General features: G+C 43.2%; 5 protein-coding genes across 5 annotated transcripts in view; 3 read left to right on the top strand and 2 right to left on the bottom strand.

Moving 5' to 3' along the window:
• Positions 1–16,324, top strand: part of SERINC1 (serine incorporator 1) — a 19,422-nt gene extending 3,098 nt beyond the window's left edge. Inside the window, exons 2-10 of the mRNA XM_056566457.1 lie at positions 1,268–1,429; positions 1,571–1,764; positions 2,795–2,874; positions 3,316–3,453; positions 6,960–7,129; positions 12,776–12,866; positions 12,978–13,119; positions 13,233–13,460; positions 15,119–16,324. Of these exons, the coding sequence (XP_056422432.1) occupies positions 1,268–1,429; positions 1,571–1,764; positions 2,795–2,874; positions 3,316–3,453; positions 6,960–7,129; positions 12,776–12,866; positions 12,978–13,119; positions 13,233–13,460; positions 15,119–15,257 (1,344 nt within the window). The 3' untranslated portion in view covers positions 15,258–16,324. The remainder of the gene's footprint in view (positions 1–1,267; positions 1,430–1,570; positions 1,765–2,794; positions 2,875–3,315; positions 3,454–6,959; positions 7,130–12,775; positions 12,867–12,977; positions 13,120–13,232; positions 13,461–15,118) is intronic.
• Positions 16,325–28,428: 12,104 nt separating this feature from the next.
• LOC130361039 (heat shock factor protein 2-like) lies at positions 28,429–61,733 on the bottom strand. Its single transcript, XM_056563599.1, has 10 exons — positions 61,707–61,733; positions 60,441–60,565; positions 52,070–52,145; positions 51,869–51,930; positions 51,697–51,781; positions 49,836–49,981; positions 49,489–49,743; positions 48,397–48,502; positions 34,294–34,378; positions 28,429–29,361 (listed from the first exon to the last, which is right to left on the bottom strand). Exons 1-10 carry the CDS (start codon positions 61,731–61,733, stop codon positions 29,102–29,104), a joined length of 1,227 nt encoding a protein of 408 aa, XP_056419574.1. The 3' UTR covers positions 28,429–29,101.
• A 159-nt stretch (positions 61,734–61,892) lies between these two features.
• LOC130361038 (serine incorporator 1-like) lies at positions 61,893–75,215 on the top strand. The gene is made up of 7 exons (XM_056563598.1): positions 61,893–61,975; positions 62,139–62,437; positions 65,944–66,113; positions 71,666–71,756; positions 71,868–72,009; positions 72,124–72,351; positions 74,010–75,215. Exons 1-7 carry the CDS (start codon positions 61,893–61,895, stop codon positions 74,146–74,148), a joined length of 1,152 nt encoding a protein of 383 aa, XP_056419573.1. The 3' UTR covers positions 74,149–75,215.
• Positions 75,216–87,302: 12,087 nt separating this feature from the next.
• LOC130361036 (heat shock factor protein 2-like) lies at positions 87,303–128,241 on the bottom strand. The gene is made up of 10 exons (XM_056563596.1): positions 128,215–128,241; positions 126,949–127,073; positions 118,353–118,428; positions 118,152–118,213; positions 117,980–118,064; positions 116,123–116,268; positions 115,777–116,031; positions 114,712–114,817; positions 92,757–92,841; positions 87,303–88,216 (listed from the first exon to the last, which is right to left on the bottom strand). Exons 1-10 carry the CDS (start codon positions 128,239–128,241, stop codon positions 87,957–87,959), a joined length of 1,227 nt encoding a protein of 408 aa, XP_056419571.1. The 3' UTR covers positions 87,303–87,956.
• Positions 128,242–128,399: 158 nt separating this feature from the next.
• LOC130361035 (serine incorporator 1-like) lies at positions 128,400–141,722 on the top strand. Its single transcript, XM_056563595.1, has 7 exons — positions 128,400–128,482; positions 128,646–128,944; positions 132,451–132,620; positions 138,173–138,263; positions 138,375–138,516; positions 138,631–138,858; positions 140,517–141,722. Exons 1-7 carry the CDS (start codon positions 128,400–128,402, stop codon positions 140,653–140,655), a joined length of 1,152 nt encoding a protein of 383 aa, XP_056419570.1. The 3' UTR covers positions 140,656–141,722.
• The last annotated feature ends 2,457 nt before the right edge of the window (positions 141,723–144,179 follow it).

Genomic DNA, 144,179 nt, shown 5'->3' with positions numbered 1-144,179 from the left:
GTCAGCAGAGAGCTATGTGTTCCAAAATATAAGTACTGGAAAGATTAAGATTTTTTAATAGTAATTTACAAATCTTTTTAACTTTCTGGCACCAGTTGATAAAAAAAAATAATAATACGTTTTCCACCGGAGTACCCCTTTAATCTTGTTCTTCATGCAGTACAATGACATGTTTACTTTACTTTAAAGGTTGGTACAATTACAGTGATACCAAATTAATATACTTTTTTTCAATCTTAAGTTTTGCACCAATGGAGCTGTATGAGGGCTTGTTTTTTTGTGGGATGAGTTACCGTTTTTTGAGGCACAATTTTGGGGTACATATGACTTTTAATTAACAGGGGCAGTATTAACAGAAATGTTAAGTTTGGTAAGTTTTTTTATTTTTCTTATGTGCATCGCCATATTTATAGAGCTGTAATTTTTCCACAGATGAGTTGATGTTTTTAGGGTGACCAATATTAGGGCTGCATGATATGTTGCAATCAAATCGCGATTATTGCTGTATATTGCGATATTTCCATTTGGGCTCTAGGAAAATCATGCGACTACCTGCTCTGGCAGCTACTTGATATAGAGAGGAAGAATTAAGTTTACTCCTCCCCATTTCATATACAAATCAATGCACATGACATGGATGGGATTGGGATATTTGGGGAATGGGCTATATAAGGGGAATGCCTATATGAATTTCATAAAGCTGTTTCCCCTCATACAGCCTAGATTACCCCCTCCTGCAGCGGTTCTCCCTCATTTCATATAGCCAATTGCCCTCGTTTTCATGTTACTATTATATGAAATGAGGGGAAATGGAGCACTACCTAGTCTTCCAGATGTGAGGGTGCCAGGCATAGCATAGCAGATCTTAGACAGAGTCTGATTGGCTTCAGTAGCCATGACATCGGAGGCCATGGGTACCATCGGCGTCCTGCAATGACTTTGTGGGGCGTTGAAGACAGTAGATGCCAGCACGGCGCCGATGAAACATAACTGGGCACATAAGAAGGAGACCGCCCTCTGGCCACTTGTGGAGATCATGTAAACAAGCTGCATGACCAAGACATGACATATAGCTGGACTCCCTCCACGACCTCTGTACGGTCATGTCATGTATGTGATATAGGGGATCAGGATGTCCCTGTATCATGTACGAGTTATATAATGGCCAGAAATTGTGCTCCTCCTGTACATGTGCACACGTGACAGTTTATGCTAAAAAGTCCTGAAATGACAAGTACGCTTATGGTGTACGTTTTTTGGTTTTCAGATTCCTTGCCTTTGTGGCAGTGCACCATGTCTTCTTTGTCGCTGCTGCCCAAGTGGGAACAATTCCACAGTTACCCGACTCATCTATGCATTCTTTTTACTGCTGGGGGTTGGAGTTGCTTGTGTGATGTTAATGCCTGGAATGGAGGAGCATCTAAAAAAGGTAAGACTGTGTCCCAGAATAATCCGTTTTCCCCTCTTCTCCACCACAGAACCTCTGATGACTTGGTTCTATCTTGGAGACTTTGTATAAATCAAATAAGTATGGTTTTGTGTTAACAATGTTTAATACAATTCTTTTCAGATTCCTGGCTTCTGTGAGGGAGGAATGGGATCTTCAATTCCAGGAGTGAGCGTACATGTGAACTGTGATGTGCTGGTTGGATATAAAGCGGTGTATCGTGTGTGCTTTGGAATGGCCATGTTTTTCCTTCTTTTTTCCCTTGTTATGATTAAAGTGAAGAGTAGCCAGGATCCACGTGCTGCGGTGCATAACGGGTGAGACACATGTTTATTCTGAAAATAAGCGGAATTATAAAATGTGGAGGGAAATGACAACTAATGTGCTGCCATTACAGGTTATCACCCAGCTTTTCTAGATTCATAAACAGCAGATCTATTAGTTGCTGCATCACCTATCTATAAGTCACCATGTTAATGGGAATATTTCTAATAACACAGATCTCCACAGCCTTCTGTGGGGTGATACTTTACCTCCATGTGCCTTTTCATTTTCATGGCATGATCACGTAGGCATCACACAGTGTGCAATACAGTTGTCTACTGTTGACAAATAATGTGCTGTTTGTGAGTTGAAATGTGTGTACAATTATTAATTTAGAATTATAATTTTTCCCGTATGCGCCAAAAAATCCAGTGTGCGCCAAAATTGCATCAAAAAACCTACACAAACGCTAATAATAACTAGGGAAATGAACACTTGGATTATTAAATGTACAACAAATAGGACCCAACACTAGTAAATGAGGGCAATTCTGTGCCTACAGAAATGCCATGCCATTCATAGGTCTAAAAAAGGCTTTGTGATGCCCTGAAAGTGGTTGTCTCATGAAGACAACCCATGTGATACCCTCATTCCATATTGGGGGAGGTTCACACATATAGGATCTGCTGCATATTTTCTGCAGCTGATATTGCTACCCATTAAGGTCAATGTACTTTTAGGATTTATTGACATCATAGAGATGCTCTGTACAAGCAGCTTCTTGTAATACAAAGGCATTCTTCTGTGTGGCCGCTGTATCATAGCACATTTCTCTGTTAAAACAAATGATCAGGCTGCCACAATTAGTACCCAGGGAACATCAGCTGATCGCTTGGGGATACAACCCCCATGACGCAACCCCTATAATGTGAGGTGTAATGGGAAGAATATATGATCTTCCTGTGTTTTCTGAGTTTCAGGGGGGGAAGGGATTCTTAGCTTATGGTTAACTGCTTTTGTTTTTTTTTCTGTAGACCTACATTACTTTAGATGATGATTGATGTCTGACATTTCTATCTGCAGCTTTTGGTTCTTTAAATTTGCGGCAGCGATTGGAATTACTGTTGGAGCATTTTTCATCCCTGAAGGACCTTTCACAACCGGTAAGCCTTTTTGCTTTTTCTAGGAATTTTCACAGATTTAAAGATTTGGCTGAAAATAACTGGCATATCAGATTCCAATGGCATTTCTGAAGATGCAAGGTTAATTTATCAGAACACAAAACATTGTATCAGGTGTGACAACTGCTGCGGGATTGAGCCGGTCAGCTCTATAGATAAGAAAAATGTGTTTGCAGCTCCCTCATTCATGTATGCTATGGTCCCAAAGATCAGTGCATGGTGATGGAAGCGTATTATAAAGTTCTAGTTTACATAACCACATCAGGCAGCAACCAGTCATGTAGTATCTGTTATTTACAGAGAGAGGGTTAAATATATCTAATCATCTATATGGATGTTGTGATGAAAATTGTGCTTTTTTTTCTGCCCTGGTTCTTGTCTCTTATACAGATAACTATAATACCTGTACTTTACTTTTTCTAGTGTGGTTCTATGTTGGCATGGGCGGTGCATTCTGCTTTATACTTATCCAGCTTGTTTTGCTGATTGACTTTGCCCATTCCTGGAATGAATCCTGGGTTGAAAAGATGGAGGAAGGAAATTCTCGATGCTGGTATGCAGGTGAGCTACACTTATTCACTCGTGTGTAGAAACATCTACTAGTCCATATACTACAGCACTGTACTAATGTTTAGCATTATGATAGGCACATAAGCATCTGACATAAGAACAACTCCATATTAGAAAATCTTCTCTTCTGAATTTGCATTGTCAAATATTGGTGCAGGTCCGTGAGCTGCAACATTGGTGATCTCCATGTTCCAAGCACTGTATCACACTCTTATATGTTCTGCTGAGAGCTCTTTAGATCTCTGCGATTTTTCAGCAGATCTCCCATTGCAGGCAACAATAATGTAATCCGCAAGTTATAGAAAATGTTAGCATTAATTAATTCTAAACCAATGTAAAGCATTTGCATGTCTTCTCCCAGATAACATCCGGATGCAGCATTTTGCACAACTGAAAAACACATATGCACAATTCATGTTTTTTTTTCTAGCTTTTTTTTCCGTAAAATTGCCATATGTGAAACCACCTTAATGAAAAGATATGCACCTTTTTTTCGTTTGGCTCCATTGGGAGACACAGGAACAGTGGGTATATCTCGCTGCGACTAGGAGGCTGGCACTAGGCATTAACAAAAATGAAGTCGGCCCCTCTTGGCAGGATATACCCCACCCACTGACTCTGACCTAATCAGTTTTAGCTTAGTGTCAGTAGGAGGCAGACACAGGTCTGGAGCTCTCCAGACCTGGTCTTATTTTTTCTCCCCTAGTTTTCTAGAGTATTAGATTTTTTTGTCTTCTTTGTTATTTAATTTAGGTTGGGGCAACAGGAGCATGGCTCTGCCTGACCCCCCCACTTGCGATGAAGGGGCATGGTACATGGAGTATGCACCATTAACCCCTTCATGCCACCATTAAGCACAAGGGATGTACCCTGGGTCCGGGGTTCAGTCTTCCTCTCGGTAGCACATCGTCCCTGGGAGTGGGGGCCGCAGGCGGCGGCTATAAATTTAGTCCGTGGCTTCGGCCCTGCTCTTCCTGAAGATAGCTCCACCCACTGTTTTTGCGCGGTCCAGGTGCTACGCCTCTCCTCCTGTGTCCCTCTCAATGCCCTGCTAGCGCACGCACGAGAGGTCAGTGGTCGGCCTCTTCTGGCTTAGCGCGCAGCAGGGGTCACATGTCTCCCTCACCCTTTGGCCTTTCTGCCTATGGGAGTCTATGAACTCCCCAGGGACGGCTGCTCCCTTTCTGGTGACGTCATCGAGGGTCTCCTCCTTCTTCATACCAGTACGCTGCTGTTCCTCCAGCTGCTCCTGGACATAGGGATCTCCTTCTCTGCAAAGGACCTCCACCTCTGCACGCTGCTGTTCCAGCTGATATCAGGACACAGGAACCTGGGTGAGCTTGTTCCATTTTGGAGTTTTGGTTTGGCTGACTTATCTGTTTGTTTTTTTTAAATGTCCAACCGAAGAACTGGACGCAGCCTGGAAGCATCCTTAAAAAGGCTTCCAGGGGTCAAAACGGCTGCAGGCTATGTTTCCATTTGCCCAGGACCTTGTCTCCAAATGGACTGCCCCGCCTACAGTGGACCCTCTGGTCTCTCGCCTATCCAAGTCCACTACCCTTCCTCTGGCTGATGCGGCTTCTTTCAAGGACCCCATAAACAAGCGGATTGAGAATCTGCCAAAATTTGCATTTTAAAGCAGCAGGATCCTTGCTTCCGGCATTCGCCGCCACTTGGGTGCCCAAGGTGTTGTTAGCCTGGGCTTCCCAACTTCATCAGGGTGTTTTGTCTGGGGCTCCTCCAGGTGATTTGGCTGACCTGGTCCTCCAGATCTCCAACGCTGGTGACTATCTGTGCTCGGCATCTTCTGGAAATTTGGTAGCTATCTGCCGCTCTATGTGGCTGAAGGCCTGGAATGCTGATGCGGCCGTTCTGGACACTTTTCCGCCAAGCCAGGTACCCGCAAGCCTCCCTCCGCCTGAAGGAGCACCCCCACTCGCATCTTCTTGGGTGGGTGGTGGCCTGTCTCTCTTTTGGGACATTTGGTTTGCACTGGTCCAGGATTCCTGGGTTCGGGATGTAGTTTCCGGCAGCTATCGAGTTTGGTTCTTTTCCCCGGGATTGTTTTTTCCAATCCCGTCCTCCCGCTCTCCTGCCTTGGCTGCGGCTTTTCACTCTGCGCTCCACACCCTTCTTGCTCAGGGGGTAATCGTTCCAGTTCCGTCCCTGGAACGTTATTTAAATATTTTCTTCGTTCCCAAGAAAGGGGGAATGGTCTGTCCGATTCTCGATTTGAAGCTTCTCAATCGGCACTTGCGCCTGCACCCGCAGCCTCTCTGCAATGACAAAGGTGACCAGGATTCTGCTCTGGGTGGAACGTCAGGTTCCCTCCATCTTGGCGATCCACATTCCACTTTGAGTTGCTCCTTGCATGCCCCTTGAGAGTGGTCTCTCCACCCGGAGGTGTTCAGAAATTTGCGAACGCTGTGGGACCCTGGACATGAACCTCTTTGCATCCCGCCTAATCCGGCAGGTTCCCGGCTTCATCGCCAAGTCCCGCTATCCTCGGGCTCTGGCCGTGGACGCGTTGATAATTCCTACAGAAAATCCGAGATTTTCTGCAGGCAGGTCTAGATAAACATCTCAGACCTAGCACTTTAAATTTTCAAGTATCTGCCCTTAGTGCCCTCTTTGATTATAAAAAAAAGTCTTAAAGCAGCAGTCCGGATGTCTCCGGTAGTAAAACCATCTATTCCCCCTGGGATTTAAATTATTGTTCTAAATAGTCTTACAAAAGCCCCATTTGAGCCATTGACTGAATTACCTTTTGAAAGTTCTTACCCTTAAACTTGTGTCCTGTTGGCGGTCACGTCCGCCAGATGGGTTGGAGAAATCGCTAGTTTTTCCATTAATGAACCATATCTGTCTATTTTGGATGATGGGGTAGTGTTGTCTCCTGATCCAGCTTTCCTCCCTAAGGTGGTCTCTGACTCCCACAGGACTCAAGTTGTTACCTTACCCTCATTCTGTGATAATCATAAAAAATGATAGGGAAAGAGAATTCCTTTGTCTGGATGTTACAAATTTGCCGAGCGGCCACTTGGAGTTCACCTCATACCTTTTACAGGCTGTAGACCCTTCCCGTAAATAGTCTATTCAATTCTACTCTCCATGGGTGCTTTCATGGGCTATAGGGAAAACATAAATTACTCTTACCGGTAATTGTTTTTTGTTGAGCCCACGACGGCACCCACGTTCCATGTTATAATATATAAAAAAAAATTCATAAGATTCTAGTTAATGTGCTACTTGTTGGCGATTCTGGTTGTTACTCCTTGATACTTGCTTAAGAACTGGGGAATAGCAGCCTGTGTCATCCTTATATGCAAGTTGTTCCTATTTCCTGTCCCGCGGATGAGGGGGCGGTCTCTCCAAGGGTGCCATCGTGGGCTCAAGTAACCGGTAACAGTAATTTATTTAAAATGATTTTTGAGACATCTACAGAACCTGTCTTCGGTGACAATTGTTGTCTAATGCATACTTTCTTGTTTCCTCAGCTCTGCTGTCAGCAACTGGTATTAACTATGCCCTGTCCCTAGTAGCTATAGTGCTCTTCTATGTCTACTACACTCATCCCGATGGCTGCTATGAAAATAAAGCATTTATCAGTGTCAATTTGCTACTGTGCATGGGAGCTTCTATAATGTCTGTTCTACCCAAAATTCAGGTATGTTCTTACAAGTTTAGATTATAAAGGGGGTCTCATGTGGGATTGTTTTGTGTATGTGTACATAGTACACTGATCAAAAGGGAACACTAAGATAACACATCCTAGACCTGAATGAATGAACAAATTGTATGAAATACTTTTCGTCTTTACATAGTTGAATGTGCTGACAAAAAATCACACAAACATTTTCAATGGAATTTAAATTTATCAACCCATGGAAGTCTGGATATGGAGTCACACTCAAAATCAAAGTGGGAAAACCACACTACAGGCTGATCCAACTTTGATGTAATGTCCTTAAAACAATTTAGAATGAGGTGCAGTAGTGTGTGTGTGTGTGTGGCCTCCACGTGCCCATATGACCTCCCTACAATGCCTGGGCATGCTCCTGATGAGACAACTCCTGGACAGACTGTGGTGCAACGTGTTGTTGGTGGATGGAGTGAGACATGATGTCCCAGATGTGCTCAATCGGATTCAGGTCTGGGGAACGGGCGGGCCAGTCCATAGCATCAATGCCTTCCTCTAGCAGGAACTGCTGACACACTCCAGCCACATCAGGTCTAGCATTGTCTTTCATTAGGAGGAACCCAGGGACAACCGCACCAGCATATGGTCTCACAAGGGGTCTGAGGATCTCATCTCTGTACCTAATGGCAGTCAGGCTACCTCTGGCAAGCACATGGAGGGCTGTGCGGCCCCCCAAATGAATGCCACCCCCCACCATTACTGACCCACCACCAAACCGGTCATGCTGGAGGATGTTGCAGGCAGTAGAATGTTCTCCACGGCATCTCCAGACTCAGTCATGTGCTCAGTGTGAATCTGCTTTCATCTGTGAAGAGCACAGGATACCAGTTGCGAATTTGCCAAACGTCCTGCACGGTGTTGGGCTGTAAGCACAACCCCCACCTGTGGACGTCGGGCCCTCATACCAACCTCATGGAGTCTATTTCTGACCGTTTGAGTGGACACATGCACATTCGTGGCCTGTTGGAGGTCATTTTTCAGGGCTCTGGCAGTGCTCCTCCTGCTTGCATAAAAGCGGAAGTAGCGGTCCTGCTGCTGGGTTGTTGCCTTCCTACGGCCTACTCCATATCTCCTGATGTACTGGCCTGTGTCCTGGTAGCGCCTCCATGCTCTAGACACTACGCTGATAGACACAGCAAATCTTCTTGCCACAGCTCGCATTGATGTGCCATCCTGGTTGAGCTGCACTACCTACCACTAGAGTGAAAGCACTGCCAGCATTCAAAAGTGACCAAAACATCAGCCAGGAAGCATAGGAACTGATACATGGTCTGTGGTCACCACCTGCAGAACCACTCCTTTATTGGGGGTGTCTTGCTAATTGCTTATAATTTCCACCTGTTGTCTGTTCCATTTGCACAGCAGCATGTGAAATTGATTGTCAATCAGTGTTGCTTACTAAGTGGACAGTGTGATTTCACAGAAGTGTGATTGACTTGGAGTTACATTGTGTTGTTTAACTGTTCCCTTTATTTTTTTAAGCAGTGTATTAAAGGGGTATTCCGGGGTAAACTAAATTTTAACTATCCTGGAAATTATGAAGAATTATGCTAGTTCTACATTTACTTGCTATACCACTCTGCCGTGGATTGTCTTCTTTTTCTTCATTATATGGTCCCCTCATATTTAGTGTTTCCTTACAGGTCCTGATGACGTTCGTCTCACAATCCTTTGCGACTCTAGGCAGCAGCTGGTATACGGGGGCTTGGCTATTTCTTGTATTTCCTCACAAGCCAGCCCCCTGATGACGTTTGTGGTCCATCTGTACGTCCTGAAATGCCGGTGTTCCCTGCGCAGATTGCGGAGATCACGGGACGCCGGCATGTCAGGAGGTATAGATGGACCGCAAACGTCATCAGGGGGCTGGCTTGTGAGGAAATACAAGAAATAGCCAAGCCCCCGTATACCAGCTGCCGCCTCGAGTCGCAAAGGATTGTGAGACGAACGTCATCAGGACCTGAAAGGAAACACTAGATCTGGGGGGACCATATAATGAAGAAAAAGAAGACGATCCACAGCAGAGCGGTATAGCAAGTAAATGTAGAACTAGCATAATTATTCATAATGGGCAGGATAGTTAAAAGTTAATTAACCCCGGAATACCCCTTTAAAGTCAATCATGCAGACGTATAATACTGCTTTGTGAGTGCCCCTCCTCCCAGTAAGTGTTTGTGGAAGTGATGAGATGAACTGTTCATCCTTATTTATTTCTTATTATTTATTACAAAGCCAGAAATAAATTTTGTAGGGCAAAAGGCAAAGTTAAAAAAATATAGAATTGCACAATTTTGTACGGCAATTTTTTGGGAGTTCACAATACGGTAAATCTGCCATATTTATTCAATGGGTCAGTACAATTCCAATGATGCCAAACTTGAATAATTTTCGTTTTGTTTTATGGTTAAAATAAAAATGTAAACCTTGAAAAATGTAAAATAAACTTTGTTCATTACCATGTTCTCCACTCTATATAACTTTTTTTATTTTTCCACTACGGAGCTGTGTTAGGGTTTGTTTTTCTTTTTTTTGTGCCACTTTTGTGTAGTTCTGGCTTTATGATCACTTTAAAAAAAAAAAATTTGAGGGATTTAATGTAACCAAAAAATAAGCAATTTTGGCATTTGGAATTTTTTTTGCATTTACGCTGTTCACTGTGCAGGATCAGAGACATAACAATTTAATAGTTCGGACAATTACGCATGCAGCGATACCAAATATGTGTATTTTATTTTGTTTGTACAGTGTTTTATTTTAAAAATGGGAAAAGGGGGTGATTTGTATTTTTATTAGGGGAGGGATTTTTTATATTCTTAAATATTCATAAATAGTTTTTTCCATATTTATCACATGACCTGCACCCATTAACCCCTTAACGACAATGGACGTAAATGTACGTCATGGTGACGTGGTACTTAACGCACCATGACGTACATTTAGGCGCGGGGATCCGATCATCCAGCATGGCGGCCGGAGGTCCCCTCACCTGGCTCCGGCCGTCTCCCAGGGTCTTCTGCTCTGGTCTGAGATGGAGCAGACCAGAGCAGAAGATCACCGAGAATACTGAGCAGTGCTGTGTCCTATACATAGCACTGCACAGTATTAGCAATCAACTGATTGCAATGAATATAAAAAGTGTAAAAAAAATAAAAAAATTAAAATACATTTTAAATAAAAAGGTAAAAAAATTTGTGCGTAAAAGTCTGAACTATTAAAATATATTGTTAATCATCCCGTACGGTGAACGGCGTAAACGTAAAAACATTTAAAAAAGTCCAAAATCGCTGATTTTTTGTCACATTTTATTCTAAAAATTTTTTATAAAAAGTAAAACCTAAGCAAAAATTATACTGATAAAAACTACAGATCATGGCGCAAAAAATGAGCCCTCATACCGCCCCATATATGGAAAAAATGAGAAAGTTATAGGTGGTCAAATTAGGCCAATTTCAAACATACTAATTTTGTTAAAAGGGTTTGAGATTTTTTTAAAGCGGTACAATTATAGAAAAGCATATAACATGGGTATAATTTTAATTGTACTGACCCACAGAATAAAGAAAACATGTTATTTTTACCGGAAAGTGTACAGCGTGAAAACAAAACCTTCCAAAATTTGCTAAATTGCGGTTTCTTTTCAATTTTCCCACATAAATAATATTTGTTTGGTTGCACCGTACATTTTATGGGAAAATAAGTGATGTCATTACAAAGTACAATTGGTGACGCAAAAAACAAGCCCTCATATGGGTCTGTGGATGGAAATATAAAAGAGTTATGATTTTTAGAAGGCGAGGAGGAAAAAACGAAAATGCAAAAATAAAATTGGTCTGGTCCTTAAGGGGTTAAAGGGGTTCTCCGGTAAAAAAACGTTTTTTTTTTTTTTTTTTTTTAAATCAACTGGTGCCAGAAAGTTAAACAGATTTGTAAATTACTTCTACTAAAAAAAAATCTTAATCCTTCCAATACATTTTATGGGCTGTATACTACAGAGGAAATTCTTTTCTTTTTGGATTTATCTGTGCTCTCTGCTGACCTCTGCTATCCATTTTAGGAACTGTCCAGAGCAGCATATGTTTCCTATGGGGATTTTCTCCTGCTCTGGACAGCAGAGGGCAGCAGAGAGCACTGTGGTTGTGACATCAGAGAAATCCAAAAAGAAAAGCATTTCTTCTGTAGTATATAGCCCCTAAAAAGTACTGGAAGGATTAAGATTTTTTTACTAGAAGTAATTTACAAATCTGTTTAACTTTCTGGTACAGTTGATTTAAAAAAAATGTTTTCCACAGGAGTACCCCTTTAAGATTTTTTTGATAGAGGTAATTTACAAATCTATTTAACTTTTTGGCACCAGTTGATTTAAAAAAATGTTTTCCACCAGAGTACCCCTTTTAATGTTTAAATGCCGTGATCTGTATAGATCATGGTATTTAACCAGTTAAAAGACAGACATCGGAGCGACCTTCGATGTCCGTCATTACTGGCAGATGTCAGCTGCTGATAGCAGAGGATGCCCCTGGTAATGACGCGGACCCGACCCACGGGCCTCCTTCATGTCCACCCACCTGACCCATGATGTACATGTATGTCATGGGTCGGGAAGGAGTTAATCATGCATGGGATGATAAAAAGGAGAATGCTGAAAAGTGATCTCTACAGAACAAGAATTATCAGCTTATTATTAGGCCTAGTGGCCAGAATGAAAACTGCAAGATTTCAGAATTTTTTTGAAATAGAGATAAAATATAGTAAAATGGAAAATTAGAAAAAAAAATATCCCCAAGAAATGTATAAAAAAAAATGTTTAACTTAAACTTTAAAGGAAATGTTTCATCAGAAAATAACATGGTTTACATAATTTTTTTTATCTGTTTTCATCAGTAGAAAGAGCAAGGAGAAGGTCTCATAATGCAAGTCTTTGGAACATCCTGACACAGAACAGCCAGACCCCAACCAATATAAACTTTTCACATGTACAAAGTTTTTGTGATGACAGATACTTTAAATGGGCACTGTCAGATACAAAAACTTGTGATATGTTGTAAAGCATGTATAACCAATAGGTTTCGCAATTGCTTTCATTAGAACATTTTCATTATTTCATACTGAAAAACCCAGTCAAACAACTGCCCCCCCCCCACCTGCTTGGACACATACTAGTCCTGCTGTGTCCATGCAGCATCACCTATGTCATGGACACACTTCCTTGATTGACAGGTGTGAGCGCACGGCTCACAGCTGGAGGAAAACTCATCCCACTGTCATCTTGTGTCCCGCTACTGTCAGTGAGGACAAGCTGGGAGTTGTAGTTTTGCTTATGCTAGGGGAGATGTGAGCAGACAGCATACTGAGCGAGGGGGCGGAGACCTGCACAGTGAGGCCACACCCCCTCCCTTTGAGAGAAATTCAGACTAGTGAGCTAAATTAGAAGTTTAATAAAAAAAATAAAGGTGCTAGACACATAATAATTAGATGTAGATGTACATGGTCAGGATTAGGTACTGAGTGATATATTAAAAAAACTGTTTTTTTTTTGTTGGTTCTGACGGGTACGCTTTAAGGTGGTAACTTGCCAACCTCTAGAAGCATATCACTTATTCTAACTTTCATTTGTAGGAATCTCAACCCAGATCTGGCTTGCTACAGTCCTCGGTGATAACCATTTACACTATGTATCTGACTTGGTCTGCCATGACCAATGAGCCTGGTATGTACATTATATGCGGTACCGAACAGTCTTTCCAGCTAAGCAGGTGTTAGTGGATACACATTTTAATGTTGTTGTATTTTTTTATTTATTTTTTACTTTCTTTTGTAGATCGTAAATGCAATCCCAGCTTGCTTAGCATTATTGGCTACAACTCTACCACCACTCCAGGTCAAGTTCAGGTAGTGCAGTGGTGGGATGCCCAGGGAATTGTTGGACTTATTCTCTTCTTGCTCTGCGTCTTATACTCTAGGTATATGCTCTTGTTTGATATATATATATTTTTTCAATATATTGTCAAAAACAAGTATTTCCTCGTTTCCTAAACATTCTTTTATTATTGTTTACTTTGGCTTTGTTACATAGCATTCGAACATCAACTAATAGCCAGGTGAACAAACTGACTCTGACTAGTGATGAATCTACACTGATAGAAGATGGGAGCAGAAGTGACGGTTCCCTGGGGGATCCTGATGATGTGCACCGTGCTGTTGACAATGAGCGGGACGGGGTTACCTACAGCTACTCATTCTTTCACTTCATGCTTTTCCTGGCATCTCTTTACATTATGATGACCCTTACCAATTGGTACAGGTGTGTTATTTAACATTTGAGTTGACATGAACTGTACTGTTTGCAAACTGGCTGTATGCTGACCCTTGTGATGTTCTTTCACAAGTCCTGACATTTCTATAGTTCATGTTCTGACATGTGAGACTTGAGTATTTGTGTATCAGACCAATGAGTCAGCTCTCTTAAAACAGGATACAGATTATAACAAGCCATAATGAGGTACATTCTTAAACAATGACTAGTCTTAAAAAGAATCTGTGACCACTCTGCGAAACAGAATTAGGTGGTGTTCTTGTGTTCTTGTCCTCTTTTTGTTGTTTTGTGGAAAATATAAACATGATTAGTGTCTTGTTTTATATACCTTTTATGCTGCAATTTTACATTTGTCAAGAGCCATTTGACCAATTAGATATGGATATGCCAAAAATGGAAATACCTCTTTAAATAAGCAGAAGGCTAGCTTAGCTTGCCTTCACAAGGTTATGTTCTAAGGGTGCTCTTACACTTTCAGTTTTGTTTAAAGGGGTACTCCATCCCTAGACATCTTATCTTGTATCCGAAGGATAAGGGATAAGATGTCTGATTGTGGGGGTCCCTCCACTGGGGACAACCGCGATCTTGGCTGCGGCACCCCAGACATCCGATGCACCGGGATGACTGGTGATGTGGGGAAGAGGCTTGTGATGTCACGGTCACGCCCCCTCAATGCAAGTCTATGCCCCCTCCTATAGACTTGCATTGAGGGGGTGTGGCCGTTACATCACAAGCGTGTCGTGGCTGTGATGTCACGAGCCTCTGGCGCTGCACCCGATGAACGCCAGGTGCAGCAGGGAGATGGCAGGTGTCCCCAGCGGTGGGACCCCCATGATCAAACATCTAATCCCCTATCCTTTGGATAAGGGATAAGATGTCTAGGGGTGGAGTGCCCCTTTTAAGTTTTATGATTCAGTTGGTGAAGTCAAAACCAAGTATGCATAATATAGGAGAGGAAGTATAGAAGACAGAGTATACAGTACTTTGATTCTTTCTTCAATTCACTCATGGTTTCAGCTTCAAAAACTGCTTCTGAAAAACCTTACGTGTAAGAGCACCCTAATAGTGGATCTTACAAGCACAGACAAGAGTACATTTCTATTAAAATATCATTCGAAGTCAAAAAGTCTAAATCTAGGGGTCTGAAAATAAAAGGAGGAATACCCCATAACCTCAATGCCCCATAATAAATTTTTTAGCCCAAAGCCAAAACATATTAGGATAGGCAGAAAGGCCATCAGCATTATATTAGTAAAGACCAAACTCTTGTCATCAATGTTGATCAGCTGCTTGTGTAAGCCCTGCACTCTTCTTTACCAGGCACCGCTTTCAGTAATAGCTGCACCGTGTATTTACTTTAATTGGATGAGCTCCAATACCAGTTATAGCTCTGACATGTACAGCACTGTGTATGTTAAGTAATGGAGAGGCTTCAGTGCTGTGCATGAGCTCCGGAGTCCCTTCAATCAGCTGTAGCGAGACCCCCACCAATCTGGTATTGATGATCATCCTAGGCATAGGCTAGGAATGTAAAGTTTCCAGAAAACCTTTTGAAATATAAACAGTCATTATTAAAAGTAAGTTTATGTATGTTATGTTAAACCACATACTGACTTAAGTATCTTTTTTTTTCTCTCTCTTTCTAGCCCTGACTCGTCCTACGAGACTATGACTAGCAAATGGCCATCAGTTTGGGTAAAAATTTCATCCAGCTGGGTGTGTATTGTTCTGTATGTGTGGACACTGGTTGCTCCATTGGTTCTGACCAATCGTGAGTTTGACTAGTGAAATGGATTAAGTATAGTATGCAGTATTTCACCTGGTGCCAGGAGCACTAAGCTTGTATAGTAACATTTGCCAGTTTTGCATGCTCTATCTTACCCTTGCCCTTGCATGATGTTTCAGTCTGATCTGTAAGAATAGTAATTTAAAGCTGCACTCCATAGAACTGGCATCGCTCTTTCCCAATTTTCTGTATTAGTGTATGATATTGCTTCTGAGGTAATATATATGTTTGACAAAAGGTGTTAAGAAAACACATTTGTAACATAACCATTTGGCTCAAAAGTCTGTTGAGGTTGGGTAAAGAACGATGGAGGAGACATCACTGTGCTGCTCAAGCAAAATGCAACTGGAGCAGAATAGTTTTACCTAGAATTCATGGAGTTTCTCACAGAAGGATGGATAAGTAAATTTAAAGGGGTACTCCGGCCCTAAGACTGATTGCGGGGGTCCCCCACTGTGGACCCCTGCAATCTCTCATGCAGCACCCACCTGTCTCAGCTGCATTTAGCGCTGGAGGCTCTGTCTCTGAAGCCTCACGACCATTGGGCCAGAGTATCGTAACTTCCCTTGTGACGTCACGCCCCCTCATTGCAAGCCTATGGGAGGGGGCATGCAGCTGAGACAGGAGGGTGCTGCATAAAAGATTGCGGGGGTCTCTAGCGGCAGGAACCCTGCGATCAGACATCTTATCCCCTATACTTTGGCTAGGGGATAAGATGTCTTTGGGCCGGAGTACCCCTTTAAGGTTCAGGCGCTAGTCACTGATGCACCAAGGACAGTGCATGATCACTGAAACTGGTTAGAGAGGTCACTTGTATATAGGTCAGTATTGTAAACCTAGATACCTGTTTCCCAATGATTTTGTGGCAGAACCTGTAGAGATGAAGTGTTTGTGTGTGTGTGTTTAGTTTTTAATATATTGTTTTTTTTCTCATGCCTATTCTTTGTGTAAATGAATGCCCGCAGGTCAGCTCATTGTGACTTTAAGATACAATTTCTTCATTTTGATCCTATTTAACACTAAATATGTTGTTGTCTTACTAAATAAAGCAACTATTTCAATTGCAGCCCAGAACATTATTCTTGTGTGATAACAAAGCTACATATTACATATGGTATAATTGTTGACACAGAATTTCCCAGACTTGCTCATAGTGGGTGCTATTGTTTGTGTGTGATCCCCTTAGGATTTATTTATTTATTTATTTTATTTTTATATAAATTGGTGTAAAGTTCTAGAAAAAGGCTTCTCTCACACTGCAGTGTTTGGGTCAGTATTTTGCGTGAGTATTTGTAAGCCAGAACTAGGAGTAGAACACAGAGGGCCAGATTTATCGATGTCAGACCAAAAAAGAAAAGTGTCTGATTTTTGTCTGACAGAAAGCAACCAATCACAGCTCAGTTTTCATTTTATCAGAGAACAGTTTTGTGTCAGACAGATATTGCATCTCTTCCATGTTTTGGACCCGCTTTGCTTAGAAGTACTGATACAAAGCCTTATTGTTTTAAAGGGGTTTTCCCCCTTTTAACTAATAATCCCTCATCTTCTTTTACATATTTGGTGCTGTTTTACTAAGATCATTGCTCCCCTGGCCTGCGCACATTTACTGACATGTTTCAGTGATGCCATACCTAGCACTGACCTATCAACCAGTCTCACATCTAGACCACTCTAGTTGTTAAAGTGTACCTGTCGTCATCAAAAACTTTATATAATGTAGATAATACCATTATATGTATATTTGTAATATACATTGGTAAAAAAATGTATGTGTGTGTGTACACATATAGATATTCAGGACCTATCCCCGCACCACGTGAGAAAGGTGATAAGGTAAAATATTACGATTGTCCGTTCCGACGCGTTTCCCCCCAGCTTATGGGGTTTCTCAAGGAACTAATCGGATACAATCATCATAGAAGAGATAAAAATATTTAGATTGTCTCTGGTACCGCGGATGCCATTACTTGATTGACACCACTCTCATGATACGCTATGGACAATATACTGCACTGCATCCCCATAGACGAAATGGTGTGGGGATAGGTCCTGAATATCTATACGTGTATGGTACCATGGAGAATGCGTTACTAGTGGATAATAGCTTATTTTTGACACTGGTATAGCCACAGGGATTATTCAGTGTGGCAAGATATATTTTCTCCCAAGGTGCCCTCCAATAAACTGTGGACCTATGTCTCTTTGGTTTGATATTTGTCACTATTATGTCACAAATTATAGTTACTATTGCTTACTGATTTTAATGCATATCATTAAAGTTTATCATTTTAAGAAAAGGTTTTTTCAGTTGCTGTGATCTGCTAGAGAGTGGAACCTTGTTTTGATTTTGTTTTTGCTGTGAAAAAAAAAATAGATTTATTAATACAGTCTAATAGCTAAACAGTGCACACTCAGACTAGACAGACTTCAAGTGTTCTGTATTTAACACAGTGGCTCATATCAGTTGGCTTACTTTACCAGTGGAAGACTGGAGAAATAAAAAAAAAGAAAAGGGGGGTGATATGTGACCTGCACTTTTTTTTAAAGGAAATCTGTACTTTATGACCTGTAAAGAAATTGATTCGAGGAAGTTGCCGATGCACAGTTGATTGAGCAAAACGTTAGGAGCATGTTCACAAAGCACAGTGAAACCATGCTGTGTAACCTTTAAAAACCACACTTTTATTAAATTAATTGGGTGACAGAACTATGCATAGAAAGAGTGACTGTAACTTTTATGTGCTGAAACTCCATGTGGGTGTTAAGCCTTGGTCCCCACAGCTCAGAAAGAGGCATGTGTTTTTTAAAACCTGTGGCATAGCCCTATAGCCTCTTGGCAAAGCCACAGCAGTGGCAAAACTTCGATGTGGGCTGTTTGTGTGTTTTTAATCAGCAGAGCGCCTTACTCCCTAATATAGACTGCTAGCGTTCTACTGCACAATATGTAGTCACAAGAACCGGTGACCAACCAGTTGGTTGGTGCTTATACATACCGCACTGCAAGGTGAACAATAGGTATAATTGTGCTCTGTGATTTTAAATGTTTCCCTCTATTTCAATAAAGTTAGTTATACTTTTTAAATTAGTGGTTGGGAAATTGAGTTATTGTGACCATTCAGGTGGTCCCTCTTAATATTGGATAGATGAACCAGCCAACCAATTGTCTCCTAGTTTTGGGTCCTGTGGCATCAATACATTAGCAGTAGATCATTTAGGATGTGTAAACTCTTAAGGTAATATTTGGTCATGATTCCCAAAACAAGGGATCTCACCTTATTGTCTGTGTGCTACCAACTGTTAGTCCCAAAACAGAAATTAGTATTTTGAGTAAAATACTAGGCAAAGAATGTTGATTTTGAAAAAAGGACAAACAAACATAAATTCTAATATATACAGTCAGGTCCATAAATGTTGGGACATTGACACAATTCTAACATTTTTGGCTCTATACACCACCACAATAGATTTGAAATAAAACTAATAAGATGTGCTTTAACTGCAGATTGTCAGTTTTAATTTGAGGGAGAACAGTGTAGGAATTACAACAGTTTGCATATGTGCCTCCCACTTGTTAAAGGACCAAAAGTAATGGGACAGAATAATAATCATAAATCAAACTTTCACTTTTTAATCCTTTGCAGTCAATTACAGCCTGAAGTCTGGAACGCATAGACATCACCAGACAGAGTAGATAATATTGCCCAAAACACTTCAGAATTCATCCTGCTGCTTTTGTCAGCAGTCACCATCAATAAATACAAGAGAAGCAGTTCGACTGGCAGCCATACATGCCCACTATGCCATGATACTACCACCACGCTTCACCGATGAGGTGGGATGCTTATGATCATGTTCCTTTCCTTCTCCGTACTCTTCTCTTCCCATCCCTCTGGTACAAGTTGATCTTGGTCTCATCTGTCCATAGGATGTTGTTCCAGAACTGTGAAGGCTTTTTTAGATGACGTTTGGCAAACTCTAATCTGGCCTTCCTGTTTTTGAGGCTCACCAATGGTTTACATCTTGTGGTGAATCCTCTGTATTCACTCTGGTGAAGTCTTCTCTTGATTGTTGACTTTGACACACATACACCTACCTCCTGGAGAGTGTTCTTCATCTGGCCAACTGTTTGTGAAGGGGGATTTCGTCACCAAGGAAAGAATTCTTTGCTCATCCTCCACAGTTGTTTTCCCTTTCTTTCCTTTTGGTGCTGCCGAGCTCAGGGATGCGTTCCTTCTTTTTAAGAATCTTTCAAACTGTTGTTTTGGCCACGCCTAATGTTTTGGCTATCTCTCTGATGGGTTTGTTTTAGTTTTTCCAGCCTAATGATGGCTTACTTCACTGATAGCGCTTTGACTCTTATCTTGAGAGTTGACAGCAACACATTCCAAATGCAAATAGCACACTTGAAATTAACTCTGGACCTTTTATCTGCTCATTGTAATTGGGATAATGAGGGAAACACACACACGGAACAGCTGAAAAGCCAAATGTTCCATTACTTTCGGTCCCTTAACAAGTGGGAGGCACAAATGCAGACTGTTGTAATTCCTACCTCGTTCCCCTGATTTGGATGTAAATACCCTCAAACTAAAGCGGACAGTCTGCAGTTAAATGAAATGAAACATCTTGTTTGTTTCATTTCAAATCCATTGTGGTGGTGTATAGATTCAAAAATGTTAGAATTGTGTTGATTTCCCAATGTTTATGGAACTGACTGTGTGTGTATAATATATATATTACACACACACACACACACACAAGGCCGTAAATGTTGACATCCCTTAAATTTTTCTAGAAAATGAAGTATTTCTCACAGAAAAGGATTGCAGTAAAACATGTTTTACTTTACACTTTTATTTTATTTGTGTGTAGTGGAACTAAACCAAAAAATGGAGGGAAAAAAGCAAATTGGACATAATGTCACTCCAAAAATGGGCTGGACAAAATTATGGGAGAATAAGATTGTTTCAAGCATGTGATGCTTCTTTAAACTCACCTGGGGCAAGTAACAGGCGTGGGCAATATAAAAATCACACCTGAAAGCAGATAAAAAGATGAGTTCACTTAGGCTTTGCATTGTGTGTCGGTGTGTGCGCCACACTAAGCATGGACAACATAAAGAGGAGAAGAGAACTGTCTGAGGACTTGAGAACCAAAATTGTTGAAAAATATCAAGAAGGTTACAAGTCCATCTCCAGAGATCTACATTTGTGCAACAAATGTTGCGCATTTGTCCAATGCGCAACATTATCAAGAAGTTTGCAACTAGAGATGAGCGAATTTACAGTAAATTCGATTTGTCACGAACTTCTCGGCTCGGCAGTTGATGACTTTTCCTGCATAAATTAGTTCAGCTTTCAGGTGCTCCGTTGGGCTGGAAAAGGTGGATACAGTCCTAGGAAAGAGTCTCCTAGGACTGTATCCACCTTTTCCAGCCCACGGGAGCACCTGAAAACTGAACTAATTTATGCAGGATAAGTCATCAACTGCCGAGCCGAGAAGTCCGTGACGAATCGAATTTACTGTAAATTCGCTCATCTCTATTTGCAACCCATGGCACTGTAGCTAATCTCCCTGGGTGTGGATGGAAGAGAAAAATCGATGAAAGGTGTCAACACAGAATAGTCTGGATGGTGGATAAGCAGCCCCAAACAAGTTCCAAAGATATTCTCCTGCATGCTCAGGTAGCATCAGTGTCAGCGCGAACTGTCAAAATTTAAATGAAATGAAACGCTATTGCAGGAGACCCAGGAGGACACCACTGCTGACACATACATAAAAACAAGACTACATTTTGCCAAAATGAAATTGAGTAGGCCAAAAACTTTCTGGGAAAATGTCTTGTGGACCGATGAGACCAAGATAGAGCTTTTTTGGTAAAGCACATGATTCTACTGTTTACTGAAAACAGAATGAGGACTACAAAGAAAAGAACACAGTACCTACAGTGAAATACGGGGGAGGTTCAATGATGTTTTGGGGTTGTTTTGCTGCCTCTGGCACTGGGTGCCTTGAATGTGTGCAAGGCATCATGAAAACATGAGGACTACCAAGTGCACTTTTCGGTAAAAATGATACACTTACAAGGATACCCTATTTATGTAGGTTTTAATTTTACTACTTAAAAAAAATAAGTATATGCACCAAAATTAGTATGTTTAAAATTGTCCTCTTTTGACTCAAACTTTTTTTTGCTGCATACGGGGCTATATGCATTTTTCGCGCCGTGGTCTGTTTCTATCGGTACCATTTTTGTTTTAATAGTGGTCAACGCATTTCAAGCTCGGACTGACCTCACTCAAGACGTACTCGCATAACTGTTTATATGGAAATTGTATTAATAAATATACTGCTTTATTGGGAGAAGCGCCAAGTCTGGAGAATTATTCTGATCCACATGCCACTCACTGTCTACCTGCCGAAATCCAGAGGAAATCTGGTACGCCAGGGCTGCTGACCCGCTCCTATATTACACGCTGCTCTGAGCATAACCTACATCGGTGAGCATAATTGAATTTCACCTACCTAATTTACCTCCGTGGATAATGCACTAGGATTGCACTCCTCTGTTTATGTCTCAAGTTGATTTTTGTTTTGATGGGACATTTTGATTGCTTCATTTTTTTATTTTTAATGGTACATGAAGTGACTTTGGTATTTTTTGGCATGTACACCATCAGCCGTGGGGTTTAACTAACCTATTTTAATAGTTCAGACATTAACACACAATTGTTTTTTTATTACATTATTTTATTAAAATAAAATAGGAAAGGGGGGTGATTCAAATTTATTAGGGGCGGGGCTTATTCACATTAACTTTTTTTTAATTCCCAATAGGGGGCTATACCATGCAATCTTTAGATTACATACACTGATCAATGTTGCTCCATAGTACAGCATTGATCAGTGTTATCGTGCTCAGCTGCTCCAGCCTGCAGAGCCTGGCTGGGGACATCACAGCACCTATCAGACGGCGAGGAGGCAGGTAAGGGCCTATTAGCTGATCGGGACATCGCAATTTCACTGTGATAGTTTCCACTGCTGAGCTGCCAGGATAGTTATTTCGACCATTTCATTTAAAGGGTTAATGCCAGGCATCGTCCAGCATTAACCCTGGATCCCGGCTGCTGATAGCAGTCAGGATCCACTACGTGTGAAGCACGCTCAGCTCGTAAGTGTGCTTCAAACAGTGGTAACAGGACCAGGGCATACAGGTATGCCCTGCGCCCTTAAAGGGGTATTCCAGAACAAAACTTTTTTTTTATATATCAACTGGTTCCGGAAAGTTAAACAGATTTGTAAATTACTTCTATTAAAAAATCTTAATCCTTCCAATAGTTATTAGCGTCAGAAGTTTTCTGTCTAACTGCTCAATGATGTCACGTCCCGGGAGCTGTGCATGATGGGAGAATATCCCCATAGGAACTGCACAGCTCCCGGGACGTGACATCATCATTGAGCAGTTAGACAGAAAACTTCAGACGCTAATAACTATTGGAAGGATTAAGATTTTTTAATAGAAGTAATTTACAAATCTGTTTAACTTTCCGGAGCCAGTTGATATATAGAAAAAGGTTTTGCCTGGAATACCCGTTTAACTACCAGAAAGTAAGGGTGCACCCATATGTCCTGTGTCCTGAACAGGTTAATGAGCCCATATGATAAACGGCGTAAACCTTAAAAAAATGGAAAAAAAAATGCAGCTTTTTGTATACCACATTCAAAAAAAAAAAAAAGTGACACGCAAAAGTGCTACCAATAAAAACTACCGATCACGGAGCAAAATAACTAGCCCTCAGACTAGTGTTGCAAAAACATAAGCCATCATATGGAATTTTAGGTGCAAGATTGAAAGGGTTAAGATTTTTTAAATGAGGGGGGGGGGAAAAGTGCAAAAACAGAAAAACGCTCTGTCCTTAAGGGGTTAAATACTTATTTTTTAAGTTTTTCTTTTGTTTAAAGCAGTACAATAATAGTAAAGCATGTCTATCATTTTAATTGTATTCACCCACTTAAGGAAAACATGTAATTTTTACTGTTTAGTGTTCAGTATGAAAACAAAACCCTCAAATTTGCGGTGGAGCAGCTGCTCAGGTCACATTCGCTATGAGGCACCGATTTCTTCACTACGCTGCCCACTCCTGATCTCGAATACCAAGTTGCCCCGTAACAATGGCATAAAATCCCATTCAGGGTTTCAGATCTCCCTCTAGTTAAGTATTTGTAGAAGGGCTCAGTATTTATGATCAGGCATAGCTACTGGCCAGGCCTATTTTAGAACTGTTTAACAAGAGGGTACCCTCTATGATTGGAGGAAAGAAGGTGTCTACACCAGCACAGACAAGGGTTCACAATCTCAACAGTGGTCAGTTTGTGCAAACAATCCGTAGAAAAGAGAAAAGAAAACCAGGGCAACTCACCAAATACGTCAACTTCAAGCTTCTTTATTGATCCATGAAGGGTATAAACAGTGCAAGACACGGGTGGACAAAAAACAGGGGGACGTTCGTTCGGGGCTACGGTGCCGTTTCGCAAGATATGCTTCAACTGGCCCACATCGTCTTCCAGCCGGAAACACATTTAAATATCCCTCCCCTCCGTTGCCATAGAAATGAGCCAAACAAAAGGTAAGTGCAATTAAAAATGTTAAAAACAACTGTGTGATACACCTAAGATTTTCATTTATGTTAATAATGCACTGAGCTCAGTACCTTCATTGAGACCTAAAGGCCCCATTGCTTCCAACCGAAGAATCGATTTAGTTTCATTTCTTAACAGTATTTCTTCTCTATTTTTCCCAGCAACACCATGTTCGATCCTTTCAAGTCCGGCAAAACGGAATCCATATTTTTCTCTAGAATGAAATTCATTAATATGTTGAATAAATCTAGTGGCTCCGATGCCGGTCCTGAGGGATCGAACATGTTCGCGGATTCTGTGAAATAAGGGCCTTTTTGTCTTCCCAATATAAAATAATTTACATTTACATACCAATGCGTAAACCACATGAGAGGATCTGCATGTAATACATTGTTTCACATTAATAGTATTACCTGCTAATTCTACAATTCTACATTTCATATTTAGAGAGCAAAATGAACATGAACCGCAAGTAAAATTCCCTTTTGGGCGTAATTCAGACAGCCAATTCTGTCCCGATGCGTTTTTTCCTTTTTTCAATAAATCTCCAACTGTTCTAGTTTTTCTATATGTAACAATCGGTTTTTCATTAGTAATTACTGCTATGTCAGCATCTTCTTGTAAAATATACCAATTATTCGTTATTGCTTTTTTCACTACATTATTAATAGGAGTATTTGAAAAAGAAAAAACGCAACGTTTATTTTTTCTGTCTTTCCTTTTCAGCAAAACCTCTCTTGGTATTCGATCTATTTTCTTTCTTGCATCTAAAATTAAATTAAGAGGATAACCTCTCTGTTCCAATCGATACTGTAAGTCATCTGCCTGTTTTTGAAACAGTATGGGACTGCTATTAATTCGTTTTAGTCTGACTAGCTGACTGTATGGGATACTATTTTTAACCTGGGGGGGATGGGATGATTGATAATGTAACAATGAATTTTTGGCAATCGATTTTCTAAAACCAGATGTCACTATATTGCTATCCACAATACCTATCTGTACATCTAGAAATTCAAGATGTTGATCTCCAAATACATATGTAAAAAACATGTTAACTCCATTCACTTGGTTAAGATACTCAACAAAGGCAGCAAATTCATCCTGTGAACCATCCCAAATAATAACGAGGTCGTCCACATATCTGAGAAAAAGTTTAATTTTACCAATAAAGGGGTTCTTGGATGTGAACACCCACTTGTCTTCCAACATGGAGAGGAAAATATTGGCATAAGCACATGAGGTGGGAGACCCCATGGCTGTACCATGTGTCTGTCTATACCAATCCCCTCCATATTGGAAGACATTATTACTCAACACGAATGTAAGGGCTTCAGTAACAAATTCAATAAAGTCAGGTGACTTGCCTGTTTTCCGTAGGATAGTGGTGTATAGGCTCTCCACATCCACGGAACACAGTTTTAAACCAGGTTGCCAATGGAAATTATTCAAAATTTTAATTAAATCTCCGGTGTCCCTGAGATAAGAAGGTAATTCTCTCAATAGAGGCGACACTAACCAATCAACATAACTGGACAAATATTCAGTCGGTGACCCAATCCCAGAGACAATAGGACGCCCCGGGGGCTGGGTCACCGATTTATGGACCTTAGGCAAAATATACCAAGAGGGTTTTTTAATGTTCCTAGGGAGGAGACGTTCAGCACTTTTTCTACTGATAACCCATTTTTCATGAAATTTCCGAAGTAACGATCTCAAGTTGTTGATTATTTGTGGACAGGGATCTTTTTTTAATTTACAGTAGGTGTTCTCATCTCCTAACTGTCTAAGAGCCTCTGTGTTATAGTCAGTAGTTTTCCACAGAACAACCCCCCACCCTTATCAGCCTTGGTAACAACAATATCTTCCCTTTTTCTTAATTTATCTAGGGCTATTTGTTCTCCATCTAAGATGTTGCTCTGGACCTTCGGGTAAATGAGGGCTTTAACTTCTTTTAGAACTGACTTCTGGAATATATCAAGTGGACTCCCAGGTGTAACAGGAGGATTAAACAAAGAGGGATTACCTCCTGAAAAAAACTTATCACTAGTACTATCTGTTCTATCAGACACCTGATCACTAATATCAGCAAGGAACGTGACTAATTCCCGCTCCTCATCATTAAATTCACTAGGTACACAAAACCCTAAGGGCCCTATTTTACAGCTAGTTTCACCTTCGAGTAAGATTACATTTTTATTTTCATTATTTACTGCAGAAAAAACTTTTTTTAAATTTAATTTACGGACACCCTTGAATAAGTCCACTTGGAACTGGACATAGTCGAATTTTTCTCTAAGACCAAAGTTCAATCCTTTGTTCAATAATGAGATCGTGTCCTCATCCAACTCTTCATCCGTGAGGTTCACTACTATATTTTCAGGAATTACTTGCGCCAAGTTACATTCTTGCGTTTGGGTACGCGTTTTCTCAAAATTCTTTGATTTTCCTCTCCCTCTTCGGGTTCTGGGTCCAAAGGGATTCCGGCAGCTTTTTGTTTGATGTTCCCTGCGTCTCCAGTCGACTCTGTCGAACCACTGCTGTCTGTGTCAGTTGTCATAAAATCCGAACTTTTATTTTTATTTTTATTCCTGCTTAAACTTGACTTCACCGGGACATTTTTTGAGACTTTTCGATTAGCATTAGACTTTTTATTCCAAGTGAAGACCTGATGGTTCTCAAAGTCTCTTTTGTCTCTTATAAATTTGTCCCGCTTTATAATCTTAATTTTAAGTCACCTGACTTTATTTAAGTCACCTGACTTTATTGAATTTGTTACTGAAGCCCTTACATTCGTGTTGAATAATAATGTCTTCCAATATGGAGGTGATTGGTATAGACAGACACATGGTACAGCCATGGGGTCTCCCACCTCGTGCTTATGCCAATATTTTCCTCTCCATGTTGGAAGACAAGTGGGTGTTCACATCCAAGAACCCCTTTATTGGTAAAATTAAACTTTTTCTCAGATATGTGGACGACCTCATTATTATTTGGGATGGTTCACAGGATGAATTTGCTGCCTTTGTTGAGTATCTTAACCAAGTGAATGGAGTTAACATGTTTTTTGGATATTTGGAGATCAACATCTTGAATTTCTAGATGTACAGATAGATATTGTGGATAGCAATATAGTGACATCTGGTTTTAGAAAATCGATTGCCAAAAATTCATTGTTACATTATCAATCATCCCATCCCCCCCAGGTTAAAAATAGTATCCCATACAGTCAGCTAGTCAGACTAAAACGAATTAATAGCAGTCCCATACTGTTTCAAAAACAGGCAGATGACTTACAGTATCGATTGGAACAGAGAGGTTATCCTCTTAATTTAATTTTAGATGCAAGAAAGAAAATAGATCGAATACCAAGAGAGGTTTTGCTGAAAACGAAAGACAGAAAAAATAACAAACGTTGCGTTTTTTCTTTTTCAAATACTCCTATTAATAATGTAGTGAAAAAAGCAATAACGAATAATTGGTATATTTTACAAGAAGATGCTGACATAGCAGTAATTACTAATGAAAAAACGATTGTTACATATAGAAAAACTAGAACAGTTGGAGATTTATTGAAAAAAGGAAAACGCATCGGGACAGAATTGGCTGTCTGAATTACGCCCAAAAGGGAATTTTACTTGCGGTTCATGTTCATTTTGCTCTCTAAATATGAAATGTAGAATTGTAGAATTAGCAGGTAATACTATTAATGTGAAACAATGTATTACATGCAGATCCTCTCATGTGGTTTACGCATTGGTATGTAAATGTAAATTATTTTATATTGGGAAGACAAAAAGGCCCTTATTTCACAGAATCCGCGAACATGTTCGATCCCTCAGGACCGGCATCGGAGCCACTAGATTTATTCAACATATTAATGAATTTCATTCTAGAGAAAAATATGGATTCCGTTTTGCCGGACTTGAAAGGATCGAACATGGTGTTGCTGGGAAAAATAGAGAAGAAATACTGTTAAGAAATGAAACTAAATCGATTCTTCGGTTGGAAGCAATGGGGCCTTTAGGTCTCAATGAACGTACTGAGCTCAGTGCATTATTAACATAAATGAAAATCTTAGGTGCATCACACAGTTGTTTTTAACATTTTTAATTGCACTTACCTTTTGTTTGGCTCATTTCTATGGCAACGGAGGGGAGGGATATTTAAATGTGTTTCCGGCTGGAAGACGATGTGGGCCAGTTGAAGCATATCTTGCGAAACGGCACCGTAGCCCCGAACGAACGTCCCCCTGTTTTTTGTCCACCCGTGTCTTGCACTGTTTATACCCTTCATGGATCAATAAAGAAGCTTGAAGTTTACGTATTTGGTGAGTTACCCTGGTTTTCTTTTCTCTTTTCTACGGATTGTTTGCATTGGACTTTGCTATTACCAGTGAGCACCATCAGACGTGGTTGAGCCAGCAGAGGCATTGGATGTCAGGTGCTAACAATTAAGGAAGCAGTGCCGAGTTTGTTATCTCTACTATTGAATAGTGGTCAGTTTGTGTTTGTATTGGTAGGATATTAAGTAAAACAGTCCAAGGAAATCATGGACAAGTCTGTTTATTTAGGTAAAATAATTCACTGCCATATTAAGCCACCTTCTGTAAGTAGTGCATGAATGGGTTTACATAACAGTGAGATTCATTGGTCCCTTGCAATAAAAACTGCTGTTCAAAGCACACTAAAAGGACAGGCACTTTAGTTCCTAGCTCACATTTTCTTGCACTTTCCATAATTATTCTTAAACAGTATATAATTCCAACATAGTGTTTATATAGATATACACTCCTGCTCCGGAACCGCTGATTTAATACAAGGCACACTGCACATCATATAGTGATGCTTACCAAGACAGAATGCAAGGTGCATAATGTTATTGGGGTGCAGTCTTGTTGTAAGTGCTTGCGGCAGATTAACCTTTGACACCATAGAGCAGGGTATATACACATTACATATGAAAGCAAAATGGTATAATGGAGCGCAGGATCTAACCTACAATTTGAGCAAAAAATAAACTTTGGATTATAAAACATTGTCTTTGACTAAAATTGGTTGCTATTGTGCATAAACAAAATGTGAAATCCCAGTGTCTGGAAAAAGAAAAAACACCAAAAAGAAGAGAACAGTACCAAAATGATACTTAAATAAATAGTTCATCATTTTGATGAATATATACAGGTGTGTGGTATCCCAGCACTTTAGGTGTCCAGCATGTCACTGTCCAGGGGTGCTGGGGCAAGTTCACATAAATAAAACAGGGTAGCCTCATTGGCTTCTGCTTCAGTCAGAGGCTCTAGCCGCAATAGTTTGCTTTGTGTCGGCTCACAGTCCAGGCTAGATTCCAAAAGATTGTCCGTTTCATTTGTTTTGCTCGTCTGTGTCTCTGATACAAAAGGGCTAGAATCACCATCCAGAAAAGCCATAAGTGGATATGTTGTGTACTGCACAAGTTGCTGGTCTGCAAAACAAAATGCTATTGATTAGGACAACCAGTAGCTGACAATGGAAAACCCAATGTTTGAAAAGAATGACTTGTTAATGTCTGAGAATAGCCTTTTAAAGGGGTACTCTGGAGGGAAAACATTTTTTCAATTGGTGGCATGAAGTCACAGATTTTTAAAATTACTCCTATTTAAAAAAAAAAAAAAAAAAAAAAAAAAATATGCTTACTGTAAAATCTCTCTCGGAGGAGCCATTGGGGGACACAGAGACCGTGGGTATATTCTGCTGACACTAGGCAACAAAAAGAAAGTCGGCCCCACCCAGCAGGATATACCCCACCTACAGACTGAGCTATCAGTTTAGTCGCTATAATACAAATAGCTAAAAAAAAACTGTCAGAATTGGGCTAGCCTCTGTTCCCCATCATGAAAAATCTAAAAAATATTAAACTGCGGTATGACTTAAAGTTAAAATAGCAATTTATTGGGAATAATAAAATTACGTATATAGCCCCCTCAAAAGTTTAGTCCCAAAGCAGTAGGAGAGAACAGACAGGGAAAGAAAAAAACAGCAACTGTCCGAGGAAACCACAGACAGAAAAATAACCAAACCGAACCAAGGACACCAGAACAAATGGGTGGGTGCTGTGTGCAAGTACAACCAGATGGCCGCCTTACAGACTTGCAAGGCCGAAGCCCTGTTGCAGAGAGCCCAGGCGGCCCCGACGGAACAAGTGGAATGAGCTGAGACCCAGAAAGGAGGAGTCTTCCCTTTGCAGCGATAAGCTTCCGAGATGGCAGAACGGATCCACCTCGAAATGGTCGCCTTGAAGCAGGAAATCCCTTACGACGACCCTCCCTAAGCACAAAGAAAGAGTCACATTGGCGAAAGGATGAGGTGACAAAGATAAATCCGAACGGCTCGTACCACATCAAGACCATTAAGTTCCCTAGGATGGGATGGAGCTGGACAAAAGGACGGGAGGACTATATCCTCATTTAGGTGAAAGGCTGAGACCACCTTAGGCAAAAAGGATGGGATTGGACGGAAAACAACTTTGTACTGGTGCAAAACCAGGTAGGGGGAACGGCAGGAGAGAGCCGCCAGCTCCGAAACTCTAATGGAAGTGACCGCAATGAGGAAGGCCACCTTCCAGGAAAGGATACAAAGAAAAATGTCCCGGAGAGGTTGGAAAGGAGTACCCTGCAAGGCACTGAGAACCAGATTCTGAGAACCTACTACCACGGGGTAGTAGGGGATCTGTACGGCGGAGCCGCATGACCAACACCCTGCAGAAAAGTGTGGATGTGAGGGTCGGACACCAGGAAGCGTTGAAAAAGAAAGGAGAGAGCAGACACCTGACCCTTAAGGGAACTGAGAGCCAAGCGTTGTTCCAGCCCAGACAGTAAAAAGGAAAGAAGGCATGGAAGGGAGAACACAACTGGGGAGAAGGATTGCGATTCACACCATTGAAAGTAGGACCGCCAAGTACGGTGATAAATCCTCCCAGAGGAAGGCTTGCATGCCTTGATTATTATGCGGATCACCTGGGGAGGGAACCCCTGGTCCTCAGAACTGCGGTTTCAACTGCCACGCCGTCAAATGCAGCGACAGTAAATTGAGATGGCAAAGAGGACCCTGAGAGCAGGTGAGGACGAACTGGGAGGCGCAGTGGCACGTCGGCCGCTAGGCGAACAACGTCCGCGTACCACGCGCACCTGGGCCAGTCCAGAGCCACAAGAATGGCGGGAACACCCTCCGCTTTGAGTCTCCTCAGGACCCTGAGAAGGAGAGTAAGAGGAGGGAAGAGATTGGGGAGAACGAAGTGCGACCAGGGGATCACTAAGGTGTCTACAGCTACCAGAGGATCTCAGGACTTCGCAACGAAGCAGGGAACTTTCTGGTTGTGGCAGGACGCGAAGAGGTTCTCGTTTGGTGTGCCCCAGAGGTTGCAGATCTCCGCAAACACCTATGGATGAAGAGACCACTCGCCGGGGTCGGCCTAGGAGCGAATGAGGAAGTCCACATCCCAATTTTCAACCCCTGGGATGTGAATCGCTGAGATGGAGGGAACTCCGAGTTCCGCCCAGAGAAGAATCCTAGATCCCTCGGTCACCGCTGTGGGGCTGCAAGTGCCACCCTGGCGATTGACATATGCCACAGCCCTGAAGTTGTCTGGACACGAACAGGACGGTCCTGGAGAAGGCGCTCCCAATAAAAGAGGCAAAAAGGTAAATTGCACGAAGTTCCAGGATGTTGATGGGGAGGAGAGCTTCCTGGGAGGACCAACGGCCCTGTACAGTCCGATCCCTGAAAACTCCCCCCCCCCCCCCCCCCCCCAAACCGCTGAGACTGGCATCTGTCGTGATGACCTGCCAGTGGAGGGGCAGAAAAGATTGCCCCTGTCGAAGAGGAGGAGACCAAAGCCAGCACAGGAGGGACTGGCGAGTCCTGGGGGGCGGGGGGGGGGGGGGGGGGGGCGGTGAGAATAATCCTGTGATCGAGGGATAGCAGAGACTTGTCCCACCAGGACAGAAGAGGAATTTGAAGAGGTCGACAATGAAACTGGGCGAAGGGAACAGGTTCCATGGCCGCCACCATCCGACCCAGAACTTCCATGCAAAACCGAATGGAAACTGGAACAGGACAACAGAGAAGACGAACTCCTGATGACAGAGCACAGCGCTTGTCCAGCAAGAGCTAAATCGGGGCAGTTGCAGTGTCGAACTGGAGTCCCAAGAAGATCAGAGACTGGGTGGGAATCAGGTTGGACTTGTCCCAATTGATCACCCAGCCAAAAGGGGACAAGGTCTGAAGAGAGAAGGAGACTCCAGATTCTGGGCCCTAGTCGGAGCCTTGAACAGGAGGTCGTCCAGGTAGGGGGATCACTGATACACCCCGGGCTTGCAGGATGGCGATCACTGCCACCAGAACCTTGGTGAAGACCATTTGGACCCTGGCCAGGCCAAAAGGAAGGGCCACAAATTGAAAATAGCCCTCCGGAACAACGAAGCGGAGATAGTGCTGATGTGCCGCAAAATGGGGATGTGAAGTTAAGAGATATCCACTGAGGAAAGAAACTCTCCTTGATCCATGGATGTCACCACAGAAGGGAGAGACTCTATACGGAAATAACGCAGGAGTAGGTGACGGATAAGGAGCTATAGGATCAGGTGGATGGAATCCCCTTTCTTGGGGACGACAGGTTTGAATAGAACCCCGAAAAACGCTCATTGAGAGGAAATGGGACGATCACTCCCTGAGCAAGAAGGGTTCGAAAAGCCGCCGCCAAGGAAGGAGAGCGAGGAGGGCGGGATAAAAAAAAAAAAAAAAAAACCTTGGAATGGAAGCAAACTAGATCCAATAGCCGTTGGAAACGACATCTCGGACCTAAGAGTCCTGCACGTGGGCAGACCAAACGTCCCGGAACCTCACTTGGAGGGCGGCCGAAGTGAAGAAAAACTGCCGACATGGAAACAAAACCCCGGCTGTGCGCGCACCGCGCAGCTGCCGGAGGAATGCGGGGCTGTAAAAAAAAATGCCCCAGTGAATAAAGTTGGCCCCAGAGGCTGCCGAAATACAGTAAATATGCCCTTTGCGCCACTGCTTCTGTCCTGACTTCAGAATGGCATAAACCGTCCCCAGAATGAATAAAGAGGAGTGGGCCCAAAACAGAGGGACTACAGAAGTTGAAACCCCTGAATAAACGATAATTCCTGGTTAAAAAAAAAAAAAAGGGAGAAGGAAAAAGGGGAAAAAAAATACTCACTCTCCCCGGGAAAAAAAACGTACCTAGTGAAATCTTCAGCCAGTTATTATACACCTGCATCATGCCAGGCTGAGACAGCGAGACGAGCAGGTTAGGTAGGGGGACCTGGACGCAAAGGTGCAACCCCAGGTGCTGACCGGTGGCAAGAAGGGGGTTGATGTTGCATAACTCGATGCCTGTGCCCCTTCTTCGCAAGTGGGAGAATGTTGTGAGAAGTGAGTGCTATGTTCCTGAACCCCCACCTAAAAAGAGAGAAATAAAAGGGAGAAAAAAAAAAATCTAAATACACGTCCCTAAACTAAAAAATAAGAAAAGACCAGGTCTGGAGAACTCCAGTACTGTGTCTGCCTCCTACGGGCACTAAAACGGATAGCTCAGAAGACCCTCTAGGCGGAGTATATCCTGCTGGGAGGGGCCGACTTTGTTGATGCCTAGTGTCAGCAGCATATACCCACGGTCTCTGTGTCCCCCAATGGATCCGAACGAGAAATCTTAATCCTTCCAGTATATATCAGCTGCTGCATACTACAGAGGAAGTTGTGTAGTTCTCTCCAGTCTGACCACAGCGCTCTTTGCTGCTACTTTGTTGTTTGGTAGTGTGAACCTAGCCTAATGCTTCAAAGGATGGTTTCCTTGGAACACCAAGAAAGCCTCCTCAGGTTTTCTTTGTGTTCCAAGGAAACCACCCTTTTTTATTTGATAGCTCTATCGTGAGGTTCATTATCTGGGGCATAAGTGCAGCCTCTAACAATACAGATTTGTAAAAAATTTCTGAGTTAGGTTAACACTACGGAATATTAGATGGAGCTGGCTCATTCTTTAGGCAAAATCCCTGCCACAGACATTGCTTTCTATGGGGATGGCAATGTCCACACGGTCCTATCGCCTCCAGATTCAGTCAGTGATGGCCACACTCGGAATCTCCGGACAGATTTTGTCCAGCCAGAAATTCTGTAGTGTGAACCTAGCGTTACTGTCATTTAACATGTCAAAATTTTGATTAAGATGGTGCTTACTTAAAAATTATTATAATTTTTTTTGTACATGTTGTCCAGTCATCTCAAAAATTTGATCATTTCAACTGTTCTAGTAGTAAATCCATGACTAAAGATCTCTGCAACACCTTCCCATAATGCACCCAAACTTCAAATTCTTGCGTTCTGGCTCAAATTAACTTACCCAGTTTCTTGGAATCTGCAGTGGAATTAGGGGATTCAGGAAAGGTTTCTCCATTTCTAAAAGTCTCCATTCCTTTGGTCTCCAGCTGTAAAATATTGAGAAAAGAATCATTTGACCTGGACTTCAGCATCAGTTTAAAGTATATTTAGAAGGAAATGCACAAAAGAACAGCTTATTCTTCCATCAAGAATACAACCACAGAATTCCCTTTCCATACTGGGTACAAGGTCTAAAAACGTGATGACAATTGTTCATTAAGCCACAGAAGTAACTGAATAGTCTAAGGCTACATTCACATCTTTTTATTTTTTTTTGCATATCAGTTGCCGTATCAGTTTTGTTTCCCTAAAAGGCATAAAACATATATTATTAATAATCATCATCCTCCAGTCAGTCTATGTTCTCATACAGCATGCAGGTGCTGGTGGGTAATAGTTACAACCACCTGCTTTATTTCCCTTAGGCCACATTGACACATACGTTATACAGACAACCACTGTCCTGCCCTCACCACAGGTCTAGAGACCCAAATTGAAAACATCAGAATGCTCTATACTGCATCAGAATGCTCTATACTGCATCGGGATTGGTATCCAACAGGACCAAATAAAAAACCTGCAAGCAGTAATGAGGTTGTTGTGGGCGGTCACAGAACATACAGTGGGTCCCGCAAAATCCCGAATACCTCCGAAATGCCACAAGGCGGGTGGACTATTTCTAAAAGCTGTGCCAAAATGTTTGCAGAAGCAGGTGGGATTACACACACTGAGCGGGAGCAGACGGTTACAGTCATATCCAGCAGGAGTGGGAGTCCCATGAAGGGCTCTACTCTATACTGCTTTCAATTCAGGTTATCAGATGGGACTTTGGTACAGAAGTGTTTGAATCAGTGTGAATATGAATGTGGTGACCTCTATTACAGTTGTTAGGCAGGTGGGGAACAGCTAGTCTAAGACAAGGCTGTTTAAACATTATAACAAACCGCATAATTACCCATGTAGGTACAAAAGCAGTAAAAAAATTTACATATTTTGTTGGAAAAAAAAAAAAAAAAAAAACTCTGAACATAGATAAGCCACTTCACCATTGAGATACCAGCCTGTTGCCAGGAACACTGGTTGTAGTCTCTGGTGGGAATTTATCAAAAGTAATTGCCTCTTTTGTTATCTGGTTCTCGTGGGCTGATCTGGCGCACGTCATTTGGTAATTTTGGCGCAGACTAAAACAGCATCCAATAAGTGCTCTGCACAGTCACTTTTTATGGGTTGCACTTTTGAGAGCTGTTTGCACATAAATCATGCAACTTTTTACAAAAGGTGCACATAAAATCACGACCACGTCTATTCCCCACATGCATACATTTACTTTACAGGACTCCGCGCGATCTCTGTGCAGCACCAGACGTTCATTTAGAATGCTGGGTGCTGGCGGTGTGACGTGATGTCCCCTCCCACACACTTGCATTGAGGGAGTGTAACGTCATGAGGGGCGTGGTCATGACGTCACAACCCCCGCCGTCTGCACCCAGTGTTTGGAACAAAATGTTCCGAGTGCTGGGGCAGGGGACTACCCCTTTAACTACTATTGTTTTTTTTTTTGGACAATACAAATGAAAATAAAATTAAAAAAAAATAAAAAGTATCTCCAGTTGCTGTTATTTCTGCTTACCAGTCTCTCCAGAAGCAAGCCAAATCCCCTGCGCTGATGTGAAGCATAATTTCCCTAAAGTGAGGGCGAGCAGGGGGACATGACAGGACAACACAGTAATAAAGAGAAAAACAAATCCTCAGCTACACAACTTGGGGTGAGGGAGTACTATGAAAACCACAGGAAGGCATTACTTTTTGCTAACTGGAGTATATATTACACATATACATAGCTTCAGATAATAGACTTATTTTGCCCGGAGTACCCTTTTATGTTAAAGAAAATAAGATGAGAAAAAGGAGGATTTTACAACGTGTAAAACTACACATCAGGGGTCCTGTGTCAGAGAAATAGACAGCAGAGTCTTCTTTCTTGCGACCACACTGGCTACGAAAAGTGGCAGGGAACAGAATTATCTGGCCTCTTTTTAGAATAATATTGTGCTTTATGGACCTTCTTACCATTACTATGGCCTAGTATAGCCCTTCTCCCTGTTACTAGCCCAATGTTTCCAACCAGGGTGCCTCCAGCTGTTGCAAAACCACAACTACCAGCATGCCCGGACAGCCTTTGGCTGTCCGGGCATGCTGGGAGTTGTAGTTTTGCAACAGCTGGAGGCATGCTAGTTGGAAAACACTGCACTACCAAATCAGGGTCCAGTCTGATTCAGGAGTCTAGGAGAGCTGGGTAGAAGACTTCGGCTGTCCAGGCATGCTGAGAGTTGTAGTTTTGGAGGCACCCTGTTGTGAAACACTGCACTAGCCACTACTTTCCATTTTCCCATGTAGAATTCAAGAGGGAGCCCAGTATTTCCAGTAGAAAGGTTTCGCTTAGTGTCCATTATGACTTGGCGGCTGTTAAATGCATAAGGTGAGGGAATACGAGCCATTGCTCTTTTTAGATGCATACCTTTGGGCCATTAAGATAGTCAGAAGGACTCATTTGGACATTAGTGGAGAAAATCTGGAAAAAGAAAAGTAAAATTCAGTTTTTGAATTTTGTTTTCAAGATCCAAGGACCACTGAGCCAGGTTTTGTGCTTTGTAACCCACAATGGTCAGGCTAAAAGAAAAAGTCATCATGTAACCCATACATCCACTCTCAACAATGGCTTTGAACTATCACCTCCTGGGAAACAACATGAATTCATAGATGACTAAAACCCCTTTTGACACTACAGAATTAGGTCTCTATTTTATTAATAAAAAGCTCTGGCCCTTTAAATGGGTACTTCGCCCCTAGACATTTTATCCCCTATACATGGATAGGGGATAAGATATCTGATCGTGGGGGTCCCACCACTGTGGAACCCCGCAATCTCTCCTGCAGCCCCCTAGTCATCTGCAGCACGGAGCCAAAGTTTGCTCCGTGCCTGATGACTCACGGTACAGATGCCGGTGGTTGGTGATGTCATGCCCCGCCCCCTTAAAGCAAGTCTATGGAAGGGGGTGTGACAACGGCCACAACATCACGAACTGACGGCTCCTGTATAGTGAGTCATCAGGCACGGAGCAAACTTTGGCTCCGTGCTGCAGATTACTAAGGAGCTGCAGAAGAGATCGCAGGGGTCCCCAGCGGCGGGACCCCTGAGATAAGATGTTTAGGGGCGGAGTACCCCTTTTAAGGCATCATTAACATAGCAGAATTGCCAAGTGGAATCTGGATGAAAAATTAAGCTTAGAAATTCTATTGCAGTAGACTCCAAAAGGGAGATTTATCAAAACCTGTGCAAAGGAAAAGTTGTCTCGTTGCCCCTATAGCAACCAATCAGATTGCTTCTTTCATTTTGCAGAGGCCTTGTTAAAAATGAAAGAAGTGAGCTGATTGGTTGCTATGGGCAACTTTTCCCCTGGACAGGTTTTGATAAATCTCCCCCCAATTGTTTTCCATGGGATACTGCTGCACCATGCACACGGCTGGATTTCCATGGCAAAAAAAATAAATCTACTGCAGAAACTCTGATTCAGACATGTCTAGTCTTTCTGCATGAAGATGCATTGCAGTCTATGGAGACTGTGCATTTCCCAGCAGTCCTAGTGCCAGCGTCTGCAGAAGTTTTCCGGATGGACATTCCGCTGTATGAATAGGGCCTCAGGGAGACAGGAGTCAGGCTCTCCAAAGGCAGCATTGAAGTCTCACTTTCCTGTGTGATGCTCTGCATGTAGTGAGAGATTCAAATTAACCCTTTAAAAGCAGCTGTGTCCTGATTCTCTAGCAGATAACCTTGTTGAAGCACCTGTATCCTTGTCCTTCAACTTGTATATAATACATAGAAAAGGTGAGGCCATTTTTTGCCTGATTTCAGTTTTTCTTTTTCTACAGCCCCTTGGTGAATTAATGTACATCTGGCAGCCCATCTGCATGCTATGGAGGCAATAAAATGAATGCTGCATTTTTTAAGTTTGTTGGCCTTTTCATAAGCCCAAGGAAAAAAAACATGATTTTAAGAGTCAACGAGGCAGGGCCAAGGTGCTGAATGGCTGCAGCACTCCCCGCTCTACCATGATTGATGTACAGAGCTCAGCTTACAGCATGTAGCCCTGTATACAGATCACATGCCTGTACCGTGCGCGCACACACAGTGACCAGGCTCATTCAGCACATTCCTGTGTCTGCCCCTTATTAGTATGCATGGTGCAGGCACTTGAATTGGCGCTGTAAGCCAAGCCCTGTATGTCAATCATTGCAGAGCAGTAGAGAAAGGGACAGTCAGGAGGTAGGTGTTGCTGTGGCACTTCAGAAGATTAGCCCCGCCTCTTTGACTATTGAACCTAGGACAAAAACAGGATTTTATGAATTCTGAAAAGGCCAACAGCTTTACAAAATGTACTGTCCATTTTATTGCCCCATTATCTGTCAGCTCATAGCATGCAGATGTGTTGACAGATTCCCATTAATTCACCAGGTTTGTGACAAAATTTGAATAAAAATTTGTTTATATGAATCTCCCACTGTATTCTATATTGTTTATTGTATTGCCTCATTTGTGAGCCCATAACATGCAGGTGAGCTGCCAGAATAACTTTTATTATAATAAAACTTCACCCTGAATCCTGGCCAGATCAGACTAGTCCTTGTTGCCCATAGCAACCAATCAAAGCTCACCCGGGAAGAGCCGAGTACCCATACAGATCATGGGGAGTCCCAGCAGTCGGACTCCCCGCAACCTAAAACTTATCCTGTGGATAGAGGATACGCTTTTGTACATGATATCTCTTTTTTAAAGGGGTATTACATTTCAATATATAAAGACTATATAAATTAATGGGACCCTACATTGTTTACTTCCAGAAGATTAATGTCATGTGATAGACTCACAGGTACACACAGTCCAAACAGCACAGTTACTAGAGGTGGGTTTGGGGGACGAACCCTGCACCCATGTGATCATCAGAGGTTTTAATCCAAGAACCCGTATAGCAGAGAGCGGACAATGAATAGCATATACAGCAGAACCCGTATAGCAGAAAGCATACACGGAATAGCATATACAGCAGAACCCGTATAGCAGAGCCGACACGGAATAGCATATACAGCAGAACCCGTATAGCAGAGCCGACACGGAATAGCATATACAGCAGAACCCGTATAGCAGAGAGCCGACACTGAATAGCATATACAGCAGAACCCGTATAGCAGAGAGCCGACACTGAATAGCATATACAGCAGAACCCGTATAGCAGAGAGCCGACACGGAATAGCATATACAGCAGAACCCGTATAGCAGAGAGCCGACACGGAATAGCATATACAGCAGAACCCGTATAGCAGAGAGCCGACACGGAATAGCATATACAGCAGAACCCGTATAGCAGAGAGCCGACACGGAATAGCATATACAGCAGAACCCGTATAGCAGAGAGCCGACACAATAGCATATACAGCAGAACCCGTATAGCAGAGAGCCGACACAATAGCATATACAGCAGAACCCGTATAGCAGAGCCGACACGGAATAGCATATACAGCAGAACCCGTATAGCAGAAAGCATACACGGAATAGCATATACAGCAGAACCCGTATAGCAGAGCCGACACGGAATAGCATATACAGCAGAACCCGTATAGCAGAGAGCCGACACTGAATAGCATATACAGCAGAACCCGTATAGCAGAGAGCAGACACTGAATAGCATATACAGCAGAACCCATATAGCAGAGAGCAGACACTGAATAGCATATACAGCAGAACCCGTATAGCAGAGCCGACACTGAATAGCATATACAGCAGAACCCGTATAGCAGAGAGCCGACACTGAATAGCATATACAGCAGAACCCGCATAGCAGAGCCGACACTGAATAGCATATACAGCAGAACCCGTATAGCAGAAAGCCGACACTGAATAGCATATACAGCAGAACCCGTATAGCAGAGAGCCGACACTGAATAGCATATACAGCAGAACCCGTATAGCAGAGAGCAGACACTGAATAGCATATACAGCAGAACCCGTATAGCAGAAAGCCGACACTGAATAGCATATACAGCAGAACCCGTATAGCAGAGAGCCGACACTGAATAGCATATACAGCAGAACCCGTATAGCAGAGAGCAGACACTGAATAGCATATACAGTAGAACCCGTATAGCAGAAAGCAGACACTGAATAGCATGTACAGCAGAACCCGTATAGCAGAGAGCAGACACTGAATAGCATATACAGCAGAACCCGTATAGCAGAAAGCCGACACTGAATAGCATATACAGCAGAACCCGTATAGCAGAGAGCCGACACTGAATAGCATATACAGCAGAACCCGTATAGCAGAAAGCCGACACTGAATAGCATATACAGCAGAACCCGTATAGCAGAGCCGACACTGAATAGCATATACAGCAGAACCCGTATAGCAGAGAGCAGACACTGAATAGCATATACAGCAGAACCCGTATAGCAGAGAGCAGACACTGAATAGCATATACAGTAGAACCCGTATAGCAGAGCCGACACTGAATAGCATATACAGCAGAACCCGTATAGCAGAGAGCCGACACTGAATAGCATGTACAGCAGAACCCGCATAGCAGAGAGCCGACACTGAATAGCATATACAGCAGAACCCGTATAGCAGAAAGCCGACACGGAATAGCATATACAGCAGAACCCGTATAGCAGAGAGCCGACACAATAGCATATACAGCAGAACCCGTATAGCAGAGAGCCGACACTGAATAGCATATACAGCAGAACCCGTATAGCAGAGCCGACACTGAATAGCATATACAACAGAACCCGTATAGCAGAAAGCCGACACTGAATAGCATATACAGCAGAACCCGTATAGAAGAGAGCCGACACTGAATAGCATATACAGCAGAACCCGTATAGCAGAAAGCCGACACTGAATAGCATATACAGCAGAACCCGTATAGCAGAGCCGACACTGAATAGCATATACAGCAGAACCCGTATAGCAGAAATGCTTCAGCAGGCATCCAGGGAAAACGCCGATGGGGGCCATGTAGGCCCCCCCATGTCGGCGATCGCCTCAAATCGCTAGGGAAATCGCCCCTGCGATCTGTGGAGATACCGGGCTGATCGGGTCTCTGGGACCCGACCGCCCGGTAATTTTGCATGATTCCGGCTGTAACAGAAAGCCAGGACCATGCTGAAGTATAGGAGCGAGGTGGCAAGCCTGCCACCTCCTCCTATCCCCTGCGATTCATCGGTTAGCTAACCGACCAATCGCAGGGGGGGGGCGGTTACTTCCTCCCGCCCTGCCCCGCGAAGTCCGGAGAGGACGGGAGGAAGACCAGAGGACGCGGCGGGGGAGTGCTGGGGCCCGGCCCTGCCCCGGTACTTACCTCGTCCTTGAAGACCCAGATCCCGGCGATGAAGGCGGCGGCGGCGACAGGAGAGTTCCTCTTCAGCTGCGGTCGGGCCCTTGGCGTCTGGGCATGCTGGGAGTTGCAGTTTTGCAACATCTGGAGGTACACAGTTTGGAGACCACTGTGCCCTTCCAGATGTTGCAAAACTACACATCCTCAGCATGCCCTTACTGTCCAGGCATGCTGGGAGTTGTAGTTCTGTAACATCTGGCCCTTCAGATGTTGCAGAACTACAACTCCCAGCATGCCTGGACAGTTTTGGCATACTGGGAGTTGTAGATTTGCAGCATCTGGAGGGCTACAGCTTGGACACCACTACACAGTGGTCCCCAAACTGTTCTCCTCCAGCTGTTGCGTAACCACTACTCCCAATATGCCCTTCGGCTATCTGGGCATTCTGGGAGTTGTGGTTTTGCAACAACTGGAGGCACACTGGTTGGGAAACATTGTCTGTTTCCTAACTCAGTGTTTCCCAACCCGTGTGCCTCCAGCTGTTGCAAAACTATAACTACCAGCATGCACTGATAGACCGTGCATGCTGGGAGTTGTAGTTTTGCAACAGCTGGAGGTTCCCCCCCCCCCCCCCTGTGAATGTACAGGGTACATTCACATGGGCAGGGGGCTTGCAGTGAGTATCAGGCTGCAAGTTTGCGATGCAGCAAATTTTGCGCGGCAGCTCAAACTCGCAGCGGGAAACTCGCTGTAATCCCCTGCCCGTGTGACTGTACCCTAAAAACACTACACTAACACAAAATAAAATAAGTAAAAAAACACTACTTATACCCCTACACAGCCCCCCTCCCCAATAAAAATGAAAAACGCCTGGTACGCCACTGTTTCCAAAATGGAGCCTCCAGCTGTTGCAAAACAACAACTTCCAGTATTGCCGGACAGCCGTTTACTGTCCAAGCATGCTGGGAGTTTTGCAACAGCTGGAGGCACCCTGTTTGGGAATCGCTGGCGTAGAATACCCCTATGTCCACCCCTATGCAAATCACTAATTCAGGCCTCAAATGCGCATGGCGCTCTCACTTCGGAGCCCTGTCGTATTTCAAGGCAACAGTTTAGGGCCACATATGGGGTATCGCCGTACTCGGGAGAAATTGCCTAACAAATTTTGGGGGGCTTTTTCTCCTTTCACCCCTTATGAAAAGGGGAAGTTGGGGTCTACACCAGCATGTTAGTGTAAAAAAAAATTTTTTTATGGAATGTAATGAGGGGTGCAGTGAGAATTTACACCCCACTGGTGTCTGACAGATCTTTGGAACAGTGGGCTGTGCAAATTAAAAATTTTGTACAGCCCACTGTTCCAAAGATCTGACAGACACCAGTGGGAGTAAATGCTCACTGTACCCCTTATTACGTTCCTCAAGGGGTCTAGTTTCCAAAATGGTATGCCATGTGGAGGTTATTTTGCTGTCCTGGCACCATAGGGGCTTCCTAAATGCAACATGCCCCCCAAAAACCATTTCTGAAAAATGTACTCTCCAAAATCCCCTTGTCGCTCCTTCGCTTCTGAGCCCTCTACTGCGCCCGCCGAACACTTTACATAGACATATGAGGTATTTCCTTTCTCGAGAGAAATTGGGTTACAAATTTTAGGAAGATTTTTCTCCTTTTACCCCTTGCAAAAATTCAAAAACTGGGTCTACAAGAACATGCGAGTGGAAAAAATGAAGATTTTGAATTTTCTCCTTCACTTTGCTGCTATTCCTGTGAAACACCTAAAGGGTTAAAATGCTGACTGAATGTCATTTTGAATACTTTGGGGGATGCAGTTTTTATAATGGGGTTTTTATGGGGCATTTCTAATATGAAGACCCTTCAAATCCACTTCAAACCTGAACTGGTCCCTGAAAAATAGTGAGTTTGAAAATTTTGTGAAAAATTGGAAAATTGCTGCTGAACTTTGAAGCCCTCTGAGGTCTTCCAAAAGTAAAAACACGTCAATTTTATGATTAAAACATAAAGTAGACATATTGTATATGTGAATAAAATAAAACAATATTTGGAATATCTATTTTAATTACAAACAGAGCTTCAAAGTTAGAAAAATGCTAAATTTTCAAATTTTTCATCAAATTTGGGGATTATTCACCAAGAAAGGATGCGAGTTACCACAAAATGTTACCACTATGTTAAAGTAGAATATGTCACGAAAAAACAATCTCGGAATCAGAATGATAACTAAAAGCGTTCCAGAGTTATTAATGTTTTAAAGTGACAGTGGTCAAATGTTCAAAAAATGGCCGGGTCCTAAGGTGTAAAATGGCTGGGTCCTTAAGGGGTTAAGCATAAAAAACATGTCAGTTATATTAAGGCATAGAAACAAGTACTCCAAGTAAGGCTAGGTTCATACTACGCTTTTGTCTTAGTTTTTTTTCTAAAAACACGTTGAACTGATGCTAAAAATGGACGCTGCCATATACCCTACAGCTTAATCCTTTTCCGTTCACTTAGTAAGAAAAAACTGACCATAAGCCCACATTTTTCACTGTACACAAAAACATGGTTGACCGTTTAATTTTGCTGGAGACAACCAGGCTTATGTGCTGGTCCTACCTTGTACACAGGGCCAGCGTCAGGGGTACAGTCAATACACCAGTAGGGGGCCCAGGCCCCTGTGGCACCCCCCTGGAGAAGCCCCAGCACAGAAGCACAAGACGGCTGTTTAAACAGTGGTTCTGTACGTCCGTCGGCCACATCATTCACCCCCCTCCTTCCCTGATCCCCTGTGCCACTTTATTCCCTGTGCCAAATCACCCCCCCCCCTTATTACCCGCTGTGCCACATAATTTCCTCTTGATCCCCCTATGCTATTTCATTCCCCCTTAACTACACAGGGTATAAACCGGGCATGAAATGATACAGGGGAGGGATGAGTGATTAAACAGCACTGGGAGATTCTACTGTAATGTCGCTTATTATCATGTTTTATAGGTAATTACACTCTATAGTGAGTACAGTAAAAGTATTCCGTCATTTAGGCTGGGTTCACACCACATTTTGTTAAATACGGTTCCCGTATACAGCTGGGAGGAGGGGGGCGGGGCTTAATCGCGGTGCCCGCACTCAGCCGTATGCGGGAACCGTATTTAATGTATGTCTATGAGCCGACCGGAGTGAACCGCAGCCTCCGCTCGGCTTTGTTTTCGGGTGTATGCGGTTTCCCGACCGTAGGCAAAAATGTGGTCATCCGCGTGGTCGACCGGTCGGGAAACTGCATACACCCGAAAACGAAGCCGACCGGAGGCTGTGGTTCACTCCGGTCTGCTCATAGACATACATTAAATACTGTTCCCAAATACGGCTGAGTGCGGGCGTGGCGATTAAGCCCCCCCCCCCTACTCCCAGCCGTATACGGGAACCGTATTTAACAAAACGTGGAGTAAACCCAGCCTTAGAAAGATTTTTGAGCTTTTTTCCCCAATAGGGGACATCTCTCAATAGCAGACACTTTTTTAAATTCCCCGTGATTGTCCACTTTTGGGAGATTCTACTATACTTTAACCCCTTAAGGATGCAGGGTTTTTCAGTTTTTGCGAAATTCTTATCACCTTCTAAAAATCACAACTGTTTCTATTTTGCACATACAGACCCATATTAGGGCTTATTTTTTGCGCCACCAATTGTACTTTGTAATTCCATCAATCATTTCACCACAAAATTTATGGTGAAGCCAAAAAAAAAAAGATAATTTGTGGGGAAAAATTGGGGAAAAAAAAGCCATTTTGTATATTTTGGGGGCTTCCGATTCTACGCAGTACACTTTCCGGTAAAAATGACACCAGATCTTTATTCTGTAGGTCCATACGGTTACAAGGATACCAAATTAATGTAGGTTTTATTTATTTTACTACTTTAGAAAAAATATAAAACTACATGCATTAATATGTGTAAAATTGTCATCTTCTTACCCCTATAACTACAAGGATGTAGGAGGGTTCATTTTTTTGCGCCATGATCTTAAATGGGCACGGTCATGAAATAAAAAAATTGATATGTTGTAGTACTTAAGTACTACAACATATCTCTAATATAGTTTAATTAAAAAAAGTGATTTTAAACCAGTTTAAAATCACTTTTAAATTTGGCCACTAGGGGTCGCCCTCCTAGTGGCCGAATGCATTCGGCAGTGATGTCACTACAGAATTTCGTCTCATTTGAGCCTGGCAAATGAGTCGAAATTCCAGTCACTGCGGTGCTCGCTCCCGCCTGTCAATCAAACAGGCGAGAGCGAGCACAGTGAAATCCAGGGCTGCGCATTGGCTCCCTGGACTCTCACACTGGCCGTCTCCCTGCTGCATATTCTCCCTGCAGCAGGGAGGCACATGGCTCTTACCTCTCCTTACAGCCGTGGCTCCTATGGGGATACGCCGCCTCCTCACTGCTGTGTCCTGTCATTACCGGGAGCGCGTTATAAAGAGAGGGGGGCGCCATTTACAGGAGGGCCCATCACACTCTGAGCAACAAGCGTGTGCCCGGCTTCCTGTCATGCCCGTACACTCTGGTAACTCTCTCTATGGTTCTGGAGGACTTTCAATCCTCCAGAAACATAGAGACAGTTTCCAGAGTGTACGGGCATGACAGGAAGCCGGGCATACACTTGTTGCTTGCTACGGACCCCCGCTCATGGTCCGGCACAGGTGAGGGGGAGGGGGGCGATATTGGTCGGGGGCTGGGTGTCTTCCAACACAGGGTGCCTCCAGTTGTTTCCCCACTACAACTCCCAGCATGCCCTGACAGCAAATAGATGTCAGGGCATGCTGGGAGTTGTAGTGGTGAAACAGCTGGAGGCACCCTGTCAGGAGAACTATGGGCGGAACTCGGCCCCCAGCAGGCATCAGTGACGTGGTGCCTGCTGGGGAAGTCTGCCTGGTAGTGAGCACACTACCAGGCAGACAAAATGGCATTTTTAAGATAATAAAAAAAAATAATAAAGGCAGGGAGGGGGTTAGGGATAGATGGGCAATAGGCAGGGACAGAAAAAAAAAAAAAAAAAAGAGGATGGTGGGAGCTACCCTTTAAGTTTTTATCGGCACTATTCTTGTTTTGATGGGACTTTTTGATTGCTTAATACATTTTTTTTAGGGTATACAAAGTGACAAAAAATAAGTAATTTTGGACTTTTGATTTTTTTTTTACGTCTAGTACGCCATTGACCGTGCAGTTTAATTAACATTATATTTTTATAGTTCGGACATTTACACACGGCGATACCACATGTTTATTTTTATTCTAGTTACATATTTTTATATGGAATTTGGGAAAGGGGGGGGTGATTCAAACTTTTAATATGGAAGGGGTTAATTAGTGCTTTTTAAAACTTTTTATTTATTTTACACTTTTACACTACATCACTAGGGAGCAGTTAAAGGTCCCTTTAGACGACGCTGTCAGCTTTGACAGCGGAGATCTAAAGGGTTAATAGCCGCCCACAGCAATCGCTGCATGTCCGGCTATTAACAGCAGCCTCCAGCTACAAGAATCAGCTGGAGGCTGGCCGGGATGACAAGGGCTCGAGGTGGGAGCCCGCACCATACACTTCTTGCTGTCTCAGGACGAGTTGGCTTGTCTTTATACGTCAACAAGTTAAATGTAGACAAACACGTGGTGTGAACCTAGCCTACCTAAAATGAGAGTTCTTAGGCTATACGAACACACCGTATCTTGGCACATTTTCTGAGCCGTAAAACATTCGTTTTATATTTCAAGGCGGTCACATTCTGTAAGAACATAATTATTACAGACATGAAATTTAAGGATTTATCTGATGATTTAAATAAAATTGAAAAAAATTGAAAAAAATTTAATAAAACAAAAACAAAAAAAAAAGCCTTAGGAATAATAGGTGCACCCTTTCATCTTTTCTGGTCCATGCTGCTTTTTCTAATGCCCCATTTCTATATACCCGATCCGTTTGTTGGCCCTGTTCTTCCCGTCAGACACTGCTCTGAGGCAACATTTCCTGGCAGTCAGTGCAGCGCCGTTCTGACTGCTGCGTATACTGCCAATGTGCACCAAATCCCCTTGTTGGACAGACTGCGAGACAGAGGAGCACACGCACAAAGCACTACACGCTCGCCACCTCAGGCTGTTTTTTTTTTTTCATAACAGTGTCACATAACAGCTGAGGGCTTGGATTGCTGCTATGGTTTTGGAAGTTAGCATAGCTTACAAGGAGACTATGCAGCAAGCCAGGCTCCTAGCCAAAACAAAGGCCATATGGTCTTTATCTCACATGCAGGGGCGAGATGAGACGAAGAGGACAAGGGACGGCATGTTTTCCACTTCCTGATAGTTAATATATACTGAAGCAGCAAAAATTGAGCGGCTCATTTAATGCAAGTAAATTAGACTACTTGTAAGATCCGGCGGCACGAGGGGACAAGTTAAAACTATTTTTTACTATCGGAGAACCACTTTAACTGGACTACTTCTGGGTCATCTTATCAATCAGCTGGTGTTAGCTGGAACAAAAATCAATAAATATGAATAAAAATAAAAAATATTACAGACTTTGCCTATAAAACAGGCATTTTTCCTGTCTCAAAATAAAGACCAAATAGTACAATAATGCTGTTCAATAGAAGCAAAGGGGAAGAATTAAAATAATTGTTCATACATCTACCAGCAGGTCTCTGTCTATGCTGAACTGACGTCCAGATAGTAAAGCTTTGAAGTCTTCTAATGTGCAGTCAATGCTGTCTAGATAATCGATCAGTTCCACTCTGTAAAACAAAAGACAAGTTCAGCAAATACAACATCAGCTTTACTAGTCAAACTTGGGCGCAAATAAAAAAAAAAAATTATGTTTTAAAAAATCTAGAAAAATCCCCCTAATTTTTTTAATTGCCAATACCCCCCCCCCCCCACCCCACCTCGCCAAATATAACACTGCAAAAAAGAAACACATTTGGTTTTACCACAAAATTTAATTGTCTGAAATGTTACATTAATTTAGATTAAAAGGCATAAAGGAAGTGTGAAGTTAGAAACTAAAGTTCATGGGGTAAAAAATTTACAGCTCAGTAGGTGGAAAGAAGCAAACTGGTACTTGATTTGCTGAGACTATTTTTACAAACATCTTATAACCAATTAGACATATTAAAGGAAAACTGTCATCCCGGTCACCCACCCTAAACCCAATACACTGGGTTATAGTGCAGGTGAACAGGAGACTGATGCAGGGTATCGTATTAACTTCTCCTATGAAGGTCCACTTCTTTCTTTGGCGAATTGCGCATTGGAGGCGTGCCCGCCGGGTGAATTTGGATATTCATGGGTGCTGGTCACATGAGCGCTCAGCAGGCTCAAGCACCAAATGAAATACCAATTCGCCAATTGTACCGGACAGAAGGTACATATGTTAATCAGAGAGCCTGCATCGGTCTCCTGTTCACCAGCCCTATAACCCAGTGTATTGGGTTTAGTGTGGGTGAATGGGATGATCTCTATGGGAGTCCCTCAACTTGACTTGCAGGTGAGCCATCGGCTACTGCAATTTGGAATAGAATGAATGGAGAGGTGATAATCTGTAAATATGCTATGTGTATGACTGGTAAATTCGAAGATGAAAATCCACAGTATAGGGGATAACCATTATATCTGTTGGTGCTGACTGCTCGGACCCTCATTGATCCTTTGAACGGAGCAACACATTCAGCACTTCACTCATTTTTCATAAGGCCTCTTTATGCGGTGTATTAGCACTTACTTTCCAAGCAGATTGATATTTTGAGAAATGACACCACTTTCATTAAGAATAGAATCCATCATGGAGACAGGGTCCTCTGTGCTAAGTGAAGACTGGTTGTTCAGTTGCAGAGGACCAGACATCAGTGGGCTTGAAACGTCCTCCCGTACTGGGCTCAGTGACCCAATTGCATCTGCGGCTCTATCTTGAGTAACTGGGACATTTTCATCTTCACTGTCATCCTCCACTATTACAATTTCGGGGGAACTGTGAGCACTAGTAGAAACATTAAGAATTTACACTTTTTTTTTTACCTGCAATTTCCAACATAAAGCATATATTATATGGTTAAATGTAAGAGGTCTTACTTTACTGTATCAGGAGAGGGAGTATTTGAAATGTCAGGGGTGGCATGGTTTTTCTCTCCTTCATCCTCCATGTTGTCAGTTATGTCATAGATTACTATATCATCAGAAATCTCCCCTCTGTTTAAAGCTTCTGTCCTAAGTGGGACCTGCAAAGATCAGAGAAAAAAAAAAGTATATAGGATTATTTTTCTGCCACTAAGGGCCTGCAAACATGTCCAGAATACAAATAACTGAATCTTTGCATCCAACATCCCATACATTGGCTTATATGATGAAATAGCCTGCAGACCATCTTGCATAGCTGCCCCCCCCCCCCCCCCCCTCAGTTGGTTTTCAGAGGATAAAAAGACACTCGGGGAGATTTATCAAAACCTGTCCAGAGAAAAAGTTGCCCATAGCAACCAATCAGATCGCTTCTTTCATTTTTGAAGAGGCCTGTGAAAAATGAAAGCAGCAAACTGATTGATTGCTATGGGCAAGTCAGCAACTTTTCCACTGGACAGGGTTTGATGAATCTCCCCCACTGTCTTTTGATCCAGTGCCTACAGACTGGGTGGCAGCTAAGCTGGATGAATGGACATGAGTCAATGCCAGCCTTAGAAATCATCAAGTATTTGGTTACTCCCAACAACTGGGATCAAACATTTCCCATGTAACACACATTGTGGAAAACAAATCTTTCCAAATGGAATTGATGGCACACGTACCTGTGATGCATAAAATGTTACCATTTTGCAGAGGCTTTGCTACATCTTTCAGGCTTATGCAAACTCCTTAAGGACGAAGGGCGTAGATGCGGGCTACATGTGCTTCATACCCAGTGGGCCCCAGTTACCATCAGCAGCCAGGACCCAAAGGTAATGCTGGACGGGTCGATGTCTGGCATTAACCCTTTAGATGTGGCAATCAAAGTTGATTGTGGTGTCTAAATGTGGGAAATTCAGTTGTCAGCCAAATCAGGGAGCTGATTGCGATCACAGCAACAAAATCAGAGTCCCAATCAGCTGAGAGGGCAGGTGGAAGGTCCCTACCAATTGGCGCTCCTTCAGTGCAGGAAGCCAGCACTAATGAAGCGCAGATGACGCAGATCAATGATGCTGTGCTATGTTCAGTATATGCAATTGTAAGAAGAAAAAAAAAAATAGTGAATAAACCCCTTCAATAATAAAAGTCGACATCACCCTTTTTTTTTTAACCCCTGGAGGACCGGGCCATTTTTTATTTTTGCTCTTTCGATTTTTCCTCCTCCCATTCTTAAAATCATAACGTTTTCAATTTTCCACCTACAGACCCATATGAGGGCTTGTTTTTACTTTATAATGGCATTAATCATTTCACCACAAAATCTATGGCGAAACCAAAAAGCCGGGAAGTTGTTTTTTTTAAAACATTTTAGACACTGCGATAAACTTTGATCTCAGTGTCTAAGGGGTTATTATATATATCACTGTATCTGCTGCCGGGAACCACCCCGCTATGACCCGCGCTAAGCTCCTGAGCGCACGTCATAGAAGGGGAGCGGGACAAGGGCGTACAGGTATGCCCTTTGTCCTCAAGAGGTTAAATAATGTAAAACAAAAATAAACATAAGCATAGATGGATTCACCACATGCGTGAATGTCCGAACTATTCAACTATAATGTTAATTATACCGTGGGGTCAATGGCTTAATAGTCAAAAAAAGGCTAGAATAGAAAATTTTTGGTCACTTCATACATAGATATGAATGGAGGGGCGTGTTTTGACCAGCTGCCATGCTGGGTACAAAACTCACCTTAGCAGAGCCAGGGTCCGAACAATCAGACATTTATCCCCTATCCAGCAGACATCTTCTTTAATGGTTAAATAAAAATAAACTTACATGGCGTTTGTCCTCTCCAGTTTCTTTAACCAATGTCTGTAGTATAGTGGCTTTAGGGGAACTTTTTGTGTTCAGAAGTAATGGCCTTCAAAACAACAATAGAAAACATTAGTTACTGTTAACATTGTCTGGCATCAAAACAGAAACTCAAAACAAAAACAAAAAAACTTACTGTTTTCTCTTCAAGCTCACTAAGCTATTATTCTGCACCAAGGTCACAATGAACTGGACAATCTGAAAATAGGAGGAGACATTAAAAAAGAAAAAATCAAGTCTCTAAACAAGTTTTCCAAAACAGGACAAGGCAAGTATGAACCTTCCCTCCTGTACCACAGATAGAATGGAAAAACATTCTTAAAATGTATCATCTTACCTTTCTAATAACTTGCTGCTGTTGAGAGTGTTTAGCCCGCAGATCTGTAATTTCTCTCCATAATGCTTCATTTTCCCTGCAAGGAAAATACCAAGTTATGAGCACAAGAGAGGAATACGACCAATGACTAAAGGAGTTCATCGAATGACCATATTAAGAAGATATCCAGGATCATTAATTGGGCACTGTCATTAAAAGTAATTTTGGCTATTTCACTCCTTATGGTAAATAAAAAAATATTTCGAATGTACTTTAAAAAAAAATTTTTTTAAAAGGAGATTTTTTTTTGTACTCACCGTAAAATCTCTCTCTCGTAGCCTTCATTGGGGGACACCTAACTGATGGGTATATGCTCTTGCCACTAGGAGGCGCTGACACTAGGAAAAAGAAAAGTCTGCTCCTCCCTGGCAGGATATACCCGCCCACCTGCAGTGAGGCAACCAGTTTTGTCACAAAGCAGTAGGAGAACCCCGAAAGGGAATACGTCCGAAGGACCGTAGAAAGGAATCCCGGAAAAAAACAAGAACCGGAAAAGGAAGAAATTGGTGGGTGCGGTGTCCCCCAATGAAGGCTACGAGAAAGAGATTTTACGGCGAGTACAAAAAAAATCACCTTTCTCGTTCGCTCTTCATTGGGGGACACCTAACTGATGGGATGTACCAAAGCAGTGCCCTAGGGTGGGAAAAAACAAACACCAGCGGAAAGGAGACAGTCCAAGACTGAACTCGCATGCCCGCAAGGTCTATGGACGAGTCCACAGGTCGGAGACATACTAGGCCCAGAACAATGAGGTCTCGTAAGATCTCCCATCCAAGGAGAAGGACCAGAACACCAAGGGAAAGGTCCATCCTCTGTAGAGACCCAAGGCACCTTGGTCAAATAGAGAGACAAGAAACCACAGGAAAAAGGGGAACCAGATGCTTGCGAAAAAAACCTTCCAGAAAGAAATAAAGGAGAGCAGAACAGGAATACCGCCCCGACCAATGGATCACTGAGGAGTCGGAGGCCGGCCGTTATAAATGTCCAAGAACTGAACCATCATCAAGGCTCAAGGAATCGTAGAGCCGCCTGAAAAGAAGGCACACCGCAGCATCTCAGGGCAGAGTCCATCAAGGGAACCAACAGTGAAAGAACAGAGTGGTCTGAGAAGACCTGAACAGCCTCAAGAAACATCCCGTCAAAACGGAAATGGAGGATAACCGATAAGAGCCCAGCTGGACTCCCAGGGTCCGGGCATAGGAAGAATTACCCCAGGGGACCTAGGGTCAATGCATTAAGACTGACCCAGACAAAAAGGTAAGAAGGACATACAGAGCACTAGGCTGTGATAGCTGACAGAAAGCACACAAGCCTAGACTGTAAAATCCACTGTTGAATGCATCTTAGCAAAAACCAAATAGTCCCTCCAGGAGGGAAAAACTAGGGTGGCCGAGACAACAACTGGAGTAGAGACCTACGACAAGCACCCTGATCCCCGCATCCCAAATGAAAAGGGGGAGCGGCCCGTGCGCTAGGCGCAGAAGGAGCAGGGAAATGCAAATACTGCAAAGTCCCCCCCCCCCGGCTCCAGCGCAACAGTTGCCGCCTAGAGGAGCAACCGTGCGATCCTAGAGGGATCAGAGCCCCGCACTCCGAAGCTGGGCAAAAAATACAAGGCCTGTTGAGGGTCAATCCAGATAGTGATAGAGGAGGCACCTGAGTCACCCGGACAGAAACCCTGGAAAAGAACACCCGGAAGTACAGAAAGGGGCTGAACCAACAGGCGCCCCAGCAGGCCCTATGTCAGAACAGAGGTGCTCAACCGCCCCGGACTGCAGATACAACAGCACCGGAAGCCCCTGAGCGCACTACCGAGCAAAGAAGGTGGCTCTAAACCTGCAAAGCGGTCTTCGAATATGTAGGAACACAGACATGAGGACCCCACGACAACAGCGGCGGACCAAGACTGCAGACACTGTGAAAACATCCACAGGAACCAGCAGGAAAGGAGTTATGCCCACAGCAGACCAAGAATGCAACCTAAGAAAGGAGAACAAAGACGCTCCTGTTGCTGCAAAAGGCCCCGGAATCCACAGACAAAAAAACAAAAAACCCACACCCCAACTCCTAATGGTGCTAGGCACCAGGGCTGCGGTCGCAGACTCAGGAGAGGAAGAATGGATGTGGAGCAGGAAAAAAGGCCGACACAGTGTGACCTACAGGAAGAAGGGACCTAAGAACCCACATACACACACTCTGCGGGACTGCACCTGGGAGAGAGACACCGGACTACAGCTGCAATGGCAGCCGAATGTGGGAGGTGACCAGGTGGATTGGAACACCAGACAGACAGTCTGGCCATAGGGCAAAAAAAAGACCATGGCCACGACTGGTCCCGCACACGACGATGCACAGTGGGGAGATACTGGCCTGTAGACAGAGTAGCGGGCATGCAGAGAGGGACCTGCCAAGCAGGCCACCCAGTAAACCAGTATGTGGTGCAGTGTATAAGGCACATGGAGCAAAACGGAGAGACACCCACGAAAACTACCATGGCAGAGGTGAACTACCGTCCACGGGGCGACAATGCATGGTAGATGACCCAAAGCAGCAGTCTGGCTGAGCAAGGAACCCCCCAGACCGTAGGGAAGGGGTACAGCCAGGCCGGAGAGAACTGCGCAACTACGAAAAGGTGGAAGGGCGGGGAGCCAAGAAACCCCGCCCCCTGAAGGGAGATAGAGAGAAGCTGACATCCCTGCATATTGTCTATGGGACATACTGGGTCAGTTCCACGTATACCACGCACCACAGTGGGGTACTGGAAAACTAGCCGCAAAGAAACATTAGCCGTGAGATAGTCGGCAGAAGAAAAAATGCAGACAACTGTCTGGCTTACCGTATGAGTCCCTAGGAGACAGCGAGTCATCCCAGTAGTGAGGGTTTGGAAGACCAGTCGCAGATACACCGGTGATGTGATGCGTAACAAGTGGCGCAGGAAACCTTGCAGACCACTACCAGGTAGATAGGTAGAGGACTATGGAAAACGAGACAGTGTATTGATTGGCACCTCGCTCAGTAGGGAGGTACCAGAACCCCAGCCTCAAACACAGCAGATGTGTGATGTATGACAGGCGGTGCAGGCAACCATACAGACCACCGGCCGGCTCACTGGCATGGACCAGAGCAGATAATGGAACACTCCGTCGGACACCACCCACAATAGTGAGGTACCGAGACTGCAGAAGCAGAGACAACAGGTGGTAGATGTAGGACAGGTGGTGTAGACCACCAAGCAGATGAATGACTGGCTCACTGGTAAGAGTCCAAGACAACGATGCATCCTATTGGCACCTCACCAGCAATGAGGTACCAGAACTACAGCTGCAGATACAGAAGCCGTTTGAAGTTTGACAGACGGTGTAGGCCACCCTGCAGATCACTATCTGGCTAGCCGGCAAGGATGCACAGAAGACAACCAAGCATGCCACCTGCACTTCACTGAGCAGTGAGGGACCGGAACCCCAGACGCAGATACATCAGGCATCTGATGTATGACAGGTGGCGTAAGCAACCATGCAGACCACGGTCAGGCTTACTGGCAGGGATACACCAACAACAACTATTCATCCCATCAGTACCTTACTCAGTAGAGAGGGACTGGAACACCAGCCGCAGACACATCCGCCGTGTGATGTATGACAGGCGGTGTAGTCAACTATGCAGACAACCGACTGGCCTAATGGCATGGATCCACGGAAGACAGCCATATACACCAACAGTAGTGAGGAAACGGAACTCTAGTCGCAGATGCAGCAGCCGAGAATCGTGTGACCGGCGATGTAGGAAAGCATGCAGACTACTGTCTGGCTTACTGGAAGGGGTCCGTAGAAGACTTCGTAACGAGCCTTAGGGTCCTTAAGACACATCGGTTCAGTCCTCCATATACCGCACACAGCAGTGGGGTATCGGAACTGTCGCCACAAACACCTCAGCCATGACATGTGTGATAAATAGCAGAGGAAACCATGCAGACCACTGTCTGGCTTACTGGTATGGGTCCTGAAGGCACGTTGGTCAGTTCTCCATATACCGCACCCAGCAGTGGGGTATCGGAACTGCAGCAACAGATACATCAGCTGAGAGACGTGCACCAAACGGCAGAGGAAACCATGCAGACCATTGTCTGGCTAACTGGTATGGGTCCTGAAGACACATCGGTCAGTTCTCCATATACCGCACCCAGCAGTGGGGTATTGGAACTGCAAAAGAATTCTACCACTGAACCACCAAAGCTCTGCCATAGATATGGGTCCACAGCAGACAGCGAATCAATCCCAGTAGGGAGGTACCAGAAGGCCAGCAGGAGTGACTCCAGGAACTCAGGGCTGTAGGCATTAAACTTAAAGCAAATACAATGTAATGCCAGGATTGGCCACAAGAGGGTGCCAAACTGCACCAAATGGCTAGAAAAGCTGCATTTCCCCCCCCCCCCCCCCCAATAAATATTACTTATGCAAGATTGTGTTTCCGCCCTCTGGGAGGGGGGGGGGGTCATAGTGGTGGAGCCGCTGTGGTGGCAAATATAGACCCCCACTTTACTGCTGTATGGACGGGGACATGTACCAGTCCTCGTCCAGTAACACACCCACCGCAGTAAGGTTGCGAGAGCGGACGGGACCAGCTCTGAAAAAAGACTGGGGCGGAGCTAAGCTCCGAGTCCCCGTCCGGGAGTAGACAGATCCCCGTCCCTCCGGCGGGAGAGTTTTCGATCGCCGCGTGAGGGACAGCAATGCCCGAACCCCCACGCAGACTCGCAACCGCTGCCCGGGGGTAGTCGGCCGGAGGGGTACACCGGCCGTCACCCCAGCCAGCGGTAAACCCCCTGCAGCGCGCCAGACCGGAGAGCTCGCTGAGGGGAGGAAAGGGGCGGAGCAAGCCCCGTCAGGAGAGGCAAAGAATCTCTCCCCTGTCGGCGCTCTGAAGGCAGTGCCGGCAGAGAGCCTCCCTACAGCTGAGATCCCAGGTTCCCGCTCTGAACTCGGGAAGAAGGGGGGCGGAGTTACCTGCCTCCATTATGGCTTCCGCCGCCGGCGACACAGCGACGGGCTGGAGCTGTGAAGGAATGAATAAAAGGGAATGAATAAAAACCGGCGGCTGCCCGGGTAAGGGACAAGTGACACTAACAGTGAGAGCCCCGACCCCATTAAACATCCCCACAAGAGCCAGGCCCCTGAAAACCACAAGGAAGGAATAAACCCTTAAGTCCCGTGCAGGGAGGGGAACACTCACCCGACCATCTGTACATACTCACCTATCTTCACATACTCACCTAGAGACGTCTTCAGCCAGCATTTTAGTCACCTGCATCACGTCATGCTGCTACAGCCCAAGACGAGCAGGGAAAATAGGGGGACCTGGACCCACGGTGCAACCCCAGGCGCTGGCCGTTGGCGGGAAGGGGTTAACGGTGCATTTGTATTTTATGTCCCGTGCACCTTAGCCGCATATGGGGGAACATGTAGCGCCATGCTCCTGAACCCCAACCTGAAAAAGGGAAACAAAAAGGAATAAAGAACCTGACTAAACAGCCCTTACTAGAAAATAATAAAAAAAAAAGGCAAGGTCTGGAGAGCTCCAGACCTGTGTCTTACCTCCTAAGTGACACTAGCTAAAACTGGTTGCCTCACTGCAGGTGGGCGGGTATATCCTGCCAAAGAGGAGCTGACTTTTCTTTTTCCTAGTGTCAGCGCCTCCTAGTGGCAAGAGCATATACCAATCAGTTAGGTGTCCCCCAATGAAGAGTGAACGAGAAATTAAGTTTTCTTATTTGTGTTTAAAAAAGCTGTCACTAGGTGTCTCCCTACCTGTCCAGAGCACATTACCCCCTATCTCTTGCACAGACTTTGGACTCCCGCTGGCCTGGCAGAAGTCCAAACACAGGAAATGCAGTCTGGAGTGCTGAGGGGGGTGTGTGCAGCATTAGCCATCTCACACTGAACTGCTCGGGGCTGTGTGTCGTGAGGAAGTTCTCCCCTGTATGGCTTCAGATGATAGCACGCCTGCTGGGTAACGCCCCTTCCCAGTCTGTGAATCTGAGACTGAGCAGAAAATATAGAGCAATATCAAGGTTGAATACTAAAAAGTAAAGGCAGGGGGTGGTTTATCATGATGGGGCAGTGAACTAGGAGGATTATAGAATTTAATAAGATAATGACAGGTACTCTTTAATAGTCATAATAAACTAGTATGTGTGTATGACAACTAGGAATCCTCTGCCTACAATATACAGAAAATAAAGCCTAATCACCAGTGTGGATTAAAGCGGGGAGGACCATAAAATATAACTTTTTATTTGTTTTCAATAAAATGTATACAAAAAACAATGTGTCTTTAAAAAAATATCAAGAGATAACAAATATCTGGTTTTGCCAGATTAGCGCACTAGCTACATGAGGATATAGACTATTGCTCTATACAATAAAAGCAGGCGCTGTGCACCCATACTCAAGACAGAGTGCTCAGCCCTGATGCAACTTAATAACCATGCTAATAAGAATAGCACAATTATCCACATAACAGGAAGATACTAGTTAAAGGGGTAGTCCAGTGGTGAAAAACTTATCCCCTATTCTAAGGAAAGGGGATAAGTTTGAGATCGCGGGGGGTCCGACCGCTGGGGTCCCCTGCGATCTCTCTGTACGGGGCCCCGGCTCTCCGCCGAGATAGCGGGTGTCGACCCCCGCACGAGGCGGCGGCCGACACGCCCCCTCAATACATCTCTATGGCAGAGCCGGAGATTGCCGACGGCAGCGCTTCGGCTCTGCCATAGAGTTGTATTGAGGGGGCGTGCCGGCCGCCGCCTCGTGCGGAGGTCGACACGCCCCCTTACAGCGGGCTGTCGGGGCTCTGTACAGGAGATCGCAGGGGGCCCCAGCGGTCGGACCCCCCGCGATCTGCAACTTATCCCCTATCCTTAGGATAGGGGATAAGTTGCTCACCACTGAATCACCACTGGACTACTCCTTTAAGTGATGTAAACAAAGTATCTCTACCAAAGTAACTATAAATGTAAATATAAGAAATCACAGCATGGGGTTCCAACACGTTTCTGCCGCGATAATGCAGCGTCCTCAGGGGGTAGCTCAAGGTGTTTCAGAACACTGCATATGGGAGAGAGTGTCTGTATCAGATCGGCAACCATGGAAACCGGCTACAGTAACAATTTACATATAAAAAGGGCTGTAAACATTAAACATAGAATATAACTCCCTGGGGAATACATTTGCCAAAGAATAGTCCCAGGGAAAAAAAAATATGCATGCAGACTGTTGTGAGAATTTTAATTTTCACGCTGCACATTAAAAGGATACCCATAATTACATACTTTTCTATTGTACTGCTTTCTCAAATTATCATCATTATTTTTTTACAAAATCAGTACATTTAAAATTCCCTATTTTGACCACCTCTAACTTTCAAATTTTTCCGTATTCAGGGATATGTAAGGGTTCATTTTTTTGCGCCATGTTTATGTTGTTTTAATACCACTTTTGCTTATATGTGACTTTTTGATCACTTTTTATAATTTTATTTTGCCGTTTGATGTGAGAAAAAAGCAGAAATTAATTTATTTATTTTACGTTTACGCGGTTCGCTATAGGGGGATCATTAACATTATATTTCTTAGGTCAGACATTTACTCACGCGGCAATACCAAATATGATTATCGTTTTTTATGCTTTTTTTTTTATTATGAATGGGAAAAAGGGGTAATTTAAAACTATTGGGGGAGGGGCAATTTATTTTAAACTCTTCTTAGTCCCCATAGGGGATTATTTATAGCAATCATTAGATTGCTAATACAGTTCCGTGCTATGCATAGGGCATAGCACTGATCAGTATTATCGGTGATCTTTTGCTCTGGTCTGCTGGAAGGCAGACGGACGGAGGCAGGTGAGGAGATCTCCGTCCACCATCTTGGCTGATCTGAGCCGCGCAGCAGTGCCGCAGGCGATCAGATCAGCCATCTTAAGTGCCGCACTGCCGCAGATGCCATGATCTCTATTGATCAGGGCATATGAGGGGTTAATGGCGGACATCAGCGGGTTTGCTGATGTCCGCCATTACCGGCGGGTCCGCAGCTGCTGAAAGCCGCCGGGACCCGCAGTGCATAAAGTGAGCGCAGCTCCTGCGTTCGCTTCATAGCTGTGCCGTAACTGTACGTAAAAGTAGCTCTCTGCAGCGCCATACATTTACGGTGCGTGTCCTTAAGGAGTTAAATGGATGACCATGCAACACAAGGCTGGGCTGCAGCCACCAATGTGAGAATGCTCTTTCTTAGCAGCTCTCTTCTACCGCAGATCGAGATGACCGTTATGCAGATTCAATATACCTTTTCAGTGAGAACAGTCTTGAGTCAATAGTATCTTGTTTAACTTGAACTTTAGCTGCGCTGCTCAATATTTTGGATATATCTTCCTGCCTCACTTTTGTTTCTTCAGGTCTTGTAGAGGATACCTAGGAAAATAAAAAGGATTTGAGTATTAACATAAAATTACCCATTCGATTTTACCAACTTTACTTTGTGACAAAACTCCTTTAAGGCTATGTTCACATCAGCATTCAGGAGCTTTGTTACAGATGCTGATAATGGGGCGGAATTGAGTGTGTCACAACAGATCCGAATTATTTTCAATGGGGTCCTTCGGGTTTCCATTTGATGTCTGTAATTTTGCAGTGAAATTTTTCATTTTAAAACAGAATCAGTAAACATGGCTCCCTACCACTAATGTTAACCAAGCCTAACATGGCATTATAATTGCAGTATAAGTGAATTTCCTTATATAAGATTTAGAGTACATGTATTATTTGCAATGTAAAAATAGAACAGATTTAAAGAGTCATCAAATCAAAAATGTTACTGATAAAAACTTCAGATCACGCCGCCCCGTACATGGAAAAAAAAATAATGATAGGGGTCAGAAGATGACAATTTTAAACGTATAAATTTTCCTGCATGTAGCTATGATTTTTTCCAGAAGTACGACAAAATCAAACCTATATAAGTAGGGTATCATTTTAACCGTATGGACCTACAGGATAAAGATAAGTTGTCATTTTTACCGAAAAATGTACTACGTAGAAACAGAAGCACCCAAAATTACAAAATGGCGTGTTTTCTTCAATTTTGTCGCACAATTCTTTTTTTTTCCCCATTTTGCCGTAGATTTTTGGGTAACATGACTGATGTCATTACAAAGTAGAATTGGTGGCGCAAAAAATAAGCCATCATATGGATTTTTAGGTGCAAAATTGAAAGGGTTATGATTTTTAAAGGGTAAGGAGGAAAAAACAAAAGTGCAAAAATGGAAAGATCCTCCATCCCCAAGGGGTTATTATTCGCTCTCAGAGCTAATGGATAATGTGGGGGGCCCTATGTAGCTTGCCATTTTGATTGGTGGAGGAGCTAAAAGAAATCCCTAAAAGAAAAGAGAAAAGGGCGCATTTCTCCCAGCCTTTTTACTCCCTGCAGGAGCTGAACACTTTTTAGCTCCTTCTAGCAATTGCTCAAAGGTCTAAAAATCCTGGCTCTGAATCATCATTCGGGCATGTGCCGTGGATCTTGCTCTTCTTTCTCCCTGTCTGTACTTCTTCATACTCTCTCTTTCTCTCCTTCCCTTCTCATATCCTTTCACTCCCCCCGCCTTCCCTATCCTGCGCTCATCCCATACCCCCCCTTCCCTACTTCTCTACCCCCCCCCCCCCCCCCTCAGGTGAGTGGACATCTCATACATTGGCTTGTTAGTATTTCTACTATCAGTATACTTCAATATTTGTTGATCCGATGATTGTTTCTTATGTCAAGGGAATACCACTCCTTTGTACTGCTGTATTTGGTTGCTATGTTTTATCTTTATGTTCCTTATAGTGACAAACTAATAAACATTTAATTTGGAAAAAAAATAAAAAAAATCCTGGCTCTGAGCGTAAAAAACTTTTGACATGTATCTATGATATGTCAAACTTTTTTTATTAGAGTGACACTTTAAGGCAGTGCTTCCCAACCAGGGTGCCTCCAGCTGTGGCAAAACTACAACTCCCAGCATGCCCGGACAGCCTTATTTACAGAGAGAGGGTTAAATATATCTAATCATCTATATGGATGTTGTGATGAAAATTGTGCTTTTTTTTCTGCCCTGGTTCTTGTCTCTTATACAGATAACTATAATACCTGTACTTTACTTTTTCTAGTGTGGTTCTATGTTGGCATGGGCGGTGCATTCTGCTTTATACTTATCCAGCTTGTTTTGCTGATTGACTTTGCCCATTCCTGGAATGAATCCTGGGTTGAAAAGATGGAGGAAGGAAATTCTCGATGCTGGTATGCAGGTGAGCTACACTTATTCACTCGTGTGTAGAAACATCTACTAGTCCATATACTACAGCACTGTACTAATGTTTAGCATTATGATAGGCACATAAGCATCTGACATAAGAACAACTCCATATTAGAAAATCTTCTCTTCTGAATTTGCATTGTCAAATATTGGTGCAGGTCCGTGAGCTGCAACATTGGTGATCTCCATGTTCGAAGCACTGTATCACACTCTTATATGTTCTGCTGAGAGCTCTTTAGATCTCTGCGATTTTTCAGCAGATCTCCCATTGCAGGCAACAATAATGTAATCCGCAAGTTATAGAAAATGTTAGCATTAATTAATTCTAAACCAATGTAAAGCATTTGCATGTCTTCTCCCAGATAACATCCGGATGCAGCATTTTGCACAACTGAAAAACACATATGCACAATTCATGTTTTTTTTTCTAGCTTTTTTTTCCGTAAAATTGCCATATGTGAAACCACCTTAATGAAAAGATATGCACCTTTTTTTCGTTTGGCTCCATTGGGAGACACAGGAACAGTGGGTATATCTCGCTGCGACTAGGAGGCTGGCACTAGGCATTAACAAAAATGAAGTCGGCCCCTCTTGGCAGGATATACCCCACCCACTGACTCTGACCTAATCAGTTTTAGCTTAGTGTCAGTAGGAGGCAGACACAGGTCTGGAGCTCTCCAGACCTGGTCTTATTTTTTCTCCCCTAGTTTTCTAGAGTATTAGATTTTTTTGTCTTCTTTGTTATTTAATTTAGGTTGGGGCAACAGGAGCATGGCTCTGCCTGACCCCCCCACTTGCGATGAAGGGGCATGGTACATGGAGTATGCACCATTAACCCCTTCATGCCACCATTAAGCACAAGGGATGTACCCTGGGTCCGGGGTTCAGTCTTCCTCTCGGTAGCACATCGTCCCTGGGAGTGGGGGCCGCAGGCGGCGGCTATAAATTTAGTCCGTGGCTTCGGCCCTGCTCTTCCTGAAGATAGCTCCACCCACTGTTTTTGCGCGGTCCAGGTGCTACGCCTCTCCTCCTGTGTCCCTCTCAATGCCCTGCTAGCGCACGCACGAGAGGTCAGTGGTCGGCCTCTTCTGGCTTAGCGCGCAGCAGGGGTCACATGTCTCCCTCACCCTTTGGCCTTTCTGCCTATGGGAGTCTATGAACTCCCCAGGGACGGCTGCTCCCTTTCTGGTGACGTCATCGAGGGTCTCCTCCTTCTTCATACCAGTACGCTGCTGTTCCTCCAGCTGCTCCTGGACATAGGGATCTCCTTCTCTGCAAAGGACCTCCACCTCTGCACGCTGCTGTTCCAGCTGATATCAGGACACAGGAACCTGGGTGAGCTTGTTCCATTTTGGAGTTTTGGTTTGGCTGACTTATCTGTTTGTTTTTTTTAAATGTCCAACCGAAGAACTGGACGCAGCCTGGAAGCATCCTTAAAAAGGCTTCCAGGGGTCAAAACGGCTGCAGGCTATGTTTCCATTTGCCCAGGACCTTGTCTCCAAATGGACTGCCCCGCCTACAGTGGACCCTCTGGTCTCTCGCCTATCCAAGTCCACTACCCTTCCTCTGGCTGATGCGGCTTCTTTCAAGGACCCCATAAACAAGCGGATTGAGAATCTGCCAAAATTTGCATTTTAAAGCAGCAGGATCCTTGCTTCCGGCATTCGCCGCCACTTGGGTGCCCAAGGTGTTGTTAGCCTGGGCTTCCCAACTTCATCAGGGTGTTTTGTCTGGGGCTCCTCCAGGTGATTTGGCTGACCTGGTCCTCCAGATCTCCAACGCTGGTGACTATCTGTGCTCGGCATCTTCTGGAAATTTGGTAGCTATCTGCCGCTCTATGTGGCTGAAGGCCTGGAATGCTGATGCGGCCGTTCTGGACACTTTTCCGCCAAGCCAGGTACCCGCAAGCCTCCCTCCGCCTGAAGGAGCACCCCCACTCGCATCTTCTTGGGTGGGTGGTGGCCTGTCTCTCTTTTGGGACATTTGGTTTGCACTGGTCCAGGATTCCTGGGTTCGGGATGTAGTTTCCGGCAGCTATCGAGTTTGGTTCTTTTCCCCGGGATTGTTTTTTCCAATCCCGTCCTCCCGCTCTCCTGCCTTGGCTGCGGCTTTTCACTCTGCGCTCCACACCCTCCTTGCTCAGGGGGTAATCGTTCCAGTTCCGTCCCTGGAACGTTATTTAAATATTTTCTTCGTTCCCAAGAAAGGGGGAATGGTCTGTCCGATTCTCGATTTGAAGCTTCTCAATCGGCACTTGCGCCTGCACCCGCAGCCTCTCTGCAATGACAAAGGTGACCAGGATTCTGCTCTGGGTGGAACGTCAGGTTCCCTCCATCTTGGCGATCCACATTCCACTTTGAGTTGCTCCTTGCATGCCCCTTGAGAGTGGTCTCTCCACCCGGAGGTGTTCAGAAATTTGCGAACGCTGTGGGACCCTGGACATGAACCTCTTTGCATCCCGCCTAATCCGGCAGGTTCCCGGCTTCATCGCCAAGTCCCGCTATCCTCGGGCTCTGGCCGTGGACGCGTTGATAATTCCTACAGAAAATCCGAGATTTTCTGCAGGCAGGTCTAGATAAACATCTCAGACCTAGCACTTTAAATGTTCAAGTATCTGCCCTTAGTGCCCTCTTTGATTATAAAAAAAAGTCTTAAAGCAGCAGTCCGGATGTCTCCGGTAGTAAAACCATCTATTCCCCCTGGGATTTAAATTATTGTTCTAAATAGTCTTACAAAAGCCCCATTTGAGCCATTGACTGAATTACCTTTTGAAAGTTCTTACCCTTAAACTTGTGTCCTGTTGGCGGTCACGTCCGCCAGATGGGTTGGAGAAATCGCTAGTTTTTCCATTAATGAACCATATCTGTCTATTTTGGATGATGGGGTAGTGTTGTCTCCTGATCCAGCTTTCCTCCCTAAGGTGGTCTCTGACTCCCACAGGACTCAAGTTGTTACCTTACCCTCATTCTGTGATAATCATAAAAAATGATAGGGAAAGAGAATTCCTTTGTCTGGATGTTACAAATTTGCCGAGCGGCCACTTGGAGTTCACCTCATACCTTTTACAGGCTGTAGACCCTTCCCGTAAATAGTCTATTCAATTCTACTCTCCATGGGTGCTTTCATGGGCTATAGGGAAAACATAAATTACTCTTACCGGTAATTGTTTTTTGTTGAGCCCACGACGGCACCCACGTTCCATGTTATAATATATAAAAAAAAATTCATAAGATTCTAGTTAATGTGCTACTTGTTGGCGATTCTGGTTGTTACTCCTTGATACTTGCTTAAGAACTGGGGAATAGCAGCCTGTGTCATCCTTATATGCAAGTTGTTCCTATTTCCTGTCCCGCGGATGAGGGGGCGGTCTCTCCAAGGGTGCCATCGTGGGCTCAAGTAACCGGTAACAGTAATTTATTTAAAATGATTTTTGAGACATCTACAGAACCTGTCTTCGGTGACAATTGTTGTCTAATGCATACTTTCTTGTTTCCTCAGCTCTGCTGTCAGCAACTGGTATTAACTATGCCCTGTCCCTAGTAGCTATAGTGCTCTTCTATGTCTACTACACTCATCCCGATGGCTGCTATGAAAATAAAGCATTTATCAGTGTCAATTTGCTACTGTGCATGGGAGCTTCTATAATGTCTGTTCTACCCAAAATTCAGGTATGTTCTTACAAGTTTAGATTATAAAGGGGGTCTCATGTGGGATTGTTTTGTGTATGTGTACATAGTACACTGATCAAAAGGGAACACTAAGATAACACATCCTAGACCTGAATGAATGAACAAATTGTATGAAATACTTTTCGTCTTTACATAGTTGAATGTGCTGACAAAAAATCACACAAACATTTTCAATGGAATTTAAATTTATCAACCCATGGAAGTCTGGATATGGAGTCACACTCAAAATCAAAGTGGGAAAACCACACTACAGGCTGATCCAACTTTGATGTAATGTCCTTAAAACAATTTAGAATGAGGTGCAGTAGTGTGTGTGTGTGTGTGGCCTCCACGTGCCCATATGACCTCCCTACAATGCCTGGGCATGCTCCTGATGAGACAACTCCTGGACAGACTGTGGTGCAACGTGTTGTTGGTGGATGGAGTGAGACATGATGTCCCAGATGTGCTCAATCGGATTCAGGTCTGGGGAACGGGCGGGCCAGTCCATAGCATCAATGCCTTCCTCTAGCAGGAACTGCTGACACACTCCAGCCACATCAGGTCTAGCATTGTCTTTCATTAGGAGGAACCCAGGGACAACCGCACCAGCATATGGTCTCACAAGGGGTCTGAGGATCTCATCTCTGTACCTAATGGCAGTCAGGCTACCTCTGGCAAGCACATGGAGGGCTGTGCGGCCCCCCAAATGAATGCCACCCCCCACCATTACTGACCCACCACCAAACCGGTCATGCTGGAGGATGTTGCAGGCAGTAGAATGTTCTCCACGGCATCTCCAGACTCAGTCATGTGCTCAGTGTGAATCTGCTTTCATCTGTGAAGAGCACAGGATACCAGTTGCGAATTTGCCAAACGTCCTGCACGGTGTTGGGCTGTAAGCACAACCCCCACCTGTGGACGTCGGGCCCTCATACCAACCTCATGGAGTCTATTTCTGACCGTTTGAGTGGACACATGCACATTCGTGGCCTGTTGGAGGTCATTTTTCAGGGCTCTGGCAGTGCTCCTCCTGCTTGCATAAAAGCGGAAGTAGCGGTCCTGCTGCTGGGTTGTTGCCTTCCTACGGCCTACTCCATATCTCCTGATGTACTGGCCTGTGTCCTGGTAGCGCCTCCATGCTCTAGACACTACGCTGATAGACACAGCAAATCTTCTTGCCACAGCTCGCATTGATGTGCCATCCTGGTTGAGCTGCACTACCTACCACTAGAGTGAAAGCACTGCCAGCATTCAAAAGTGACCAAAACATCAGCCAGGAAGCATAGGAACTGATACATGGTCTGTGGTCACCACCTGCAGAACCACTCCTTTATTGGGGGTGTCTTGCTAATTGCTTATAATTTCCACCTGTTGTCTGTTCCATTTGCACAGCAGCATGTGAAATTGATTGTCAATCAGTGTTGCTTACTAAGTGGACAGTGTGATTTCACAGAAGTGTGATTGACTTGGAGTTACATTGTGTTGTTTAACTGTTCCCTTTATTTTTTTAAGCAGTGTATTAAAGGGGTATTCCGGGGTAAACTAAATTTAACTATCCTGGAAATTATGAAGAATTATGCTAGTTCTACATTTACTTGCTATACCACTCTGCCGTGGATTGTCTTCTTTTTCTTCATTATATGGTCCCCTCATATTTAGTGTTTCCTTACAGGTCCTGATGACGTTCGTCTCACAATCCTTTGCGACTCTAGGCAGCAGCTGGTATACGGGGGCTTGGCTATTTCTTGTATTTCCTCACAAGCCAGCCCCCTGATGACGTTTGTGGTCCATCTGTACGTCCTGACATGCCGGTGTTCCCTGCGCAGATTGCGGAGATCACGGGACGCCGGCATGTCAGGAGGTATAGATGGACCGCAAACGTCATCAGGGGGCTGGCTTGTGAGGAAATACAAGAAATAGCCAAGCCCCCGTATACCAGCTGCCGCCTCGAGTCGCAAAGGATTGTGAGACGAACGTCATCAGGACCTGAAAGGAAACACTAGATCTGGGGGGACCATATAATGAAGAAAAAGAAGACGATCCACAGCAGAGCGGTATAGCAAGTAAATGTAGAACTAGCATAATTATTCATAATGGGCAGGATAGTTAAAAGTTAATTAACCCCGGAATACCACTTTAAAGTCAATCATGCAGACGTATAATACTGCTTTGTGAGTGCCCCTCCTCCCAGTAAGTGTTTGTGGAAGTGATGAGATGAACTGTTCATCCTTATTTATTTCTTATTATTTATTACAAAGCCAGAAATAAATTTTGTAGGGCAAAAGGCAAAGTTAAAAAAATATAGAATTGCACAATTTTGTACGGCAATTTTTTGGGAGTTCACAATACGGTAAATCTGCCATATTTATTCAATGGGTCAGTACAATTCCAATGATGCCAAACTTGAATAATTTTCGTTTTGTTTTATGGTTAAAATAAAAATGTAAACCTTGAAAAATGTAAAATAAACTTTGTTCATTACCATGTTCTCCACTCTATATAACTTTTTTTATTTTTCCACTACGGAGCTGTGTTAGGGTTTGTTTTTCTTTTTTTGTGCCACTTTTGTGTAGTTCTGGCTTTATGATCACTTTAAAAAAAAAAAATTTGAGGGATTTAATGTAACCAAAAAATAAGCAATTTTGGCATTTGGAATTTTTTTTGCATTTACGCTGTTCACTGTGCAGGATCAGAGACATAACAATTTAATAGTTCGGACAATTACGCATGCAGCGATACCAAATATGTGTATTTTATTTTGTTTGTACAGTGTTTTATTTTAAAAATGGGAAAAGGGGGTGATTTGTATTTTTATTAGGGGAGGGATTTTTTATATTCTTAAATATTCATAAATAGTTTTTTCCATATTTATCACATGACCTGCACCCATTAACCCCTTAACGACAATGGACGTAAATGTACGTCATGGTGACGTGGTACTTAACGCACCATGACGTACATTTAGGCGCGGGGATCCGATCATCCAGCATGGCGGCCGGAGGTCCCCTCACCTGGCTCTGGCCGTCTCGCAGGGTCTTCTGCTCTAGTCTGAGATGGAGCAGACCAGAGCAGAAGATCACCGATAATACTGAGCAGTGCTGTGTCCTATACATAGCACTGCACAGTATTAGCAATCAACTGATTGCAATGAATATAAAAAGTGTAAAAAAAATAAAAAAATTAAAATACATTTTAAATAAAAAGGTAAAAAAATTTGTGCGTAAAAGTCTGAACTATTAAAATATATTGTTAATCATCCCGTACGGTGAACGGCGTAAACGTAAAAACATTTTAAAAAGTCCAAAATCGCTGATTTTTTGTCACATTTTATTCTAAAATTTTTTTATAAAAAGTAAAACCTAAGCAAAAATTATACTGATAAAAACTACAGATCATGGCGCAAAAAATGAGCCCTCATACCGCCCCATATATGGAAAAAATGAGAAAGTTATAGGTGGTCAAATTAGGCCAATTTCAAACATACTAATTTTGTTAAAAGGGTTTGAGATTTTTTTAAAGCGGTACAATTATAGAAAAGCATATAACATGGGTATAATTTTAATTGTACTGACCCACAGAATAAAGAAAACATGTTATTTTTACCGGAAAGTGTACAGCGTGAAAACAAAACCTTCCAAAATTTGCTAAATTGCGGTTTCTTTTCAATTTTCCCACATAAATAATATTTGTTTGGTTGCACCGTACATTTTATGGGAAAATAAGTGATGTCATTACAAAGTACAATTGGTGACGCAAAAAACAAGCCCTCATATGGGTCTGTGGATGGAAATATAAAAGAGTTATGATTTTTAGAAGGCGAGGAGGAAAAAACGAAAATGCAAAAATAAAATTGGTCTGGTCCTTAAGGGGTTAAAGGGATTCTCCGGTAAAAAACGTTTTTTTTTTTTTTTTTTTTTTTAAATCAACTGGTGCCAGAAAGTTAAACAGATTTGTAAATTACTTCTACTAAAAAAAAATCTTAATCCTTCCAATACATTTTATGGGCTGTATACTACAGAGGAAATTCTTTTCTTTTTGGATTTATCTGTGCTCTCTGCTGACCTCTGCTATCCATTTTAGGAACTGTCCAGAGCAGCATATGTTTCCTATGGGGATTTTCTCCTGCTCTGGACAGCAGAGGGCAGCAGAGAGCACTGTGGTTGTGACATCAGAGAAATCCAAAAAGAAAAGCATTTCTTCTGTAGTATATAGCCCCTAAAAAGTACTGGAAGGATTAAGATTTTTTTACTAGAAGTAATTTACAAATCTGTTTAACTTTCTGGTACAGTTGATTTAAAAAAAATGTTTTCCACAGGAGTACCCCTTTTAATGTTTAAATGCCGTGATCTGTATAGATCATGGTATTTAACCAGTTAAAAGACAGACATCGGAGCGACCTTCGATGTCCGTCATTACTGGCAGATGTCAGCTGCTGATAGCAGAGGATGCCCCTGGTAATGACGCGGACCCGACCCACGGGCCTCCTTCATGTCCACCCACCTGACCCATGATGTACATGTATGTCATGGGTCGGGAAGGAGTTAATCATGCATGGGATGATAAAAAGGAGAATGCTGAAAAGTGATCTCTACAGAACAAGAATTATCAGCTTATTATTAGGCCTAGTGGCCAGAATGAAAACTGCAAGATTTCAGAATTTTTTTGAAATAGAGATAAAATATAGTAAAATGGAAAATTAGAAAAAAAAATATCCCCAAGAAATGTATAAAAAAAAATGTTTAACTTAAACTTTAAAGGAAATGTTTCATCAGAAAATAACATGGTTTACATAATTTTTTTTATCTGTTTTCATCAGTAGAAAGAGCAAGGAGAAGGTCTCATAATGCAAGTCTTTGGAACATCCTGACACAGAACAGCCAGACCCCAACCAATATAAACTTTTCACATGTACAAAGTTTTTGTGATGACAGATACTTTAAATGGGCACTGTCAGATACAAAAACTTGTGATATGTTGTAAAGCATGTATAACCAATAGGTTTCGCAATTGCTTTCATTAGAACATTTTCATTATTTCATACTGAAAAACCCAGTCAAACAACTGCCCCCCCCCCACCTGCTTGGACACATACTAGTCCTGCTGTGTCCATGCAGCATCACCTATGTCATGGACACACTTCCTTGATTGACAGGTGTGAGCGCACGGCTCACAGCTGGAGGAAAACTCCTCCCACTGTCATCTTGTGTCCCGCTACTGTCAGTGAGGACAAGCTGGGAGTTGTAGTTTTGCTTATGCTAGGGGAGATGTGAGCAGACAGCTTACTGAGCGAGGGGGCGGAGACCTGCACAGTGAGGCCACACCCCCTCCCTTTGAGAGGAATTCAGACTAGTGAGCTAAATTAGAAGTTTAATAAAAAAAATAAAGGTGCTAGACACATAATAATTAGATGTAGATGTACATGGTCAGGATTAGGTACTGAGTGATATATTAAAAAAACTGTTTTTTTTGTTGGTTCTGACGGGTACGCTTTAAGGTGGTAACTTGCCAACCTCTAGAAGCATATCACTTATTCTAACTTTCATTTGTAGGAATCTCAACCCAGATCTGGCTTGCTACAGTCCTCGGTGATAACCATTTACACTATGTATCTGACTTGGTCTGCCATGACCAATGAGCCTGGTATGTACATTATATGCGGTACCGAACAGTCTTTCCAGCTAAGCAGGTGTTAGTGGATACACATTTTAATGTTGTTGTATTTTTTTATTTATTTTTTACTTTCTTTTGTAGATCGTAAATGCAATCCCAGCTTGCTTAGCATTATTGGCTACAACTCTACCACCACTCCAGGTCAAGTTCAGGTAGTGCAGTGGTGGGATGCCCAGGGAATTGTTGGACTTATTCTCTTCTTGCTCTGCGTCTTATACTCTAGGTATATGCTCTTGTTTGATATATATATATTTTTTTCAATATATTGTCAAAAACAAGTATTTCCTCGTTTCCTAAACATTCTTTTATTATTGTTTACTTTGGCTTTGTTACATAGCATTCGAACATCAACTAATAGCCAGGTGAACAAACTGACTCTGACTAGTGATGAATCTACACTGATAGAAGATGGGAGCAGAAGTGACGGTTCCCTGGGGGATCCTGATGATGTGCACCGTGCTGTTGACAATGAGCGGGACGGGGTTACCTACAGCTACTCATTCTTTCACTTCATGCTTTTCCTGGCATCTCTTTACATTATGATGACCCTTACCAATTGGTACAGGTGTGTTATTTAACATTTGAGTTGACATGAACTGTACTGTTTGCAAACTGGCTGTATGCTGACCCTTGTGATGTTCTTTCACAAGTCCTGACATTTCTATAGTTCATGTTCTGACATGTGAGACTTGAGTATTTGTGTATCAGACCAATGAGTCAGCTCTCTTAAAACAGGATACAGATTATAACAAGCCATAATGAGGTACATTCTTAAACAATGACTAGTCTTAAAAAGAATCTGTGACCACTCTGCGAAACAGAATTAGGTGGTGTTCTTGTGTTCTTGTCCTCTTTTTGTTGTTTTGTGGAAAATATAAACATGATTAGTGTCTTGTTTTATATACCTTTTATGCTGCAATTTTACATTTGTCAAGAGCCATTTGACCAATTAGATATGGATATGCCAAAAATGGAAATACCTCTTTAAATAAGCAGAAGGCTAGCTTAGCTTGCCTTCACAAGGTTATGTTCTAAGGGTGCTCTTACACTTTCAGTTTTGTTTAAAGGGGTACTCCACCCCTAGACATCTTATCTTGTATCCGAAGGATAAGGGATAAGATGTCTGATTGTGGGGGTCCCTCCACTGGGGACAACCGCGATCTTGGCTGCGGCACCCCAGACATCCGATGCACCGGGATGACTGGTGATGTGGGGAAGAGGCTTGTGATGTCACGGTCACGCCCCCTCAATGCAAGTCTATGCCCCCTCCTATAGACTTGCATTGAGGGGGTGTGGCCGTTACATCACAAGCGTGTCGTGGCTGTGATGTCACGAGCCTCTGGCGCTGCACCCGATGAACGCCAGGTGCAGCAGGGAGATGGCAGGTGTCCCCAGCGGTGGGACCCCCATGATCAAACATCTAATCCCCTATCCTTTGGATAAGGGATAAGATGTCTAGGGGTGGAGTGCCCCTTTTAAGTTTTATGATTCAGTTGGTGAAGTCAAAACCAAGTATGCATAATATAGGAGAGGAAGTATAGAAGACAGAGTATACAGTACTTTGATTCTTTCTTCAATTCACTCATGGTTTCAGCTTCAAAAACTGCTTCTGAAAAACCTTACGTGTAAGAGCACCCTAATAGTGGATCTTACAAGCACAGACAAGAGTACATTTCTATTAAAATATCATTCGAAGTCAAAAAGTCTAAATCTAGGGGTCTGAAAATAAAAGGAGGAATACCCCATAACCTCAATGCCCCATAATAAATTTTTTAGCCCAAAGCCAAAACATATTAGGATAGGCAGAAAGGCCATCAGCATTATATTAGTAAAGACCAAACTCTTGTCATCAATGTTGATCAGCTGCTTGTGTAAGCCCTGCACTCTTCTTTACCAGGCACCGCTTTCAGTAATAGCTGCACCGTGTATTTACTTTAATTGGATGAGCTCCAATACCAGTTATAGCTCTGACATGTACAGCACTGTGTATGTTAAGTAATGGAGAGGCTTCAGTGCTGTGCATGAGCTCCGGAGTCCCTTCAATCAGCTGTAGCGAGACCCCCACCAATCTGGTATTGATGATCATCCTAGGCATAGGCTAGGAATGTAAAGTTTCCAGAAAACCTTTTGAAATATAAACAGTCATTATTAAAAGTAAGTTTATGTATGTTATGTTAAACCACATACTGACTTAAGTATCTTTTTTTTTCTCTCTTTTTCTAGCCCTGACTCGTCCTACGAGACTATGACTAGCAAATGGCCATCAGTTTGGGTAAAAATTTCATCCAGCTGGGTGTGTATTGTTCTGTATGTGTGGACACTGGTTGCTCCATTGGTTCTGACCAATCGTGAGTTTGACTAGTGAAATGGATTAAGTATAGTATGCAGTATTTCACCTGGTGCCAGGAGCACTAAGCTTGTATAGTAACATTTGCCAGTTTTGCATGCTCTATCTTACCCTTGCCCTTGCATGATGTTTCAGTCTGATCTGTAAGAATAGTAATTTAAAGCTGCACTCCATAGAACTGGCATCGCTCTTTCCCAATTTTCTGTATTAGTGTATGATATTGCTTCTGAGGTAATATATATGTTTGACAAAAGGTGTTAAGAAAACACATTTGTAACATAACCATTTGGCTCAAAAGTCTGTTGAGGTTGGGTAAAGAACGATGGAGGAGACATCACTGTGCTGCTCAAGCAAAATGCAACTGGAGCAGAATAGTTTTACCTAGAATTCATGGAGTTTCTCACAGAAGGATGGATAAGTAAATTTAAAGGGGTACTCCGGCCCTAAGACTGATTGCGGGGGTCCCCCACTGTGGACCCCTGCAATCTCTCATGCAGCACCCACCTGTCTCAGCTGCATTTAGCGCTGGAGGCTCTGTCTCTGAAGCCTCACGACCATTGGGCCAGAGTATCGTAACTTCCCTTGTGACGTCACGCCCCCTCATTGCAAGCCTATGGGAGGGGGCATGCAGCTGAGACAGGAGGGTGCTGCATAAAAGATTGCGGGGGTCTCTAGCGGCAGGAACCCTGCGATCAGACATCTTATCCCCTATACTTTGGCTAGGGGATAAGATGTCTTTGGGCCGGAGTACCCCTTTAAGGTTCAGGCGCTAGTCACTGATGCACCAAGGACAGTGCATGATCACTGAAACTGGTTAGAGAGGTCACTTGTATATAGGTCAGTATTGTAAACCTAGATACCTGTTTCCCAATGATTTTGTGGCAGAACCTGTAGAGATGAAGTGTTTGTGTGTGTGTGTTTAGTTTTTAATATATTGTTTTTTTTCTCATGCCTATTCTTTGTGTAAATGAATGCCCGCAGGTCAGCTCATTGTGACTTTAAGATACAATTTCTTCATTTTGATCCTATTTAACACTAAATATGTTGTTGTCTTACTAAATAAAGCAACTATTTCAATTGCAGCCCAGAACATTATTCTTGTGTGATAACAAAGCTACATATTACATATGGTATAATTGTTGACACAGAATTTCCCAGACTTGCTCATAGTGGGTGCTATTGTTTGTGTGTGATCCCCTTAGGATTTATTTATTTATTTATTTTATTTTGGGTCAGTATTTTGCGTGAGTATTTGTAAGCCAGAACTAGGAGTAGAACACAGAGGGCCAGATTTATCGATGTCAGACCAAAAAAGAAAAGTGTCTGATTTTTGTCTGACAGAAAGCAACCAATCACAGCTCAGTTTTCATTTTATCAGAGAACAGTTTTGTGTCAGACAGATATTGCATCTCTTCCATGTTTTGGACCCGCTTTGCTTAGAAGTACTGATACAAAGCCTTATTGTTTTAAAGGGGTTTTCCCCCTTTTAACTAATAATCCCTCATCTTCTTTTACATATTTGGTGCTGTTTTACTAAGATCATTGCTCCCCTGGCCTGCGCACATTTACTGACATGTTTCAGTGATGCCATACCTAGCACTGACCTATCAACCAGTCTCACATCTAGACCACTCTAGTTGTTAAAGTGTACCTGTCGTCATCAAAAACTTTATATAATGTAGATAATACCATTATATGTATATTTGTAATATACATTGGTAAAAAAATGTATGTGTGTGTGTACACATATAGATATTCAGGACCTATCCCCGCACCACGTGAGAAAGGTGATAAGGTAAAATATTACGATTGTCCGTTCCGACGCGTTTCCCCCCAGCTTATGGGGTTTCTCAAGGAACTAATCGGATACAATCATCATAGAAGAGATAAAAATATTTAGATTGTCTCTGGTACCGCGGATGCCATTACTTGATTGACACCACTCTCATGATACGCTATGGACAATATACTGCACTGCATCCCCATAGACGAAATGGTGTGGGGATAGGTCCTGAATATCTATACGTGTATGGTACCATGGAGAATGCGTTACTAGTGGATAATAGCTTATTTTTGACACTGGTATAGCCACAGGGATTATTCAGTGTGGCAAGATATATTTTCTCCCAAGGTGCCCTCCAATAAACTGTGGACCTATGTCTCTTTGGTTTGATATTTGTCACTATTATGTCACAAATTATAGTTACTATTGCTTACTGATTTTAATGCATATCATTAAAGTTTATCATTTTAAGAAAAGGTTTTTTCAGTTGCTGTGATCTGCTAGAGAGTGGAACCTTGTTTTGATTTTGTTTTTGCTGTGAAAAAAAAAATAGATTTATTAATACAGTCTAATAGCTAAACAGTGCACACTCAGACTAGACAGACTTCAAGTGTTCTGTATTTAACACAGTGGCTCATATCAGTTGGCTTACTTTACCAGTGGAAGACTGGAGAAATAAAAAAAAAGAAAAGGGGGGTGATATGTGACCTGCACTTTTTTTTAAAGGAAATCTGTACTTTATGACCTGTAAAGAAATTGATTCGAGGAAGTTGCCGATGCACAGTTGATTGAGCAAAACGTTAGGAGCATGTTCACAAAGCACAGTGAAACCATGCTGTGTAACCTTTAAAAACCACACTTTTATTAAATTAATTGGGTGACAGAACTATGCATAGAAAGAGTGACTGTAACTTTTATGTGCTGAAACTCCATGTGGGTGTTAAGCCTTGGTCCCCACAGCTCAGAAAGAGGCATGTGTTTTTTAAAACCTGTGGCATAGCCCTATAGCCTCTTGGCAAAGCCACAGCAGTGGCAAAACTTCGATGTGGGCTGTTTGTGTGTTTTTAATCAGCAGAGCGCCTTACTCCCTAATATAGACTGCTAGCGTTCTACTGCACAATATGTAGTCACAAGAACCGGTGACCAACCAGTTGGTTGGTGCTTATACATACCGCACTGCAAGGTGAACAATAGGTATAATTGTGCTCTGTGATTTTAAATGTTTCCCTCTATTTCAATAAAGTTAGTTATACTTTTTAAATTAGTGGTTGGGAAATTGAGTTATTGTGACCATTCAGGTGGTCCCTCTTAATATTGGATAGATGAACCAGCCAACCAATTGTCTCCTAGTTTTGGGTCCTGTGGCATCAATACATTAGCAGTAGATCATTTAGGATGTTTAAACTCTTAAGGTAATATTTGGTCATGATTCCCAAAACAAGGGATCTCACCTTATTGTCTGTGTGCTACCAACTGTTAGTCCCAAAACAGAAATTAGTATTTTGAGTAAAATACTAGGCAAAGAATGTTGATTTTGAAAAAAGGACAAACAAACATAAATTCTAATATATACAGTCAGGTCCATAAATGTTGGGACATTGACACAATTCTAACATTTTTGGCTCTATACACCACCACAATAGATTTGAAATAAAACTAATAAGATGTGCTTTAACTGCAGATTGTCAGTTTTAATTTGAGGGAGAACAGTGTAGGAATTACAACAGTTTGCATATGTGCCTCCCACTTGTTAAAGGACCAAAAGTAATGGGACAGAATAATAATCATAAATCAAACTTTCACTTTTTAATCCTTTGCAGTCAATTACAGCCTGAAGTCTGGAACGCATAGACATCACCAGACAGAGTAGATAATATTGCCCAAAACACTTCAGAATTCATCCTGCTGCTTTTGTCAGCAGTCACCATCAATAAATACAAGAGAAGCAGTTCGACTGGCAGCCATACATGCCCACTATGCCATGATACTACCACCACGCTTCACCGATGAGGTGGGATGCTTATGATCATGTTCCTTTCCTTCTCCGTACTCTTCTCTTCCCATCCCTCTGGTACAAGTTGATCTTGGTCTCATCTGTCCATAGGATGTTGTTCCAGAACTGTGAAGGCTTTTTTAGATGACGTTTGGCAAACTCTAATCTGGCCTTCCTGTTTTTGAGGCTCACCAATGGTTTACATCTTGTGGTGAATCCTCTGTATTCACTCTGGTGAAGTCTTCTCTTGATTGTTGACTTTGACACACATACACCTACCTCCTGGAGAGTGTTCTTCATCTGGCCAACTGTTTGTGAAGGGGGATTTCGTCACCAAGGAAAGAATTCTTTGCTCATCCTCCACAGTTGTTTTCCCTTTCTTTCCTTTTGGTGCTGCCGAGCTCAGGGATGCGTTCCTTCTTTTTAAGAATCTTTCAAACTGTTGTTTTGGCCACGCCTAATGTTTTGGCTATCTCTCTGATGGGTTTGTTTTAGTTTTTCCAGCCTAATGATGGCTTACTTCACTGATAGCGCTTTGACTCTTATCTTGAGAGTTGACAGCAACACATTCCAAATGCAAATAGCACACTTGAAATTAACTCTGGACCTTTTATCTGCTCATTGTAATTGGGATAATGAGGGAAACACACACACGGAACAGCTGAAAAGCCAATTGTTCCATTACTTTCGGTCCCTTAACAAGTGGGAGGCACAAATGCAGACTGTTGTAATTCCTACCTCGTTCCCCTGATTTGGATGTAAATACCCTCAAACTAAAGCGGACAGTCTGCAGTTAAATGAAATGAAACATCTTGTTTGTTTCATTTCAAATCCATTGTGGTGGTGTATAGATTCAAAAATGTTAGAATTGTGTTGATTTCCCAATGTTTATGGAACTGACTGTGTGTGTATAATATATATATTACACACACACACACACACAAGGCCGTAAATGTTGACATCCCTTAAATTTTTCTAGAAAATGAAGTATTTCTCACAGAAAAGGATTGCAGTAAAACATGTTTTACTTTACACTTTTATTTTATTTGTGTGTAGTGGAACTAAACCAAAAAATGGAGGGAAAAAAGCAAATTGGACATAATGTCACTCCAAAAATGGGCTGGACAAAATTATGGGAGAATAAGATTGTTTCAAGCATGTGATGCTTCTTTAAACTCACCTGGGGCAAGTAACAGGCGTGGGCAATATAAAAATCACACCTGAAAGCAGATAAAAAGATGAGTTCACTTAGGCTTTGCATTGTGTGTCGGTGTGTGCGCCACACTAAGCATGGACAACATAAAGAGGAGAAGAGAACTGTCTGAGGACTTGAGAACCAAAATTGTTGAAAAATATCAAGAAGGTTACAAGTCCATCTCCAGAGATCTACATTTGTGCAACAAATGTTGCGCATTTGTCCAATGCGCAACATTATCAAGAAGTTTGCAACTAGAGATGAGCGAATTTACAGTAAATTCGATTTGTCACGAACTTCTCGGCTCGGCAGTTGATGACTTTTCCTGCATAAAATAGTTCAGCTTTCAGGTGCTCCGGTGGGCTGGAAAAGGTGGATACAGTCCTAGGAAAGAGTCTCCTAGGACTGTATCCACCTTTTCCAGCCCACGGGAGCACCTGAAAACTGAACTAATTTATGCAGGAAAAGTCATCAACTGCCGAGCCGAGAAGTTCGTGACAAATCGAATTTACTGTAAATTCGCTCATCTCTAGTTGCAACCCATGGCACTGTAGCTAATCTCCCTGGGTGTGGACGGAAGAGAAAAATCGATGAAAGGTGTCAACACAGAATAGTCTGGATGGTGGATAAGCAGCCCCAAACAAGTTCCAAAGATATTCTCCTGCATGCTCAGGTAGCATCAGTGTCAGCACGAACTGTCAAAATTTAAATGAAATGAAACGCTATTGCAGGAGACCCAGGAGGACACCACTGCTGACACATACATAAAAACAAGACTACATTTTGCCAAAATGAAATTGAGTAGGCCAAAAACTTTCTGGGAAAATGTCTTGTGGACCGATGAGACCAAGATAGAGCTTTTTGGTAAAGCACATGATTCTACTGTTTACTGAAAACAGAATGAGGACTACAAAGAAAAGAACACAGTACCTACAGTGAAATACGGGGGAGGTTCAATGATGTTTTGGGGTTGTTTTGCTGCCTCTGGCACTGGGTGCCTTGAATGTGTGCAAGGCATCATGAAAACATGAGGACTACCAAGTGCACTTTTCGGTAAAAATGATACACTTACAAGGATACCCTATTTATGTAGGTTTTAATTTTACTACTTAAAAAAAATATGTATATGCACCAAAATTAGTATGTTTAAAATTGTCCTCTTTTGACTCAAACTTTTTTTTGCTGCATACGGGGCTATATGCATTTTTCGCGCCGTGGTCTGTTTCTATCGGTACCATTTTTGTTTTAATAGTGGTCAACGCATTTCAAGCTCGGACTGACCTCACTCAAGACGTACTCGCATAACTGTTTATATGGAAATTTAATTAATAAATATACTGCTTTATTGGGAGAAGCGCCAAGTCTGGAGAATTATTCTGATCCACATGCCACTGTCTACCTGCCGAAATCCAGAGGAAATCTGGTACGCCAGGGCTGCTGACCCGCTCCTATATTACACGCTGCTCTGAGCATAACCTACATCGGTGAGCATAATTGAATTTCACCTACCTAATTTACCTCCGTGGATAATGCACTAGGATTGCACTCCTCTGTTTATGTCTCAAGTTGATTTTTGTTTTGATGGGACATTTTGATTGCTTAATTTTTTTATTTTTAATGGTACATGAAGTGACTTTGGTATTTTTTGGCATGTACACCATCAGCCGTGGGGTTTAACTAACCTATTTTAATAGTTCAGACATTAACACACAATTGTTTTTTTATTACATTATTTTATTAAAATAAAATAGGGAAGGGGGGTGATTCAAATTTATTAGGGGCGGGGCTTATTCACATTAACTTTTTTTTAATTCCCAATAGGGGGCTATACCATGCAATCTTTAGATTACATACACTGATCAATGTTGCTCCATAGTACAGCATTGATCAGTGTTATCGTGCTCAGCTGCTACAGCCTGCAGAGCCTGGCTGGGGACATCACAGCACCTATCAGACGGCGAGGAGGCAGGTAAGGGCCTATTAGCTGATCGGGACATCGCAATTTCACTGTGATAGTTTCCACTGCTGAGCTGCCAGGATAGTTTTTTCGACCATTTCATTTAAAGGGTTAATGCCAGGCATCGTCCAGCATTAACCCTGGATCCCGGCTGCTGATAGCAGTCAGGATTCACTACGTGTGAAGCACGCTCAGCTCGTAAGTGTGCTTCAAACAGTGGTAACAGGACCAGGACATACAGGTATGCCCTGCGCCCTTAAAGGGGTATTCCAGAATAAAACTTTTTTTTTATATATCAACTGGTTCCGGAAAGTTAAACAGATTTGTAAATTACTTCTATTAAAAAATCTTAATCCTTCCAATAGTTATTAGCGTCAGAAGTTTTCTGTCTAACTGCTCAATGAAGTCACGTCCCGGGAGCTGTGCATGATGGGAGAATATCCCCATAGGAACTGCACAGCTCCCGGGACGTGACATCATCATTGAGCAGTTAGACAGAAAACTTCAGACGCTAATAACTATTGGAAGGATTAAGATTTTTTAATAGAAGTAATTTACAAATCTGTTTAACTTTCCGGAGCCAGTTGATATATAGAAAAAGGTTTTGCCTGGAATACCCGTTTAACTACCAGAAAGTAAGGGTGCACCCATATGTCCTGTGTCCTGAACAGGTTAATGAGCCCATATGATGAACGGTGTAAACCTTAAAAAAATGGAAAAAAAAAATGCAGCTTTTTGTATACCACATTCAAAAAAAAAAAAGTGACACGCAAAAGTGCTACCAATAAAAACTACCGATCACGGAGCAAAATAACTAGCCCTCAGACTAGTGTGTCGCAAAAAAATAAGCCATCATATGGAATTTTAGGTGCAAGATTGAAAGGGTTAAGATTTTTTAAATGAGGGGGGGGGGGAAAAGTGCAAAAACAGAAAAACGCTCGGTCCTTAAGGGGTTAAATACTTATTTTTTAAGTTTTTCTTTTGTTTAAAGCAGTACAATAATAGTAAAGCATGTCTATCATTTTTATTGTATTCACCCACTTAAGGAAAACATGTAATTTTTACTGTTTAGTGTTCAGTATGAAAACAAAACCCTCAAATTTGCGGTGGAGCAGCTGCTCAGGTCACATTCGCTATGAGGCACCGATTTCTTCACTACGCTGCCCACTCCTGATCTCGAATACCAAGTTGCCCCGTAACAATGGCATAAAATCCCATTCAGGGTTTCAGATCTCCCTCTAGTTAAGTATTTGTAGAAGGGCTCAGTATTTATGATCAGGCATAGCTACTGGCCAGGCCTATTTTAGAACTGTTTAACAAGAGGGTACCCTCTATGATTGGAGGAAAGAAGGTGTCTACACCAGCACAGACAAGGGTTCACAATCTCAACAGTGGTCAGTTTGTGCAAACAATCCGTAGAAAAGAGAAAAGAAAACCAGGGTAACTCACCAAATACGTAAACTTCAAGCTTCTTTATTGATCCATGAAGGGTATAAACAGTGCAAGACACGGGTGGACAAAAAACAGGGGGACGTTCGTTCGGGGCTACGGTGCCGTTTCGCAAGATATGCTTCAACTGGCCCACATCGTCTTCCAGCCGGAAACACATTTAAATATCCCTCCCCTCCGTTGCCATAGAAATGAGCCAAACAAAATGTAAGTGCAATTAAAAATGTTAAAAACAACTGTGTGATACACCTAAGATTTTCATTTATGTTAATAATGCACTGAGCTCAGTACGTTCATTGAGACCTAAAGGCCCCATTGCTTCCAACCGAAGAATCGATTTCGTTTCATTTCTTAACAGTATTTCTTCTCTATTTTTCCCAGCAACACCATGTTCGATCCTTTCAAGTCCGGCAAAACGGAATCCATATTTTTCTCTAGAATGAAATTCATTAATATGTTGAATAAATCTAGTGGCTCCGATGCCGGTCCTGAGGGAACGAACATGTTCGCGGATTCTGTGAAATAAGGGCCTTTTTGTCTTCCCAATATAAAATAATTTACATTTACATACCAATGCGTAAACCACATGAGAGGATCTGCATGTAATACATTGTTTCACATTAATAGTATTACCTGCTAATTCTACATTTCATATTTAGAGAGCAAAATGAACATGAACCGCAAGTAAAATTCCCTTTTGGGCGTAATTCAGACAGCCAATTCTGTCCCGATGCGTTTTTTCAATAAATCTCCAACTGTTCTAGTTTTTCTATATGTAACAATCGGTTTTTCATTAGTAATTACTGCTATGTCAGCATCTTCTTGTAAAATATACCAATTATTCGTTATTGCTTTTTTCACTACATTATTAATAGGAGTATTTGAAAAAGAAAAAACGCAACGTTTGTTATTTTTTCTGTCTTTCGTTTTCAGCAAAACCTCTCTTGGTATTCGATCTATTTTCTTTCTTGCATCTAAAATTAAATTAAGAGGATAACCTCTCTGTTCCAATCGATACTGTAAGTCATCTGCCTGTTTTTGAAACAGTATGGGACTGCTATTAATTCGTTTTAGTCTGACTAGCTGACTGTATGGGATACTATTTTTAACCTGGGGGGGATGGGATGATTGATAATGTAACAATGAATTTTTGGCAATCGATTTTCTAAAACCAGATGTCACTATATTGCTATCCACAATATCTATCTGTACATCTAGAAATTCAAGATGTTGATCTCCAAATACATATGTAAAAAACATGTTAACTCCATTCACTTGGTTAAGATACTCAACAAAGGCAGCAAATTCATCCTGTGAACCATCCCAAATAATAATGAGGTCGACCACATATCTGAGAAAAAGTTTAATTTTACCAATAAAGGGGTTCTTGGATGTGAACACCCACTTGTCTTCCAACATGGAGAGGAAAATATTGGCATAAGCACATGAGGTGGGAGACCCCATGGCTGTACCATGTGTCTGTCTATACCAATCCCCTCCATATTGGAAGACATTATTACTCAACACGAATGTAAGGGCTTCAGTAACAAATTCAATAAAGTCAGGTGACTTAAATAAAGTCAGGTGACTTAAAATTAAGATTATAAAGCGGGACAAATTTATAAGAGACAAAAGAGACTTTGAGAATCATCAGGTCTTCACTTGGAATAAAAAGTCTAATGCTAATCGAAAAGTCTCAAAAAATGTCCCGGTGAAGTCAAATTTAAGCAGGAATAAAAATAAAAGTTCGGATTTTATGACAACTGACACAGACAGCAGTGGTTCGACAGAGTCGACTGGAGACGCAGGGAACATCAAACAAAAAGCTGCCGGAATCCCTTTGGACCCAGAACCCGAAGAGGGAGAGGAAAATCAAAGAAAGAATTTTGAGAAAACGCGTACCCAAACGCAAGAATGTAACTTGGCGCAAGTAATTCCTGAAAATATAGTAGTGAACCTCACGGATGAAGAGTTGGATGAGGACACGATCTCATTATTGAACAAAGGATTGAACTTTGGTCTTAGAGAAAAATTCGACTATGTCCAGTTCCAAGAGGACTTATTCAAGGGTGTCCGTAAATTAAATTTAAAAAAAAGTTTTTTCTGCAGTAAATAATGAAAATAAAAATGAAATCTTACTCGAAGGTGAAACTAGCTGTAAAATAGGGCCCTTAGGGTTTTGTGTACCTAGTGAATTTAATGATGAGGAGCGGGAATTAGTCACGTACCTTGCTGATATTAGTGATCAGGTGTCTGATAGAACAGATAGTACTAGTGATAAGTTTTTTTCAGGAGGTAATCCCTCTTTGTTTAATCCTCCTGTTACACCTGGGAGTCCACTTGATATATTCCAGAAGTCAGTTCTAAAAGAAGTTAAAGCCCTCATTTACCCGAAGGTCCAGAGCAACATCTTAGATAGAGAACAAATAGCCCTAGATAAATTAAGAAAAAGGGAATATATTGTTGTTACCAAGGCTGATAAGGGTGGGGGGGTTGTTCTGTGGAAAACTACTGACTATAACACAGAGGCTCTTAGACAGTTAGGAGATGAGAACACCTACTGTAAATTAAAAAAAGATCCCTGTCCACAAATAATCAACAACTTGAGATCGTTACTTCGGAAATTTCATGAAAAAGGGGTTATCAGTAGAAAAAGTGCTGAACGTCTCCTCCCTAGGAACATTAAAAAACCCTCTTGGTATATTTTGCCTAAGGTCCATAAGTCGGTGACCCAGCCCCCGGGGCGTCCTATTGTCTCTGGGATTGGGTCACCGACTGAATATTTGTCCAGTTATGTTGATTGGTTAGTGTCGCCTCTATTGAGAGAATTACCTTCTTATCTCAGGGACACCGGAGATTTAATTAAAATTTTGAATAATTTCCATTGGCAACCTGGTTTAAAACTGTGTTCCGTGGATGTGGAGAGCCTATACACCCGAATCCCTTTGGATTCGGGTGTGGAGGCTATGACCACTATCCTACGGAAAAAACAGGCAAGTCACCTGACTTTATTGAATTTGTTACTGAAGCCCTTACATTCGTGTTGAGTAATAATGTCTTCCAATATGGAGGGGATTGGTATAGACAGACACATGGTACAGCCATGGGGTCTCCCACCTCATGTGCTTATGCCAATATTTTCCTCTCCATGTTGGAAGACAAGTGGGTGTTCACATCCAAGAACCCCTTTATTGGTAAAATTAAACTTTTTCTCAGATATGTGGACGACCTCATTATTATTTGGGATGGTTCACAGGATGAATTTGCTGCCTTTGTTGAGTATCTTAACCAAGTGAATGGAGTTAACATGTTTTTTACATATGTATTTGGAGATCAACATCTTGAATTTCTAGATGTACAGATAGATAGTGGATAGCAATATAGTGACATCTGGTTTTAGAAAATCGATTGCCAAAAATTCATTGTTACATTATCAATCATCCCATCCCCCCCAGGTTAAAAATAGTATCCCATACAGTCAGCTAGTCAGACTAAAACGAATTAATAGCAGTCCCATACTGTTTCAAAAACAGGCAGATGACTTACAGTATCGATTGGAACAGAGAGGTTATCCTCTTAATTTAATTTTAGATGCAAGAAAGAAAATAGATCGAATACCAAGAGAGGTTTTGCTGAAAACGAAAGACAGAAAAAATAACAAACGTTGCGTTTTTTCTTTTTCAAATACTCCTATTAATAATGTAGTGAAAAAAGCAATAACGAATAATTGGTATATTTTACAAGAAGATGCTGACATAGCAGTAATTACTAATGAAAAACCGATTGTTACATATAGAAAAACTAGAACAGTTGGAGATTTATTGAAAAAACGCATCGGGACAGAATTGGCTGTCTGAATTACGCCCAAAAGGGAATTTTACTTGCGGTTCATGTTCATTTTGCTCTCTAAATATGAAATGTAGAATTGTAGAATTAGCAGGTAATACTATTAATGTGAAACAATGTATTACATGCAGATCCTCTCATGTGGTTTACGCATTGGTATGTAAATGTAAATTATTTTATATTGGGAAGACAAAAAGGCCCTTATTTCACAGAATCCGCGAACATGTTCGATCCCTCAGGACCGGCATCGGAGCCACTAGATTTATTCAACATATTAATGAATTTCATTCTAGAGAAAAATATGGATTCCGTTTTGCCGGACTTGAAAGGATCGAACATGGTGTTGCTGGGAAAAATAGAGAAGAAATACTGTTAAGAAATGAAACGAAATGGATTCTTCGGTTGGAAGCAATGGGGCCTTTAGGTCTCAATGAACGTACTGAGCTCAGTGCATTATTAACATAAATGAAAATCTTAGGTGTATCACACAGTTGTTTTTAACATTTTTAATTGCACTTACATTTTGTTTGGCTCATTTCTATGGCAACGGAGGGGAGGGATATTTAAATGTGTTTCCGGCTGGAAGACGATGTGGGCCAGTTGAAGCATATCTTGCGAAACGGCACTGTAGCCCCGAACAAACGTCCCCCTGTTTTTTGTCCACCCGTGTCTTGCACTGTTTATACCCTTCATGGATCAATAAAGAAGCTTGAAGTTTACGTATTTGGTGAGTTACCCTGGTTTTCTTTTCTCTTTTCTACGGATTGTTTGCATTGGACTTTGCTATTACCAGTGAGCACCATCAGACGTGGTTGAGCCAGCAGAGGCATTGGATGTCAGGTGCTAACAATTAAGGAAGCAGTGCCGAGTTTGTTATCTCTACTATTGAATAGTGGTCAGTTTGTGTTTGTATTGGTAGGATATTAAGTAAAACAGTCCAAGGAAATCATGGACAAGTCTGTTTATTTAGGTAAAATAATTCACTGCCATATTAAGCCACCTTCTGTAAGTAGTGCATGAATGGGTTTACATAACAGTGAGATTCATTGGTCCCTTGAAATAAAAATTGCTGTTCAAAGCACACTAAAAGGACAGGCACTTTAGTTCCTAGCTCACATTTTCTTGCACTTTCCATAATTATTCTTAAACAGTATATAATTCCAACATAGTGTTTATATAGATATACACTCCTGCTCCGGAACCGCTGATTTAATACAAGGCACACTGCACATCATATAGTGATGCTTACCAAGACAGAATGCAAGGTGCATAATGTTATTGGGGTGCAGTCTTGTTGTAAGTGCTTGCGGCAGATTAACCTTTGACACCATAGAGCAGGGTATATACACATTACATATGAAAGCAAAATGGTATAATGGAGCGCAGGATCTAACCTACAATTTGAGCAAAAAATAAACTTTGGATTATAAAACATTGTCTTTGACTAAAATTGGTTGCTATTGTGCATAAACAAAATGTGAAATCCCAGTGTCTGGAAAAAGAAAAAACACCAAAAAGAAGAGAACAGTACCAAAATGATACTTAAATAAATAGTTCATCATTTTGATGAATATATACAGGTGTGTGGTATCCCAGCACTTTAGGTGTCCAGCATGTCACTGTCCAGGGGTGCTGGGGCAAGTTCACATAAATAAAACAGGGTAGCTTCATTGGCTTCTGCTTCAGTCAGAGGCTCTAGCCGCAATAGTTTGCTTTGTGTCGGCTCACAGTCCAGGCTAGATTCCAAAAGATTGTCCGTTTCATTTGTTTTGCTCGTCTGTGTCTCTGATACAAAAGGGCTAGAATCACCATCCAGGAAAGCCATAAGTGGATATGTTGTGTACTGCACAAGTTGCTGGTCTGCAAAACAAAATGCTATTGATTAGGACAACCAGTAGCTGACAATGGAAAACCCATTGTTTGAAAATAATGACTTGCTAATGTCTGAGAATAGCCTTTTAAAGGGGTACTCCGGAGGGAAAACATTTTTTCAATTGGTGGCATGAAGTCATACAGATTTTTTAATTACTCCTATTTAAAAAAAAAAAAAAAATTATGCTTACTGTAAAATCTCTTTCTCGGAGGAGCCATTGGGGGACACAGACCGTGGGTATATTCTGCTGACACTAGGCAACAAAAAGAAAGTCGGCCCCACCCAGCAGGATATGCCCCACCTACAGACTGAGCTATCAGTTTAGTCCCTATAATACAAATAGCTCAAAAAAACTGTCAGAATTGGGCTAGCCTCTGTTCCCCATCATGAAAAATCTAAAAATATTAAACTGCGGTATGACTTAAAGTTAAAATAGCAATTTATTGGGTATAATATTAAAATTACGTATATAAACCCCTAAAAAGTTTAGTCCCAAAGCAGTAGGAGAGAACCGAAAGGGAAAGAAAAAACAGCAACTGTCCGAGGAAACCACAGACAGAAAAATAACCAAACTGAACCAAGGACACCAGAACAAATGGGTGGGTGCTGTGTCCCCCAATGGATCCTCCGACAAAGATTTTACCGTTAGCATAAAAATCTACTTTTCTCGTTCGGCTCCATTGGGGGCGGACACAGAGACCGCGGGACGTACCAAAGCAGTCCCTGGGGTGGGAGAAAACTCAAGCAACTCAGGTGGAAGGTTAGGCCACAGCAACACCTTGCAACCCAAACCAGAGTCAGCGGACGCAAAGGTATGCACCTGGTAACATTTTGTAAACGTGTGCAAGTACAACCAGGTGGCCGCCTTACAGACTTGCAAGGCCGAAGCCCTGTTGCGGAGAGCCCAGGAAGCCCCGACGGAACAAGTGGAATGAGCTGAGACCCAGAAAGGAGGAGTCTTCCCTTTGCAGCGGTAAGCTTCCGAGATGGCAGAACGGATCCACCTCGAAATGGTCAGCTTGAAGCAGGAAATCCCTTACAACGACCCTCCCTAAGCACAAAGAAAGAGTCACACTGGTGAAAGGATGAGGTGACTGAAAGGTAAATCCGAACGGCTCGTACCACATCAAGACCATAAAGTTCCCTAGGATGGGATGGAGCTGGACAAAAGGACGGGAGGACTATATCCTCATTAAGGTGAAAGGCTGAGACCACCTTAGGCAAAAAGGATGGGACTGGACGGAAAACAACTTTGTCCTGGTGCAAAACCAGGTAGGGGGAACGGCAGTAGGGGGAACGGCAGGAAAGAGCCGCCAGCTCCCAAACTCTAATGGAAGTGACCGCAAGAGGAAGGCTACCTTCCAGGAAAGGATACAAAGAGAAATGTCCCGGAGAGGTTCGAAAGGAGTACCCTGCAAGGCACTGAGAACCAAATTCAGATCCCACGGGGTAGTAGGGGATCTGTACGGAGGAGCCGCATGAGCAACACCCTGCAGAAAAGTGTGGATGTGAGTGTCGGACACCAGGAAACATTGAAAGAGAAAAGAGAGAGCAGACACCTGACCCTTAAGGGAACTGAGAGCCAAGCATTGTTCCAGCCCAGACAGTAAAAAGGAAAGAAGGCGTGGAAGGGAGAACACAACTGGGGAGAAGGATTGTGATTCACACCATTGAAAGTAGGACCGCCAAGTACGGTGATAAATCTTCCCAGAGGAAGGCTTGCATGCCTTGATTATTGTGCTGATCACCTGGGGAGGGAACCCCTGGTCCTCAGAACTGCAGTTTCAACTGCCACGCTGTCAAATGCAGCGACAGTAAATTGAGATGGCAAAGAGGACCCTGAGAGCAGGTCGGGACGAACTGGGAGGCGCAGTGGTACGTCGGCCGCTAGGCGAACAAGGTCAGCGTACCACGCACGCCTGGGGCAGTCTGGAGCCACAAGAATGGCGGGGACACCCTCCGCTTTGAGTCTCCTCAGGACCCTGAGAAGGAGAGTAAGAGGAGGGAAGAAATTGGGGAGGACGAAGTGCGACCAGGGGATCCCTAAGGTGTCTACAGCTACCAGAGGATCTCAGGACTTCGCAACGAAGCAGGGAACTTTCTGTTTGTGGCAGGACGCAAAGAGGTCCACGTCCGGAGTGCCCCAGAGGTTGCAGATCTCCGCTAACACCTCTGGATGAAGAGACCACTCGCCGGGGTCGGCCTAGGAGCGAATGAGGAAGTCCACATCCCAATTTTCAACCCCTGGGATGTGAATCGCTGAGATGGAGGGAACTCTGAGTTCCGCCCAGAGAAGAATCCTAGATCCCTCGGTCACCGCTGTGGGGCTTAAAGTGCCACCCAGGCGATTGACATGCCACAGCCGTGAAGTTGTCTGGACACGAACAGGACGGTCCTGGAGAAGGCGCTCCCAATAAGAGAGGCAAAAAAGGTAAATTGCACAAAGTTCCAGGATGTTGATGGGGAGGAGAGCTTCCTGGGAGGGCCAACTGCCCTGGACCGTCCAATCCCTGAAAACTGGGACAAGGTCTGAAGAGAGGAGACTCTTCAGATTCTGGGCCCTAGTCGGAGCCTTGAACAGGAGGTCGTCCAGGTAGGGGTATCGCGGATACACCCCGGGCTTGCAGGATGGCGATCACTGCCACCAGAACCTTGGTGAAGACCCTTGGGACCGTGGCCAGGCCAAAAGGAAGGGCCACAAACTGAAAATGGCCCTCCGGAACAGCGAAGTGGAGAAAGCGCTGATGTGCCGGAAAAATGGGGATGTGAAATTAAGAGTCTTGCATATCCACTGAGGAAAGTTTGTTTGTTCTGGGTTCGGACATAGGTGCAAGCAAACAGAAAATGGAGCAGTCTCACCCATGTGTCTGTGTCCCTTAGATGGAGAGGAGAAGCAGACTGTGGTGTGAAGAGCCGGCACTCTGTGCGGTGAGGGCTAAACCTAAGGATTAGGCCGCAGCCTTAATTAAAGACCCCCTGCGCTCCGGTCACCTCACTTGGAGGGAGGCCGAAGTGAAGAAAAACTGCAGACATGGAAACAAAACCCTGACGCTCCAGACGCTGAAGCGAAGATGATGCCGGCTGTGCACGCAAGGCGCAGCTGCCGGAGGAATGCGGGGCTGTAAAAAATGCCCCAGTGAATAAAGTTGGCCCCAGAGGCTGCCGAAATACAGTAAATATGCCCTTTGCGCCACTGCTTCTGTCCTGACTTCAGAATGGCCGAGCATAAACCGTCCCCAGAATGAATAAAGAGGAGTGGGCCCAAAACAGAGGGACTACAGAGGTTGAAATCCATGAATAAACGATAATTTCTGGTAACAAAAAAAAATAAAAAATAAAAATAAAAAAGGGGGAGAAGAAAAAGGGAAAAAAATACTCACCTTCCCCCGGGGAAAAAAACGTACCTAGTGAAATCTTCAGCCAGTTATTATACACCTGCATCATGCCGGGCTGAGACAGGACCTGGACGCAAAGGTGCAACCCCAGGTGCTGACCAGTGGCGAGAAGGGGGTTGACGTTGCATAACTGGATGCTTGTGCCCCTTCTTCGCAAGTGGGAGAACAGTGAGTGCTATGTTCCTGAACCCCCACCTAAAAAGAGAGAAATAAAAGGGAGAAAAAAAAAATCTAAATACATGTCCCTAAACTAAAAAATAAGAAAATAAAAGACCAGGTCTGGAGAACTCCAGTATTGTGACTGCCTCCAACGGACACTAAAACGGATAGCTCAGAGCCTGTAGGCGGAGTATATCCTGCTGGCAGGGGCAGACTTTGTTGATGCCTAGTTTCAGCAGCATATACCCACGGTCTCTGTGTCCCCCCAATGGATCCGAACGAGAAATCTTAATCCTTCCAGTATATATCAGCTGCTGCATACTACAGAGGAAGTTGTGTAGTTCTCTCCAGTCTGACCACAGCGTTCTCTGCTGCTACTTTAAAGCATTAGGCTAGTTTCACACTACCAAACAACAAAGGATGGTTTCCTTGGAACACCAAGAAAGCCTCCTCAGGTTTTCTTTGTGTTCCAAGAAAACCACCCTTTTTTATTTGATAGCTCTATCATGAGGTTCATTATCTGGGGCATAAGTGCAGCCTCTAACAATACATATTTTTAAAAAATTTCTGAGTTAGGTTAACACTACGGAATTTTAGATGGAGCTGGCTCATTCTTTAGGCAAAATCCCTGCCACAGACATTGCTTTCTAAGGGGATGGCAATGTCCGCACGGTCCTATCGCCTACAGATTCAGTCAGTGTTGGCCACACTTGGAATCTCCAGACAGATTTTGTCCAGCCAGAAATTCTGTAGTGTGAACCTAGCGTTACTGTCATTTAACATGTCAAAAATTTTGATTAAGACGGTGCTCACTTAAAAATTATTATTTTTTTTGTACATGTTGTCCAGTAATCTTAAAAATGTGATAATTTCAACTGTTCTAGTAGTAAATCCATGCCTACATATCTCTGCAACACCTTCCCATAATGCGCCCAAACTTCAAATTCTTGCGTTCTCGCTCAAATTAACTTACCCAGTTTCTTGGAATCTGCAGTGGAATTAGGGGATTCAGGAAAGGTTTCTCCATTTCTAAAAGTCTCCATTCCTTTGGTCTCCAGCTGTAAAATATTGAGAAAAGAATCATTTGACCTGGACTTCACCATCAGTTTAAAGTATATTTAGAAGGAAATGCACAAAAGAACAGCTTATTCTTCCATCAAGAATACAACCACAGAATTCCCTTTCCATACTGGGTACAAGGCCTAAAAATGTGATGACAATTGTTCATTAAGCCACAGAAGTAACTGAATAGTCTAAGGCTACATTCACATATTTTTTTTTTTTTTTTTTTTTTGCATATCAGTTGCCGTATCAGTTTTTTGTTTCCCTAAAAGGCATAAAACATATATTATTAATAATCATCATCCTCCAGTCAGTCTATGTTCTCATACAGCATGCAGGTGCTGGTGGGTAATAGTTACAACCACCTGCTTTATTTCCCTTAGGCCACATTGACACATACGTTATACAGACAACCACTGTCCTGCCCTCACCACAGGTCTAGAGACCCAAATTGAAAACATCAGAATGCTCTATACTGCATCAGAATGCTCTATACTGCAACAGGATTGGTATCCAACAGGACCAAATAAAAAACCTGCAGGCAGTAATGAGGTTGTTGTGGGCGGTCACAGAAAATACAGTGGGTCCCGCAAAATCCCGAATACCTCCGAAATGCCACAAGGCGGGTGGACTATTTCTAAAAGCTGTGCCAAAATGTTTGCAGAAGCAGGTGGGATTACACACACTGAGCGGGAGCAGACGGTTACAGTCATATCCAGCAGGAGTGGGAGTCCCATGAAGGGCTCTACTCTATACTGCTTTCAATTCAGGTTATCAGATGGGACTTTGGTACAGAAGTGTTTGAATCAGTGTGAATATGAATGTGGTGACCTCTATTACAGTTGTTAGGCAGGTGGGGAACAGCTAGTCTAAGACAAGGCTGTTTAAACATTATAACAAACCGCATAATTACCCATGTAGGTACAAAAGCAGTAAAAAAAAGAAAAAACATTTTGTTGGAAAAAAAAAAAAAAAAAAACTCTGAACATAGATAAGCCACTTCACCATTGAGATACCAGTCTGTTGCCGGGAACACTGGTTGTAGTCTCTGGTGGGAATTTATCAAACGTAATTGCCTCTTTTGTTATCTGGTTCTCGTGGGCTGATCTGGCGCACGTCATTTGGTAAATTTGGCGCAGACTAAAACAGCATCCAATAAGTGCTCTGCACAGTCACTTTTTAATGGTTGCACTTTTGATAGCTGTTTGCACGTAAATCATGCAACTTTTTACAAAAAGTGCACATAAAATCACGACCACGTCTATTCCCCACATGCATACATTTACTTTGCAGGACTCTGTGCGATCTCTGTGCAGCACCAGACGTTCATTTAGAATGCTGGGTGCTGGCGGCGTGACGTGATGTACACACCCCTCGTTATGTCACACGTCCCCTCCCACATACTTGCATTGAGGGAGCGTGACGTCATGAGGGGCGTGGTCATGACGTCACAACCCCCGCCGTCTGCACCCAGTGTTTGGAACAAAATGTTCCGAGTGCTGGGGCAGGGGACTACCCCTTTAACTACTATTGGTTTTTTTTTTTTTTTGGACAATACAAATGAAAAAAAAAAAAAAAAAAAAGTATCTCCAGTTGCTGTTATTTCTGCTTACCAGTCTCTCCAGAAGCAAGCCAAATCCCCTGCGCTGATGTGAAGCATAATTTCCCTAAAGTGAGGGCGAGCAGGGGGACATGACAGGACAACACAGTAATAAAGAGAAAAACAAATCCTCAGCTACACAACTTGGGGTGAGGGAGTACTATGAAAACCACAGGAAGGCATTACTTTTTGCTAACTGGAGTATATATTACACATATACATAGCTTCAGATAATAGACTTATTTTGCCCGGAGTACCCTTTTATGTTAAAGAAAATAAGATGAGAAAAAGGAGGATTTTATTACAAGACTGGAGGCTCCATTTTGCATACTCTTCTTTTACTACTCAGGTGTTAGCAGCAAGGTATAATCACAAGGTACATAGAAAAAAACGTTACATATGCAAATAAGGTGTGTCAGGTAACCAATCAGGTGCTAGCATAGGTGATAAGAGACAAGGTAACATACAATACTTCCTCTTCTTTGCTGCTCCGCTCACAAGTTAAGTATTCATCAATTTTGCTCTTGTCTCATATACTTTTATAACGTTTTTTCTCACATTAATTCACACTATATATATATTGTGAGTATTATCATACATATATATATATACATTCTACAGTTTTTCATCACCTTTTTGTCACCATACCAATACTGCCGTCCGTTCCATTATCCTCTTATCACCAGATATAACATATATACACTTTCCCAAGCTTTCCCCTGGGTTTATCTTACTTTCGCTTCCTCACTCTTATCTCCGTTTCTTATACACTCCTCTTTCAAGAAAATACCCATTAATCTTCCCCTCGGTATCGCTGGTCTTGGCACCGCCGGACTTCTAGTGATATCACGTGAGCTGGTCCTCAGCTTCGCGCTCTTTCACCTCACGTTCTGTGACTGAAATTCCTGTCAGTCAGAACTTGGTTACTCCGGAGACGGCCGCGTCAGCATTAGCTAGTGCTTCTCAGTCATTCTTAGCCTGTGACGCCACCTACTGGTAAAAACCGGTATTTACCATCCAATATTGCGAATTGGATAGGAGAAATAGGTTTACTCCTTGTGTCATATATATATATATATATATATATATATATATAATTTAATCTATACATATATAATTCCCCATATATATTCTCCATATCATTCAGTATATATATATACTACAATATGGCTGACGAGGATACATCTAAGGATATGGGGTCCAATTGTAATTTTCAAATTATGGATGGCAACGCCATACAATCTATGGTGAACCTGTCGGTTCAAAATGCAATGTCCAGCATACCTGAAATTGTGGCTCAATCAGTAGCCTTGGTCATGTCCCATCCTAATTACCAAAAATCCCCCAAAGCTGGACCATCTACCCCGTCGGATCAATTTTGGTCCGCGGAGGATTCCACATCCAAACTAGCCAAAGGATGGGGGAAATCTGGGAAGGCCTCCCATAAACGGCCTATGCCCACTACCGGTCCTTCAAAATCTTATAAAAAGTCTAGAGTGACTAAGGATCAGGTCCCTTGTCCTGCTACTACAAAGAGCAGATATACTGATGCTAAAAAGTCGCATCCCATACCCTCCACCCGGGAGGAGAAACATGACAGCCGGGTTAAGAGAGCATCCCGTAGAGAGAAACCGGACTCTTACAACACTTCCCCTGACCAATCCTCATCTGAGGAAGGGGAGATTTCTGAGGGGTATTCAGATTCCGAGTATGAGGACATCTCTGAGAATGAGGAATCTCCAGTAACAACTGAGATCCCCAAGTCAGTTATTATGGACAGTGCGGGTACTCCGTACTTTGACCCCAGTCTACTTAAACACCCCCGTTCTGGGGAATGGGAACCTCAACCCCAGGTATCCCAATTTTTGAACCTTTGGGTAAGGAAACCCATTGATAAGGCTACCCGCAACAGACTACGGGCAGAATGCCCACGACCTAGTATCCCTAACAAACTATCCATTACTCCAGAGATCGATCCTCCACTGGTTAAATACCTTAATAATACGGGTAAAAACCCCAAAAAAGGAGTAGATCGGTCCTTCAGGACGATCCAAGACAGATTTTTGGACCTACTTGGCCCACTGGCAAAAATTTTAGACCTCACAGAGGAAGCCAATACCTCGGGTAACCCAGTGAATTTAGAGGTCCTAAAAGGCTGGGCTCAAAGGGCCCTATGCATTTTTGGTGGCATTAACACTACCATCTGCACTGAACGCAAGAGGTCCATCCTTTTAAAATTGGATCCACAATTAATTAACTTAGCTACAACAGAACCGGATTCCCCCACTGATGGACTCCTCTTCGGTGATGACTTCATCAAAGAGATAAATAAATATGTGTCTCTCTTTTCATCACTAAATAAAGCCCAATCTTCCCTCAAGAAGGTTTTTCAACCTCGGGTTTTACCCAGGGCTGGGAAAAGAAGGGGCAATTTTCCCAGCCGCCAGTCTCAGGAGAGACAATATAATCGTGCCCCCCCAAGACCAGACAGGTTCCAGAATCCTGCCCCTGCCTATCAACCCAGTCCCTTCTTCCCCACAAGAGGAAGACCATGGAGAGCCAGAGGTCACCGCGGATACCCCAGATCCAGACCCAACAACGGTAAGTCCTTATCCGATGTTTTCTTCCCCACTTCCATTAGGAGGAAGGATTGCATATTTTTCCCATACTTGGGCCATGGTAACATCCGACCCTTGGGTCCTAAACTCAATCCTAGGTTATCAGATAGAATTTGTCCAAACTCCAATTCAATGTTCAATTCCACAACCAATTCATTTCTCAGAGGAGAACAAATCCCTTATAGAGACAGAAATCAAGGAGTTGATTTCCAAAAATGCAATCATTCAGGTACCCTTACATTCTCAGGGTTTCCTGAGCAACCTTTTTCTAGTGAAAAAGAAGGACGGGGGATACAGACCTGTCATAAATCTAAAAAATTTAAACAATTATGTGATCTATCAACATTTCAAGATGGAGGGCATCCACCTTTTGAGAGATCTGCTATTACCAGACGACTGGCTAGCGAAAATAGATCTCAAGGATGCATACCTCACAGTTCCAATACATCACGAATCTCAACCATACCTCCAATTTTTATGGAAGGATCAAAGATGGCAGTTCACCTGCCTACCATTCGGCCTATCCTCGGCCCCATGGTGCTTTACAAAGCTACTCAAACCAGTCGTGGCAGTTCTAAGAGCACGTGGAGTCCGTCTGATTATATATCTGGACGATATACTTCTTATGGCCCAATCTTTATCTCTAATTCGACTCCACATTCAATGGACTCTATCTCTTCTCTCCAATCTGGGCTTTATTATCAACACGGAAAAATCCATCCTTGCTCCCTCCAAGGAGGTAGAATTTTTGGGGTTCATGATAAACACCCAATCTGCCCTACTCAGCCTCCCTTCCAGGAGGATGAAGACCATTCGGAGGGAAATTTATTCCATCCTAAACAAACAAACAGTCTCTCTTCGTTCCATAGCCCGGGTAGTGGGTCTCCTTTCTGCTTCAATCCAAGCAATTTTCCCAGCCCCGCTTCATTATCGAGCTCTCCAACGTCTAAAAGCGCATCATCTTCGAAACGGCTTAGGATATTCAGACGAAATAGCCCTAACTCTAGATACCAAAGAAGAACTTCTTTGGTGGCTAAAACATCTTCAAGTTTGGAATGGAAAGACTATCTTCAATTCTGTTCCAGATCTGATTATAGAATCAGATGCCAGTCGTTCAGGTTGGGGGGCCCGATGCGGATCCTCTTCAACAGGAGGAAAATGGTCTCCAGAAGAATCTCTATTCCACATCAACTGTTTGGAATTACTGGCAGGGTTCTTCGCTCTCAAGAGCTTTGCGAAGAACAGATCAGATTGTTGCATCCTCTTACGGATGGACAATATCTCCGCAGTACAGTATATCAACAAACTTGGTGGTACGAAATCTTTTCTTCTGGCCAACATCGCCAAAGATCTTTGGCACTACTGTCTTCACAGAAACATCACCATCAAGGCAGAATACTTACCAGGTCTTTCCAATATCATCGCGGACTGGAACTCCCGTTTCCTTACGGATTCCAGCGATTGGCAATTGGATCCTCAGATATTCAATCGCATCAATTCCTTGTGGGGTCCTTTCCTCCTAGACCTCTTTGCATCCCGATTGAATCGACAGATTCATCGCTTTTACAGCTGGCGTCCCGATCCGGAGGCAGAGGGCATAGATGCCCTCCTCCAACATTGGCCCTTGGAGAACCTTTATGCATTTCCTCCCTTTATCCTGATTCCGAGAGTTCTCCTTCTCATAAAATCTCAGAAATCAACAGTAACTCTCATCACTCCTTGGTGGCCAACACAATCTTGGTTCCCTCAGATTCTGGAAATGCTTATCGATTTCCCTCGCTTACTCCCTTCTCATCCTTTCCTACTTCGGGATTCTCTAGGGAACCCTCATCCTCTCATAACATCCAACAATCTTCTGTTGATAGCCTGGTGTGTTTCGGGTCACCAGACCCGGGTTTCGGACTTTCTAACTCATCTAGAGAAATCCTCTCAGACGCCTGGGCTCCAGGTACCAGATCTGCTTACAGATCAGCCTGGAAAATTTGGTCTGGTTGGTGCATGCAACGGGGTTTGGATCCCGTACATGCACCTTTAAATCATATTATAAATTTTTTATCTTCATCTTTTGATACGGGAAAAGCTTACCGTACCATAAACGTCTATAGATCAGCCATTTCCTTCTACCACGCTCCTATTAATTATATATCTGTGGGTAAACATCCCTTAATTTGTAAATTACTAAAAGGCATAAAATTCAGACGTCCACCATTACCCAGATACCAGTCTACCTGGGATGTGAATATTCTCTTGCAATATTTGAATTCCTTAGGTGATAACCATTCCCTTACATTAAAAGTACTATCTTTTAAATTAACGGCCCTCCTTTGCTTGATATCCCTTAAACGAATTTCGGATGTCAGAGCCTTAGATATATCTCACAGACAGTTCTTACCTGATGGTGTTCGTTTTTCTATATACAGACGTACTAAAACTTCTCTTCATTCAGTATTCTATCCATCTTTCCCTCAACAGACACATCTCTGTGTAGTTTCATGCCTACAGGCTTACGAACAAAGAACACAATCTTTCCGTAACCCTTCTGACACTCAATTACTCATTTCCTTCTGTAAACCTTACCGTCCTGTTTCATCCCCTTCTTTGGCCAGATGGATGAAGCAGATTATGCAATTGGCAGGTATTGACATTTCTATCTTTAAAGCCCACTCCTCCAGAGGAGCCATGTCCACTAAGCTGAAACAATCAGGGGTATCCCTTTCGGATATTCTTAAAGCCGCCAATTGGAGTTCCGAATCAACTTTTAAAACCTTTTATTTCAGACCAGACTCGCATGTTTCTATGGCAATTGTTTAAACTTGTATATATCCTGTCATATTTTTATTCAAGTTTCCTTTCTATAGCTTTAAACTTGCAAAATGGAGCCTCCAGTCTTGTAATAAAATTGGGGATTTTCCTAGTCCCTTATGACGGAAAATATAGATTTTATTAAAGACAGGAGGCGAACATTTTCCCTCCCTTTATCCCTTCCCTTTATTATTATTATATTATCTTTGTTCTTTCAGTGTAACTTTTGGTTTGACAATTATCTTCGAGTCAACAGAACACTTGGCTACCTACATCTTCTAGGACTTGTTTCCAGTTCATAAAGTTGCTCCAGTCCATCGCTCAAAGGAACTTTTCCTCCACGTGATTTCCAACCTCAAGAACGAAAAAATTTTTGTGTGGACTTTACTCCATCTATATATATTTTTCTTGTTTACCAACAAGTGGACTTTAGTGTTTTTTCCTGTTATGTTTTAGGTTTATGCTATACTATATCGTTATACTGTGACATCAAAGAAGAGGAAGTATTGTATGTTACCTTGTCTCTTATCACCTATGCTAGCACCTGATTGGTTACCTGACACACCTTATTTGCATATGTAACGTTTTTTTCTATGTACCTTGTGATTATACCTTGCTGCTAACACCTGAGTAGTAAAAGAAGAGTATGCAAAATGTTCGCCTCCTGTCTTTAATAAAATCTATATTTTCCGTCATAAGGGACTAGGAAAATCCCCAATTTTACAACGTGTAAAACTACACATCAGGGGTCCTGTGTCAGAGAAATAGACAGCAGAGTCTTCTTTCTTGCGACCACACTGGCTACGAAAAGTGGCAGGGAACAGAATTATCTGGCCTCTTTTTAGAATAATATTGTGCTTTATGGACCTTCTTACCATTACTATGGCCTAGTATAGCCCTTCTCCCTGTTACTAGCCCAATGTTTCCAACCAGGGTGCCTCCAGCTGTTGCAAAACCACAACTACCAGCATGCCCGGAAAGCCTTTGGCTGTGCGGGCATGCTGGGAGTTGTACTTTTGCAACAGCTGGAGGCATGCTAGTTGGAAAACCCTGCACTACCAAATCAGGGTCCAGTCTGATTCAGGAGTCTAGGAGAGCTGGGTAGAAGACTTCGGCTGTCCAGGCATGCTGAGAGTTGTAGTTTTGGAGGCACCCTGTTGGGAAACACTGCACTAGCCACTACTTTCCATTTTACCATGTAGAATTCAAGAGGGAGCCCAGTATTTCCAGTAGAAAGGTTTCGCTTAGTGTCCATTATGACTTGGCGGCTGTTAAATGCATAAGGTGAGGGAATACGAGCCATTGCTCTTTTTAGATGCATACCTTTGGGCCATTAAGATAGTCAGAAGGACTCATTTGGACATTAGTGGAGAAAATCTGGAAAAAGAAAAGTAAAATTCAGTTTTTGAATTTTGTTTTCAAGATCCAAGGACCACTGAGCCAGGTTTTGTGCTTTGTAACCCACAATGGTCAGGCTAAAAGAAAAAGTCATCATGTAACCCATACATCCACTCTCAACAATGGCTTTGAACTATCACCTCCTGGGAAACAACATGAATTCATAGATGACTAAAACCCCTTTTGACACTACAGAATTAGGTCTCTATTTTATTAATAAAAAGCTCTGGCCCTTTAAATGGGTACTTCGCCCCTAGACATTTTATCCCCTATACATGGATAGGGGATAAGATATCTGATCGTGGGGGTCCCACCACTGTGGAACCCCGCAATCTCTCCTGCAGCCCCCTAGTCATCTGCAGCACGGAGCCAAAGTTTGCTCCGTCCCTGATGACTCACGATACAGGGGCCGGCGGTTTGTGATGTCATGCCCCACCCCCTTAATGCAAGTCTATGGAAGGGGGTGTGGCAATGACCACACCCCCTCCCACACACTTGCATTAGGGGGCAGGGCATGATGTCACGGGGGAGTGGGGCCGCGACATCACGAACCGCCGGCTCCTGTATAGTGAGTCATCAGGCACGGAGCAAACTTTGGCTCCGTGCTGCAGATGACTAAGGAGCTGCAGAAGAGATCGCAGGGGTCCCCAGCGGCGGGACCCCTGAGATAAGATGTTTAGGGGCGGAGTACCCCTTTTAAGGCCTCATTAACACAGCAGAATTGCCAAGTGGAATCTGGATGAAAAATTCAGCTTAGAAATTCTATTGCAGTAGACTCCAAAAGGGAGATTTATCAAAACCTGTGCAAAGGAAAAGTTGTCTCGTTGCCCCTATAGCAACCAATCAGATTGCTTCTTTCATTTTGCAGAGGCCTTGTTAAAAATGAAAGAAGTGAGCTGATTGGTTGCTATGGGCAACTTTTCCCCTGGACAGGTTTTGATAAATCTCCCCCCAATTGTTTTCCATGGGATACTGCTGCACCATGCACACGGCTGGATTTCCACGGCAAAAAAAATAAATCTACTGCAGAAACTCTGATTCAGACATGTCTAGTCTTTCTGCATGAAGATGCATTGCAGTCTATGGAGACTGTGCATTTCCCAGCAGTCCTAGTGCCAGCGTCTGCAGAAGTTTTCCGGATGGACATTCCGCTGTGTGAATAGGGCCTCAGGGAGACAGGAGTCAGGCTCTCCAAAGGCAGCATTGAAGTCTCACTTTCCTGTGTGATGCTCTGCATGTAGTGAGAGATTCAAATTAACCCTTTAAAAGCAGCTGTGTCCTGATTCTCTAGCAGATAACCTTGTTGAAGCACCTGTATCCTTGTCCTTCAACTTGTATATAATACATAGAAAAGGTGAGGACATTTTTTGCCTGATTTCAGTTTTTCTTTTTCTACAGCCCCTTGGTGAATTAATGTACATCTGGCAGCCCATCTGCATGCTATGGAGGCAATAAAATGAATGCTGCATTTTTTAAGTTTGTTGGCCTTTTCATAAGCCCAAGGAAAAAAAACATGATTTTAAGAGTCAACGAGGCAGGGCCAAGGTGCTGAATGGCTGCAGCACTCCCCGCTCTACCATGATTGATGTACAGAGCTCAGCTTACAGCATGTAGCCCTGTATACAGATCACATGCCTGTACCGTGCGCGCACACACAGTGACCAGGCTCATTCAGCACATTCCTGTGTCTGCCCCTTATTAGTATGCATGGTGCAGGCACTTGAATTGGCGCTGTAAGCCAAGCCCTGCATGTCAATCATTGCAGAGCAGTAGAGAAAGGGACAGTCAGGAGGTAGGTGTTCCTGTGGCACTTCAGAAGCTTAGCCCCGCCTCTTTGACTATTGAACCTAGGACAAAAACAGGATTTTATGAATTCTGAAAAGGCCAACAGCTTTACAAAATGTACTGTCCATTTTATTGCCCCATTATCTGTCAGCTCATAGCATGCAGATGTGTTGACAGATTCCCATTAATTCACCAGGTTTGTGACAAAATTTGAATAAAAATTTGTTTATATGAATCTCCCACTCTATTCTATATTGTTTATTGTATTGCCTCATTTGTGAGCCCATAACATGCAGGTGAGCTGCCAGAATAACTTTTATTATAATAAAACTTCACCCTGAATCCTGGCCAGATCAGACTAGTCCTTGTTGCCCATAGCAACCAATCAAAGCTCACCCGGGAAGAGCCGAGTACCCATACAGATCATGGGGAGTCCCAGCAGTCGGACTCCCCGCAATCTAAAACTTATCCTGTGGATAGAGGATACGCTTTTGTACATGATATCTCTTTTTTAAAGGGGTATTACATTTCAATATATAAAGACTATATAAATTAATGGGACCCTACATTGTTTACTTCCAGAAGATTAATGTCATGTGATAGACTCACAGGTACACACAGTCCAAACAGCACAGTTACTAGAGGTGGGTTTGGGGGACGAACCCTGCACCCATGTGATCATCAGAGGTTTTAATCCAACACCCCCCCCCCCCCCCTCAGCCAGCGAGCCAAGCAGAATTTTCTTAAGTGCAGACAGGGACCAGGTATACGGCCTCCATTTTAGGACATAGTCAGTCTTCAGCCGCAACTCTGTCCTCCATCAGGCGAAACAGCGTCCTGCCTCCTCCCTCACACCAATCGCTGTCATCCTTCGGCCACAACTCCCTCCTCCCTCATCCAAAACTCCTTTATCCAAAACACCATCATGCCTCAGACGGTTCTCCTTCAGACGAAATTTCCTGCCGCATAGCAGAGCACATGCTACACAGCATTGTATAGCAGGGTCGAAATTGTGAAACTTCCACATGCGCTACAGAGTCTGTATAGCAGAGAGCTGACACGGAATAGCATATACAGCAGAACCCGTATAGCAGAGAGCCGACACAATAGCATATACAGCAGAACCCGTATAGCAGAGCCGACACGGAATAGCATATACAGCAGAACCCGTATAGCAGAGAGCCGACACAATAGCATATACAGCAGAACCCGTATAGCAGAGCCGACACGGAATAGCATATACAGCAGAACCCGTATAGCAGAGCCGACACGGAATAGCATATACAGCAGAACCCGTATAGCAGAGAGCCGACACGGAATAGCATATACAGCAGAACCCTTATAGCAGAGAGCCGACACGGAATAGCATATACAGCAGAACCCGTATAGCAGAGAGCCGACACAATAGCATATACAGCAGAACCCGTATAGCAGAAAGCATACACGGAATAGCATATACAGCAGAACCCGTATAGCAGAAAGCCGACACTGAATAGCATATACAGCAGAACCCGTATAGCAGAGAGCCGACACTGAATAGCATATACAGCAGAACCCGTATAGCAGAGAGCCGACACGGAATAGCATATACAGCAGAACCCGTATAGCAGAAAGCCGACACTGAATAGCATATACAGCAGAACCTGTATAGCAGAGCCGACACTGAATAGCATATACAGCAGAACCCGTATAGCAGAGAGCCGACACTGAATAGCATATACAGCAGAACCCGTATAGCAGAAAGCCGACACTGAATAGCATATACAGCAGAACCCGTATAGCAGAAAGCCGACACTGAATAGCATATACAGCAGAACCCGTATAGCAGAGAGCCGACACAATAGCATATACAGCAGAACCCGTATAGCAGAGAGCCGACACTGAATAGCATATACAGCAGAACCCGTATAGCAGAGAGCAGACATTGAATAGCATATACAGTAGAACCCGTATAGCAGAAAGCAGACACTGAATAGCATATACAGCAGAACCCGTATAGCAGAGAGCAGACACTGAATAGCATATACAGCAGAACCCGTATAGCAGAGAGCCGACACTGAATAGCATATACAGCAGAACCCATATAGCAGAGAGCAGACACTGAATAGCATATACAGCAGAACCCGTATAGCAGAAAGCCGACACTGAATAGCATATACAGCAGAACCCGTATAGCAGAAAGCCGACACTGAATAGCATATACAGCAGAACCCGTATAGCAGAGAGCCGACACTGAATAGCATATACAGCAGAACCCGTATAGCAGAGAGCAGACACTGAATAGCATATACAGTAGAACCCGTATAGCAGAAAGCAGACACTGAATAGCATATACAGCAGAACCCGTATAGCAGAGAGCCGACACTGAATAGCATGTACAACAGAACCCGTATAGCAGAAAGCCGACACTGAATAGCATATACAGCAGAACCCGTATAGCAGAAAGCCGACACTGAATAGCATATACAGCAGAACCCGTATAGCAGAAAGCCGACACTGAATAGCATATACAGCAGAACCTGTATAGCAGAGAGCCGACACTGAATAGCATGTACAACAGAACCCGTATACCAGAGAGCCGACACCGAATAGCATATACAGCAGAACCCGTATAGCAGAAAGCAAACACTGAATAGCATATACAGCAGAACCCGTATAGCAGAGAGCCGACACTGAATAGCATATACAGCAGAACCCGTATAGCAGAGAGCAGACACTGAATAGCATATACAGTAGAACCCGTATAGCAGAAAGCAGACACTGAATAGCATATACAGCAGAACCTGTATAGCAGAGAGCCGACACTGAATAGCATGTACAACAGAACCCGTATAGCAGAAAGCCGACACTGAATAGCATATACAGCAGAACCCGTATAGCAGAAAGCCGACACTGAATAGCATATACAGCAGAACCCGTATAGCAGAAAGCCGACACTGAATAGCATATACAGCAGAACCTGTATAGCAGAGAGCCGACACTGAATAGCATGTACAACAGAACCCGTATACCAGAGAGCCGACACCGAATAGCATATACAGCAGAACCCGTATAGCAGAAAGCAAACACTGAATAGCATATACAGCAGAACCCGTATAGCAGAAAGCCGACACTGAATAGCATATACAGCAGAACCCGTATAGCAGAGAGCCGACAGTGAATAGCATATACAGCAGAACCCGTATAGCAGAAAGCAGACACTGAATAGCATATACAGCAGAACCTGTATAGCAGAGAGCAGACACTGAATAGCATATACAGCAGAACCTGTATAGCAGAGAGCAGACACTGAATAGCATATACAGCAGAACCCGTATAGCAGAGCCGACACTGAATAGCATATACAGCAGAACCCGTATAGCAGAAAGCCGACACTGAATAGCATATACAGCAGAACCTATATAGCAGAGAGCCGACACTGAATAGCATGTACAACAGAACCCGTATACCAGAGAGCCGACACCGAATAGCATATACAGCAGAACCCGTATAGCAGAAAGCAAACACTGAATAGCATATACAGCAGAACCCGTATAGCAGAAAGCCGACACTGAATAGCATATACAGCAGAACCCGTATAGCAGAGAGCCGACAGTGAATAGCATATACAGCAGAACCCGTATAGCAGAAAGCAGACACTGAATAGCATATACAGCAGAACCCGTATAGCAGAAAGCCGACACTGAATAGCATATACAGCAGAACCCGTATAGCAGAGAGCCGACAGTGAATAGCATATACAGCAGAACCCGTATAGCAGAGAGCAGACACTGAATAGCATATACAGCAGAACCTGTATAGCAGAGAGCAGACACTGAATAGCATATACAGCAGAACCCGTATAGCAGAGCCGACACTGAATAGCATATACAGCAGAACCCGTATAGCAGAAAGCAGACACTGAATAGCATATACAGCAGAACCCGTATAGCAGAGCCGACACTGAATAGCATATACAGCAGAACCCGTATAGCAGAAAGCAGACACTGAATAGCATATACAGCAGAACCCGTATAGCAGAGCCGACACTGAATAGCATATACAGCAGAACCCGTATAGCAGAAAGCAAACACTGAATAGCATATACAGCAGAACCCGTATAGCAGAGAGCAGACACTGAATAGCATATACAGTAGAACCCGTATAGCAGAAAGCAGACACTGAATAGCATATACAGCAGAACCCGTATAGCAGAGAGCCGACACTGAATACCATGTACAGCAGAACCCGTATAGCAGGGAGCCGACACTGAATAGCATATACAGCAGAACCCGTATAGCAGAGAGCCGACACTGAATAGCATATACAGCAGAACCCGTATAGCAGAAAGCCGACACTGAATAGCATATACAGCAGAACCCGTATAGCAGAGAGCAGACACTGAATAGCATATACAGCAGAACCCGTATAGCAGAGAGCCGACACTGAATAGCATATACAGCAGAACCCGTATAGCAGAGAGCCGACACTGAATAGCATATACAGCAGAACCCGTATAGCAGAGAGCCGACACCGAATAGCATATACAGCAGAACCCGTATAGCAGAAAGCAGACACTGAATAGCATATACAGCAGAACCCGTATAGCAGGGAGCAGACACTGAATAGCATATACAGCAGAACCCGTATAGCAGAGAGCCGACACTGAATAGCATATACAGCAGAACCCGTATAGCAGAGAGCAGACACTGAATAGCATATACAGTAGAACCCGTATAGCAGAGAGCAGACACTGAATAGCATATACAGCAGAACCCGTATAGCAGGGAGCAGACACTGAATAGCATATACAGTAGAACCCGTATAGCAGAAAGCAGACACTGAATAGCATATACAGCAGAACCCGTATAGCAGAGAGCAGACACTGAATAGCATATACAGCAGAACCTGTATAGCAGAGAGCCGACACTGAATAGCATGTACAACAGAACCCGTATAGCAGAAAGCCGACACTGAATAGCATATACAGCAGAACCCGTATAGCAGAGAGCCGACAGTGAATAGCATATACAGCAGAACCCGTATAGCAGAAAGCAGACACTGAATAGCATATACAGCAGAACCCGTATAGCAGAGAGCCGACAGTGAATAGCATATACAGCAGAACCCGTATAGCAGAGAGCAGACACTGAATAGCATATACAGCAGAACCTGTATAGCAGAGAGCAGACACTGAATAGCATATACAGCAGAACCCGTATAGCAGAGAGCAGACACTGAATAGCATATACAGCAGAACCCGTATAGCAGAGCCGACACTGAATAGCATATACAGCAGAACCCGTATAGCAGAAAGCAGACACTGAATAGCATATACAGCAGAACCCGTATAGCAGAGCCGACACTGAATAGCATATACAGCAGAACCCGTATAGCAGAAAGCAAACACTGAATAGCATATACAGCAGAACCCGTATAGCAGAAATGCTTCAGCAGGCATCCAGGGAAAACGCCGATGGGGGCCATGTAGGCCCCCCCCATGTCGGCGATCGCCTCAAATCGCTAGGGAAATCGCCCCTGCGATCTGTGGAGATACCGACCGCCCGGTAATTTTGCATGATTCCGGCTGTAACAGAAAGCCAGGACCATGCTGAAGTATAGGAGCTAGGTGGCAAGCCTGCCACCTCCTCCTATCCCCTGCGATTCATCGGTTAGCTAACCGACCAATCGCAGGGGGGGGGGCGGTTACTTCCTCCCGCCTTGCCCCGCGAAGTCCGGAGAGGACGGGAGGAAGACCAGAGGACGCGGCGGGGGAGTGCTGGGGCCCGGCCCGGCCCCGGTACTTACCTCGTCCTTGAAGACCCAGATCCCGGCGATGAAGAAGGCGGCGGCGGCGACAGGAGAGTTCCTCTTCAGCTGCAGTCGGGCCCTTGGCGTCTGGGCATGCTGGGAGTTGCAGTTTTGCAACATCTGGAGGTACACAGTTTGGAGACCACTGTGCCCTTACAGATGTTGCAAAACTACACATCCTCAGCATGCCCTTACTGTCCAGGCATGCTGGGAGTTGTAGTTCTGTAACATCTGGCCCTTCAGATGTTGCAGAACTACAACTCCCAGCATGCCTGGACAGTTTTGGCATACTGGGAGTTGTAGATTTGCAGCATCTGGAGGGCTACAGCTTGGACACCACTACACAGTGGTCCCCAAACTGTTCTCCTCCAGCTGTTGCGTAACCACTACTCCCAATATGCCCTTCGGCTATCTGGGAGTTGTGGTTTTGCAACAACTGGAGGCACACTGGTTGGGAAACATTGTCTGTTTCCTAACTCAGTGTTTCCCAACCCGTGTGCCTCCAGCTGTTGCAAAACTATAACTACCAGCATGCACTGATAGACCGTGCATGCTGGGAGTTGTAGTTTTGCAACAGCTGGAGGTCCCCCCCTTGTGAATCTACAGGGTACATTCACATGGGCAGGTGGCTTACAGTGAGTATCAGGCTGCAAGTTTGCGATGCAGCAAATTTTGCGCGGCAGCTCAAACTCGCAGCGGGAAACTCGCTGTAATCCCCTGCCCGTGTGACTGTACCCTAAAAACACTACACTGCACTACACTAACACAAAATAAAATAAGTAAAAAAACACTACATATACCCCTACACAGCCCCCCTCCCCAATAAAAATGAAAAACGCCTGGTACGCCACTGTTTCCAAAATGGAGCCTCCAGCTGTTGCAAAACAACAACTTCCAGTATTGCCGGACAGCCGTTTACTGTCCAAGCATGCTGGGAGTTTTGCAACAGCTGGAGGCACCCTGTTTGGGAATCGCTGGCGTAGAATACCCCTATGTCCACCCCTATGCAAATCACTAATTCAGGCCTCAAATGCGCATGGCGCTCTCACTTCGGAGCCCTGTCGTATTTCAAGGCAACAGTTTAGGGCCACATATGGGGTATCGCCGTACTCGGGAGAAATTGCCTAAAATTTTGGGGGGCTTATTCTCCTTTCACCCCTTATGAAAAGGGGAAGTTGGGGTCTACACCAGCATGTTAGAGTAAAATAAAAATTTTTTACAATAACATGCTGGTATTGCTTTATACTTTTCATTTTGACAAGAGGTAAAAGGGAAAAAAGCCCCCCAAAATTTGTAATGCAATTTCTCCCGACTACGGAGATACCCCATATGTGGGAGCAAAGTGCTCTGGGGGCGCACAACAAGGCCCAGAAGGGAGAGTGCGCCATGTACATTTGAGGTGATTTGCACAGGGGTGGCTGATTGTTACAGCAGTTTTGACAAACGCAAAAAAAAAAAAAAAAAAAAAAAAAAAAAAAAAAACACATGTGACCCCATTTCGGAAACTACACCCCTCATGGAATGTAATGAGGGGTGCAGTGAGAATTTACACCCCACTGGTGTCTGACAGATCTTTGGAACAGTGGGCTGTGCAAATTAAAAATTTTGTACAGCCCACTGTTCCAAAGATCTGACAGACACCAGTGGGAGTAAGTGCTCACTGTACCCCTTATTACGTTCCTCAAGGGGTCTAGTTTCCAAAATGGTATGCCATGTGGGGGTTATTTTGCTGTCCTGGCACCATAGGGGCTTCCTAAATGCAACATGCCCCCCAAAAACCATTTCTGAAAAATGTACTCTCCAAAATCCCCTTGTCGCTCCTTCCCTTCTGAGCCCTCTACTGCGCCCGACGAACACTTTACATAGACATATGAGGTATTTCCTTTCTCGAGAGAAATTGGGTTACAAATTTTAGGAAGATTTTTCTCCTTTTACCCCTTGCAAAAATTCAAAAACTGGGTCTACAAGAACATGCGAGTGGAAAAAATGAAGATTTTGAATTTTCTCCTTCACTTTGCTGCTATTCCTGTGAAACACCTAAAGGGTTAAAATGCTGACTGAATGTCATTTTGAATACTTTGGGGGTGCAGTTTTTATAATGGGGTCTTTTATGGGGCATTTCTAATATGAAGACCCTTCAAATCCACTTCAAACCTGAACTGGTCCCTGAAAAATAGTGAGTTTGAAAATTTTGTGAAAAATTGGAAAATTGCTGCTGAACTTTGAAGCCCTCTGAGGTCTTCCAAAAGTAAAAACACGTCAATTTTATGATTAAAACATAAAGTAGACATATTGTATATGTGAATAAAATAAAACAATATTTGGAATATCTATTTTAATTACAAACAGAGAGCTTCAAAGTTAGAAAAATGCTAAATTTTCAAATTTTTCATCAAATTTGGGGATTATTCACCAAGAAAGGATGCGAGTTACCACAAAATGTTACCACTATGTTAAAGTAGAATATGTCACGAAAAAAACAATCTCGGAATCAGAATGATAACTAAAAGCGTTCCAGAGTTATTAATGTTTTAAAGTGACAGTGGTCAAATGTTCAAAAAATGGCCGGGTCCTAAGGTGTAAAATGGCCTGGTCCTTAAGGGGTTAAGCATAAAAAACATGTCAGTTATATTAAGGCATAGAAACAAGTACTCCAAGTAAGGCTAGGTTCATACTACGCTTTTGTCTTAGTTTTTTTCTAAAAACACGTTGAACTGATGCTAAAAATGGACGCTGCCATATACCCTACAGCTTAATCCTTTTCCATTCACTTAGTAAGAAAAAACTGACCATAAGCCCACATTTTTCACTGTACACAAAAACATGGTTGACCGTTTAATTTTGCTGGAGACAACCAGGCTTATGTGCTGGTCCTACCTTGTACACAGGGCCAGCGTCAGGGGTACAGTCAATACCCCAGTAGGGGGCCCAGGCCCCTGTGGCACCCCCCTGGAGAAGCCCCAGCACAGAAGCACAAGACGGCTGTTTAAACAGTGGTTCTGTACGTCCGTCGGCCACATCATTCACCCCCCTCCTTCCCTGATCCCCTGTGCCACTTTATTCCCTGTGCCAAATCACCCCCCCCCCCTTATTACCCGCTGTGCCACATAATTTCCTCTTGATCCCCCTATGCTATTTCATTCCCCCTTAACTACACAGGGTATAAACAGGGCATGAAATGATACAGGGGAGGGATGAGTGATTAAACAGCACTGGGAGATTCTACTGTAATGTCGCTTATTATCATGTTTTATAGGTAATTACACTCTATAGTGAGTACAGTAAAAGTATTCCGTCATTTAGGCTGGGTTCACACCACATTTTGTTAAATACGGTTCCCGTATACAGCTGGGAGGAGGGGGGCGGGGCTTAATCGCAGTGCCCGCACTCAGCCGTATTCGGGAACCGTATTTAATGTATGTCTATGAGCCGACCGGAGTGAACCGCAGCCTCCGCTCGGCTTTGTTTTCGGGTGTATGCGGTTTCCCGACCGTAGGCAAAAATGTGGTCGACCGCGTTTTTTGCCTACGGTCGGGAAACTGCATACACCCGAAAACAAAGCCGACCGGAGGCTGCGGTTCACTCCGGTCTGCTCATAGACATACATTAAATACTGTTCCCAAATACGGCTGAGTGCGGGCGCAGCGATTAAGGCCCCCCCCCCTACTCCCAGCCGTATACGGGAACCGTATTTAACAAAACGTGGTGTGAACCCAGCCTTAGAAAGATTTTTGAGCTTTTTTCCCAATAGGGGACATCTCTCAATAGCAGACACTTTTTAAATTCCCCGTGACTGTCCACTTTTGGGAGATTCTACTATACTTTAACCCCTTAAGGACGCAGGGTTTTTCAGTTTTTGCGAAATTCTTATCACCTTCTAAAAATCACAACTGTTTCTATTTTGCACATACAGACCCATATTAGGGCTTATTTTTTGCGCCACCAATTGTACTTTGTAATTCCATCAATCATTTCACCACAAAATTTATGGTGAAGCCAGAAAAAAAAAGATAATTTGTGGGGAAAAATTGGGGAAAAAAAGCCATTTTGTATATTTTGGGGGCTTCCGATTCTACGCAGTACACTTTCCGGTAAAAATGACACCAGATCTTTATTCTGTAGGTCCATACGGTTACAAGGATACCAAATTAATGTAGGTTTTATTTATTTTACTACTTTAGAAAAAATATAAAACTACATGCATTAATATGTGTAAAATTGTCATCTTCTTACCCCTATAACTACAAGGATGTAGGAGGGTTCATTTTTTTTGCGCCATGATCTTAAGTTTTTATCGGCACTATTCTTGTTTTGATGGGACTTTTTGATTGCTTAATACATTTTTTTTAGGGTATACAAAGTGACAAAAAATAAGTAATTTTGGACTTTAGATTTTTTTTTTTACGTCTAGTACGCCATTGACCGTGCAGTTTAATTAACATTATATTTTTATAGTTCGGACATTTACACACGGCGATACAACATGTTTATTTTTATTCTAGTTACATATTTTTATATGGAATTTGGGAAAGGGGGGGTGATTCAAACTTTTAATATGGAAGGGGTTAATTAGTGCTTTTTAAAACTTTTTATTTATTTTACACTTTTACACTACACCACTAGGGAGCAGTTAAAGGTCCCTTTAGACGACGCTGTCAGCTTTGACAGCGGAGATCTAAAGGGTTAATAGCCGCCCACAGCAATCACTGCATGTTCGGCTATTAACAGCAGCCTCCAGCTACAAGAATCAGCTGGAGGCTGGCCGGGATGACACTGGCTCGAGGTGGGAGCCCGCGCCATACACTTCTTGCCGTCTCAGGACGAGTTGGCTTGTCTTTATACGTCAACAAGTTAAATGTAGACAAACACGTGGTGTGAACCTAGCCTACCTAAAATGAGAGTTCTTAGGCTATACGAACACACTGTATCTTGGCACATTTTCTGAGCCGTAAAACATTCGTTTTATATTTCAAGGCGGTCACATTCTGTAAGAACATAATTATTACAGACATGAAATTTAAGGATTTATCTGATGATTTAAATAAAATAATCAAAAAATTGAAAAAAATTTAATAAAACAAAAAAAAAGCCTTAGGAATAATAGGTGCACCCTTTCATCTTTTCTGGTCCATGCTGCTTTTTCTAATGCCCCATTTCTATATACCCGATCCGTTTGTTGGCCCTGTTCTTCCCGTCAGACACTGCTCTGAGGCAACATTTCCTGGCAGTCAGTGCAGCGCCGTTCTGACTGCTGCGTATACTGCCAATGTGCACCAAATCCCCTTGTTGGACAGACTGCGAGACAGAGGAGCACACGCACAAAGCACTACACGCTCGCCACCTCAGGCTGTTTTTTTTCATAACAGTGTCACATCACAGCTGTGGGCTTGGATTGCTGCTATGGTTTTGGAAGTTAGCATAGCTTACAAGGAGACTATGCAGCAAGCCAGGCTCCTAGCCAAAACAAAGGCCATATGGTCTTTATCTCACATGCAGGGGCGAGATGAGACGAAGAGGACAAGGGACGGCATGTTTTCCACTACTTCCTGATGGTTAATATATACTGAAGCAGCAAAAATTGAGCGGCTCATTTAATGCAAGTAAATTAGACTACTTGTTAGACCCGGCATGAGGGGACAAGTTAAAACTATTTTTACTATCGGAGAACCACTTTAACTGGACTACTTCTGGGTCATCTTATCAATCAGCTGGTGTTAGCTGGAACAAAAATCAATAAATATGAATAAAAATAAAAAATATTACAGACTTTGCCTATAAAACAGGCATTTTTCCTGTCTCAAAATAAAGACCAAATATTACAATAATGCTGTTCAATATAAGCAAAGGGGAAGAATTAAAATAATTGTTCATACATCTACCAGCAGGTCTCTGTCTATGCTGAACTGACGTCCAGATAGTAAAGCTTTGAAGTCTTCTAATGTGCAGTCAATGCTGTCTAGATAATCGATCAGTTCCACTCTGTAAAACAAAAGACAAGTTCAGCAAATACAACATCAGCTTTACTAGTCAAACTTGGGCGCAAATAAAAAAAAAAATTATGTTTTAAAAAATCTAGAAAAATCCCCCTAATTTTTTTAATTGCCCCCCCCCCCCAAATATAACACTGCAAAAAAGAAACACATTTGGTTTTACCACAAAATTTAATTGTCTGAAATGTTACATTAATTTAGATTAAAAGGCATAAAGGAAGTGTGAAGTTAAAAACTAAAGTTCATGGGGCAAAAAATTTACAGCTCAGTAGGTGGAAAGAAGCAAACTGGTACTTGATTTGCTGAGACTATTTTTACAAACATCTTATAACCAATTAGACATATTAAAGGAAAACTGTCATCCCGGTCACCCACCCTAAACCCAATACACTGGGTTATAGTGCAGGTGAACAGGAGACTGATGCAGGGTATCGTATTAACTTCTCCTATGAAGGTCCACTTCTTTCTTTGGCGAATTGCGCATTGGAGGCGTGCCCGCCGGGTGAATTTGAATATTCATGGGTGCTGGTCACATGAGCGCTCAGCAGGCTCAAGCACCAAATGAAATACCAATTTGCCAAATGTACCGGACAGAAGGTACATATGTTAATCAGAGAGCCTGCATCGGTCTCCTGTTCACCAGCCCTATAACCCAGTGTATTGGGTTTAGTGTATGGGATGATCTCTATGGGGGTCCCTCAACTTGACTTGCAGGTGAGCCATCGGCTACTGCAATTTGGTATAGAATGAATGGAGAGGTGATAATCTGTAAATATGCTATGTGTATGACTGGTAAATTCCAAGATGAAAATCCACAGTATAGGGGATAACCATTATATCTGTTGGTGCCGACTGCTCGGACCCTCATTGATCCTTTGAACGGAGCAACACATTCAGCACTTCACTTATTTTTCATAAGGCCTCTTTATGCGGTGTATTAGCACTTACTTTCCAAGCAGATTGATATTCTGAGAAATGACACCACTTTCATTAAGAATAGAATCCATCATGGAGACAGGGTCCTCTGTGCTAAGTGAAGACTGGTTGTTCAGTTGCAGAGGACCAGACATCAGTGGGCTTGAAACGTCCTCCCGTACTGGGCTCAGTGACCCAATTGCATCTGCGGCTCTATCTTGAGTAACTGGGACATTTTCATCTTCACTGTCATCCTCCACTATTACAATTTCGGGGGAACTGTGAGCACTAGTAGAAACATTAAGAATTTACACTTTTTTTTTACCTGCAATTTCCAACATAAAGCATATATTATATGGTTAAATGTAAGAGGTCTTACTTTACTGTATCAGGAGAGGGAGTATTTGAAATGTCAGGGGTGGCATGGTTTTTCTCTCCTTCATCCTCCATGTTGTCAGTTATGTCATAGATTACTATATCATCAGAAATCTCCCCTCTGTTTAAAGCTTCTGTCCTAAGTGGGACCTGCAAAGATCAGAGAAAAAAAAAAAAAAAAGTATATAGGATTATTTTTCTGCCACTAAGGGCCTGCAAACATGTCCAGAATACAAATAACTGAATCTTTGCATCCAACATCCCATACATTGGCTTATATGATGAAATAGCCTGCAGACCATCTTGCATAGCTGCCCCCCCTCAGTTGGTTTTCAGAGGATAAAAAGACACTCGGGGAGATTTATCAAAACCTGTCCAGAGAAAAAGTTGCCCATAGCAACCAATCAGATCGCTTCTTTCATTTTTGAAGAGGCCTGTGAAAAATGAAAGCAGCAAACTGATTGATTGCTATGGGCAAGTCAGCAACTTTTCCACTGGACAGGGTTTGATGAATCTCCCCCACTGTCTTTTGATCCAGTGCCTACAGACTGGGTGGCAGCTAAGCTGGATGAATGGACATGAGTCAATGCCAGCCTTAGAAATCATCAAGTATTTGGTTACTCCCAACAACTGGGATCAAACATTTCCCATGTAACACACATTGTGGAAAACAAATCTTTCCAAATGGAATTGATGGCACACGTACCTGTGATGCATAAAATGTTACCATTTTGCAGAGGCTTTGCTACATCTTTCAGGCTTATGCAAACTCCTTAAGGACGAAGGGCGTAGATGCGGGCTACATGTGCTTCATACCCAGTGGGCCCCAGTTACCATCAGCAGCCAGGACCCAAAGGTAATGCTGGACGGGTCGATGTCTGGCATTAACCCTTTAGATGTGGCAATCAAAGTTGATTGTGGTGTCTAAATGTGGGAAATTCAGTTGTCAGCCAAATCAGGGAGCTGATTGCGATCACAGCAACAAAATCAGAGTCCCAATCAGCTGAGAGGGCAGGTGGAAGGTCCCTACCAATTGGCGCTCCTTCAGTGCAGGAAGCCAGCACTAATGAAGCGCAGATGACGCAGATCAATGATGCTGTGCTATGTTCAGTATATGCAATTGTAAGAAGAAAAAAAAAAAATAGTGAATAAACCCCTTCAATAATAAAAGTCGACATCACCCTTTTTTTTTTAACCCCTGGAGGACCGGGCCATTTTTTATTTTTGCTCTTTCGATTTTTCCTCCTCCCATTCTTAAAATCATAACGTTTTCAATTTTCCACCTACAGACCCATATGAGGGCTTGTTTTTACTTTATAATGGCATTAATCATTTCACCACAAAATCTATGGCGAAACCAAAAAGCCGAGAAGTTGTTTTTTTTAAAACATTTTAGACACTGCGATAAACTTTGATCTCAGTGTCTAAGGGGTTATTATATATATCACTGTATCTGCTGCCGGGAACCACCCCGCTATGACCCGCGCTAAGCTCCTGAGCGCACGTCATAGAAGGGGAGCGGGACAAGGGCGTACAGGTATGCCCTTTGTCCTCAAGAGGTTAAATAATGTAAAACAAAAATAAACATAAGCATAGATGGATTCACCACATGCGTGAATGTCCGAACTATTCAACTATAATGTTAATTATACCGTGGGGTCAATGGCTTAATAGTCAAAAAAAGGCTAGAATAGAAAATTTTTGGTCACTTCATACATAGATATGAATGGAGGGGCGTGTTTTGACCAGCTGCCATGCTGGGTACAAAACTCACCTTAGCAGAGCCAGGGTCCGAACAATCAGACATTTATCCCCTATCCAGCAGACATCTTCTTTAATGGTTAAATAAAAATAAACTTACATGGCGTTTGTCCTCTCCAGTTTCTTTAACCAATGTCTGTAGTATAGTGGCTTTAGGGGAACTTTTTGTGTTCAGAAGTAATGGCCTTCAAAACAACAATAGAAAACATTAGTTACTGTTAACATTGTCTGGCATCAAAACAGAAACTCAAAACAAAAACAAAAAAACTTACTGTTTTCTCTTCAAGCTCACTAAGCTATTATTCTGCACCAAGGTCACAATGAACTGGACAATCTGAAAATAGGAGGAGACATTAAAAAAGAAAAAATCAAGTCTCTAAACAAGTTTTCCAAAACAGGACAAGGCAAGTATGAACCTTCCCTCCTGTACCACAGATAGAATGGAAAAACATTCTTAAAATGTATCATCTTACCTTTCTAATAACTTGCTGCTGTTGAGAGTGTTTAGCCCGCAGATCTGTAATTTCTCTCCATAATGCTTCATTTTCCCTGCAAGGAAAATACCAAGTTATGAGCACAAGAGAGGAATACGACCAATGACTAAAGGAGTTCATCAAATGACCATATTAAGAAGATATCCAGGATCATTAATTGGGCACTGTCATTAAAAGTAATTTTGGCTATTTCACTCCTTATGGTAAATAAAAAAATATTTCGAATGTACTTTTAAAAAAAAAAAAATTTTTAAAAGGAGATTTTTTTGTACTCACCGTAAAATCTCTCTCTCGTAGCCTTCATTGGGGGACACCTAACTGATGGGTATATGCTCTTGCCACTAGGAGGCGCTGACACTAGGAAAAAGAAAAGTCTGCTCCTCCCTGGCAGGATATACCCGCCCACCTGCAGTGAGGCAACCAGTTTTGTCACAAAGCAGTAGGAGAACCCCGAAAGGGAATACGTCCGAAGGACCGTAGAAAGGAATCCCGGAAAAAAACCAAGAACCGGAAAAGGAAGAAATTGGTGGGTGCGGTGTCCCCCAATGAAGGCTACGAGAAAGAGATTTTACGGCGAGTACAAAAAAAATCACCTTTCTCGTTCGCTCTTCATTGGGGGACACCTAACTGATGGGATGTACCAAAGCAGTGCCCTAGGGTGGGAAAAAACAAACACCAGCGGAAAGGAGACAGTCCAAGACTGAACTCGCATGCCCGCAAGGTCTATGGACGAGTCCACAGGTCGGAGACATACTAGGCCCAGAACAATGAGGTCTCGTAAGATCTCCCATCCAAGGAGAAGGACCAGAACACCAAGGGAAAGGTCCATCCTCTGTAGAGACCCAAGGCACCTGGGTCAAATAGAGAGACAAGAAACCACAGGAAAAAGGGGAACCAGATGCTTGCGAAAAAAAACTCTCCTGCGAAAAAAACTTCCAGAAAGAAATAAAGGAGAGCAGAACAGGAATACCGCCCCGACCAATGGATCACTGAGGAGTCGGAGGCCGGCCGTTATAAATGTCCAAGAACTGAACCATCATCAAGGCTCAAGGAATCGTAGAGCCGCCTAAAAAGAAGGCACACCGCAGCATCTCAGGGCAGAGTCCATCAAGGGAACCAACAGTGAAAGAACAGAGTGGTCTGAGAAGACCTGAACAGCCTCAAGAAACATCCCGTCAAAACGGAAATGGAGGATAACCGATAAGAGCCCAGCTGGACTCCCAGGGTCCGGGCATAGGAAGAATTACCCCAGGGGACCTAGGGTCAATGCATTAAGACTGACCCAGACAAAAAGGTAAGAAGGACATACAGAGCACTAGGCTGTGATAGCTGACAGAAAGCACACAAGCCTAGACTGTAAAATCCACTGTTGAATGCATCTTAGCAAAAACCAAATAGTCCCTCCAGGAGGGAAAAACTAGGGAGGCCGAGACGACAACTGGAGTAGAGACCTACGACAAGCACCCTGATCCCCGCATCCCAAATGAAAAGGGGGAGCGGCCCGTGCGCTAGGCGCAGAAGGAGCAGGGAAATGCAAATACTGGGTGGACAAAGTCCCCCCCCCCCCCCCCGGCTCCAGCGCAACAGTTGCCGCCTAGAGGAGCAACCGTGCGATCCTAGAGGGATCAGAGCCCCGCACTCCGAAGCTGGGCAAAAAATACAAGGCCTGTTGAGGGTCAATCCAGATAGTGATAGAGGAGGCACCTGAGTCACCCGGACAGAAACCCTGGAAAAGAACACCCGGAAGTACAGAAAGGGGCTGAACCAACAGGCACCCCAGCAGGCCCCATGTCAGAACAGAGGTGCTCAACCGCCCCGGACTGCAGATACAACAGCACCGGAAGCCCCTGAGCGCACTACCGAGCAAAGAAGGTGGCTCTAAACCTGCAAAGCGGTCTTCGAATATGTAGGAACACAGACATGAGGACCCCACGACAACAGCGGCAGACCAAGACTGCAGACACTGTGAAAACATCCACAGGAACCAGCAGGAAAGGAGTTATGCCCACAGCAGACCAAGAACGCAACCTAAGAAAGGAGAACAAAGACGCTCCTGTTGCTGCAAAAGGCCCCGGAATCCACAGACAAAAAAACAAAAAACCCACACCCCAACTCCTAATGGTGCTAGGCACCAGGGCTGCGGTCGCAGACTCAGGAGAGGAAGAATGGATGTGGAGCAGGAAAAAAGGCCGACACAGTGTGACCTACAGGAAGAAGGGACCTAAGAACCCACATACACACGCTCTGCGGGACTGCACCTGGGAGAGAGACACCGGACTACAGCTGCAGTGGCAGCCGAATGTGGGAGGTGACCAGGTGGATTGGAACACCAGACAGACAGTCTGGCCATAGGGCAAAAAAAAGACCATGGCCACGACTGGTCCCGCACACGACGATGCACAGTGGGGAGATACTGGCCCGTAGACAGAGTAGCGGGCATGCAGAGAGGGACCTGCCAAGCAGGCCACCCAGTAAACCAGTATGTGGTGCAGTGTATAAGGCACATGGAGCAAAACGGAGAGACACCCACGAAAACTACCATGGCAGCGGTGAACTACCGTCCACGGGGCGACAATGCATGGTAGATGACCCAAAGCAGCAGTCTGGCTGAGCAAGGAACCCCCCAGACCGTAGGGAAGGGGTACAGCCAGACCGGAGAGAACTGCGCACCTACGAAAAGGTGGAAGGGCGGGGAGCCAAGAAACCCCGCCCCCTGAAGGGAGATAGAGAGAAGCTGACATCCCTGCATATTGTCTATGGGACATACTGGGTCAGTTCCACGTATACCACGCACCACAGTGGGGTACTGGAAAACTAGCCGCAAAGAAACATCTGCCGTGAGATAGTCGGCAGAAGAAAAAATGCAGACAACTGTCTGGCTTACCGTATGAGTCCCTAGGAGACAGCGAGTCATCCCAGTAGTGAGGGTTTGGAAGACCAGTCGCAGATACACCGGTGATGTGATGCGTAACAAGTGGCGCAGGAAACCTTGCAGACCACTACCAGGTAGATAGGTAGAGGACTATGGAAAACGAGACAGTGTATTGATTGGCACCTCGCTCAGTAGGGAGGTACCAGAACCCCAGCCTCAAACACAGCAGATGTGTGATGTATGACAGGCGGTGCAGGCAACCATACAGACCACCGGCCGGCTCACTGGCATGGACCAGAGCAGATAATGGAACACTCCGTCGGACACCACCCACAATAGTGAGGTACCGAGACTGCAGAAGCAGAGACAACAGGTGGTAGATGTAGGACAGGTGGTGTAGACCACCAAGCAGATGAATGACTGGCTCACTGGTAAGAGTCCAAGACAACGATGCATCCTATTGGCACCTCACCAGCAATGAGGTACCAGAACTACAGCTGCAGATACAGAAGCCGTTTGAAGTTTGACAGACGGTGTAGGCCACCCTGCAGATCACTATCTGGCTAGCCGGCAAGGATGCACAGAAGACAACCAAGCATGCCACCTGCACTTCACTGAGCAGTGAGGGACCGGAACCCCAGACGCAGATACATCAGGCATCTGATGTATGACAGGTGGCGTAAGCAACCATGCAGACCACGGTCAGGCTTACTGGCAGGGATACACCAACAACAACTATTCATCCCATCAGTACCTTACTCAGTAGAGAGGGACTGGAACACCAGCCGCAGACACATCCGCCGTGTGATGTATGACAGGCGGTGTAGTCAACTATGCAGACAACCGACTGGCCTAATGGCATGGATCCACAGAAGACAGCCATATACACCAACAGTAGTGAGGAAACGGAACTCTAGTCGCAGATGCAGCAGCCGAGAATCGTGTGACCGGCGATGTAGGAAAGCATGCAGACTACTGTCTAGCTTACTGGAAGGGGTCCGTAGAAGACTTCGTAACGAGCCTTAGGGTCCTTAAGACACATCGGTTCAGTCCTCCATATACCGCACACAGCAGTGGGGTATCGGAACTGTCGCCACAAACACCTCAGCCGTGACATGTGTGATAAATAGCAGAGGAAACCATGCAGACCACTGTCTGGCTTACTAGTATGGGTCCTGAAGGCACGTTGGTCAGTTCTCCATATACCGCACCCAGCAGTGGGGTATCGGAACTGCAGCAACAGATACATCAGCTGAGAGACGTGCACCAAACGGCAGAGGAAACCATGCAGACCATTGTCTGGCTAACTGGTATGGGTCCTGAAGACACATCGGTCAGTTCTCCATATACCGCACCCAGCAGTGGGGTATTGGAACTGCAAAAGAATTCTACCACTGAACCACCAAAGCTCTGCCATAGATATGGGTCCACAGCAGACAGCGAATCAATCCCAGTAGGGAGGTACCGGAAGGCCAGCAGGAGTGACTCCAGGAACTCAGGGCTGTAGGCATTAAACTTAAAGCAAATACAATGTAATGCCAGGATTGGCCACAAGAGGGTGCCAAACTGCACCAAATGGCTAGAAAAGCTGCATTTTTCCCCCCCCAATAAATATTACTTATGCAAGATTGTGTTTCCGCCCTCTGGGAGGGGGGGGGGGGGGGTTCATAGTGGTGGAGCCGCTGTGGTGGGAAATATAGACCCCCACTTTACTGCTGTATGGACGGGGACATGTACCAGTCCTCGTCCAGTAACACACCCACCGCAGTAAGGTTGCGAGAGCGGACGGGACCAGCTCTGAAAAAAGTCTGGGGCGGAGCTAAGCTCCGAGTCCCCGTCCGGGAGTAGACAGGTCCCCGTCCCTCCGGCGGGAGAGTTTTCGATCGCCGCGTGAGGGACAGCAATGCCCGAACCCCCGCGCAGACTCGCAACCGCTGCCCGGGGGTAGTCGGCCGGAGGGGTACACCGGCCGTCACCCCAGCCGGCGGTAAACCCCCTGCAGCGCGCCAGACCGGAGAGCTCGCTGAGGGGAGGAAAGGGGCGGAGCAAGCCCCGTCAGGAGAGGCAAAGAATCTCTCCCCTGTCGGCGCTCTGAAGGCAGTGCCGGCAGAGAGCCTCCCTACAGGTGAGATCCCAGGTTCACGCTCTGAACTCGGGAAGAAGGAGGGCGGAGTTACCTGCCTCCATTATGGCTTCCGCCGCCGGCGACACAGCGACGGGCTGGAGCTGTGAAGGAATGAATAAAAGGGAATGAATAAAAACCGGCGGCTGCCCGGGTAAGGGACAAGTGACACTAACAGTGAGAGCCCCGACCCCATTAAACATCCCCACAAGAGCCAGGCCCCTGAAAACCACAAGGAAGGAATAAACCCTTAAGTCCCGTGCAGGGAGGGGAACACTCACCCGACCATCTGTACATACTCACCTATCTTCACATACTCACCTAGAGACGTCTTCAGCCAGCATTTTAGTCACCTGCATCACGTCATGCTGCTACAGCCCAAGACGAGCAGGGAAAATAGGGGGACCTGGACCCACGGTGCAACCCCAGGCGCTGGCCGTTGGCGGGAAGGGGTTAACGGTGCATTTGTATTTTATGTCCCGTGCACCTTAGCCGCATATGGGGGAACATGTAGCGCCATGCTCCTGAACCCCAACCTGAAAAAGGGAAACAAAAAGGAATAAAGAACCTGACTAAACAGCCCTTACTAGAAAATAATAAAAAAAAGGCAAGGTCTGGAGAGCTCCAGACCTGTGTCTTACCTCCTAAGTGACACTAGCTAAAACTGGTTGCCTCACTGCAGGTGGGCGGGTATATCCTGCCAAGGAGGAGCTGACTTTTCTTTTTCCTAGTGTCAGCGCCTCCTAGTGGCAAGAGCATATACCAATCAGTTAGGTGTCCCCCAATGAAGAGCGAACGAGAAATGAAGTTTTCTTATTTGTGTTTAAAAAAGCAGTCACTAGGTGTCTCCCTACCTGTCCAGAGCACATTACCCCCTATCTCTTGCACAGACTTTGGACTCCCGCTGGCCTGGCAGAAGTCCAAACACAGGAAATGCAGTCTGGAGTGCTGAGGGGGGTGTGTGCAGCATTAGCCATCTCACACTGAACTGCTCGGGGCTGTGTGTCGTGAGGAAGTTCTCCCCTGTATGGCTTCAGATGATAGCACGCCTGCTGGGTAACGCCCCTTCCCAGTCTGTGAATCTGAGACTGAGCAGAAAATATAGAGCAATATCAAGGTTGAATACTAAAAAATAAAGGCAGGGGGTGGTTTATCATGATGGGGCAGTGAACTGGGAGGATTATAGAATTTAATAAGATAATGACAGGTACTCTTTAATAGTCATAATAAACTAGTATGTGTGTATGACAACTAGGAATCCTCTGCCTACAATATACAGAAAATAAAGCCTAATCACCAGTGTGGATTAAAGCGGGGAGGACCATAAAATATAACTTTTTATTTGTTTTCAATAAAATATATACAAAAAACAATGTGTCTTTAAAAAAATATCAAGAGATAACAAATATCTGGTTTTGCCAGATTAGCGCACTAGCTACATGAAGATATAGACTATTGCTCTATACAACAAAAGCAGGCGCTGTGCACCCATACTCAAGACAGAGTGCTCAGCCCTAATGCAACTTAATAACCATGCTAATAAGAATAGCACAATTATCCACATAACAGGAAGATACTAGTTAAGTGATGTAAACAAAGTATCTCTACCAAAGTAAATATAAATGTAAATATAAGAAATCACAGCATGGGGTTCCAACACGTTTCTGCCGCGATAATGCAGCGTCCTCAGGGGGTAGCTCAAGGTGTTTCAGAACACTGCATATGGGAGAGAGTGTCTGTATCAGATCGGCAACCATGGAAACCGGCTACAGTAACAATTTACATATAAAAAGGGCTGTAAACATTAAACATAGAATATAACTCCCTGGGGAATACATTTGCCAAAGAATAGTCCCAGGGAAAAAAAAATATGCATGCAGACTGTTGTGAGAATTTTCATTTTCACGCTGCACATTAAAAGGATACCCATAATTACATACTTTTCTATTGTACTGCTTTCTCAAATTATCATCATTATTTTTTTACAAAATCAGTACATTTAAAATTGCCCTATTTTGACCACCTCTAACTTTCAAATTTTTCCGTATTCAGGGATATGTAAGGGTTCATTTTTTGCGCCATGTTTATGTTGTTTTAATACCACTTTTGCTTATATGTGACTTTTTGATCACTTTTTATAATTTTATTTTGCCGTTTGATGTGAGAAAAAAGCAGAAATTAATTTATTTATTTTACGTTTACGCCGTTCGCCATAGGGGGATCATTAACATTATATTTCTTAGGTCAGACATTTACTCACGCGGCAATACCAAATATGATTATCGTTTTTTATGCTTTTTTTTTATTATGAATGGGAAAAAGGGGTAATTTAAAACTATTGGGGGAGGGGCAATTTATTTTAAACTCTTCTTAGTCCCCATAGGGTATTATTTATAGCAATCATTAGATTGCTAATACAGTTCCGTGCTATGCATAGGGCATAGCACTGATCAGTATTATCGGTGATCTTTTGCTCTGGTCTGCTGGAAGGCAGATGGACGGAGGCAGGTGAGGAGATCTCCGTCCACCATCTTGGCTGATCTGAGCCGCTCAGCAGTGCCGCAGGCGATCAGATCAGCCATCTTAAGTGCCGCACTGCCGCAGATGCCATGATCTCTATTGATCAGGGCATATGAGGGGTTAATGGCGGACATCAGCGGGTTTGCTGATGTCCGCCATTACCGGCGGGTCCGCAGCTGCTGACAGCCGCCGGGACCCGCAGTGCATAAAGTGAGCGCAGCTCCTGCGTTCGCTTCATAGCTGTGCCGTAACTGTACGTAAAAGTAGCTCTCTGCAGCGCCATACATTTACGGTGCGTGTCCTTAACCCCTTAAGGACTCAGGGTTTTTCCGTTTTTGCACTTTCGTTTTTTCCTCCTTACCTTTTAAAAATCATAACCCTTTCAATTTTCCACCTAAAAATCCATATTATGGCTTATTTTTTGCGTCGCCAATTCTACTTTGCAGTGACATTAGTCATTTTACCCAAAAATGCACGGCGAAACGGAAAAAAAAATCATTGTGCGACAAAATCGAAAAAAAAAACGCCATTTTGTAACTTTTGGGGGCTTTCGTTTCTACGCAGTGCATATTTCGGTAAAAATTACACCTTATCATTATTCTGTAGGTCCATACGGTTAAAATGATACCCTACTTATATAGGTTTGATTTTGTCGCACTTCTGGAAAAAATCATAACTACATGCAGGAAAATTTATACGTTTAAAAATGTCATCTTCTGACGCCTATAACTTTTTTATTTTTCCACGTATGGGGTGGTATGAGGACTCATTTTTTGCACCGTGATCTGAAGTTTTTATCGGTATGATTTTTGTTTTGATCGGACTTTTTGATCACTTTTTATTCATTTTTTAATGATATAAAAAGTGACCAAAATATCGCTTCATATCGCGGGAGCCGGCGCAGGACGTAAATATACGTCCTGCGTCGTTAAGGGGTTAAGGAGTTAAATGGATGACCATGCAACACAAGGCTGGGCTGCAGCCACCAATGTGAGAATGCTCTTTCTTAGCAGCTCTCTTCTACCGCAGATCGAGATGACCGTTATGCAGATTCAATATACCTTTTCAGTGAGAACAGTCTTGAGTCAATAGTATCTTGTTTAACTTGAACTTTAGCTGCGCTGCTCAATATTTTGGATATATCTTCCTGCCTCACTTTTGTTTCTTCAGGTCTTGTAGAGGATACCTAGGAAAATAAAAAGGATTTGAGTATTAACATAAAATTACCCATTCGATTTTACCAACTTTACTTTGTGACAAAACTCCTTTAAGGCTATGTTCACATCAGCATTCAGGAGCTTTGTTACAGATGCTGATAATGGGGTGGAATTGAGTGTGTCACAACAGATCCGAATTATTTTCAATGGGGTCCTTCGGGTTTCCATTTGATGTCTGTAATTTTGCAGTGAAATTTTTCATTTTAAAACAGAATCAGTAAACATGGCTCCCTACCACTAATGTTAACCAAGCCTAACATGGCATTATAATTGCAGTATAAGTGAATTTCCTTATATAAGATTTAGAGTACATGTATTATTTGCAATGTAAAAATAGAACAGATTTAAAGAGTCATCAAATCAAAAATGTTACTGATAAAAACTTCAGATCACGCCGCCCCGTACATGGAAAAAAAAATAATGATAGGGGTCAGAAGATGACAATTTTAAACGTATAAATTTTCCTGCATGTAGCTATGATTTTTTCCAGAAGTACGACAAAATCAAACCTATATAAGTAGGGTATCATTTTAACCGTATGGACCTACAGGATAAAGATAAGTTGTCATTTTTACCGAAAAATGTACTACGTAGAAACAGAAGCACCCAAAATTACAAAATGGCGTGTTTTCTTCAATTTTGTCGCACAATTCTTTTTTTTTCCCCATTTTGCCGTAGATTTTTGGGTAACATGACTGATGTCATTACAAAGTAGAATTGGTGGCGCAAAAAATAAGCCATCATATGGATTTTTAGGTGCAAAATTGAAAGGGTTATGATTTTTAAAGGGTAAGGAGGAAAAAACAAAAGTGCAAAAATGGAAAGATCCTCCATCCCCAAGGGGTTATTATTCGCTCTCAGAGCTAATGGATAATGTGGGGGGCCCTATGTAGCTTGCCATTTTGATTGGTGGAGGAGCTAAAAGAAATCCCTAAAAGAAAAGAGAAAAGGGCGCATTTCTCCCAGCCTTTTTACTCCCTGCAGGAGCTGAACACTTTTTAGCTCCTTCTAGCAATTGCTCAAAGGTCTAAAAATCCTGGCTCTGAATCATCATTCGGGCATGTGCCGTGGATCTTGCTCTTCTTTCTCCCTGTCTGTACTTCTTCATACTCTCTCTTTCTCTCCTTCCCTTCTCATATCCTTTCACTCCCCCCGCCTTCCCTATCCTGCGCTCATCCCATACCCCCCCTTCCCTACTTCTCTACCCCCCCCCCCCCCCCTCAGGTGAGTGGACATCTCATACATTGGCTTGTTAGTATTTCTACTATCAGTATACTTCAATATTTGTTGATCCGATGATTGTTTCTTATGTCAAGGGAATACCACTCCTTTGTACTGCTGTATTTGGTTGCTATGTTTTATCTTTATGTTCCTTATAGTGACAAACTAATAAACATTTAATTTGGAAAAAAAATAAAAAAAATCCTGGCTCTGAGCGTAAAAAACTTTTGACATGTATCTATGATATGTCAAACTTTTTTTATTAGAGTGACACTTTAAGGCAGTGCTTCCCAACCAGGGTGCCTCCAGCTGTGGCAAAACTACAACTCCCAGCATGCCCGGACAGCCTTATTTACAGAGAGAGGGTTAAATATATCTAATCATCTATATGGATGTTGTGATGAAAATTGTGCTTTTTTTTCTGCCCTGGTTCTTGTCTCTTATACAGATAACTATAATACCTGTACTTTACTTTTTCTAGTGTGGTTCTATGTTGGCATGGGCGGTGCATTCTGCTTTATACTTATCCAGCTTGTTTTGCTGATTGACTTTGCCCATTCCTGGAATGAATCCTGGGTTGAAAAGATGGAGGAAGGAAATTCTCGATGCTGGTATGCAGGTGAGCTACACTTATTCACTCGTGTGTAGAAACATCTACTAGTCCATATACTACAGCACTGTACTAATGTTTAGCATTATGATAGGCACATAAGCATCTGACATAAGAACAACTCCATATTAGAAAATCTTCTCTTCTGAATTTGCATTGTCAAATATTGGTGCAGGTCCGTGAGCTGCAACATTGGTGATCTCCATGTTCGAAGCACTGTATCACACTCTTATATGTTCTGCTGAGAGCTCTTTAGATCTCTGCGATTTTTCAGCAGATCTCCCATTGCAGGCAACAATAATGTAATCCGCAAGTTATAGAAAATGTTAGCATTAATTAATTCTAAACCAATGTAAAGCATTTGCATGTCTTCTCCCAGATAACATCCGGATGCAGCATTTTGCACAACTGAAAAACACATATGCACAATTCATGTTTTTTTTTCTAGCTTTTTTTTCCGTAAAATTGCCATATGTGAAACCACCTTAATGAAAAGATATGCACCTTTTTTTCGTTTGGCTCCATTGGGAGACACAGGAACAGTGGGTATATCTCGCTGCGACTAGGAGGCTGGCACTAGGCATTAACAAAAATGAAGTCGGCCCCTCTTGGCAGGATATACCCCACCCACTGACTCTGACCTAATCAGTTTTAGCTTAGTGTCAGTAGGAGGCAGACACAGGTCTGGAGCTCTCCAGACCTGGTCTTATTTTTTCTCCCCTAGTTTTCTAGAGTATTAGATTTTTTTGTCTTCTTTGTTATTTAATTTAGGTTGGGGCAACAGGAGCATGGCTCTGCCTGACCCCCCCACTTGCGATGAAGGGGCATGGTACATGGAGTATGCACCATTAACCCCTTCATGCCACCATTAAGCACAAGGGATGTACCCTGGGTCCGGGGTTCAGTCTTCCTCTCGGTAGCACATCGTCCCTGGGAGTGGGGGCCGCAGGCGGCGGCTATAAATTTAGTCCGTGGCTTCGGCCCTGCTCTTCCTGAAGATAGCTCCACCCACTGTTTTTGCGCGGTCCAGGTGCTACGCCTCTCCTCCTGTGTCCCTCTCAATGCCCTGCTAGCGCACGCACGAGAGGTCAGTGGTCGGCCTCTTCTGGCTTAGCGCGCAGCAGGGGTCACATGTCTCCCTCACCCTTTGGCCTTTCTGCCTATGGGAGTCTATGAACTCCCCAGGGACGGCTGCTCCCTTTCTGGTGACGTCATCGAGGGTCTCCTCCTTCTTCATACCAGTACGCTGCTGTTCCTCCAGCTGCTCCTGGACATAGGGATCTCCTTCTCTGCAAAGGACCTCCACCTCTGCACGCTGCTGTTCCAGCTGATATCAGGACACAGGAACCTGGGTGAGCTTGTTCCATTTTGGAGTTTTGGTTTGGCTGACTTATCTGTTTGTTTTTTTTAAATGTCCAACCGAAGAACTGGACGCAGCCTGGAAGCATCCTTAAAAAGGCTTCCAGGGGTCAAAACGGCTGCAGGCTATGTTTCCATTTGCCCAGGACCTTGTCTCCAAATGGACTGCCCCGCCTACAGTGGACCCTCTGGTCTCTCGCCTATCCAAGTCCACTACCCTTCCTCTGGCTGATGCGGCTTCTTTCAAGGACCCCATAAACAAGCGGATTGAGAATCTGCCAAAATTTGCATTTTAAAGCAGCAGGATCCTTGCTTCCGGCATTCGCCGCCACTTGGGTGCCCAAGGTGTTGTTAGCCTGGGCTTCCCAACTTCATCAGGGTGTTTTGTCTGGGGCTCCTCCAGGTGATTTGGCTGACCTGGTCCTCCAGATCTCCAACGCTGGTGACTATCTGTGCTCGGCATCTTCTGGAAATTTGGTAGCTATCTGCCGCTCTATGTGGCTGAAGGCCTGGAATGCTGATGCGGCCGTTCTGGACACTTTTCCGCCAAGCCAGGTACCCGCAAGCCTCCCTCCGCCTGAAGGAGCACCCCCACTCGCATCTTCTTGGGTGGGTGGTGGCCTGTCTCTCTTTTGGGACATTTGGTTTGCACTGGTCCAGGATTCCTGGGTTCGGGATGTAGTTTCCGGCAGCTATCGAGTTTGGTTCTTTTCCCCGGGATTGTTTTTTCCAATCCCGTCCTCCCGCTCTCCTGCCTTGGCTGCGGCTTTTCACTCTGCGCTCCACACCCTCCTTGCTCAGGGGGTAATCGTTCCAGTTCCGTCCCTGGAACGTTATTTAAATATTTTCTTCGTTCCCAAGAAAGGGGGAATGGTCTGTCCGATTCTCGATTTGAAGCTTCTCAATCGGCACTTGCGCCTGCACCCGCAGCCTCTCTGCAATGACAAAGGTGACCAGGATTCTGCTCTGGGTGGAACGTCAGGTTCCCTCCATCTTGGCGATCCACATTCCACTTTGAGTTGCTCCTTGCATGCCCCTTGAGAGTGGTCTCTCCACCCGGAGGTGTTCAGAAATTTGCGAACGCTGTGGGACCCTGGACATGAACCTCTTTGCATCCCGCCTAATCCGGCAGGTTCCCGGCTTCATCGCCAAGTCCCGCTATCCTCGGGCTCTGGCCGTGGACGCGTTGATAATTCCTACAGAAAATCCGAGATTTTCTGCAGGCAGGTCTAGATAAACATCTCAGACCTAGCACTTTAAATGTTCAAGTATCTGCCCTTAGTGCCCTCTTTGATTATAAAAAAAAGTCTTAAAGCAGCAGTCCGGATGTCTCCGGTAGTAAAACCATCTATTCCCCCTGGGATTTAAATTATTGTTCTAAATAGTCTTACAAAAGCCCCATTTGAGCCATTGACTGAATTACCTTTTGAAAGTTCTTACCCTTAAACTTGTGTCCTGTTGGCGGTCACGTCCGCCAGATGGGTTGGAGAAATCGCTAGTTTTTCCATTAATGAACCATATCTGTCTATTTTGGATGATGGGGTAGTGTTGTCTCCTGATCCAGCTTTCCTCCCTAAGGTGGTCTCTGACTCCCACAGGACTCAAGTTGTTACCTTACCCTCATTCTGTGATAATCATAAAAAATGATAGGGAAAGAGAATTCCTTTGTCTGGATGTTACAAATTTGCCGAGCGGCCACTTGGAGTTCACCTCATACCTTTTACAGGCTGTAGACCCTTCCCGTAAATAGTCTATTCAATTCTACTCTCCATGGGTGCTTTCATGGGCTATAGGGAAAACATAAATTACTCTTACCGGTAATTGTTTTTTGTTGAGCCCACGACGGCACCCACGTTCCATGTTATAATATATAAAAAAAAATTCATAAGATTCTAGTTAATGTGCTACTTGTTGGCGATTCTGGTTGTTACTCCTTGATACTTGCTTAAGAACTGGGGAATAGCAGCCTGTGTCATCCTTATATGCAAGTTGTTCCTATTTCCTGTCCCGCGGATGAGGGGGCGGTCTCTCCAAGGGTGCCATCGTGGGCTCAAGTAACCGGTAACAGTAATTTATTTAAAATGATTTTTGAGACATCTACAGAACCTGTCTTCGGTGACAATTGTTGTCTAATGCATACTTTCTTGTTTCCTCAGCTCTGCTGTCAGCAACTGGTATTAACTATGCCCTGTCCCTAGTAGCTATAGTGCTCTTCTATGTCTACTACACTCATCCCGATGGCTGCTATGAAAATAAAGCATTTATCAGTGTCAATTTGCTACTGTGCATGGGAGCTTCTATAATGTCTGTTCTACCCAAAATTCAGGTATGTTCTTACAAGTTTAGATTATAAAGGGGGTCTCATGTGGGATTGTTTTGTGTATGTGTACATAGTACACTGATCAAAAGGGAACACTAAGATAACACATCCTAGACCTGAATGAATGAACAAATTGTATGAAATACTTTTCGTCTTTACATAGTTGAATGTGCTGACAAAAAATCACACAAACATTTTCAATGGAATTTAAATTTATCAACCCATGGAAGTCTGGATATGGAGTCACACTCAAAATCAAAGTGGGAAAACCACACTACAGGCTGATCCAACTTTGATGTAATGTCCTTAAAACAATTTAGAATGAGGTGCAGTAGTGTGTGTGTGTGTGTGGCCTCCACGTGCCCATATGACCTCCCTACAATGCCTGGGCATGCTCCTGATGAGACAACTCCTGGACAGACTGTGGTGCAACGTGTTGTTGGTGGATGGAGTGAGACATGATGTCCCAGATGTGCTCAATCGGATTCAGGTCTGGGGAACGGGCGGGCCAGTCCATAGCATCAATGCCTTCCTCTAGCAGGAACTGCTGACACACTCCAGCCACATCAGGTCTAGCATTGTCTTTCATTAGGAGGAACCCAGGGACAACCGCACCAGCATATGGTCTCACAAGGGGTCTGAGGATCTCATCTCTGTACCTAATGGCAGTCAGGCTACCTCTGGCAAGCACATGGAGGGCTGTGCGGCCCCCCAAATGAATGCCACCCCCCACCATTACTGACCCACCACCAAACCGGTCATGCTGGAGGATGTTGCAGGCAGTAGAATGTTCTCCACGGCATCTCCAGACTCAGTCATGTGCTCAGTGTGAATCTGCTTTCATCTGTGAAGAGCACAGGATACCAGTTGCGAATTTGCCAAACGTCCTGCACGGTGTTGGGCTGTAAGCACAACCCCCACCTGTGGACGTCGGGCCCTCATACCAACCTCATGGAGTCTATTTCTGACCGTTTGAGTGGACACATGCACATTCGTGGCCTGTTGGAGGTCATTTTTCAGGGCTCTGGCAGTGCTCCTCCTGCTTGCATAAAAGCGGAAGTAGCGGTCCTGCTGCTGGGTTGTTGCCTTCCTACGGCCTACTCCATATCTCCTGATGTACTGGCCTGTGTCCTGGTAGCGCCTCCATGCTCTAGACACTACGCTGATAGACACAGCAAATCTTCTTGCCACAGCTCGCATTGATGTGCCATCCTGGTTGAGCTGCACTACCTACCACTAGAGTGAAAGCACTGCCAGCATTCAAAAGTGACCAAAACATCAGCCAGGAAGCATAGGAACTGATACATGGTCTGTGGTCACCACCTGCAGAACCACTCCTTTATTGGGGGTGTCTTGCTAATTGCTTATAATTTCCACCTGTTGTCTGTTCCATTTGCACAGCAGCATGTGAAATTGATTGTCAATCAGTGTTGCTTACTAAGTGGACAGTGTGATTTCACAGAAGTGTGATTGACTTGGAGTTACATTGTGTTGTTTAACTGTTCCCTTTATTTTTTTAAGCAGTGTATTAAAGGGGTATTCCGGGGTAAACTAAATTTAACTATCCTGGAAATTATGAAGAATTATGCTAGTTCTACATTTACTTGCTATACCACTCTGCCGTGGATTGTCTTCTTTTTCTTCATTATATGGTCCCCTCATATTTAGTGTTTCCTTACAGGTCCTGATGACGTTCGTCTCACAATCCTTTGCGACTCTAGGCAGCAGCTGGTATACGGGGGCTTGGCTATTTCTTGTATTTCCTCACAAGCCAGCCCCCTGATGACGTTTGTGGTCCATCTGTACGTCCTGACATGCCGGTGTTCCCTGCGCAGATTGCGGAGATCACGGGACGCCGGCATGTCAGGAGGTATAGATGGACCGCAAACGTCATCAGGGGGCTGGCTTGTGAGGAAATACAAGAAATAGCCAAGCCCCCGTATACCAGCTGCCGCCTCGAGTCGCAAAGGATTGTGAGACGAACGTCATCAGGACCTGAAAGGAAACACTAGATCTGGGGGGACCATATAATGAAGAAAAAGAAGACGATCCACAGCAGAGCGGTATAGCAAGTAAATGTAGAACTAGCATAATTATTCATAATGGGCAGGATAGTTAAAAGTTAATTAACCCCGGAATACCCCTTTAAAGTCAATCATGCAGACGTATAATACTGCTTTGTGAGTGCCCCTCCTCCCAGTAAGTGTTTGTGGAAGTGATGAGATGAACTGTTCATCCTTATTTATTTCTTATTATTTATTACAAAGCCAGAAATAAATTTTGTAGGGCAAAAGGCAAAGTTAAAAAAATATAGAATTGCACAATTTTGTACGGCAATTTTTTGGGAGTTCACAATACGGTAAATCTGCCATATTTATTCAATGGGTCAGTACAATTCCAATGATGCCAAACTTGAATAATTTTCGTTTTGTTTTATGGTTAAAATAAAAATGTAAACCTTGAAAAATGTAAAATAAACTTTGTTCATTACCATGTTCTCCACTCTATATAACTTTTTTTATTTTTCCACTACGGAGCTGTGTTAGGGTTTGTTTTTCTTTTTTTGTGCCACTTTTGTGTAGTTCTGGCTTTATGATCACTTTAAAAAAAAAAAATTTGAGGGATTTAATGTAACCAAAAAATAAGCAATTTTGGCATTTGGAATTTTTTTTGCATTTACGCTGTTCACTGTGCAGGATCAGAGACATAACAATTTAATAGTTCGGACAATTACGCATGCAGCGATACCAAATATGTGTATTTTATTTTGTTTGTACAGTGTTTTATTTTAAAAATGGGAAAAGGGGGTGATTTGTATTTTTATTAGGGGAGGGATTTTTTATATTCTTAAATATTCATAAATAGTTTTTTCCATATTTATCACATGACCTGCACCCATTAACCCCTTAACGACAATGGACGTAAATGTACGTCATGGTGACGTGGTACTTAACGCACCATGACGTACATTTAGGCGCGGGGATCCGATCATCCAGCATGGCGGCCGGAGGTCCCCTCACCTGGCTCTGGCCGTCTCGCAGGGTCTTCTGCTCTAGTCTGAGATGGAGCAGACCAGAGCAGAAGATCACCGATAATACTGAGCAGTGCTGTGTCCTATACATAGCACTGCACAGTATTAGCAATCAACTGATTGCAATGAATATAAAAAGTGTAAAAAAAATAAAAAAATTAAAATACATTTTAAATAAAAAGGTAAAAAAATTTGTGCGTAAAAGTCTGAACTATTAAAATATATTGTTAATCATCCCGTACGGTGAACGGCGTAAACGTAAAAACATTTTAAAAAGTCCAAAATCGCTGATTTTTTGTCACATTTTATTCTAAAATTTTTTTATAAAAAGTAAAACCTAAGCAAAAATTATACTGATAAAAACTACAGATCATGGCGCAAAAAATGAGCCCTCATACCGCCCCATATATGGAAAAAATGAGAAAGTTATAGGTGGTCAAATTAGGCCAATTTCAAACATACTAATTTTGTTAAAAGGGTTTGAGATTTTTTTAAAGCGGTACAATTATAGAAAAGCATATAACATGGGTATAATTTTAATTGTACTGACCCACAGAATAAAGAAAACATGTTATTTTTACCGGAAAGTGTACAGCGTGAAAACAAAACCTTCCAAAATTTGCTAAATTGCGGTTTCTTTTCAATTTTCCCACATAAATAATATTTGTTTGGTTGCACCGTACATTTTATGGGAAAATAAGTGATGTCATTACAAAGTACAATTGGTGACGCAAAAAACAAGCCCTCATATGGGTCTGTGGATGGAAATATAAAAGAGTTATGATTTTTAGAAGGCGAGGAGGAAAAAACGAAAATGCAAAAATAAAATTGGTCTGGTCCTTAAGGGGTTAAAGGGATTCTCCGGTAAAAAACGTTTTTTTTTTTTTTTTTTTTTTTAAATCAACTGGTGCCAGAAAGTTAAACAGATTTGTAAATTACTTCTACTAAAAAAAAATCTTAATCCTTCCAATACATTTTATGGGCTGTATACTACAGAGGAAATTCTTTTCTTTTTGGATTTATCTGTGCTCTCTGCTGACCTCTGCTATCCATTTTAGGAACTGTCCAGAGCAGCATATGTTTCCTATGGGGATTTTCTCCTGCTCTGGACAGCAGAGGGCAGCAGAGAGCACTGTGGTTGTGACATCAGAGAAATCCAAAAAGAAAAGCATTTCTTCTGTAGTATATAGCCCCTAAAAAGTACTGGAAGGATTAAGATTTTTTTACTAGAAGTAATTTACAAATCTGTTTAACTTTCTGGTACAGTTGATTTAAAAAAAATGTTTTCCACAGGAGTACCCCTTTTAATGTTTAAATGCCGTGATCTGTATAGATCATGGTATTTAACCAGTTAAAAGACAGACATCGGAGCGACCTTCGATGTCCGTCATTACTGGCAGATGTCAGCTGCTGATAGCAGAGGATGCCCCTGGTAATGACGCGGACCCGACCCACGGGCCTCCTTCATGTCCACCCACCTGACCCATGATGTACATGTATGTCATGGGTCGGGAAGGAGTTAATCATGCATGGGATGATAAAAAGGAGAATGCTGAAAAGTGATCTCTACAGAACAAGAATTATCAGCTTATTATTAGGCCTAGTGGCCAGAATGAAAACTGCAAGATTTCAGAATTTTTTTGAAATAGAGATAAAATATAGTAAAATGGAAAATTAGAAAAAAAAATATCCCCAAGAAATGTATAAAAAAAAATGTTTAACTTAAACTTTAAAGGAAATGTTTCATCAGAAAATAACATGGTTTACATAATTTTTTTTATCTGTTTTCATCAGTAGAAAGAGCAAGGAGAAGGTCTCATAATGCAAGTCTTTGGAACATCCTGACACAGAACAGCCAGACCCCAACCAATATAAACTTTTCACATGTACAAAGTTTTTGTGATGACAGATACTTTAAATGGGCACTGTCAGATACAAAAACTTGTGATATGTTGTAAAGCATGTATAACCAATAGGTTTCGCAATTGCTTTCATTAGAACATTTTCATTATTTCATACTGAAAAACCCAGTCAAACAACTGCCCCCCCCCCACCTGCTTGGACACATACTAGTCCTGCTGTGTCCATGCAGCATCACCTATGTCATGGACACACTTCCTTGATTGACAGGTGTGAGCGCACGGCTCACAGCTGGAGGAAAACTCCTCCCACTGTCATCTTGTGTCCCGCTACTGTCAGTGAGGACAAGCTGGGAGTTGTAGTTTTGCTTATGCTAGGGGAGATGTGAGCAGACAGCTTACTGAGCGAGGGGGCGGAGACCTGCACAGTGAGGCCACACCCCCTCCCTTTGAGAGGAATTCAGACTAGTGAGCTAAATTAGAAGTTTAATAAAAAAAATAAAGGTGCTAGACACATAATAATTAGATGTAGATGTACATGGTCAGGATTAGGTACTGAGTGATATATTAAAAAAACTGTTTTTTTTGTTGGTTCTGACGGGTACGCTTTAAGGTGGTAACTTGCCAACCTCTAGAAGCATATCACTTATTCTAACTTTCATTTGTAGGAATCTCAACCCAGATCTGGCTTGCTACAGTCCTCGGTGATAACCATTTACACTATGTATCTGACTTGGTCTGCCATGACCAATGAGCCTGGTATGTACATTATATGCGGTACCGAACAGTCTTTCCAGCTAAGCAGGTGTTAGTGGATACACATTTTAATGTTGTTGTATTTTTTTATTTATTTTTTACTTTCTTTTGTAGATCGTAAATGCAATCCCAGCTTGCTTAGCATTATTGGCTACAACTCTACCACCACTCCAGGTCAAGTTCAGGTAGTGCAGTGGTGGGATGCCCAGGGAATTGTTGGACTTATTCTCTTCTTGCTCTGCGTCTTATACTCTAGGTATATGCTCTTGTTTGATATATATATATTTTTTTCAATATATTGTCAAAAACAAGTATTTCCTCGTTTCCTAAACATTCTTTTATTATTGTTTACTTTGGCTTTGTTACATAGCATTCGAACATCAACTAATAGCCAGGTGAACAAACTGACTCTGACTAGTGATGAATCTACACTGATAGAAGATGGGAGCAGAAGTGACGGTTCCCTGGGGGATCCTGATGATGTGCACCGTGCTGTTGACAATGAGCGGGACGGGGTTACCTACAGCTACTCATTCTTTCACTTCATGCTTTTCCTGGCATCTCTTTACATTATGATGACCCTTACCAATTGGTACAGGTGTGTTATTTAACATTTGAGTTGACATGAACTGTACTGTTTGCAAACTGGCTGTATGCTGACCCTTGTGATGTTCTTTCACAAGTCCTGACATTTCTATAGTTCATGTTCTGACATGTGAGACTTGAGTATTTGTGTATCAGACCAATGAGTCAGCTCTCTTAAAACAGGATACAGATTATAACAAGCCATAATGAGGTACATTCTTAAACAATGACTAGTCTTAAAAAGAATCTGTGACCACTCTGCGAAACAGAATTAGGTGGTGTTCTTGTGTTCTTGTCCTCTTTTTGTTGTTTTGTGGAAAATATAAACATGATTAGTGTCTTGTTTTATATACCTTTTATGCTGCAATTTTACATTTGTCAAGAGCCATTTGACCAATTAGATATGGATATGCCAAAAATGGAAATACCTCTTTAAATAAGCAGAAGGCTAGCTTAGCTTGCCTTCACAAGGTTATGTTCTAAGGGTGCTCTTACACTTTCAGTTTTGTTTAAAGGGGTACTCCACCCCTAGACATCTTATCTTGTATCCGAAGGATAAGGGATAAGATGTCTGATTGTGGGGGTCCCTCCACTGGGGACAACCGCGATCTTGGCTGCGGCACCCCAGACATCCGATGCACCGGGATGACTGGTGATGTGGGGAAGAGGCTTGTGATGTCACGGTCACGCCCCCTCAATGCAAGTCTATGCCCCCTCCTATAGACTTGCATTGAGGGGGTGTGGCCGTTACATCACAAGCGTGTCGTGGCTGTGATGTCACGAGCCTCTGGCGCTGCACCCGATGAACGCCAGGTGCAGCAGGGAGATGGCAGGTGTCCCCAGCGGTGGGACCCCCATGATCAAACATCTAATCCCCTATCCTTTGGATAAGGGATAAGATGTCTAGGGGTGGAGTGCCCCTTTTAAGTTTTATGATTCAGTTGGTGAAGTCAAAACCAAGTATGCATAATATAGGAGAGGAAGTATAGAAGACAGAGTATACAGTACTTTGATTCTTTCTTCAATTCACTCATGGTTTCAGCTTCAAAAACTGCTTCTGAAAAACCTTACGTGTAAGAGCACCCTAATAGTGGATCTTACAAGCACAGACAAGAGTACATTTCTATTAAAATATCATTCGAAGTCAAAAAGTCTAAATCTAGGGGTCTGAAAATAAAAGGAGGAATACCCCATAACCTCAATGCCCCATAATAAATTTTTTAGCCCAAAGCCAAAACATATTAGGATAGGCAGAAAGGCCATCAGCATTATATTAGTAAAGACCAAACTCTTGTCATCAATGTTGATCAGCTGCTTGTGTAAGCCCTGCACTCTTCTTTACCAGGCACCGCTTTCAGTAATAGCTGCACCGTGTATTTACTTTAATTGGATGAGCTCCAATACCAGTTATAGCTCTGACATGTACAGCACTGTGTATGTTAAGTAATGGAGAGGCTTCAGTGCTGTGCATGAGCTCCGGAGTCCCTTCAATCAGCTGTAGCGAGACCCCCACCAATCTGGTATTGATGATCATCCTAGGCATAGGCTAGGAATGTAAAGTTTCCAGAAAACCTTTTGAAATATAAACAGTCATTATTAAAAGTAAGTTTATGTATGTTATGTTAAACCACATACTGACTTAAGTATCTTTTTTTTTCTCTCTTTTTCTAGCCCTGACTCGTCCTACGAGACTATGACTAGCAAATGGCCATCAGTTTGGGTAAAAATTTCATCCAGCTGGGTGTGTATTGTTCTGTATGTGTGGACACTGGTTGCTCCATTGGTTCTGACCAATCGTGAGTTTGACTAGTGAAATGGATTAAGTATAGTATGCAGTATTTCACCTGGTGCCAGGAGCACTAAGCTTGTATAGTAACATTTGCCAGTTTTGCATGCTCTATCTTACCCTTGCCCTTGCATGATGTTTCAGTCTGATCTGTAAGAATAGTAATTTAAAGCTGCACTCCATAGAACTGGCATCGCTCTTTCCCAATTTTCTGTATTAGTGTATGATATTGCTTCTGAGGTAATATATATGTTTGACAAAAGGTGTTAAGAAAACACATTTGTAACATAACCATTTGGCTCAAAAGTCTGTTGAGGTTGGGTAAAGAACGATGGAGGAGACATCACTGTGCTGCTCAAGCAAAATGCAACTGGAGCAGAATAGTTTTACCTAGAATTCATGGAGTTTCTCACAGAAGGATGGATAAGTAAATTTAAAGGGGTACTCCGGCCCTAAGACTGATTGCGGGGGTCCCCCACTGTGGACCCCTGCAATCTCTCATGCAGCACCCACCTGTCTCAGCTGCATTTAGCGCTGGAGGCTCTGTCTCTGAAGCCTCACGACCATTGGGCCAGAGTATCGTAACTTCCCTTGTGACGTCACGCCCCCTCATTGCAAGCCTATGGGAGGGGGCATGCAGCTGAGACAGGAGGGTGCTGCATAAAAGATTGCGGGGGTCTCTAGCGGCAGGAACCCTGCGATCAGACATCTTATCCCCTATACTTTGGCTAGGGGATAAGATGTCTTTGGGCCGGAGTACCCCTTTAAGGTTCAGGCGCTAGTCACTGATGCACCAAGGACAGTGCATGATCACTGAAACTGGTTAGAGAGGTCACTTGTATATAGGTCAGTATTGTAAACCTAGATACCTGTTTCCCAATGATTTTGTGGCAGAACCTGTAGAGATGAAGTGTTTGTGTGTGTGTGTTTAGTTTTTAATATATTGTTTTTTTTCTCATGCCTATTCTTTGTGTAAATGAATGCCCGCAGGTCAGCTCATTGTGACTTTAAGATACAATTTCTTCATTTTGATCCTATTTAACACTAAATATGTTGTTGTCTTACTAAATAAAGCAACTATTTCAATTGCAGCCCAGAACATTATTCTTGTGTGATAACAAAGCTACATATTACATATGGTATAATTGTTGACACAGAATTTCCCAGACTTGCTCATAGTGGGTGCTATTGTTTGTGTGTGATCCCCTTAGGATTTATTTATTTATTTATTTTATTTTGGGTCAGTATTTTGCGTGAGTATTTGTAAGCCAGAACTAGGAGTAGAACACAGAGGGCCAGATTTATCGATGTCAGACCAAAAAAGAAAAGTGTCTGATTTTTGTCTGACAGAAAGCAACCAATCACAGCTCAGTTTTCATTTTATCAGAGAACAGTTTTGTGTCAGACAGATATTGCATCTCTTCCATGTTTTGGACCCGCTTTGCTTAGAAGTACTGATACAAAGCCTTATTGTTTTAAAGGGGTTTTCCCCCTTTTAACTAATAATCCCTCATCTTCTTTTACATATTTGGTGCTGTTTTACTAAGATCATTGCTCCCCTGGCCTGCGCACATTTACTGACATGTTTCAGTGATGCCATACCTAGCACTGACCTATCAACCAGTCTCACATCTAGACCACTCTAGTTGTTAAAGTGTACCTGTCGTCATCAAAAACTTTATATAATGTAGATAATACCATTATATGTATATTTGTAATATACATTGGTAAAAAAATGTATGTGTGTGTGTACACATATAGATATTCAGGACCTATCCCCGCACCACGTGAGAAAGGTGATAAGGTAAAATATTACGATTGTCCGTTCCGACGCGTTTCCCCCCAGCTTATGGGGTTTCTCAAGGAACTAATCGGATACAATCATCATAGAAGAGATAAAAATATTTAGATTGTCTCTGGTACCGCGGATGCCATTACTTGATTGACACCACTCTCATGATACGCTATGGACAATATACTGCACTGCATCCCCATAGACGAAATGGTGTGGGGATAGGTCCTGAATATCTATACGTGTATGGTACCATGGAGAATGCGTTACTAGTGGATAATAGCTTATTTTTGACACTGGTATAGCCACAGGGATTATTCAGTGTGGCAAGATATATTTTCTCCCAAGGTGCCCTCCAATAAACTGTGGACCTATGTCTCTTTGGTTTGATATTTGTCACTATTATGTCACAAATTATAGTTACTATTGCTTACTGATTTTAATGCATATCATTAAAGTTTATCATTTTAAGAAAAGGTTTTTTCAGTTGCTGTGATCTGCTAGAGAGTGGAACCTTGTTTTGATTTTGTTTTTGCTGTGAAAAAAAAATAGATTTATTAATACAGTCTAATAGCTAAACAGTGCACACTCAGACTAGACAGACTTCAAGTGTTCTGTATTTAACACAGTGGCTCATATCAGTTGGCTTACTTTACCAGTGGAAGACTGGAGAAATAAAAAAAAAGAAAAGGGGGGTGATATGTGACCTGCACTTTTTTTTAAAGGAAATCTGTACTTTATGACCTGTAAAGAAATTGATTCGAGGAAGTTGCCGATGCACAGTTGATTGAGCAAAACGTTAGGAGCATGTTCACAAAGCACAGTGAAACCATGCTGTGTAACCTTTAAAAACCACACTTTTATTAAATTAATTGGGTGACAGAACTATGCATAGAAAGAGTGACTGTAACTTTTATGTGCTGAAACTCCATGTGGGTGTTAAGCCTTGGTCCCCACAGCTCAGAAAGAGGCATGTGTTTTTTAAAACCTGTGGCATAGCCCTATAGCCTCTTGGCAAAGCCACAGCAGTGGCAAAACTTCGATGTGGGCTGTTTGTGTGTTTTTAATCAGCAGAGCGCCTTACTCCCTAATATAGACTGCTAGCGTTCTACTGCACAATATGTAGTCACAAGAACCGGTGACCAACCAGTTGGTTGGTGCTTATACATACCGCACTGCAAGGTGAACAATAGGTATAATTGTGCTCTGTGATTTTAAATGTTTCCCTCTATTTCAATAAAGTTAGTTATACTTTTTAAATTAGTGGTTGGGAAATTGAGTTATTGTGACCATTCAGGTGGTCCCTCTTAATATTGGATAGATGAACCAGCCAACCAATTGTCTCCTAGTTTTGGGTCCTGTGGCATCAATACATTAGCAGTAGATCATTTAGGATGTGTAAACTCTTAAGGTAATATTTGGTCATGATTCCCAAAACAAGGGATCTCACCTTATTGTCTGTGTGCTACCAACTGTTAGTCCCAAAACAGAAATTAGTATTTTGAGTAAAATACTAGGCAAAGAATGTTGATTTTGAAAAAAGGACAAACAAACATAAATTCTAATATATACAGTCAGGTCCATAAATGTTGGGACATTGACACAATTCTAACATTTTTGGCTCTATACACCACCACAATAGATTTGAAATAAAACTAATAAGATGTGCTTTAACTGCAGATTGTCAGTTTTAATTTGAGGGAGAACAGTGTAGGAATTACAACAGTTTGCATATGTGCCTCCCACTTGTTAAAGG

The sequence above is a fragment of the Hyla sarda genome, chromosome 3 (assembly GCF_029499605.1).
Source record: "Hyla sarda isolate aHylSar1 chromosome 3, aHylSar1.hap1, whole genome shotgun sequence".
In the NCBI taxonomy this organism is placed as follows: Eukaryota; Metazoa; Chordata; class Amphibia; order Anura; family Hylidae; genus Hyla; species Hyla sarda.
This window is presented reverse-complemented; position numbering and strand designations above follow the sequence as displayed.

Excerpts from the sequence above, each read along its gene's own strand:
- LOC130361036 (XM_056563596.1), bottom strand. The coding sequence starts at position 128,241 with ATGAGAAGGGAAGGAGAGAAAGAGAGA. Across the intron at positions 118,065-118,151 it reads GTGAGCTTGAAGAGAAAACA|GCCATTACTTCTGAACACAA; the intron begins GTAAGTTTTTTT and ends GTTGTTTTGAAG. Across the intron at positions 116,032-116,122 it reads CCCTCTCCTGATACAGTAAA|TGCTCACAGTTCCCCCGAAA; the intron begins GTAAGACCTCTT and ends TGTTTCTACTAG.
- LOC130361035 (XM_056563595.1), top strand. The coding sequence starts at position 128,400 with ATGATTGTTTCTTATGTCAAGGGAATACCACTCCTTTGTACTGCTGTA. Across the intron at positions 138,264-138,374 it reads TGCCATGACCAATGAGCCTG|ATCGTAAATGCAATCCCAGC; the intron begins GTATGTACATTA and ends TTTCTTTTGTAG. Across the intron at positions 138,859-140,516 it reads ACCCTTACCAATTGGTACAG|CCCTGACTCGTCCTACGAGA; the intron begins GTGTGTTATTTA and ends CTCTTTTTCTAG.
- LOC130361039 (XM_056563599.1), bottom strand. The coding sequence starts at position 61,733 with ATGAGAAGGGAAGGAGAGAAAGAGAGA. Across the intron at positions 51,782-51,868 it reads GTGAGCTTGAAGAGAAAACA|GCCATTACTTCTGAACACAA; the intron begins GTAAGTTTTTTT and ends GTTGTTTTGAAG. Across the intron at positions 29,362-34,293 it reads TGCAGATTCCAAGAAACTGG|ACCAGCAACTTGTGCAGTAC; the intron begins GTAAGTTAATTT and ends TTTGTTTTGCAG.
- LOC130361038 (XM_056563598.1), top strand. The coding sequence starts at position 61,893 with ATGATTGTTTCTTATGTCAAGGGAATACCACTCCTTTGTACTGCTGTA. Across the intron at positions 62,438-65,943 it reads TTCTCGATGCTGGTATGCAG|CTCTGCTGTCAGCAACTGGT; the intron begins GTGAGCTACACT and ends TTGTTTCCTCAG. Across the intron at positions 72,352-74,009 it reads ACCCTTACCAATTGGTACAG|CCCTGACTCGTCCTACGAGA; the intron begins GTGTGTTATTTA and ends CTCTTTTTCTAG.